Genomic DNA, 144,179 nt, shown 5'->3' with positions numbered 1-144,179 from the left:
TGTAAGGCGAGGAAGGATTAGGGAGGTAAGAAGATTTTTATGGCCAAACCAGGAGAGCGTGGGGGCAGAAGTTTGTAGTTTATCGATGGCTTTGAATATTGATGTCTTGAGAGGGATATAGTTGAGAGAAAAGAGGTCTGGGATATAGGGACTAATTTTTACTCCTATATATGTGATGGTCGGGGAGGACCAGTGGAAAGGAGAATCTTTCATCAGTAGGCGTTTTGTTTGGGCGGATATCCCAGTACTAAGTATCAGGGATTTACTTGCATTAATCTTGAAATTAGAGAGGGTACTATACTGGTGTAGATGTTTTTGTATGTTATGTAGAGAGTTTTTTGGGTTGGTAGTCAGTATCATCACGTCGTCGGTAAATGCCGCTATTTTATGTTTCTTGCCTCCCAGGCTCATGCCCTTAATGTCTGGGTCTGCGCGTAGGGTAGCTAGAAGGGGTTCCATTGCTAAAATAAAAAGGAGGGGGGATAGGAGGCAACCTTGGCGGGTATCGTTGTGTATGCGGAAGGGCAAAGACAGACCTCCGTTGACTATGACTAAATCCGTGGCCTGGGCATTCATAGCAAAAACTGCTTGAACATAGGGACCAGGTAGGCCAAAACCCGCTAACACTTGTTTCAGGTAAGTCCAATTAATTCTGTCAAATGCTTTCTCAGCATCAGTGCTAAGAAGTAGGAGTGGAGAGGAAGTGTGCTTGGCATGGCATAACACATTAATTACTCTAGTCGTGTTATCTCTGCCCTCTCTATTGCGAACGAAGCCCACCTGGTCCCCATGTACCAAGAGGGGTAGGAAGTTTGCAAGGTGGTTAGCTAGCATTTTGGCTAGAAGTTTGAGGTCTATATTTAGGAGAGAAATAGGCCTGTAGTTTGAGCATAGTTTAGAATCCTTTCCCTCTTTGGGTATCAGTGCTATGTGGGCTGTTGTCATGTCTCTTGAGAGTGAATTGCCTTGTAGTGATAGGTTGCAGACAGTGAGAAGATGAGGTAGAAGTTGTTTCTTAAATGATTTATAATAAGATGCTGGAAGGCCATCAGGACCAGGGCTTTTGCCTAGAGGCATCTGGGAGAGGGCCGTAGATAGTCCCTCAATAGTAAAAGGGGTTGCTAAAGAGCTTTTTTGGGGTTCGGTGAGTGAAGGGAGAGTGGTCGCCTCAAGGAAAGAGGAGATTAGGGAAAGGTGAGAGTCGGGGGATGGTGGGGGGGGAGATTATACAGTTCCTCATAAAAGGTTTTGAATTGATTGGCTATTTGATTAGTGGAAAAAAGAGGATCTCCATTAGGTGAAGATATTTGATGTATGTAGTTATCTGCTCTTCTGGCCCTGATTCTACTCATCAGGAACTTAGTTGTTTTGTTACCGTGGGCAAAAAATTTATGCTGCGAGTTGAGGTAATATTTGGCAGATTTAGTTTGAAGTAAGGCTTTTAATTCCGCTCTTAGATTGGAAAGGTCCTGAAGTTGTGAGTCGACCAGAGAGCGTTTGTGTGTAGTTTCAAGATTTTTTATTTTAGAGAGGAGAGTTTCAATATTTTAAAGTGAGATCCTATGCTAATAAATTGTCCCCTTATAAAGGGTTTATGAGCATCCCATAGGGTCTGGGGGGAAAGAGGAGGGTGGTTGTTTAACTTAAAGTATTCGTCCAATAAGGAGGAGACTTTATTGATGGTGTTGGGGTCTCCTAAAATAGATTCATTGAGACGCCAGTTAAAACATGTGGGGTTGCGTGAGGGGATAGGATCGAGAGAAATACAGGCACATGGTCGGAAAAATGGATAGAGCCAATCTTGGCTTCAGGACAAAGCTGGAGGTGCTCTTTGGAAATAAATATATAGTCAATGCGATGATAAGTATTGTGGACGTGAGAGAAGAAGGTATAGTCTACAACATTTGGGTGAAGTGTACGCCAAGCGTCTACCAAGTGCAGGCTCCAGAATGTGTCTCTTATCAGTCTTAGAGAGCGTAATGAGTGGTACGTTTTGTGGGAGGATGAGTCCATTTGAGTGCAACATTAAAATCTCCTCCCACTATCACAATACCTTCTTTGAAGGACGCAATAGTCTGGGAGATGTCAGCAAGCCAGGAGGCTTGTTTAGTATTAGGAGCATATGGATTTATGAAGGTGTATATTTGAGGACCTATATTTCCCTTGACCAAAAGGAATCTCCCTTCTGGATCTTGGGTATGGTTGATATATTTCAAGGGTACTTTTCTCTTAAAACCTATGCTTACACCCCCGGATGCCGATGATCCCCCCCCCCCCCCCCCCCCCCCCCCCCCCCCCCCCCACAATGGATATCACAAAGGATAATGTGAGAATTCCAGTTTGGGGTAATGGTTAAACCTGAAATGCGTCTCCTGGAGAAGCAACACATCTGAGCCTTCTTTGCGCAGCATCGCAAAAATGTGGCTTCTCTTGGATGGGGAGTTGAAACCCTTTACATTATAAGTGGCTATATGAAGATCAGCCATGGTCATGGGTCAGGTTGAATATGTAACGCTGCAGCGTGTTGGTCCCCCAGAAGAAAGCACTCACAGATTGGGTGGTACTCATCTGATCCGGTGGAAAGACCTGGGTCCAAAAGTCAAAGCGCCATCCTCTACAGAGACGAGGTAGAAGTATCATGTAGCTTAAATCAAACAGGGAAGAAGGGGAAAACATACGAACATAAGGTAAAACCAAATAATAACAATACGAGCATAGGGTCACCCCTACACCAATCATGAGGGGGTTTTGGTCAGAAGACCTGATTGTGTGTCGTCAAGCACGTTGTAGAACAGCTAGTATGGTAAAATAGTCATACTACAATGAGGGAGAACATTTGTGTTACCAGGAGGATGACACTCGGTCGGACATTGGACAAAGGGCGGACAGGAAGGTGGTAGAAGACATGAAGAAGGGACACATAAACAAGTAGGTTTGGAGACAGGAGACAAAGAAGGGTCTGGAGACATGTAGTAAGGAAAGGTTAGGTAATTCAGAGGAGAGATAAGAGGAGAAGAGGGTTTTAAGACGTCAAACAGTTGTCATCACATGTCAGTTGCTAAAGTCTCCTCCTGATCTCTCTGCTTTATTGCAGTGTGCTGTTGCGTCAGCTGTCATCGGGTCCCGGTGTGAGCGACGTCATCCTTGGAAAAAGTTCTCAGGTGACGAACCTAAGTGAGGTAAAACCAACTTGGAAGGGACCTATGGTTCTTGAGCAAGTCTCTTTGGAGTTAGCTGGGGTCCCCTTTTACTAGCTTTTTGAGCCTTAGGGGTTTGTTGCAGTGTAAAAGGTATTATTGTAGGGACCTCTGGAAGTGCGGAGATGTCTTGAAATAAGTCCCAGTTATCAATCTTCAGAGGTGGAATTTGTAGAGCTTCATACATTTCATCCAGGTCACAGTGGGTCAAGATGTTGAAGCGACGCCCAGCCTGGGAGAAGGAGAGACCGAACGGAAAGTTCCATTTGTACTAGATTCTGTTGGAGCATAGCCATTCTGTCAGGGGTTTCAGGGTTCTGCGTTTTTCTGAGCGTGGAAGGGGCTAGATCTTGGTATATGGATATCTGCGCACCTTTAAATAAAATATCAGGACGGTTCCTAGCAGCCTCTTGGACTGCCACTTTAACTTGGAAGTTGAGGAATTTGCAGATCACGTCCCTAGGAGGGTCTTCTGGCTGGGGTTTAGGGAGCAGTGCTCTGTGAGCTCTATCAATAATTATGTTGAGAGCATAATCCGGGCCCAGAAGTGAGGCGCAGAGATTTTTCACCGCTGCTTGTATGTCCCCAGATGTAATCGTTTCTGGGATCCCTCTTAGGCGTAAGTTATTGCGGCGCACCCTGTTTTCCTGGTCTTCCAGGGCATTATGCAGCCCTAAAACACCTTTTTTGTGCAAAATACACTATTTTACATCCCTAGCTGCATCTGGACGTGTGAAATTCAAACGTTATATACAGCTTTAATATTCAGTTAGTAAAAAAACACACTTTTTTTGATAAAAAATGATTTTTGTTTTGTTTGTTTCAAACGTGAAATTTTCTATGCATTTACATTTTTCATTCATGCAGTCCCAGATATCCATGTTTACCAAAAGGGAGCTCAACTATGGGGTGAAGGAAGAGGTCAAAGGTATAGAAGGGTAAGTGGCTGCACCTATAGGAAACAGTGGTGTGGTGCTCTCCCCACGCGACTAACCCCTATGTCGCAGAAAATGGATAAATAATGCAAAATATAGTTGTGGGGGCCTGGGGGCACTCAATATCCGGGTTAAATATGTGCGGTTGGCAGAAGTGGGGGTTGTACCGTACTGATGAATTTGGGTAGGTGCACTACCGGGCAGGTAGAGCAGGGCCGGCGAACAACACAGCAGCAGAACGGGTAACATAACATCAATAGGGTGCATCTGCATCAAGCACCTGTCTGCGCTCCTCCTTTATTAGCCGCATATTAATGTTTGCAACATATTTTATTCTATTTTATCGGCATAGCTACACACAGGAGTGAACACCTAACCTGTATTGCCACAAAGTTACGAATATAGGTGTAGTTCATATGTTTATCCTGCTACATATGAACTTACATTTTACTCCCAGCAAATCCGCACATCAATTGTTTCCGGCTGCAATCATCCTCAGCTGTAACTATCTTTAGCTACAACAGCTCCCCCTACTGGACAACAACGTTAAATCGAAGACTGTAGCAGCATTGACTATGTGCACTTTGTCCTAAGATAATTTTTCCTCTTTTTTATATTTTTTTATATATTATATATTTTTTTATTTTTCTCATCTTTTCATCTTTATTTATTTTTATATACTTTTTTTTATCAACAACAATTTTATAAATATCAATTAATTTATTTATTTTTAATAGCAACAACTATGATGTGATCATTATATACTATTTCATAAGCACAACCCACACCTAAAATACAATTGTACTACCAACTCCTCCAACGATATAGTCATCAGGTAGTGCACCTACCCAAATTCATCAGTACGGTACAACCACCACTTCTGCCAACCGCACATATTTAACCCGGATATCGAGTGCCCCCCACATCTATATTTTTGCATTATTTATCCATTTTCTGCGACACAGGGGTGAGTCGCGTGGGGAGAGCACCACACCACTGTTTCCTATAGGTGCAGCCACTTACCCTTCTATACCTTTGACCTCTTCCTTCACCCCATAGTTGAGCTCCCTTTTGGTAAACATGGATATCTGGGACTGCATGAATGAAAAATGTAAACGCATAGAAAATTTAAAACAAACGAAACAATAGAACACACCAACCATTCACTCACATCTATCAATGATCATTTTAAATATCTAGAGAAACTACTATCCAAACAATTAAGACAAAAATGTAAAATAAAGTCATTAAATCAGTATTTACGCAATAATTTTTTTTACCAAAGGGACTATCCCTCTCTAAAGAACCAGCACAGAACCTCATTAATGAGAATTTCTAAATAGAATGGGACAATTTCCTCAAAGCCCAATCCCGTATTTTAATACAAATGATAATAAAAAGAAGAAACCTTGAGCAAAATAAAAAGCCTAGAGGAAACAATTGACAAACTACCACAAGACGAAATAGTCATAAAATGGCAAGTGAGAATATGTAAAGGTTTAGACCAATTAGAGCAGGAAATAATAAACAAAAAATCCATAAAGTACAGATATAACACCCACCCATCAACACAAATAGAAGCATGTGCCATCTCACTTCCAACACCCGAAAAAACACAAAAATATAACAAGGAGAGACAGAGATCACAATCAATACAAAATCTCAACATCGAATAGATTCGAAACTTTATCCTCTCCCCATTTTTTAGATCAAACCCCCCCACACCACCGACCACGATTAAGACGAGAGTACCCACCAACCCCAGAAAAAAGACACCCGCAAACCAAACAACAACCTCATCAGTACGACCTAAGACAGCGAAACTACAATCAAAGATAAGACACAATGAGGAAATCACCAACCAGACAAGACTACAACCAACAATACCAATCGAACCACTACCACCCTAGATCACCAATCAAAACACGCACATAAAGCCACACAAACAGATACAAAGAGGGAGACACAAACAGAAGAAACAACGCGACCAACCAATATCGGATGCGACCCCAACAGAGAGCTTAATAGTGAACCTAAGTCAGGTGAAGTGGTCACAGAAGTAAATTTCCCTTAAAATATAACTTTTATTAAATACGATAATAAAATAGATATTCCCTCAAACAAGTGATGCATATATATACACAAATATAAAGAAAAATCCGCCTGGATAGGCATGATATATGATATAGTGGTGATCACAGATAAAAGGATGTTAGTAGTCGATGATTGAAAATTCCTTTTCACCTTGATGCCGGTGACAACTAAATGATGCAGAGGTGGTATAGTTGAAGCCAGCTGAGTGAAGGTCTGGGAGGGTATAACCCTAAATATCCCTAGGGGTCTCCCTACCTAACTGTGGAGCACCCGCCCCGAAAAGGGCGACCCCACTCAATCGACGGCTCACCCTAATGTGCCCTGTATGCCCCTAAAAAAGACCACATAAGTAATGATAAAATACGTCCCGATGCGTTTTCCCCAACAGGTAGCAAAGGTTCCTCAGGGGACAAGTAGTAATCTGGTGGTGATGTCCCAGATGCTGGCCGCCTAGATGATAAGAGGTGCAAAGACTGTTCAAACAAGCCATACCTTTATACAGACGCCACTCTCCAGGTGCCGCCGCTTAAAAATCAAAAACCGGAAGTGACGATACATCACTTCCGGTATTTGGAACGGAAGATGCAACCAGCACTCCAAATGCACAGGACATCAGCACAGAGGGATTGATACCCAAAATCAAGGCGCAACATTGCATAAAGCATAAACAATAACATGAGGGGCTGAGAGGCATATGGTATGGAATCAATATCTATGTAACATATATTAATTAGATTATTAAAAAAATGAATGGACAAACTGGAATAGGAGCCAGTGGGACATTTGAAACAGAGGGTATGTATGTAGAAAGAGGATAATATAAACGGGGGTCAAGGATATAATAGCCAAAAACCCACGAATCCTCATAGATAACAACAAAACGCACGGGACCTATTATGGTCTGATGAAAAAGGCAGATAAACATGCGTGGATAAATATAAGAGGCAAGATAAATTAAACACTTAAAGGGAACCTGGCATGTGGATATTTGATTATAATCTATCTAATTATATACAATCATTAACTACTAAAAAGTACCTTAGATGTATTCACTTACTGGTGTGACAGATGGTTACCTCATAATATACACACAAAGATGCCACATGCCGCATGCTAATGAGCTGATTTGAGTCCAGCGTGATGTCTTTGTGTCCAGCGTATATTTAATTCAGAGCTATAGCCACTCCCCTGCCCACCTGCTGCTGATTCATATGGAAAATAACTGTCAATCAGCAGCAGGTAGGCGGGGAGAGTCAGGAGCTCATGAATATTCAAGACTCATCATTATCAGCTGGAGCTTTTCAATACAAGATGTTGGCAGGTTGACTGGGTCAATTAAGGAAAGTGACCCAGCATTTTGCTAAGAGAATCACTCACTTATTTATGTTGCCCTTAGTTAGGACACCATAAAACTGGTGACAGGTTCCCTTTAAGTAGTTACACAAGGGTGTGCTCTCAGAGAAAGCAGGCAAAATATATTTGTTCATTTAGGCCAGAGGGAGACACCGTTTTGAGACGATGGATCCATTGAGCCTCTTTACGTAGAATTTGTTTGTCCCAGTCACTGCCACGGGCGGATTTACGAACAACCTCATTGACTTGAAAAACAATGGCTCTAGGGTCTCCCTGATGGAATTCAGTAACATATCGAGCAATGGGTTTATCCCGTTTATTATTGATGTCACTCAAATGGTCGCCCACCCTTCGTCGAAGTTCCCTTTTGGTCTTCCCAACATAGTTGAAGGGACAGGTACATGTACAGAGATAGACCACACCCTGTGTCTTACAATTTGCAAAGTCCCTTTATCATTACTTATGTGGTCTTTTTTAGGGGCATACAGGGCACATTAGGGTGAGCCGTCGATTGAGTGGGGTCGCCCTTTTCGGGGCGTGGCTCCACAGTTAGGTAAGGAGACCCCTAGGGATATTTAGGGTTATACCCTCCCAGACAAAAACACAGAAATATAGTGGCAATACTGGAGGAGCTGCTCAACCCCTAACACTGTAGCGTGTTTTTCATTGGGGGAGCAGTCCCACCGCATGTGGACCGCAGCGAACGACTATCCCCAGCAAAAAATGCATACGGTGGAGGATGTCGGCGCGGTCCACATGCACCACAGGAGCATCCTACACAAAACGGAGCATTGTGCGGATGTAAATACAATCATATAAATCACAGAAAAAATGCACCAAACGGATATGCCACTGACTATACTGGCTAGTCATAAATGCAGATATTAAAAGCTGAGACTTTCGCTAATATATTCCTGTCAGGAAAATATCGGAGCCCTTCATGCACCACGTCACGGTCACTCAGCATGGCAAAGGGTCCTACCACTACGCTAACTATGGTGTGAACAAGGTCTGAAGGTGATGTAATCCAGCTCACAGCCAGGCTTCCACACAAACGCCTAGCAGGACAACTAGTGCAATGTGAACAAAGCCAGGCTGCAAGCCACACCCAAATCAGACCCTGTGATGGAGGTCACCAGGTGCAAAAGAGTGTTTAAATGCCAGGTAAAGGCACATACACTACATATAAAACAAGACAAAAACACAGAAATATAGTGGCAATACTGGAGGAGCTGCTCAACCCCTAACACTGTAGCGTGTTTTTCATTGGGGGAGCAGTCCCACCGCATGTGGACCGTAGCGAACGACTATCCCCAGCAAAAAATGCATACGGTGGAGGATGTCGGCGCGGTCCACATGCACCACAGGAGCATCCTACACAAAACGGAGCATTGTGCGGATGTAAATACAATCATATAAATCAAAAAATGCACCAAACGGATATGCCACTGACTATACTGGCTAGTCATAAATACAGATATTAAAAGCTGAGACTTTCGCCAATATATTCCTGTCAGGAAAATATCAGAGCCCTTCATGCACCACGTCACGGTCACTCAGCATGGCAAAGGGTCTTACCACTACGCTAACTATGGTGTGAACAAGGTCTGAAGGTGATGTAATCCAGCTCACAGCCAGGCTTCCACACAAACGCCTAGCAGGACAACTAGTGCAATGTGAACAAAGCCAGGCTGCAAGCCACACCCATATCAGACCCTGTGATGGAGGTCACCAGGTGCAAAAGAGTGTTTAAATGCCAGGTAAAGGCACATACACTACATATAAAACAAGTCAAAAACACAGAAATATAGTGGCAATACTGGAGGAGCTGCTCAACCCCTAACACTGTAGCGTGTTTTTCATTGGGGGAGCAGCCCCACCGCATGTGGACCGCAGCGAACGACTATCCCCAGCAAAAAATGCATACGGTGGAGGATGTCGGCGCGGTCCACATGCACCACAGGAGCATCCTACACAAAACGGAGCATTGTGCGGATGTAAATACAATCATATAAATCAAAAAATGCACCAAACGGATATGCCACTGACTATACTGGCTAGTCATAAATACAGATATTAAAAGCTGAGACTTTCGCCAATATATTCCTGTCAGGAAAATATCGGAGCCCTTCATGCACTAGTTCTCCTGCTAGTCGTTTGTGTGGAAGCCTGGCTGTGAGCTGGATTACATCACCTTCAGACCTTGTTCACACCATAGTTAGTGTAGTGGTAGGACCCTTTGCCATGCTGAGTGACCGTGACGTGGTGCATGAAGGGCTCCGATATTTTCCTGACAGGAATATATTGGCGAAAGTCTCAGCTTTTAATATCTGTATTTATGACTAGCCAGTATAGTCAGTGGCATATCCGTTTGGTGCATTTTTTGATTTATATGATTGTATTTACATCCGCACAATGCTCCGTTTTGTGTAGGATGCTCCTGTGGTGCATGTGGACCGCGCCGACATCCTCCACCGTATGCATTTTTTGCTGGGGATAGTCGTTCGCTGCGGTCCACATGCGGTGGGGCTGCTCCCCCAATGAAAAACACGCTACAGTGTTAGGGGTTGAGCAGCTCCTCCAGTATTGCCACTATATTTCTGTGTTTTTGTCTTGTTTTATATGTAGTGTATGTGCCTTTACCTGGCATTTAAACACTCTTTTGCACCTGGTGACCTCCATCACATGGTCTGATATGGGTGTGGCTTGCAGTCTGGCTTTGTTCACATTGCACTAGTTATCCTGCTAGGCGTTTGTGTGGAAGCCTGGCTGTGAGCTGGATTACATCACCTTCAGACCTTGTTCACACCATAGTTAGCGTAGTGGTAGGACCCTTTGCCATGCTGAGTGACCGTGACATGGTGCATGAAGGGCTCCGATATTTTCCTGACAGGAATATATTGGCGAAAGTCTCAGCTTTTAATATCTGTATTTATGACTAGCCAGTATAGGCAGTGGCATATCCGTTTGGTGCATTTTTTGATTTATACCCTCCCAGACCTTCACTCAGCTGGCTTCAACTATACCACCTCCGCATCATTTAGTTGTCACCGGCATCAAGGTGAAAAGGAATTTTCAATCATCGACTACTAACATCCTTTCATCTGTGATCACTACTATATAATACCTGGGTACCGTGAGTAACTAGCACATGGCTGCTAACAGTTATATCAATCCTGTTATGTATTTCTAGCCGCTCTGTTACTATAGGTTATTAATCCCTAATATACGGTATCTGTTCATTATGTAATTGGTGCCCTGCCTCCCCCTATTTATCCACATGTATCTCTATGCATCCGGTTATCATTGTTGGTATTTTGGATTGATCACTATATCACGCCTATCCAGGCGGATTTTTCTTTATATTTGTGTATATATATGCATCACTTGTTTGAGGGAATATCTATTTTATTATCGTATTTAATTAAAGTTATATTTTAAGGGTAATTTACTTCTGTGACCACTTTATCTATTTGCCCTATTTAGTGGAATACTAAGTCAGGTGAACCTAACGGAAGCACAAACTTCATTACTCAACAAAGGCTTGAAATATGCACCCAAAACTAAAATTTATAGATTTTCCACTTACATAGGAATAGAGAAATTTATCAGAAAATTAAGCCTGAAAAAATACTATATTAAAAATCTTATAGTGAAAGACACAACTGACCCTACAATATACACACACAGATTTGAAAATTAAGTCTAAAAAGTACCCAAGACAAGAAATCAGCCAAGAGATAGCCACATTCAGACAAAACGTAGAAATAGAAATCAGGAAACTAAAATGCAACAAGACGCCAAACAATATAACCAGGAAAGAGAAAGATGTAATACTACAACTGCAACCTGAGAGTAGAATCACAATCAGACCAGCTGACAAAGGCAGCGCAATAGTCATCCTAGATACAGATCAGTATGAACAGGAATGCAATAAACAACTATCAGAGACTTTGACATACAGCCCTCTAAAACAGAATCCTACTGATAAATTCAATAAACAACTGGTGGAATACTGCAACAAAGGATATGAGATGAAGATGTAGAAACACCAAAACGCCTACCAGTCTTTTACTGTCTACCAAAAATACATAAAGCCCAAAAAAATCCCCCCGGACGACCTATAATATACAGCATTGGCTCTATCCTGGCAAACTTATCTCAATATATAGACAGAATATTACAACCCATTGTTCCAAAACCCCCTCGCATATTAAAGACACCACCGACATCATAATCACATTAGAACAACTGATTATCGAGGACCATTGGGCTATAGGCACCATGGACGTTAATTCATTATATACCATCATTGATCACCAACAAGGCCTAGACGCCCTCAAGAAACAATTAAATTCAAATAACACACTGAAAAAAGAACAGATAGACTTCATACTAGAAGGCGTGCTATACATCCTGACGCACAATTATTTCACATTTGATTCAAAATTCTACCTACAAGAAAAAGGCACAGCCATGGGCACCAGATTTGCCTCCAGCTAGGCCAACATCTTAATGGCACAATGGGAGGAGGACGTCATCAGTTCTAGGCTGGGGACAAGTCTGGTGTTATGGAGAAGATTTATAGATGACATTATCTTCATTTGGCGAGACACAGAGGAAAATCTCAACAACTTTATACGAGAAATTAATACGAATGACAAAAATCTCCAATTCATTACAACCACAAGCAAAACCCATGTAGAATTCCTAGATCTATTTATCAATATAGAGAAAAATAAAATAGTATGCCAAACATATCACAGCCCAGGATGAGAAACAGCTACATCCCCTACACCAGCTGCCACCTGCCCAGATGGCTACTCAACATCCCCACGAGCCAATTTAGGAGAATAAAACGAAACTGCGCTAACAATGTCCAATTTGAACTGGAAACAACCAAGTTAAAACAAGAATTCCTTATAAAAGCAAACCCGACATATTCAATAGAAAACTCCCTCAAAAAAGTTAGGACCATGAACAGAACAGACTTCTTCATACCTACAGAAAAAGCACGCAAACAGGAAGACAATCCCCGTATTATTTTACCCTTTCACGCTCAACACAAGAAAATAGAAGAAATAATAAATAGACACTGGCCACACCTTTTAAAAGACAAAGTCATAGGACCCACCCTCAAGGAAAGACCACAAATCACATACACCAAAGCATCGAGTTTAGGATTAAAGCTAGCGCCAACTATCAAGACCAAAATGACATCTAACCCATCTAATTGGTTGTCATTTAAGGGGTTTCATAGGTGTGGCAGATGCAATAACTGCAAAACCACCTCTTTCCCTAAAAAAACAACGGAAATCACATCTTCACAGAACTCATATACATTCCAAATTAAAGATGGCCTCACCTGCAACTCAACAGACGTCATCTACGTTCTGGAATGTCCATGCCACAAGCAGTATGTCGGACGCACTAAACGCACCTTCAAGAAAAAGAGTCTCAGAACACATGGCCAATATCAGAAAAGGGTTTGAATTGCATACAGTTTCCAAACATTACAAAGATCACCATAACAGCGACCCATCCACCCTCAAATTTGTGGCCATCGAGAAGATTAGAAGACATTGGAGAGGGGGTAACCATATCATTAACATGTCCAAAACCGAATCAAAAAGAGTTTTTGAATTCGATACCCTCATCCCAGCCGGTTTGAACGCGGAAATAGAGCTCCTGGCTTCTTATAATTTATTATCAATGGGGCGGTGGCCAATCTAGGACGGGAAATCGAGGTACGGCTGCTTACCAGCACCTCGATCTCCTCTCCCGGATAGGCCCCTGTTCTCATCCCTCCCAGGTGTTTCTTCACATTTCCCATGGAAGCATCCCTCCAGAAACGAGTGGAACAAAATAAATAGAGAAAAGATATTAACAATGGATCACCAACACGTCTACACACATAACACATCCCTACATGTAGTAGTCACAAATATACAGATCACACTAATTTGAGAGACAATACAAATATAGGGAAAGAAACAGTTCCCTAACACCACCAATTTTCCAATCTTTGCATAAAAAATGTATTAAAATATTTTTGGGAAATATTTTTCAAAAGGTTTTTCAAAAAATCCTACCACCATATTTTTCAACTATCCTTAAATACAGTCCACACCCAGCACCTGGAAAATACCACTATTTATCCTATACCCCTACTATTTTAAAAAATCTCACATTCACCACATAACGCACCAGTGCACCATCCCAAATTATATATATGATGGATATGACAACCTCATCAAATACTCATTGAATGCACACTTGCTCACCCCCTGCCACACCGGCACACACCACACACTGAGAAAGCGGCACACACTTATAAATGAATATATAAAAACATGGAATACCATATCCTGCAAACAACAGCAGTATCCACTCCATGTTTTTACTGCCACTCTCTTCCACTTTTTCCTAATTGGTAACGCCCCCTTCCCCTCTGGGGTGAAGTATCTCTCCCTTTAAAAGCCAGGACATACCACTTTGCTGCAGGCCACTGAGGAAGAAGCATTGTGCTTCGAAACGCGTCTGGTATCCTGCAGCATCGCCACCCTTCAGATCGCAAAACAGAACTTGGAGACAAGATTAAACAGACACTTGCCGATCTCTCTAAGGAACGCATTAACCCAAGGACTCACATTTACCTGAGGACTCACATTGAACCCGCTCTTTTTCAAACTCCAAGCCGCTGCTCCCGCCCATGTGGGACGCCACGTCACGGGCAGGTAGAGCAGGGCCGGCGAACAACACAGCAGCAGAACGGGTAACGTAACATCAATAGGGTGCATCTGCATCAAGCACCTGTCTGCGCTCCTCCTTTATTAGCCGCATATTAATGTTTGCAACATATTTTATTCTATTTTATCGGCATAGCTACACACAGGAGTGAACACCTAACCTGTATTGCCACACAGTTACGAATATAGGTGTAGTTCATATGTTTATCCTGCTACATATGAACTTACATTTTACTCCCAGCAAATCCGCACATCAATTGTTTCCGGCTGCAATCATCCTCAGCTGTAACTATCTTTAGCTACAACAGCTCCCCCTACTGGACAACAACGTTAAATCGAAGACTGTAGCAGCATTGACTATGTGAACTTTGTCCTAATACACTCTTATTTCTCACCTCATATCAAGTGGACCTAAGATAATTTTTCCTCTTCTTTTTTATATTTTTTTATATATTATATTTTTTTCATTTTTCTCATCTTTTAATCTTTATTTATTTGTATATCCATTTTTTTTTATCAACAACAATTTTATAAATATCAATAAATTAATTAATTTTTAATAGCAACAACTATGATGTGATTATTATATACTATTTCAAGAGCACAGCCCACACCTAAAATACAATTGTACTACCAACTCCTCCAACGATATAGTCATCAGGTAGTGCACCTACCCAAATTCATCAGGACGGTACAACCACCACTTCTGCCAACCGCACATATTTAACCTGGATATCGAGTGCCCCCCACATCTATATATATTGTGGTCATGCAGGTGGAATACTGGTGGAAGGAAGGTATATTTCACCCAGGTTCTCACCTGGGTGAAGTAAGTGTAATCCAGGGAGTGCTGTGGCCGGAACAAATTTAGTTGTTTAGGCAGGATTCTTTCTGGAAATACATGGGGCCTGGATTATGCGGAACGGTTGTTAAGGTTGGCAGAGGGAGCAACCATTCCCTTCCTTCCAGGCCAGTTTGTTGGTATGCTCTGAAACACCTTAAGGCAGTTAACCTCGTTAGGTTACTATATATAGAGTGCTGTGGCTCACTTAGGTAGAAGCCTGCAAGGACAGCACACAGTGCTGTGAATACTGAGGACCAGTGAGCAAACTACATGCTGTGTGAACGTCAGCCTAACAACTGTAGCCTAGGTGAGACAAACTCTTTGTGTTATTAGTTAGTCCCAGACGGGAAGGCTTTTGTTTTGTGATTTGTTACTTCAATACTGGAAATACTGGGGTCCACTAAAAAGCATGTGTTGATGTAAACCTCCTGAAATCGGACCCTAAATACAAGTGACGCGAACTTTATATCATCTGTGCCTCCATGTAATGTCCAGAACCGTACACTGCCCCCCCACTGCAGGCTTACAGTATATATATATATATATATATATATATATATACAGTACAGACCAAAAGTTTGGACACACCTTCTCATTCAAAGAGTTTTCTTTATTTTCATGACTATGAAGGCATCCAAAATATGAATTAACACATGTGGAATTATATACATAACAAACAAGTGTGAAACAACTGAAAATATGTCATATTCTAGGTTCTTCAAAGTAGCCACCTTTTGCTTTGATTACTGCTTTGCACACTCTTGGCATTCTCTTGATGAGCTTCAAGAGGTAGTCCCCTGAAATGGTCTTCCAACAGTCTTGAAGGAGTTCCCAGGGATGCTTAGCACTTGTTGGCCCTTTTGCCTTCACTCTGCGGTCCAGCTCACCCCAAACCATCTCGATTGGGTTCAGGTCCGGTGACTGTGGAGGCCAGGTCATCTGGCGCAGCACCCCATCACTCTCCTTCATGGTCAAATAGCCCTTACTTTCAAATTTTTCCCAATTTTTCTTAAAGTAATGATGGCCACTCGTTTTTCTTTACTTAGCTGCTTTTTTCTTGCCATAATACAAATTCTAACAGTCTATTCAGTAGGACTATCAGCTGTGTATCCACCTGACTTCTCCTCAACGCAACTGATGGTCCCAACCCCATTTATAAGGCAAGAAATCCCACTTATTAAACCTGACAGGGCACACCTGTGAAGTGAAAACCATTTCAGGGGACTACCTCTTGAAGCTCATCAAGAGAATGCCAAGAGTGTGCAAAGCAGTAATCAAAGCAAAAGGTGGCTACTTTGAAGAACCTAGAATATGACATATTTTCAGTTGTTTCAGACTTGTTTGTTATGTATATAATTCCACATGTGTTAATTCATAGTTTTGATGCCTTCAGTATGAATCTACAATTTTCATAGTCATGAAAATAAAGGAAACTCTTTGAATGAGAAGGTGTATCCAAACTTTTGGTCTGTACTGTATATATATGTGAAACTCGAAAAATTTGAATATCATGCAAAAGTCCATTTATTTTAGTAATGAAAATGAAAAGGAATTGCATTAATGCAGCTTAAAATTAGAATTTTGTGAAAAGGTTCAATATTCTAGGCTCAAAGTGTCACACTCTAGTCAGCTAATTAATCCATACCCCCTGAGCAAAGGGTACCTCACAATAGTGACTTTGGGGTTTCATAAGCTGTAAGCCATAATCATCCAAATTATACCAAATAAAGGCTTGTAATATCTCGCTTTGCATGTAATGAGTCTATTACATATGTTAGTTTTACCTTTTAAGTTACTGAATTAAATTAACTTTGCACAATATTCTAATTTTTCGAGTTTTACCGGTATATCTATCTATATATACAGTATATATATTGTAAGGGATCATCTCTTTTGAGGGAGTCACACTCACAGATATCTTCGCAGACACGATTATAATGTCCAAACTCTTGCTTTATTTCAGACACTTTAGCAAAGCACAGGTTAAGAAGTCGCAGCTTCAACTTATCACGTGTGACATCCACACATAATAACAAACCCTTGCCCGGCTAGGCTCTAACTAAACACAAGTGTATCCCTGACTCACCTAGAGAGCCCTGTTCACACATGGAACACAAATGCGGCTTTCCTCAGACATTCAGTCCAGCAACCTCCAGGCTGTGACACTTCAATACCTTTTTGGGGGATTGTGGCCCAGTAGTCCTCCCGACTCTGGCCTCGTGATTCTTGTTTCACAGACGTCACAGGGTCCCCCAAAGTTCAGGCTATTGCCTAGCCTCGTGGCCCCTCAGCCCACCCGGCTGAGACCACTCACACAGAGCCTCACCAGGACTCTGCTTCACAAGACACTCCAGAGTGAGACACACCCAAGATCCAGTAGCAGGATTAAATAGGATCCCTGGACATAAGCATGCCCTAAGTCCCGGACTGGAACCTGGGGAAACACCAGCTCAATGTTCACATTGCCACATATCCCCCCCCTCCTCTGTTCAAACCTGTGGGGGTGAACACATGTACCAACTGGATGCTCGTGACAGGGCATCCGCATTATACTGCCATCTTCCTGCTCAATATTCCCCCTGGAAGAGATGGCCAGCGTCACATGCTTCCCTTTATTTTGCCAGACCCAGGCCATCAGAGCTTGGTTTGTCATAAACACTGCCTTCCTACCTAGACTACAGTCAGTGGCGTAGGGATCGCCATAGCAACCATAGCAGTGGCTATGGGGCCCTACGCCACTGGGGGCCCGTCCGGATTGCATTCATTTTTTTTTTTTTTTTTATTAACACACACACAGGCACTGGCAGCCAGGTGGGGCGTGGGTGGGGCGTGGGCGGTCCGCGGCTCAGGCCTGGCTGGGGGGAAGCCGCGTCAAGTCAGGACTCAGGACTGGAGCAGGCGGGCCTGGGGCAGAAGATGAGGTAGGTGGTGGAGGGGGCCGGAACAGGGGCGTACCCATAGGCGTGCGCACGAGGTGTGCCTGGGCACAGCCTAATCACACCCCTGTGCTCCGCCTCCTGCACTGCCAGCCATGCACGTGCGGCGTGACGGAGTGAAGTGACGTCACGTTACGCTGCCGCCGGCTGCCTATTTTGAATGTGAAGAGAGGGAGCCTGCCTGCCCGCCCCCCCGCACCCAGTGTGCCTAATTGATCTTCAGGATGTGTCATCAATACAGAAGTGAATGGATTCTGATCTTTTGTGCACTGCCAGCAGTCTGCCACAGTAAAAAGAAAAAGTCTGGCGTGGAGAGGAGTCCTGACTGTCCCCAGTAAGTTAGTGAAGTGTCAAGTGATAGATAAGGATTATTAGATAGTAGTATACATACTAGTACATACTTTGCACAAGTTTATTATTTACAACTTAAAGGGAACCTGTCACCAAAAAATACTATTAACAGCTTAATAAGCGATTTTTTTGGTGACAGGTTCCCTTTAAGTTGTAAATAATAAACTTGTGCAAAGTATGTACTAGTATGTAGTACCTTATAGTTCTGCATAGTAGTTTCCTAATGCACTTTTTCTTCGTTTAGCCGCATCTAGCCTCCTTGAGAAATCAATGTTTTATTCAGCCGCTGCCCCCTGCTTCAAGTCAGGTTTGAAGTCAAGGGGGCAGCGGACTAGGCGTCTCCAATCCTGCTCTCCCCGCCGCCTTTATTGACACGCCGGATCTCAGTGCCGGGACCGCGCTCCCAGCCCGCATGCGCAGTAAAGGGCTGCTGTAGCCTGTAGCGCGATCCCGGCTCCGGCTCGTACACTCAGCCGGCTTCAGTTTCGCTACTGCGCATGCTCCCAGCATCTTCTGTAACTGCGCTAGTATGTAAGGCTGGCGGGCGCATGCGCAGTAGCGAAACTGAAGCCGGCTGAGTGTACGAGCCGGAGCCGGGATCGCGCTACAGGCTACAGCAGCCCTTTACTGCGCATGCGGGCTGGGAGCGCGGTCCCGGCACTGAGATCCGGCGTGTCAATAAAGGCAGCGGGGAGAGCAGGATTGGAGACGCCTAGGCCGCTGCCCCCTTGAGTTCAAACCTGACTTGAAGCAGGGGGCAGCGGCTGAATAAAACATCGATTTCTCAAGGAGGCTAAATGAAGAAAAAGTGCATTAGGAAACTACTATGCAGCACTATAAGGTACTATTAACAGCTTAATAAGCGATTTTTTGGTGACAGGTTCCCTTTAAGCTCACTTACATAAGGAACGCGGGGTCCGTCTTATAATAGTTGTCGGCCTCCACCCCCTGTTGGGGGTCAGTCACTGTCAGGGACACTGTTATGGGGGGGGGGAGGCCCATAAAATTTTTTTGCTATGGGGCCCATGCATTTCTAGCTACGCCCCTGACTACAGTGTCTAAGGGCCTCCTCCGTCTCCTCTTCGCTGGAGAACTTCGCTTTCTGGCTTGCTTCTTTTCTAGATTTCTTCTTGCACCAGGAGCGTGTCACCAAGGGGCCCGGCCTTGGTGGAGTAAAAGCCCTAGTCCAGGTGTCCTCAGTAAAGAGGTTGGGGGACACCATATAGATAGTGTAGCTGGTTCAGCTATTTCAGGGCGGGCTTTTACTGGGAACAGGCAATGTGTTGGGTGGGTGCCTGTTCCCTATGCTCCAGTCCGGGACTTAGGGCATGCTCACGTCCAGGGATTCCATTTAATTTGGTTTTTGCAATTGGGTGTGTCTCACTCTGGAGAGTGTGCAGACAGAGGCCTGGTGAGGTTCTGTCAGTGTGGTCTCAACTAGGCAAGGCTGAGGGGCTACGAGGGTATGCAATAGCCTGGACTTTGGGGGACTCAGCGACGCCCGGGAACAAGCATTGAAAGGTCAGAGTCGGGAGGACTGCTAGACCACAACCCCCTCCAAAGGTACTGCACTTGTTACAGCCTGAGGGCTGGTGGACTGTATGTTTGGGGTAAGCCGCACCTGGTTCCATGTGTGAACGCTACCATATAGCCGAGTTAGGGATACGAGGTTTATTATGTTTAGGTAGAGCCCAGACGGGCAGGCTTTTTTTTTTTATGCCATGCTGTGTATGAAGAGTGTCAAATAAATCGCACCTGACGACCTGAAACCTAGTGGTTATGAAAATAATTCTGTGAGAATGACCTCCGAATAAGAGATGATCCCTACAATGCCTTCAATGTATATGTTATTTCTTTATTCAATTAACGAATATTTGACAAAAAAATTAGCCCCCCACACAAGACCTTAGCCATAAAATAAAATATGGCTTTCAGAAAATGGCGACACAAAAACATAGTAACATAGTATATACAGTTGCAAGAAAAAGTATGTGAACCCTTTGGAATGATATGGATTTCTGCACAAATTGGTCATAAAATGTGATCGGATCTTCATCTAAATCACAGTAATAGACAATCACAGTCTGCTTAACTAATAACACACAAAGAATTAAATGTTACCATGTTTTTATTGAATGCACCATGTAAACATTCACAGTGCAGGTGGAAAAAGTATGTGAACCCCTAGACTAATGACATCTCCAAGAGCTAATTGAAGTGAGGTGTCAGCCAACTGGAGTCCAATCAATTAGATGAGGTGTTGGTTACAGCTGCCCTGCCCTATAAAAAACACACACCAGTTCTGGGTTTGCTTTTCACAAGAAGCATTGCCTGATGAGAATCTACGATACGTAAAACACTAAACAAGAATGGATTTCATGGGAGGATACCACAGAGGAAGTCACTGCTGTCCAAAAAAACATTGCTGCACGTTTACAGTTTGCACAAGAGCACCTGGATGTTCCACAGCAGTACTGGCAAAATATTCCGTGGACAGATGAAACCAAAGTTGAGTTGTTTGGAAGAAACACACAACACTATGTGTGGAGAAAAAGAGGCACAGCACACCAACATCAAAACCTCATCCCAACTGTGAAGTATGGTGATGGGGGCATCCTGGTTTGGGGCTGCTTTGCTGCGTCAGGGCCTGAACGGATTGCTATCATTGAAGGAAAAATGAATTCCCAAGTTTATCAAGACATTTTGCAGGAGAACTTAAGGCCATCTGTCCACCAGCTGAAGCTCAACAGAAGATCGGTGTTGCAACAGGACAACGACCCAAAGCATAGAAGTAATTCAACAACAGTATGCCTTAAACAGAACAAAATACGCCTTCTGGAGTGACCCAGTCAGAGTCCTGACCTCAACCCGATTGAGATGCTGTGGCATGACCTCAAGAAAGCGATTCACACCAGACATCCCAAGAATATTGCTGAACTGAAACAGTTCTGTAAAGAGGAATGGTCAAGAATTACTCCTGACCGTTGTGCACGTCTGAACAGCAACTACGGGAAACGTTTGGTTGAAGTTATTGCTGCCAAAGGAGGTTCGACCAGTTATTAAATCCAAGGGTTCACATACTTTTTCCACCTGCACTGTGAATGTTTCCATTTACATGGTGTGTTCAATAAAAATATGGTGACATTTAATTTGTGTGTTATTAGTTTAAGCAGACTGTGATTGTCTATTGTTGTGACTTAGATGAAGATCAGATCACATTTTATGACCAATTTGTGCAGAAATCCATATCATTCCAAAGGGTTCACATACTTTTTCTTGCAACTGTATATATAAGGCTGAAAAAAGACATTTGTCCATCCAGTTCGGCCTGTTATCCTGCAAGTTGATCCAGAGGAAGGCAAACAATACCCCTGTGAGGTAGAAGCCAATTTTCCCTACTTAAGGGGGAAAAAATTCCTTCCCGACTCCAATCAGGCAATCGGAATAACTCCCTGGATCAACGACCCCTCTCTAGTAGCTATACCCTGTAAAATTATTACACTCCAGAAATACATCCAGGCCCCTCTTGAACTCTTTTAGTGAACTCACCATCAACACCTCCTCAGGCAGAGAGTTCCATAGTCTCACTGCTCTTACTGTAAAGAATCCTGTTCTATGTTTGTGTACAAACCTTCTTTCCTCCAGACGCAGAGGATGTCCCCTCGTCACAGTCATAGTCCTGGGGATAAATAGATGATGGGATAGATCTCTGTACTGACCCCTGATATATTTATACATAGTAATTAGATCTCCCCTCAGTCTTCTTTTTTTCTAAAGTGAATAACCCTAATATTGATAATCTTTCAAGGTACTGTACTGTAGTCCCCCCATTCCAATTATTACTCTAGTTGCCCTCCTCTGTACCCTCTCCAGGTCTGCTATGTCTGCCTTGTTCACAGGAGCCCAGAACTGTACAAAGTACTCCATGTGTAGTCTGACTAGTGATTTGTAAAGTGGTAGGACTATGTTCTCATCACTGGCATCTATGCCCCTTTTGATGCAACCCATTATCTTATTGGCCTTGGCAGCAGCTGCCTGACACTAGTTTCTACAGCTTAGTTTGCTGTTCACTAAAATTCTTAGGTAATTTTCAATGTCCGTGTTACCCATTGTTTTACTATTTAGTATGTACTGATGACTTACATTATTCCTTCCCATGTGCATAACCTTACATTCGTCAGTGTTAAACCTCATCTGCCACTTCTCTGCCCAAGCCTCTAATCTATCCAGATCCCTCTGTAGCAGTACACTGTCCTCTTCCATGTCAATTACGTTACACAGTTTAGTGTAATCTGGAAAAATTTATATTTTACTGTGCAAGCCTTCTACAAGATCATTGATAGATATATTGAAGAGAATAGAGCCCTATTCTGACCCCTGAGGTACCCCACTAGTGACCCAATCTGAGTGTGTACCATTAATAACTACCCTCTGTTTTCTATCACTGAGCCAGTTACTTACCCACATACAGACATTTTCCCCAAGTCCAAGCATTCTAATTTTATATACTAACCTTTTATGCGGTACAGTGTCAAATGCTTTGGAGAAGTCCAGATAAACGACATCCATTGATTTGCCGCTGTCACGTCTAGAACTTACCTCCTCATAGTAACTGAATAAATTTGTTTGACATGACCGATCCCTCACGAAGCCATGCTGATATGGCGTTATTTGCTTATTTTCATTGAGGTACTCCAAGACAGCATCTTTTAGAAAACCTTCAAACAGCTTACCCATGACAGATGTTAAACTTACCGGCCTATAGTTTCCGAGCTCTGTTTTTGGACCTTTTTTGCACCACATTTGCTATGCGCCAATCCTGTGGAACACTCCCTGTCAGTACAGAGTCCTTAAATATCAGAAATAAGGGTCTGGCTATGACATTAGTTAAAGGGGTATTCCCATCTTAGACAATGGGGGCATATCGCTAGGATATGCCACCATTGTCTGACAGGTGAGGGTCCCACCGCTTGGACCCGCACCTATATCAAGAACGGAGCGGGGAGTGCTGTGGCTGGAGGACCTCAGATTTCCTGGGGACCATCCACCACCAAGCACTAATCCCCGCCTCTCCCATAGAAGTGAATGGGAGCGTGCCGCGCATGCGCGACCCATGCTCCCATTCATTTCTATGTAGCAGACGTCAATAGCCGAGCCAGCGCTCGGCTATTTTCGGTGGCCCCATAGAAATTAATGGAGGGCGGCTGCGCATGCGCAGTGCGCCCTCCTTTACTTTCGGGGCTCCGTTCTCGATAGAGGTGCGGGTCCCAGTGGTGGGATCTGCACCTAGCAGACAATGGGGGCATATCCTAGCGATATGCCCCCATTGTCTGAGATGAGAAAACCCCTTTAATTCTCTTAGGATACGGGGGTGTATGCCATCTTGTCCTGGCGATTTGTCTATTTTAATATTTTTAAGACGCCGCTGTACTTCTTCCTGGGTCAGACAGGGCACTTTTAATGGGGAATTTACTTTTACATTCTGCATTTCATCTGACAGTTTATTTTTTCAGTGAATACAGTGGAGAAAAAAATATTTAACAGCTTTGCTTTCTCCTTATCGCTCTCTGCAACTCCACCCTCATTACTCTGTAGAGGGCCGACACCTTCAGATTTATATTTTTTACTATTTATATAATTGAAGAACATTTTAGGGTTAGTTTTGCTCTCTTTGGCAATTAATCTCTCGGTCTCTAGTTTGGCTGCTTTTATTTGTTTTTTACATATTCTATTTTTTTCCTTATAGTGTTTTAGTGCTTCCATGCTACCCTCCTGTTTTAGTGATTTAAATGCTTCTTTTTGTCATTTATTTCTGTCTTTACAGTTCTATTTATCCACATAGTTTTTTTCTTGTTCCTTAACCTTTTATTCCCATAAGGTATGTACCTCTCACAATGAGATTTTAGGATGCTTTTAAAGATATCCCATTGTGTGGCTGTATTTTTATTTTTGAGGACTTTGTCCCAGTTAGTTAGGCCTATGGCCTCTCTTAGTTGGCAAAATTTTGCTTTTTTGAAGTTCGATATTTTTGTTCCTCCCTAAAGAAATGCTCTTTTGAATGATAATTGGAAGGTTATAACTTTATGGTCACTATTTCCCAGGTGTCCCCCAACCTGCACGTCTGTTGTTCTGTCAGGTCTATTGGTTAATACTAAGTCCAGTATGGCCGTCCCTCTAGTCGGGTCCTGAACCAGTTGGGAAAGGTAATTGTCTTTGGTTATTGCCAAGAACCTGTTTCCTTTATGAGATGTACAGATTTCAGTTTCCCAGTCTATATCTGAGTAGTTGAAGTCCCCCATATAATAACTGTAATTTATACCTCATACCTCACATATGAGTATATTGCTGTATATACTGGCCAGGAATGGGTAGTGGGAGGGGCTATGAATGGGGCATGGGGTCCTTATTTAGATTCTAGGTATGTGGTCCTGTAATTTCTAAGTAAGCCCCTGATGGTAACACACTCATTGTGAAAAAGGTCAAATTCTGAAACTGCTGCTAGGTGACTTTTACCTGTTCTCTGAACCACAGCATTCCTGGTTTATAGATAACTTTCTCATACATGTTCTGTGCATAATTACAGGTAATGTGGCCATTTAACACGTTCCTCCATAATCACTTATTAACAGCTTTAGCTGATGTAAGAGAGGATAAAGACCTAAAGATTGTTTAAAGTGTATATTTTAGACATTTAGGACTATATGACAAGCTACATTCTTGGTGACCCTAAAGGGGTTGACCACTTTATGCTATCTTACAAATGGGTAGGAAACAGCACTATAATCAACTTAGCAATGTACTAATACAGGCATGGCCAACCTGTGGCCCTCCAGCTGTTGTAAAACTACAATTCCCACCATGCCCTGCTGTAGGCTGATAGCTGTTGGCAGTCTGGGCATGCTGGGAGTTGTAGTTTTGCAACATCTGGAGAGCCTCAGGTTGGCCATCCCTGTACTAATATATGGGTTTCTATAGAATTCTCCTATGCTTTTCAGTACCAATCTTATCCCTGCATGGCTGCTGGATGGGGGGTAGTCTCCACTGGGTAACAACGCGCATGACATGGCCAATGAGTGCAATCAAAGTTTCATGTAAAGTGTTAGGTAATGGAGGACTCTGATGGACAGGTCTAGTCACGTGCTCCTCCATCTGCAACCATGTTGGACAGGATCTCTATGTATACATGAACGTCTACTGCACTATACAGGAAGCTGGCGAGGCACAGCAGGGGACAATAATGCCTTTATAACGGTATATCAGTAAGTTTATTATAGTCTTCTAGCACATTTGTAAAAGTTAGGATAAAGTATCCAACCTCTTGGTTTTAAACATAGCATTTTAAGAAAAATACCACTTTTCTGCAGCAATTTTCCAGGTAGTTTTTCCAGTGGGGAGGGGGGGGGGGGGGGGGGGCACTGTAGACATGTGTTTTCTTAAAGGCAATTTTGAAAACTAAAATGCGCTACAAATAATGCATTTAATTTGTGGCATTTTTTTTTATTTTTTTTTTTTAAACTTCTGTTTATTAAAGTGGAAAAGTGCAGACAATACATACCATACAGACGTTAATGTCAAAAGAAGTAAGATACATTGCACAAGCAAGAAACATTGATCGTCTCACAACATTTTTCCATTCCACTCATTTTAACTTTTCTCCCCTCCCCTCCCCAACGTTAAACGCCCGCCGCATCCTCACCACATCCACATGTTTCAGTAGCAGAGGTATCATTTGAAGTGGGTAAAGTAATTTCGGGAAGCTCATCATCTTGATTAAGTGGGCTCTACCACAGAGAGACAAGGGCAGATCCCGCCACCTTTCTAACTCAGATTCTATTTTCAAGAAAAGAGGGGGATAATTCAGGGTATACAGCGAGCTCGGGGTGCGACCGATCTTGATGCCCAGATAGGTTATATAATCTTTCCGAATCTCCACCCCACTCATCGTGCAGGCCCCCAATTGCGGTGTTCGCCCCAAAAACAATAGTTGACTTTTGTCCACATTGACCCTATAACCCGTTACTTTCCCATAAGCGCTTAATGCCTCCAACACCTTCCCCAACTGGGCCTCTGGAGCCCCCATATACAGCAGGATGTCGTCCGCAAAACAGCTAACTTTCAGCACCTTACCCCCTATTCTGATTCCGTCAAATAAATCTGAGTGAGTCAGCCACCTCGCCAAAGGTTCCATCGCCAAATTAAAGAGCAACGGAGACAGGGGGCAACCTTGACGGGTTCCCTTGCCTAATACTATAGACCTGGATAGGAAGCCGGGTATGTTTACTCTCGCCTGAGGATCCTCATACAGCGCCCCTAGGTAATTCCTAAAATGACCCGTGACGTTGAACTTGTCCAGCACCATGTCCAGCCATTGCCAGTTGACATTGTCAAAAGCCTTTTCGGCATCAATCGCAAGCAACGCCGGACATTGTGCTGTTTTCACCTCCCCACTCGCATGTAGACTGGCTAATACTTTGCGAATATTCGTAACTGCCGACCTCCCCTTCATGAACCCCACTTGATGAGGGCCAATCAGTTCAGGTACACACTGTGCCAACCTGGTGGCTAAGAGTTTGGACAGGATCTTGACATCCTTATTTATCAAAGAAATAGGCCTATACGCACTCGACAGGTTCAGGTCCCTCCCCGGTTTCGGGAGGACCTTAATATATGCCATCTTGCCCGAATCAGGTAGACTCCCCCCCAGCATAACGCTATTAAACAATTTGGTCAGGATCGGGACCAATTCTTGGTTCATTGACTTATAAAATTCCGCAGGATACCCGTCTGGACCCGGCGCCTTACAGTTCGAGAGGGATTTTATGGTCGCCCCAACTTCCTCTTCCGTAATTGTGGCATTTTATCTGCACTTTTTGTGTGGGCTTTTTTGGTCCAGAGAATTTTTCAAAAGCCATACAAACTGTGTGAAGGTGTGTGAAGGAAGCCTAAATATTTACTCTATTTTCCGCAAACCTACAGAAGCTTATTCATTGTATATTGAAATTTAGGCAATTTCTTACATGGGTAGTAACTGCTCACTGCTTTCAAAAGCTTTACTTGTGATTGAATGGTAACCTTCTTTGTTCACATATAGCAGCTGAAAATTTGTCTCGGACATGTGAAGGACGTATAGGAGCAGGACTGGTTAGTGTACAGTCAGGGTGCTGTCACACATAGTGGTGTATGCAAGGCTGAGCCATGGCAGTCATAGGGCAGTATTAACTCTTTGCTGTTTGTTAATGGCTGTTTGTTTTTTAGGCAAACTGCACCTATTAAGACGCAGCAATATGTACTTCTTTTAGAGCCGACCTGCACTTCTTGGCAGAATTGCATCTGTGTCTCAGCCATGTGCCTCCCCTAGGTGTGACAGCACCCTTATCAGCGCTGTGTCCTGTACCAAGCAATGCACTTGCATGTTCATCACATGACCAGGACAGATTTTTATTTACTGGAAGTAAACAATGGAATGACAGCAAGCAGAGATCTTGAAAACAATGACTTAATAAAAACGTTAACTGTTCTTTAAACAAAGACTAAACTTTGCTTGCTGAAATCGAGTCACCAAAAAGCATTTTCTGAAGTGATGTGGAATAAACGCCTACGATGAGACGCGGCGTGAAAAATATAAAATACTCAAGTTCCAGTTTTAACCAAAGTTAATAGCGAATCCACTTTGTCCCTCCTTTGAAGATTGGTGAAGATAATCCACGTCTTTGTCTGAAAAGCATTGTGATGGATAGGTCAAAACAGGACTCTTGCAAGTGGATGAAAAGAGAGCAGATGGGTAATTGGCATTGAGTGCTGGCCTTCCTTTAGAATAGTCTATTCAACATCCTCCAATCATTTCTACATAAAAGAATAGATCTGTCCTAGAAAGTCCAGTCTGAAACCTCTGCTGGTTATGTTTGAAAAGTATCTTTTATGTGACATGTTGACACATTGACCAATACTCTGCAACAATGTTTTAAAATGTAGCACTGCATTTTCATAAGGCCCCACAACATGAAGTGGGCTTTATGACAGGTCTAGCCCATTCTACATACATCATGTTGGTGCACATACGTATTTCTGCTTCAAACCACATTGTTCAATTGCTTATCAATGTCTACAAAACTATAGATGTCTAGAAAGTAGAAAATTCTATAGGAAAATCTTCTATTTAATATTTTGAGGATTCTGGTGTGTGCTAAATATAACATCAATTAAAATCCTCCAAATTCAAATTAAAGGATAGCTGCCCCCCCCCCCTCCCTCATTGTCACATTGATTTCTAGTTGGGGAAGAGGTTAAAAAGACGGTTGAAATTCCCGCCCATGCCCCCTCCTTCTGTGCCTGGACCAAACAATTCAGAGATTCCTTCTTTTATCCTGTTGGAAACCCCAGAGTTTCTGAGAATCTGAGAAACGAGGCAATCTTTTCACAACTCTCTCTCTTTTTTTTGTACAGATTTTAGATATTTTTTCTCTCTGTAAAAGGTCAATCAGAGGAGCTCATTTTCAGGAGTTCATCAGGAGCTTAAAAGGCAGGTTCCTTTAAGGGGTAAGGTACACATTAGGCGTTATGACTTTCTTCTGTTCTAAGTAAGATTGATATAGTGATAGAGGAAGACGTTTAAGAACCTTCCGTAATCCAAGAGGCTTTAGATTTTCTGTGAAGGTGCTTGTATCTTGTGTCAGTGTTTTGTACTTATACCCTACATTTAAAGGAGTATTTGTTTTCTTATGACTATATAGGTTTCTTTTGCATATTAGGTTTGCCAAGGGAGTTACTATGTAAGCACAGATTGTCTTTTTTATACTTTTAGGTATATATATATATATTTTTCTGCATCTGTTATTATAAGTAGCCTGCTTTCTTATATTCATTTTAACAATAATAGTACTGATTTGGGAGTACGGTTTTGTATTTTTACAGTAGTGTTTGTATGCCAAAGGTTGGAGAACACTATATTCTTGGATAGACATTATGATGTAAGCACAGTTTGTCTTTTTTTTTTTACACTTTTAAGCATACTTTTTTCTTTACTTTGGTGCATATATCTATTATTATGTATAGCCTGCTTTCTTATGTTCATTAAACAATAGTAGCCTAGATTTGGGGGTACGGTTTTATATTTGTAAATTTCTTTGTGTAGGCCAAAGGTTGGGGAACGCTATATTCTTGGATGACTAATGTCTTTTGTATAGTATATATAGTACAATACAACTCTGTACTTTGTGGCATAGGACAGTAATGATGTGTAAGGCTGATTATATTATATTTCCAGATAGTATAATATGTATTGGGACTGTATTGTACTAAGTATTGTCATTTTAGAGATTTCCTTGAGTTGTAGGTCCTATTGTGCATGTCTGTAGCATAATCAGAGAATAAAGTACATTTGTAGGTAAAGTCTTGTAGGCTCTATTCTAGGATAAGAGAGAAAATTCTATACATCACCCTAATACATTGCTGCAAAGAGACCAAAAATGGTTTCTCATTACAGCCATCAGTCCATTATAGTCCTTGCTCTTTTTGGCATTTTGGCTGCCATCATGGCCTCTCTGTCAGTTATCCTAATCTTCCAAGTTCAATCTACTACAAAACAAGGGGATCTCAATGCGGGGCTAGGCCCTGCTGCTGGTAGGATCTTACTGCCAGCTTCAGCAGTACTGGCTGCTCTATGTCTTGCACTAAATACCAGTTGCCTCTTGCTTTGTCTGCTCCTCTCCTATTTCACTGCTGAGGTTTGTCGTGAGGACCCAGATTCCAGGAGGTGAGTACGTTACACAATAATATGGAAAATGTGACTGTGGACTTCATTTCAGGAGTGTGGTCATTGGCTCACTGAAGTATAAAATGTAACATTTTTCAGGCAGTAGACTTTTTACAATAGCACTAGGTCATAGCTTGTTGGAATTTGATGGTAACAAACACTTAGTTTGGTCAATGTGGCATTGCACATGATAATGGGGGTCGCCAGCACTTGGTAGAAAAAAGTTGAAGCCTTATTGAGACATTAGAAAATGAACTTGAGGCTGAGAACCTACTACACAGTGGCCTCCTACCCCCTCATTAGACATACAGTAGCTCAAGCTCTAAGCATGCATTTTGAGAACCTGCTCTTTCCCTCCATAGTCTCTGCCCCAGTTTTTAGATGCTCATCCTTTGTTCTGAGCAGTTCCTGAAAACAATGTCCCAGCATGTAGCTGCTTCCAGCTTGTTAAACTCCACGTCACAGTCAACAGTAAGGGACAGTCCCATCACAGGCAATTTTAGGGGAAGTAGTAATGATTTCAAAAGTACGGCATATGCCCAATTAGCATCACAAAATAATAAAACAGCAAATCAACAGGTTTTTTTTCAAAATTTTTATTGCTTATATTTTTTAGTTATTTGTAGTTTACAGGGAGATGCAAGTCCCTAGGTTGTCCTCTTTATGATGTGATGACTTAAAAGGGTTGTGCGGTGGCTTAATATTGATGGCCTGTCCTCAGGGTAGGTCATCAATAATCAGATCAGTGGGGATCTAGCTCCCGGCAACCCTGCCAATCAGCTCTTTGAAGGAATCATGCCACTCGTGCAAGTGCTACTTCTTCTTCAAGATTACCTGTGTGCCATCTCCATTGTAGAGGTGGAACAGTGTAATTACAACTGCTCCGACCCATTCAAGTGGAGACATGTGCAGGTAATTTTGAAGAGAAAGCTGTGCTCGCAAGAGCGCTGTGTCACCTTCAAACAGCTGATTATCCAAGTGCTGGGACCACAGCCAATCTAATATTGATGATTTAACCTGAGATTAGTCCAAAAAGGTCAATGGCAGCATGTCCTCCAAAAGTTCTTTATTCACAAAGGGTCCATAATAATGTACAAAGGTGCCAAAGAAAAATGCAACGTTTCGACTACATAGTAGTCTTTCTCAAGCATATTACAGAGTGAATTCTCATACCTTATATAGTGTATCAAGTACCTTCCCTAACTCATTAGGTTTATCAATTACACATCATCATTATGTGTAATTAATCAGCTTAATGAGCTCTCCATTCATTCTCTATGGGACTGCTGGAGATGTCTAATATAGTGCTTGAAAACTTGGCACAGCTAGGGATGAGCGGCATAGGCAATATTTGTTTTCGTGAAGTTTTCCGCATAATATTCGCAATAAATTTGTGAATTCTAGAATTCGCCATCTCCAGTCATTATTTTAGCGATTGCGCAAATCGGCACTAATGATGCACATTTTTTTGCGCAATACGTGCAACTTCACATTTTATCAGGTCTGAGTAGATATTACTGATTGGTGCACTAAGTATTGTTGTGACATCACAGCACTATGCCTAACAGAGACACTAATCCCCATCATAGCACAGTAATTCCTATCACACTACCTAACACCCTGCACTGGAACCTATCAGCTACACTATATCACTATCTAACCTACACTGACTATCTCCCACTAACTATCTGTATTATATACAGTTGCAAGAAAAAGTATGTGAACCCTTTGGAATTATATGGATTTCTGCACAAATTGGTCATAAAATGTGATCTGATCTTCATCTAAGTCACAACAATAGACAATCACAGTCTGCTTAAACTAATAACACACAAAGAATTAAATGTTACTATGTTTTTATTGAACACACCATGTAAACATTCACAGTGCAGGTGGAAAAAGTATGTGAACCCTTGGATTTAATAAATGGTTGAACCTCCTTTGGCAGCAATAACTTCAACCAAACGTTTCCTGTATTTGCAGATCAGACGTGCACAACGGTCAGGAGTAATTCTTGACCATTCCTCTTTACAGAACTGTTTCAGTTCAGCAATATTCTTGGGATGTCTGGTGTGAATCGCTTTCTTGAGGTCATGCCACAGCATCTCAATCGGGTTGAGGTCAGGACTCTGACTGGGCCACTCCAGAAGGCGTATTTTCTTCTGTTTAAGCCATTCTGTTGTTGATTTACTTCTATGCTTTGGGTCGTTGTCCTGTTGCAACACCCATCTTCTGTTGAGCTTCAGCTGGTGGACAGATGGCCTTAAAGGGACACTGACAGGGCCAAAAAGCATATTAAGGTATATATATGACCGTACAGGTCTTATAAAGTGTATAAGAATCATGTAAGTATCCCCCCTGTCCACCTTATAACTACAGTAATGTGAAGTTTTATAACCTGCTGGAATCGGGTTCAATCTGCCCAAGGGGGCGGTGTTTCACCTCAGCTTGCGCCCAGCCAGCCTCGCCACAACTGCCGTTTGAAGCGCCGCCCAGCTCATCAATATTCACTGCGCTGGGCGGCTACTAGTATCCCCGGCTATCTTCAGCGCATGCGCCCGGCACCCTCACTGGCCGGGATCGCATCGCGCCTGAGCACAGTCTCATTCTCAGAGGCTGCCTCTCTGCCTTTCTCCTGCAAAATGCCTTGATAAACTTGGGAATTCATTTTTCCTTCAATGATAGCAATCCGTCCAGGCCCTGATGCAGCAAAGCAGCCCCAAACCATGATGCCCCCACCACCATACTTCACAGTTGGGATGAGGTTTTGATGTTGATGTGCTGTGCCTCTTTTTCTCCACACATAGTGTTGTGTGTTTCTTCCAAACAACTCAACTTTGGTTTCATCTGTCCACCGAATATTTTGCCAGTACTGCTATGGAACATCCAGGTGGTCTTGTGCAAACTGTAAACGTGCAGCAATGTTTTTTCTTGGACAGCAGTGGCTTCCTCTGTGGTATCCTCACATGAAATCCATTCTTGTTTAGTGTTTTACGTATCATAGATTCGCTAACAGGGATGTTAGCATATGCCAGAGACTTTTGTAAGTCTTTAGCTGACACTCTAGGATTCTTCTTCACCTCATTGCGCAGTCTGCGCTGTGCTCTTGCAGTCATCTTTACAGGACGGACACTCCTAGGGAGAGTAGCAGCAGTGCTGAACTTTCTCCATTTATAGACAATTTGTCTTACCGTGGACTGATGAACAGCAAGGCTTTTGGAGATACTTTTATAACCCTTTCCAGCTTTATGCAAGTCAACAATTCTTAATCGTAGGACTTCTGAGAGCTCTTTTGTGCGAGGCATCATTCACATCAGGCAATGCTTCTTGTGAAAAGCAAACCCAGAACTGGTGTGTGTTTTTTATAGGGCAGGGCAGCTGTAACCAACATCTCCAATCTCATCTCATTGATTGGACTCCAGTTGGCTGACACCTCACTCCAATTAGCTCTTGGAGATGTCATTAGTCTAGGGGTTCACATACTTTTTCCACCTGCACTGTGAATGTTTACATGGTGTGTTCAATAAAAACATGGTAACATTTAATTCTTTGTGTGTTATTAGTTTAAGCAGACTGTGATTGTCTATTGTTGTGACTTAGATGAAGATCAGATCACATTTTATGACCAATTTGTGCAGAAATCCATATCATTACAAAGGGTTTACATACTTTTTCTTGCAACTGTATATGAGCTAACTATCTAATGTAATTAAATAAGGATCCAGATGAGTCTGCAAAGCATAGAGCACAGCAATGACACTGCTCTCTTTCTCAGAACTGCTAAAAACAGCAGAAAATGGCTGCTGGGGAGTTTCTTGTATAGTAAAGGGGTAGGCAACTTTCCTATTATTTGCTAGGGATGTTGCTAAGCTCTGACAAAGATATTGCAGCCTTCACATTGGCCCACAAGCAAGAAGCAGTAGTACTGATAAAAAAAGAAAAATAGAATATTCGTGATTACGAATATATAGCACTATATTCTTAATTTTCGCAAATTCTCCAAGTGGTAATATTCGTGATAAAAATTCGTGATTAGAATATTCGCGATCAACACTAGGCACAGCCCCTTAAAATAAAAAACCTCTGCCACTATTTACCTCGCAGGGGAAATATTCATGATCCATAAAGTTCTTTTTAGAGTCCAAATCCTATCCATTGCACTCAAATGCAGGAAACAGGGACTGCGTTCTTGCGTTGCCCTGAATTATATAAAAAAAAAAAGCCTTGCCAATGATATTTGCTAAGCAGTGGAGCAAATACGTTTGGACAGTCACTTACAAGTGGTACTACAAAGATCTGGATGTGTCATATACTGTAGCAGTAAAGGCTTGTTGCAAACATTGATATGAGCCAGAAGCACCTACAGATAGTAATGGTTGGTTAGGTTAGTGTTGGCATTTTTTTCTACTTGCAAGTGCCTACATTCAAAGAGAATCTGAGTGGTCCTAAAAGGGGACTTGTCCTGACAAACAAGTAACAGACAGGCGAGTTAAGTGCAGTGAGTGTTTCTGAAACTAGATGTGCCAAATGGTGCAATTTAAGACAAGGTGCACTCAGATAAGTAAATGTGGGCCACTGTGTAACTATGGAGGAAGCTAAATGACACATAGCCCCTCACCATCTACAGTCATCTTATGGAAGGGAGCGCCGTCCGGATGGGACAAAAGGCAGGCCAAGTATGGGGGAGTGACTTCAATAATATAGAAAACTGCACACAAAAAAAGGATACATCAGTAAGGCCTCTTGCACATGACTGTATGGCTTTTTCTGCATTTTGTGGTCCATTTTAAACGCATCAGTTTTTCCGTTTCAGTAGTGTTTCCGCTTCCGTTCCGTTGTGCCATTCCGTTTGTGATCCGTTTTTGTGTGGATTGCAAACGGAAACGGGAGAATACAATAATGTTTAAACAGTATTTACATGAAAAATTTGGGCTGGGCATAAAATCTTCAATAGATGGTTCCGCAAAAATGGAACGGATACAGAAGACATATGGATACATTCAGTATACTTTTAGTTTTTTTGCGGACCCATTGACTTGAATGGAGCCACGGAACGTGATTTGCAGGCAATAATAGGACATGTTCTATCTTTGAACGGAAATACTGAAATGGAATGCATACAAAGTACCTTTAGTTGTTTTTGCGGACCCATTGAAGTGAATGGTTCCGCATACGGACCCTGCAAAAATGGAATGGAAACGGACAAAAAAAAACTTTCGCGTGCAAGAGGCCTAAGTGACATAAAATCATTATTAATAGCCATTGGTTTATATTTGCACTAAAAAGGCCAACACTTCAAACCTTGACTTTACTAGTTCAACCCTATCAAGGGCAGTGCAGCAAGGAACTTGACTTTTACAGGCATATATTACATTAAAATATGCTCTTCCTGGAGGGAAGGCTCTGTAGCCATCAGATATTTTTAGAGGTCAGTGCCTTTCCGAAAGTCAGCAGTTCCTGCCCTAAGGTTGCAAGTCATAATAAAAACTGCACACTATAGAAAGGACATATTGGGTCATTTATCAAACTGGTGTAAAGTAGAACTGGCTTAATTGCCCAATTAGATTCCACCTTCCATTTTCCAAAGGAGCTGTCAGAACTGAAAGGAGGAATCCAGTTGGTTGCTAGGGGAAACTAAGCCAGTTCTATTTTACACCAGTTTGATAAATTACCCCAATAGTGTAAAAATAAGTGGTATAAACATAGTAATAGGAATATGCATCACACATTTTCTTCCCAAATGGAACATAATAACATAGTCTTTTCTATGTAGGTGTGAATGGTTCCTGTTAGATAACCGAAGTATACGGCAATCTGCAGTCTGCCTCTTTTGCCTTGGACTTTCACTATACTTGGCAGGTAAGACATTAGTGGTTTGTATCCAGTAGTAAATTCCCCAAAGCTAACAGTACAGTAGTCTATAATCTCCTAAAAATGTGATTCGTCGGGTTGGATTTTTTCTCCTGTGGTCAGTTAATGTATGGTATGACTGACCAAATTTGGCCGATCACTAGCCATCTTGTGCAAGTACACTCCGAGTCCCCGATCTGAAGTGTTGATGGTCGGATCATTTGTATGAACAATCCAACAATTTTACATTGTCCATCAGTACACATCATGAATAGGGATGAGTGAACGGTGAATTGCATTATGGATTCCGTTACCGTGGAACATAACGCAATTCAATGACGGAATGCATAACGCAGTGGTGCCCAACCATTTCTCGTCTGAGGGCCGCACTAGACATGGTATAAATTTCGCGGGCCGGAAGCAGGTAGCTTTGCCAGAAAGAAATGCAAACACTGTGAGGGGGCACGTGCGAGCATTACTACTGTGAAGGGACAAATATCTGGGCATTTTTACTGTGAAGGGGGCACATGTGAGCATTACTACTGTGAAGGGGGCACATGTGGGCATTACTACTGTGAAGGGGGCACATCTGGGCATTACCACTGTGAAGGGGGCACATGTGAGCATTACCACTGTGAAGGGGCAAATATCTGGGCATTTTTACTGTGAAGGGGGCACATGTGAGCATTACTACTGTGAAGGGGGCACATGTGGGCATTACTACTGTGAAGGGGGCACATCTGGGCATTACCACTGTGAAGGGGGCACATGTGAGCATTACCACTGTGAAGGGGCAAATATCTGGGCATTTTTACTGTGAGGGCGCACGTGCGAGCATTACTATTGTGAAGGGGCAAATATCTGGGCATTTTTTCTGTGAAAGGACACATCTGGGCATTTTTACTGTGAAGAGGGCACATGTGACCATTACTACTAAGAAGGGGGCACATATGAGCATTACTACTGTAAGGCCCCTTTCACACGGGTGAGTATTCTGCGCGGGTGCAATGCGTGATGTGAACGCATTGCACCCGCACTGAATCCAGACCCATTTATTTCTATGGGGCTGTGCACATGAGCGGTGATTTTCATGCATCACTTGTGCGTTGCGTGAAAATCACAGCATGCTCTATATTCTGCGTTTTTCACGCAACGCAGGCCCCATAGAAGTGAATGGGGCCGCGTGAAAATCGCAAGCATCCGCAAGCAAGTGCAGATGCGGTGCGATTTTCACGCATGGTTACTAGATGACGATCGGGCTGGGGACCCGATCTATATTATTTTCCCTTATAACATGGTTATAAGGGAAAATAATAGCATTCTGAATACAGAATGCAAAGTAAAATAGTGATGGAGGGGTTAAAAAAATAAAAAATTTACTCACCGAGTCCACTTGATCGCCTAGTTGCGGATCTCTGTCTTCTTCGGTAATGTTGAGCTCCGCCTCCCGTCACTGCGCGGGCCGGATCACACAGCTTCGCGGACCTTTTGTGGCCCGCGGGCCGTAGGTTGGGCACCACTGGCATAACGGAATGCCTTTAGAGGCATTGCATTATGCATTCCGTCAAAATAGAATTCTATGGCCAGCATAACGGATCCGTCCGGTTTCCGTTATGCAGGAGAGGACGGAAAGCATAATGGAATGCCTCTAAAGGCATTCCGTTATGAATTCTGTCATTGAATTGCATTATGTTCCGTGGTAACGGAATCCATAACACAATTCACCGTAAACCCGAAACCGAACTTCAAAAACTGAATGCCTAATCATGAGCTGGTGCATGATATTAAAGGAGACCTGAGCATGCAGCAAGCAAAATGGATTCCCATACAAAGCTGATCATTTTTAGTTAAATTCCCGATTCGTCCCAGACTGGAGAATGAAGTGATTTCTGAACTAGCTTTTATTGCTAGTAGTTTATCCCAGAATGTTTTCCATCATGAAGTCTCATATACTATCTCCACATTACTGTACTTACAGCATGTGTAACTTTTTGTGACTTTCTCTCTGCAGCCCTTTCACTCTACATGTTAATCCTGTTTGAAATTGAAACAGGAATAGCCAGCTCCTGTATTCTCAGCATGGGCTCCATCTTTATGATAGTCACAGTGGCTCATACGCTACACAAAGCCTCACAGGTCACCTGCCAGAACCACGACCAGGCGGCAAGTACGCTCTATGAAAATGATTCAGCCCATGAAACAGACCTGAATGATTCTACACCTTCCTCCGACCTCAACGATAAAGAATTGTCCCATGTGCGGCCACATCCGGAGATCCACCGTGAATTCTCCTACCCTCCATTTCTTCAGCAGCAACAGCTGCAGCAGCAGCAGAAACCACAAGCTCTTTCTCCGCTATTCAATAATGCACAATGTGTAATGAAACACAACGAGAGTATGTGCAACAGCAACAGGGACGAGCGCTACAACATTCCCAGAATACAACGGACGCTTTCTGTCGAGTCTGGACTCACACAACCAAACAGTAGACCATGGAATGGTGGACCACAAGAGATGAGAACAATGGTACTCCGAAAACCAGGAGTGATCGGGAAGGACTCCACATTAGTATGACCATGTTCCACCACTGCCGATCCTGCCAGAAGGATGCAATACATACTATTTTACCTGTTATGGAACGGATTTGTTCAAACACTACTGAAGGAGGAAGAAAATCCACTAAATACAGTGTAAAACTATGAAGATGCTCAACCAAAGACATCACTGATAGAGCACTAAAGACTGTTAGAACTGTGTAGTACGAGGCTCGTATTCCATTCACTACTGGAGCTGTGAAGGCCGCCATTACCACGGAAATGAAACATAAATCCAAACATATACTGGCAACCAATCAGATTCCAATTTTCATTTTTCAGAGCTCCTTTGGAAAATGAAAGGTGGAAAGGCATTGGTTGCTATGGACAACTAACCCAGTTTTGATAAATCTCTCCATAATCTTTGTGCTGTTAAAGAATTAGTTTTTAGGGTGTTAGTTTTTTTATTTTTATTATTTAAATTGCTCTTATATCTGTTATTACAAAAAAAAATGAAACACTGCTATTTCTCTCTTACTACTACACACAGGTTTCCTAGTAGGATGTCCACACGTAGCAAAAGGGTTACAGATTTGTGTGTCTAGATTTGGAAAGTGAATGAGATTTTAACAAATCTTATCCACGCGCTGTGAAATATCAGGGCAGAAACTGACACCATGGGGAGATTTTTCACAGCTACTTTGGAAAAATAAAAGGTGGAATCTGACTGGTTGCTATGGGCAACTAAGCCAGTTTTCCTTTACACCAGTTTTGATAAATCTGCACTGCATGCTCTTTCTGCTGGTTTTCACCCTTTGCAATGCACAGGGCAAAATCTGTGGCAGATCCGTGACAAAATTCACACCTGACACGTACAGATTTTGTTAAAATTTTTGTAGCTGCAACAAAATCCAGAAGAGATTCTTTCTATCCTTTGTGGACTTACTCTATAGATGCACTTGAAGGAATCAGACGTACAATTTGTATTTTGGGTATTTATAAGGATCTGTCACCGCTCCTGAAATGTCTGATTTAATAGCTTCATGCATTCCCCATGTAATAACACTTCTGGAGCATCTATTCTTATGGCTCTGTGTTGTACCATTTCTCTATTATTTCTACTAGAAGTTATGAATGAATTGCCAGCAGTCTGCAGTAAGGGTACAGAGGGGCGGTAACAAGTTGGAAGTGTGTATCTGCACAGACTGACAATGGCAGCACTGATTGGATAGAGTCAGTCTGTGCAGGTACACACCTCCAACTGGTTACCTCCCCTCTGTCCCCTTACTGCAGACTGCTAGCAATTCATTCATAACTTCTAGTAGAAATAATAAAGGAATGGTACAACACTGAGCCATAAGAATAGATGCTCCAGAAGTGTTATTACATGGGGAATGCATGTAGCTATTAAATCAGACATGTCTGGAGAGGTGACGGGTCCTCTTTAACTTCTCTGAATACATCAGTTACATGGGTATTCTCTGCAGTAAGCACTGCGTGTAATGTTAAAGGGTCACTGTATGACAAATTGTGTTTACTGGGGCTTGCTACAAAGATTGTTCGAATGGAGGGTCTGCTGACAGCATGTACTTTTGGTATGCATTGCAGAGCTAAGAATAGGCAGTATACACTATCCAATGCTGGCCATACAAACAACATTAATTTCCCCTAACTCAACCATGAACATGCATACTCAGCTAAGCATCCATGTTATTTTATTGGGGTGATGAAATGATAAAGTTCTTTTTTTTTTTTTAACATCAGTAACCCTTTAATTCTAACCTTGTATTACTATAATGTTGTGAGTTTCCATATGCAGTCTTGTCTCTTGGAAGACTCCCTAGTAATTTCCAGCTATAATTACAGCTTCCTTTCCCATTTAAAGGGGTTATGGCATGATATATGTAAAAAATGAATATCAGACATCATATAGTACTTGACAATACCTTTCTAGCAAAGCTACAACCAGCCCTGTACCGCACATGGGTCCAGAGAGCTCCACAATCATTTTTTCAATTGCTCTGTTAGATTCTCTGGTAGCTCCCAGGGTGTGTCCTTTCTGCTGCAGCTCTCCCCCTGTGACGGTCACAGCTTCTAACAGAACATATGGCTGGTGGCAGTAAAAAATTTAAACAGAGCATGTTCAATCAGCTCAGCGAGACTGACAAAAAATAAATAAAGGAAAAGAGCAGGCGGCGCCATACATATACATTTTATTGAATAGTTCACTGGCTATAATACATTTTTAATTACATGCAATTACAAAAAGTATTCACATCCAGGTTCTGGTTTTAAAAATGTAGAATGTTTTGTGATGCAACCCCTTTAAGTGAACAGGATCAGCAGGACCTTCACTGACGTCACCGCGCTTACCACATGGTGAGCGCGATTACGTCTAAGGTTCTTTGGCAGGTCCTGAAAGAAGATGATGATGATGCCGGCTGTGCGAACCACAGGATGAGGTGAGATAATTTTTTTTTTTTAACACCTAAAGCCACATTTTTGTTAGCATTCTCTATTAAGAATGCTATTATTTTCCCTTATAACCAAATAACCATGTTATAAGGGAAAATAATAAAATCTACAGAACACTTAACCCAAACCCGAACTTCAGTGAAGAAGTCCGGGTTAGGGTCTGGGTACCAAAGTCAGTTTTTTATCACGCGCGTGCAAAACGCATTGCACCCGCGCAATAAAAACTGAACATCGGAACGCAATCGCAGTCAAAACTGACTGCAATTACGTACCTACTCGCATGATTTTCCCTGATCGCAGACGCAACGCATCTGGACCTAAACCGGACACGCTTGTCTGCAAGGGGCCTAAGGCCCCTTGCAGACGAGCGTGTCCGGATTAGGTCCGGATGTGTCCCGGTGCATTGCGGCAAACCCTCGCGAGTAGGAGCGCAATTGCAGTCAGTTTTGACTGCGATTGCGTTCCGATGTTCAGTTTTTATCGTGCGTTTTGCACACGCGTGATAAAAAACTGACTGTGGTACCCAGACCCGAACTTCTTCACAGAAGTTCAGGTTTGGGTTAGTTGTAGTGTAGATTGTATTATTTCCCCTTATAACATGGTTATAAGGGAAAATAATAGCATTCTGAATACAGAATGCATAGTACAATAGCGCTGGAGCTGTTAAAAAAAATATATTTTTTTATTTAACTCACCTTAATCCACTTGTTCGCGCAGCCGGCATCTCTTCTGTCTTGTTCTGTGAGGAATAGGACCTTTGATGACGTCACTACGCTCATCACATGGTCCGTCTCTATGGTGGTGAATCATGTGACGGACCATGTGATGAACGTAGTGACGCCATCAAAGGTCCTATTCTTCACAAAAGAAGACAGAAGAGATGCCGGCTGCGCGAACAAGTGGATTAAGGTGAGTTAAATAATATATATTTTTTTTTTAACCCATCCAGTCTTATTGTACTATGCATTCTGTATTCAGAATGCTATTATTTTCCCTTATAACCATGTTATAAGGGAAAATAATAATGATCGGGTCCCCATCCCGATAGTCACCTAGCAACCGTGCGTGAAAATCGCAGGGCATCCGCACTTGCTTGCGGATGCTTGCGATTTTCATGCAACCCCATTCATTTCTATGGGGCCTGCGTTACGTGAAAAACGCACAAAGAGGATCATGCTGCGATTTTCAACACCTAAGTGATGCATGAAAATCACCGCTCGTGTGCACAGCCCCATAGAAATTAATGGGTCCGGATTCAGTGCGGGTGCAATGCGTTCAACTCACGCATTGCATCCGCGCGGAATACTCACCCGTGTGAAAAGGGTTACATACTGTAGCATCATAAATCAATATAATGCTATGTGACCTCCGGCAGCTCTGGGAGGTCAGGCCAGGAGCTGAGTTGCGGACTCGCTGCGGGAGGAACGCTCGTCTGCTAGGGGCCTATAGACTAAACTTATGAATAGAGAGTTTGTGAGCTGTAGTACTTGTGTAAGGAGACACAACAATACAGAAGAGAAATAAACAGGTAAAGGAATCGAACAGGGAGTGAAAAGGAAAATGAACATTTTGTTTCATTTAAGGTGTCTTTTCTAGGATATTGTATAGTGTGTTATTTACCATCATCAATTATTTTTGTAAAGCAAAGCAAATGTTGGAGACCAAGGCAAATGATAAAAATAAAACATTTTATTTGAGAGATCACAACATAATTGCTAAGATTACACAAACTGGTTGTTTTTAACTCGCAGCAAGATAAAAAAAAAAAGCAGATAGTCCCTTAAATAGACACTAACGGGGTCATTTATCAAACTGGTGTAAAGTAGAACTGGCTTAGTTGCTCATAGCAACCAGTCAGATTCCACCTTTCATTTTGACAGCTGCTTTGGAAAATGAAAGGTAGAATCTGATTGGTTGCTATGGGCAAATAAGCCATTTCCACTTTACACCAGTTTGGTAAATGTCCCCATAATTATTTTACACAGCTTGTGCTAATACAGTATTTTTGATACTAAGCAACTTAGGCTACTTTCACACTTGCGGCAGAGTGATCCGGCAAGCAGTTACGTCGCTGGAACTGCCTGCCGAATCAGGCAATCTGCATGCAAATGGACAACATTTGTAGACAGATCCGGATGCGTCTCACAAATGCATTGCAAGAACGGATCCGTCTCTCCGGATGTCATACGGACAAACGGATTAGTTTCTATTTCTATTTCTCCTACCAGCCAGATAAGCAGCACTGCAGCAGCTCATGCAAGTAAACTGCGCTCTTCCAGCTGCCTACTTCTGTGTGATGTCTCTTACTTGCATGCAATCCAGACATCACAAAGAAGTAAGGCCAGTTTCAGACAAGCAAGTTGACTGCCCGATATCAGCTGTAATGAATTGTACTGACATAATGCTGTGAGTATAAATCATTACAGCGGATGTAGGGCAGGGACACGCAGCATTATAATGCTGTAAAGTCCAGTATAATGCTGTAAATGTTTTTGTTTGCTATGTTATGCATGTTGGAAAGTGTAAGGGAGACTCCCCCTGATATAGAGCCAAAGGGTAAAGACAGGCAAAATGCATCTGGCAGCACTATGATGAGGCTCTTCTGGCCCAGATTTGTTGGGTAATGAGGACCTAGCAGAGTTTCCAGTTTTTGGTGACACCTCAGGTATGCTTTAAATAAATAGGTGAAGCATCTGAATGACCAAAGATACTACTCTTGTTGATCTTGTGACAAATCAATGTAAATGCAAAAGGGTACCTGTTACGTCAGTTTTGTCTTGCGCCAGGATAAAACAACTGGTTGGACTCAATGATATACATGAGCCCAAACAATGGATGCAGAACAGTTCTATTATAATTTTATGTGTAATTGCACATCATCATCACAATCACAATATCTTTTGGTATAAAGGGCCTTAAAAAAGGTTGTCTGATCAAATACAATTTTTTAAAAGGGACAATGGCATCCAATTTTTATTAGCACTTATAGGCTGTTGATATGTAAATATTCCAAGTAGTTAAAAAAGACAAAAAACAACCAAATGGATATAATTTTTTTTAGTCACTCCATGTATTCTATTTCCTGTCCTGGCTCTTAACTTACTCCTTTGTTTGGACATTTAGCATGGCAAACAGTCTCTCCTGACTAAATGCTGTATTTTTCTACAGAGGATTGCAAACGAGTGTTCATAGGAACGCCCATTAGCGATCATCTTGCTGCCGATTGCCCAATGAACAAGCAAACGCCCTTTCATCGGGCAATTGAGACTTTTAAACACACTTTCTTTCGGTAATATACAGTCAGGTCCATAAACATTGGGACATCGACACAATTCTAACATTTTTGGTTCTATACACCACAATGTATTTGAAATGAAACAAACAAGATGTGCTTTACCTGCAGACTGACAGCTTTAATTTGAGGGTATTTACATCCAAATCAGGTGAACGGTGCAGGAATTACAACAGTTTGCATATGTGCCTCCCACTTGTTAAGGAACCAAAAGTAATGGGACAATTGGCTTCTCAGCTGTTCCATGGCCAGGTGTGTGTTATTCCCTCATTATCCCAATTACAATGAGCAGATAAAAGGTCCAGAGTTCATTTCAAGTGTGCTATTTGCATTTGGAATCTGTTGCTGTCAACTCTCAAGATGAGATCCAAAGAGCTGTCACTATCAGTGAAGCAAGCCATCATTAGGCTGAAAAAACAAAACAAACCCATCAGAGAGATAGCAAAAACATTAGGCGTGGCCAAAACAACAGTTTGGAACATTGTTAAAAAGAAGGAACGCATCGGTGAGCTCAGCAACACCAAAAGACCCGGAAGACCACTGAAAACAACTGTGGTGGATGACCAAAGAATTATTTCCCTGGTGAAGAAAACACCCTTAACAACAGTTGGCCAGATCAAGAACACTCTCCAGGAGGTAGGTGTATGTGTGTCAAAGTCAACAATCAAGAGAAGACTTCACCAGAGGGAATACAGAAGGTTCACCACAAGATGTAAACCATTGGTGAGCCTCAAAAACAGGAAGGCCAGATAAGAGTTTGCCAAACGACATCTAAAAAAGCCTTCACAGTTCTGGAACAACATCCTATGGACAGATGAGACCAAGATCAACTTGTACCAGAGTGATGAGAAGAGAAGAGTATGGAGAAGGAAAGGAACTGCTCATGATCCTAAGCATACCACCTCATCAGTGAAGCATGGTGGTGTTAGTGTCATGGCGTGGGCATGTATGGCTGCCAATGGAACTGGTTCTCTTGTATTTATTGATGATGTGACTGCTGACAAAAGATGAATTCTGAAGTGTTTCAGGCAATATTATCTGCTCATATTCAGCCAAATGCTTCAGAACTCATTGGACAGCGCTTCACGGTGCAGATGGACAATGACCCAAAGCATACTGCAAAAGCAACCAAAGAGTTTTTTTAAGGGAAAGAAGTGGAATGTTATGCAATGGCCAAGTCAATCACCTGACCTGAATCCAATTGAGCATGCATTTCACTTGCTGAAGAAAAAACCGAAGGGAAAATGCCCCAAGAACAAGCAGGAACTGAAGACAGTTGCAGTAGAGGCCTGGCAGAGCATCACCAGGGATGAAACCCAGTGTCTGGTGATGTCTATCCGTTCCAGACTTCAGGCTGTAATTGACTGCAAAGGATTTGCAACCAAGAATTAAAAAGTGAACGTTTGATTTATGAGCATTATTCTGTCCCATTACTTTTGGTCCCTTAACAAGTGGGAGGCACATATGCAAACTGTTGTAATTCCTACACCGTTCCCCTGATTTGGATGTAAATACCCTCAAATTAAAGCTGACAGTCTGCAGGTAAAGCACATCTTGTTCGTTTCATTTCAAATACATTGTGGTGTATAGAGCCCAAAATTTTAGAATTGTGTAAAATGTCCCAATATTTATGGACCTGACTGTAATTGCTATGGTAATATAGCAGAGTGCATACAAGCGCTGCTGCTCATTAGCCACATCCCCGACCCAGCCGTCCTCTCTGCACTTTCACTTTCCTTACTTCCTACACACACAGCTGAGGATCTTATCATCTGTATGTAGGATCATAATTCATGACAGGCAGAGCAGTGAGGAGGGCTGAGGCAGCTCAATAGCTCACTGCTTTGAAGTAACCCATTCTGTTGTGTCATTAGGACAGGTTTTGTGCGTGCTACTAGGGCAGCGGCCATTTTACTCTTCCTGATGATTACCTCCTAAAAAAAATTAGCCATTATAAATAATAAAAGCTATTTGGGAATGTGTTTATAAAGAAGTAATATTTAGGTATTTTCAGTCATTTTATTTTAGTCAATCCTGGAGAACCTCTTTAAGTCAACACTACTGTATGGATGCTTCCTGGTACAGCTCAACAGGCCACTCCAGGCCAAGTTGGACCTGGAAGCAAAGCACAGTGGGAAACACTAAAATGTCAGAATGGGAGCGGCAGGGATCAATAAGGAAAGTATAACTTATTTTGTATTAATTGTTAAATGGCTGGACAAGCCCTTTAAGTTATACAACTAGAATCTCTGCTCAATTCACTAAAGAGATCCAATTAAACAAATCTATATATGTCTTTAAAGGGTGTTCTCTCAAAAAGACAACCCCTATTTAACTAGATGCTGTGTGGTCCAGCTTCTCTAACCATTTATCAACATGGAAACATATCACTACATACCAGCCATCAACATAAATGGGCAACTATGTAATGTACAACCCCTTTAAGGACAGCTTGACACATTATATAACCTTCTCAACACAGGCAGTAATGAGCAAGGTGGCTCAGTGGTTAGCACTGGAGCCTTGCAGCATTGGGGTCCTTGGTTCAAATCCGACCGAGGAAAACATCTGCATGGAGCTTGTATGTTCTTCCCGTGGGTTTCCTCCGGGTGCTACAGTTTTCTTTCACACTCCAAAGACATACTGAGAGGGAACTTAGATTGTGAGCCCCATTGGCGACAGCGTGATGCTAATGTTGTAAAGCGCTGCGGAATATGTCAGCGCTATATAAGTGTGTAAAATAAAATAAATAACACAAAATGGCATGGAAGCAACACGAGCCATATGAAACAAGTCCCTACATAAATATACAGTGCATCATTTTGTTTTGGAACCACTGCACCCTTTACAGTATAACAAGTCCAAAATGCATACGTGCAGGAATGTAGTCGGACAGCACAGAGAATTCTTTCACAGCCTTGTGATTCTGTGCAGGAGGGCAGTAGGAGAGGCAGACAGCACCTATGTGCTACCTGCGGCTCTGGACGGCATTCAGCTGATGTTTTAGATTGATAGCTTGCTTTAGTAGGCCGTCAATGCTCTTGAAGTGCACACTGCTGAACGTCATACTTTTAACGGCACTAGGGGAACAAGTAACACATGAAAATATTTTTAACACATTGACAATCTTCACAGTCTGCCAACACCAAACATATAGTTTAAAGGGAACCTGTCACCTCAAAAATGCATATAAAACCGCCAGCATTACCTTATAGTAGCCCCCAGTCTGGTATTAATCATGTGTTTGATCCAGTAATCTGATGCTCCATACATGCCAAAAACTATGGGCCAGATTTATCATTAGCTCAGGTCAGAATAATGGAGTGAAAAAGTCCCAAAAAAAGTCCCAAACGCTAAAACTGCGCACAAATTTGCGACTTTTTTCTGCTCTGCACTATGCTCGCCAGTTTTCTGAAAGTGGGCGTGTTTTCTTATGTAAATGAATCTCTAGACAGATTTACTATTGGGACTATTTAAAAAGTCGCAATTTCACTCCAGTGAGGACCATGCTTATCTTATGAGACTTTTTAATAGAACATGCAACTTTTTCGTAAAGATGTGCGACTTTTGTAAAGCTGCTTACTGACGGATAAACTGCTACCGTCAAACCACATTTATTACAGTCTTAAAGGGCCGATCATAAATCTGACTTGGCTAAAACTGACTTTAGCCATATGTTAAAGTGGAGTGAGCTGTCAGAGTCATGATAAATCTGGCCCTATGTGTTAAGCGCCATAAGGCCGGTCAGCCTGAAGTCAAGGGGGCAACGGCCTCCTTGCTTCAAGTCAAGATAAGCACGACTAACCGTCAGCTCTTGTGTGTGATTGACATCCTGCAGTGCCGGAGACGGGATCGCGCAGTAACAAGCGCACCGCTCATGCGCGAGACTAACGCGATCCCGTCTCCGGCTCCCGCAGTTAGCCGGGTTTCATCAGCACACCACGCATGCGCAAGACTTACGCAATCCTAGGCCACATTGCATGATGTCAATCACACACAAGAGGGGATGGTTAGGGGGCGTGCTTATCTCGACTTGAAGCAAGGAGGCCGCGGCCCCCTTAACTTCAGGCTGACCGGCAAGATAGCGCTGATGGTGCTTAAAGGGAACCTGTCACCGGGATTTTGGGTATAGAGCTGAGGACATGGGTTGCTAGATGGCCGCTAGCACATCCGCAATACCCAGTCCCCATAGCTCTGTGTGCTTTTAGTGTGTAAAAAAACCGATTTGATACATATGCAAATTAACCTGAGATGAGCCCTGTATGTGAGATGAGGGACAGGACTCATCTCAGGTATTTTTGCATATGTATCAAATTAGTTTTTTTTTACACAATAAAAGCACACAGAGTTATGGGGACTGGGTATTGCGGATGCGCTAGCGGCCATCTAGCAACCCATGTCCTCAGCTCTATACACAAAATCCTGGTGACAGGATCCCTTTAAAACATAGTTTTTGGCATGTATAGAGCATCAGATTACCGGATCAAACACATCATTAACAACAGACTGGGGGCTACTATAAGGTAATGCTGGCGGTTTTATATGCTTTTTTGAGGTGATAGGTTCCCTTTAAAGTGCATCTGACATCAATTGAATGACATACTGTACAGACGGTGTGCAGTATAGGAAGCTACATATTGCTACCTAACTAGGTGGTGCAAAGATAATTCCTACCCATGCATAGGCTCTAAGGAATCAGCATCTTGAAGAGAGCCGATATGCTAAGGTATATGGAGAGAGCAGCACATGCATGGTCACCTCTCCATTCCCGGCTGGGCTCCATCGTGCCCCGTTTTCGAGATAGGAGTGGATTCCAGAGGTGGGACCTGCACCTATCAGACATTTGTGGGATTTCCTGTGGATATAAAGTGAGACAACCCCCTTTAACAAACACCTGTGAAGTAAAAGGTGTTGTCTGGGCTTTACGAAATGATGGCCCATCCTCAGGAGAGACCATCACTAGTTGAATGGTGGAGGTCCTACACCCCACACCCCTGACGATCAGGTGTTTGGTTGTAGTTCTGTCACCGAAAGTCGGCACTGAAACTATACCACACCGTCACCGTTGTAGTGGAGGGAGCTGGTTACTAATGCTCCAATTGACTTGGGGACCGAGTTATACCCTGAGGTTAGGCAACCCCTTTTACAAATGACACATTTAACCAGAATGTTAAAGTTTTTCCCCTTTTGTGACAGACAGAAAAATAAGCAGATATGCTTGAATACCAGTGATGATAGGATACTCGCCACCATGTACATATTCTTTATCCTTAATGGGTTAGATATAGTCCTCTTTATCTGATGTAAACTGTAATGCCAGTTATAATTTTCGGAGACAACAAATCCTCAAACAGTCATTCGGATCCTGTGTAATTTTACAGTGTATCCACCCAAAACATACAAATCTCTAATAATATAACTAAAAGCTGGAACACATACCTGCAGGCATACTCCACAGTATATACAGAGCCTTGACTTTGTTCTTCCCAATTCTGCATATCTGCCTGCAAAATCAAGAAAAAGGGAAATGGAGAAGATATAGGACTGCTATAATGAAGAGGCTGTGTACCCATGTAGCAGATTAGCTGCGGGCGAGTTCAGTATGGAATCAGCACTGAGATTCTGTAAATAAAGGACAATAAATGCAGGCACATGCTAGACTTTGGAAGGGAAGAAGCATTTGGCTTTTGGAGAGCTGAAATTGTTTTTGGGTGCCATGTCGAGGCTATGAGGTACCAGTATTGTACCCAAGAAAAGTGACCCCATTTGGAAACGACACCCCTTAAAGCATTCATCTAGGGGTGGAGTGCGCATTTCCAGGGTGAAAATTACAATTTCATTTACAGATATTCCATTTAAGTGCCAAATATATTGTGCCCAGTTTTCATCCCTGGAAACAACCCCTATGCCCCAAAAATGTGTAAGTTGGTTTTACTGAGCACAGCAGTACCTCACATGTGGCTTTTGTCTGCTGTATCGACAGCAGGGCTCAGAATGGAAATAGCACCATGCAAAATCTGAAGCCTATTTACTGCATTGTGCTAGGATTGCAGAGACTCAAAATATTTGAAACCCCTGAGAAGCGACCCCATTTTGGAAACTACACACCTCCAGACATTCATGAGCATTCTAACCCCAAATTAATGTGGAGGAGATTGGAATTTTTTTTTATTTAGATGCCCCATTTTAGTGCCAAAAATGTTGTGCCCGGTTAATGTCATGGAGCCTCATACTCATAAATGTGGGGTCTCCTGGATACAGCAATGCCCAGCAGTCTGCTGTCCGGGCACACAGAAGGGCTCAGAAGGGAATAAGTAGCATGATGCGGTACAGATAAGATGTTCGAAAGAACATCAGGGTAAATAAAATGAGAAATCAATTAAATGAAAAATCAAGGAATGTATGATAAAGTTTAAAACACTCTTTCTTACAAAGTCCAAGTGTTATGTACCACACTGGTAGATGTTGTCCTTTCCTATCCTCCTTTTGAAGCACAACCTGCACCCTATTCGAGTCCTTCGTTTCTTGCCAGCTTGGCTAGGGAAAAGCTGCTCTGGTACGGGTCGTATGACCTTGCCTCCAGAAATACTGGGATCCCCCCTTCCTAGTTCCCGAAGATTAGGCTTTTGATAACTACCTCTTGACATTCCAGGAATGTTTCCCTCTGGCTGCCCAATGATGATATCAGTAAAGTGTAAAAAAACAAAGACATCCTAGGCATGGCCATGTGGTAAATTGGGATGTAGTATAAGATGTCCCTGATGGGTGGCTTCTTCAGAAGCCCCATGTTCAAAAAAAGGCCCTAGAATTTGCACATCTCCCTCTGCATCTACAAGGGTCCACCTGTGGGGCCGGGCCTATAATGATGTGGGGTGACTGGCAATAAACTGCTGGGCATACAGTATTGTCTGGGACAACATGATGTCAATCAATTCATCACTGAATAAGTGCTTGAAATGGTCAATCTCACTGAATCCTGTTGTGTCAAACTCCATCCTCAAACTGTCCATGTACTGGGGGATCACTTGTCTCTATGGTGCTCCTGGGGCATCTTGGGGGGTCCCTCCTCCTCATCACTTAATGAGAAGGTTGTCAAGTAAAACAGTCTTTGTCAGAAGCATGAAATGAAAATGCCTCTTTAGTGCTAAATGTTTTGGGACATTTTTATTGATATACAAATCTAACTATGCCTCCCTGACCCTAACAGTTTTTTTCAGTTTTAGCAAAACATTTTTTGTTATTGTTTTACAGTTTTTTCCCTAAAGGACAATTAGCAACCAGGGACTCACTGATCAAACATCTCAGGCAAGGAGGAGGAGAGGATACAAGCAGTGTGTAGGAACCAGTATATGGTGGAGGGGGTGCTATATAAAATGCAATCAGGCCCAAAAAACTGCAAACACAGACAAAGAGCATCCGCTCTGAACAGGGCCGAGACAGACGGAAACACTGGTGTTTGACGTCAGTGATTACTGCCTTTGGTCAACGCTCAGTGACTAACCAATGGCAGAGATGGGGAGATGGAACCACTGCTATTGGTCCCTGGGGGGGTGAGCAGTCATGTCTGATGTTCAGGACAGTAGAAAATTTTTTAAAAAAACTACAGTATCCCCCAGTTCCAAGAAGAAGAAAAAAAAAAAAAAAGCACCGTACGCGCCCAAAAGAAGACATGTCCACGATAATGCTCCTGTGTATATTCCAGAGGGTAGAAAGAAGGGCAACACTCTCTGTGTGAAAGGTGGAAGCCTTTAATCCATCATTTGTGATCCAGTAAATGCAAGGCTTCAGCCATACATTAGCCTTTTTCAAGCAGTTAGACCTCCACTAATTCTACATGACCAGATACCGTTTCATAGTATAGTACAAACTCGCGTTATGCTTGCCCACCTTGTGCTGTGCCAGTTCCGGAAGAGACCTGCGGACATGTTCTTGAAGCCTATATAAAGCCACAGACGGCTCGTTGGCAAGGACATACATGCTCTCAGTGAACTTGTCCGTAACTAGAAAAAAAATAGAAAAAGAAGAGTGTTACGGTAATTCTCCAGAGGACCACCCCTTACCCAGACCAGATTTCCTGTCGCAGCCATTTGCTTCTACAAGAAAATTCCCATAGGAATCAATGCAATTTTGGGTGGTGGTCTCAAAAAGGTTTCGCTGTACTTTGTTCACACTGGCATTATGGCTTCTGCTGTAAAACATATCACTGATTGACAGATCCATACTGAAACAGATCTCACTGACAGAATGTAATCCAGAACATAAGGATTATTCACACGTTCGTATCTATTTTTCAATCCATGAAAAAAGGTCTATTTTCCATGTATGAAGAATGGTTATTTTTTCATAAAAACTGCAACAAGATGCTTCCAAATATTGCGTCACATCTTTATCAAATATTTCTTTTAATATCCCACATAGCATGAAATCCACATATGAACAAAGTCCAAAGGTCCAAATTAAAATTTTCAAAAAAGGTAATCCACAAGAAGACACGATGGAGGTAAATCAAGTGCGATCATACGCAGATGCGACATGGACCCTGAAACGTCGCGTCTGTGTGTGATCCCTTAATTCTCCGCCATCGTGTCTTCCTGGATTACCTGTTTAAAAATTTAGACTTGCCTTGCACCTTTAGACTGTTCCCTATGTAGAGTTTTATGCCTTTGCTATAAGGGATATTTAAAGAAGGAATTAGTAAAGAAGTGAAGTAATATTTGGAAGCTGCAGTATTTTCTATGGATCATATGGACATGGGAGCCTCATGAACTACGTCATGTTAAGGTAATCCACTGGCTGCTGGGGGTTTGATTTATTTAATGTGTTATTTTTTCATACATGCATAAAACAGATGACATGTAGAGGCCAAAAAAGGGACATGGACGTCAATGAAAACGTACACAGATGTGATTAAAACCTCACTAATCTTGTACAGCGTGATGTTAAATTCTTTACATATAAAGGACAGCTCATATTAGGGGTGGGCGATATAGACGATATGCAATATAAACTATATCAATTTGGCCAATGATAGAGATTTCGTTTATATCGCGGTAGAACATGGCATGCACCATGTTCTCCTGAGTTGGCACAGTGGAGAAGGAGGGAGGGAGTCCCTCCCCACTGTGTGCGGCTGCCGCTGACCACCAATGAGAACAGACTAGGAGGAGGAGGGGAGGGACTGTGGCCACTGCGCCACCAATGAGAACAGAGAGGAGGAGGAGGAGGGAAGGGACTGTGCCTCTATGACTGCACGCTGTGATCCACCGCGATTAACCCCTCAGGTCCTGAGGGGTTAATTGCGGCAGATCACGGCACGCAGTAATAGAGGCCAGGTATGGGATATGGCTGGCACATGCAGGCTACGTTTGTATTCAGGCATATTAACTATATTCATTGGTGGCGCAGTGGCCACAGTCACTCCCTTCTACTCCCCCTCTTCAAAGTATTATATTAATTGCGCCCCCCCCCCCCCCCCCCCCTCCACACGATTAAATCTTTGGTGGCAGTGGCCCCAGGGTAGCAGCTTCTGATCGGAGCCCCAGCAGTGTAAGCCTGGGGCTCCGATCGGTTACCATGGCAGCCAGGACGCTACTGAAGCCCTGGCTGCCATAGTCAGCTCACTGCTGCTGTGTGCACAAAGCACAGAGCAGCAGGGAGAGTGTGAAGTCCTATTCACCCTAATAGAGCTCTGTAGCTCTATTAGGGTGAATATGACAAGGGTTCTAGCCCCTAAGGGGGCTAGTAGTTATTAAATAAAAAGTAAACCCCCCCAAATATAGAATATATCGCGATATATATCGCACATGCTTAAAATTATATCGCAATATAGATTTTAGGCCATATTGCCCACCCCTATCTCATACACAAAAGAATGTCATCAACCTAAAACTATTTGCTTAAAAACTCATTCACCAATCCCGTTATACTATATACACATTTATTTATGGCGTCTCCCAGTTCCTCCAACCTAAGCCCAGACTACTCGTCTCTCATTTTCAATCCCCACTTAACGAATGTTGCCTCTGCGCAGCGCAAACATTTTAATGCTGTACAGAGACACAGCATTAAAACGAAGTTGGGTAACGAAGCTTGGAGCCGAAGTTCGATTCGCTCACCCCTAAATATCAGATCTGCTGTTTAAAGATGGCACTCCTCTACATCTTATTCACACTGAAGAGGACACTGTAAGTTGGACCCCCATCTATCTGATGCTGATGACCTATCCCGATAAGGGATCAATATCTGTAGCTCAGACAACATTTTTAAATTAGTGTATTAAGATACTGCGCTGAAGGACATTTTATGGTAATCGATATTACTGTACAGGAGTAGCAACTAGATAAAGACTGGCACGCGAAGATATATCACTATACAGGTATTGAGCTGGTTTAAAACCGTTTACCTGTAGTGAAGGCTTCAGTTTGCGTGCTTCTGTCTGCGTCCCTGTAGTTTGGTGAGGCGATTTTTTCTTTCTTTCTTACTTCTTCTTTTTTCTCTTTCTATTTTCTTTTTTGCTTTGGTTGTCAATTTACTTGTTCTTGATGCTCTGAGTCAGATAGGGTAATCCAGCTGCAGGATGGGTCGGCGTGCTGCCTCGTGCCCCGGCCGGTGGCGCGCTGCTGCCACAAGTGGAGGTGTGTGAAGGGGAGTGGTTGGCACTCACTTGGAGTGAGTTAGTGACGTCACTACAGCGGTCATACAAAGACCAGCAGGTACCAGGTATCTTTCACCAACGCGTTTCGAACAGGACGCTGTTCTTCCTCAGGGAGTATTGCCTGGTTGTTCATGCACCTTTTTTATAGGCGCTTCTCCAGAGCTTTAACCCCTTCCCTGCCGATCCTGCATGAATTCATTACCACTCATCTATTCAAAAGCGAACAATTCTAGCTCCGCATTTAGTCCATTTGGTATCAGGCTGTCCATATTGAATATCCATTTTGTTTCCTTTTTGGACATCTCCTTAATGTAGTCCCCCCCCCCCCCTCTTGTTTGGTGGTATTGCTTCAACCCCACAGAACTGGGACCCGGCAAAGTTTCCCCCATGCTTTATACTGTAGTGACGCGATAGTGGATGTCCTTCATATTTTCTGGTTATGTTGTATATATGTTCTCCTATTCTTTTCTTTAGGGTTCTCTTAGTGCGGCCTACATAAATTTTATTGCAGGGGCATGTTAAAGTGTATATGACCCCCTTGCTGTTGCAGGTGATGAAGTGTTTTATGGTGTGTTTGTAGGATCCCTCTGTATTGTTGATTTCTGTTATTATTTTTTTGTTTTTTGATATTTTGCATCCTCTGCAGGTTCTGCACGGATGGAAACCTCCTAGCCCCCCTTCCTTTTGTTTCTGATTTTTTTCCCCTATATTGGTTCCTGTACATCTGCCTGTTGATGCAATCATATTGCCTATATTTTGCTCCCTTCGAAATACTAATTTTGGGTCTTTAGGGATAAATTCTCCTATTATTTTGTCCTCCTTGAGAATGTCCCAATGTTTTTTTACTATTTTTTTAAAAGTTGGTACCTGATCACTGTACAGTGTAATGATAGGTGGTATTTTTGTATTGGTTTCAATCTCAGGAGTGCTTATATTTTTGTTTTTCTTGTTTGCTGTTAGTAAGGTCTGTCTGTTTAATTGGTTTATTTCATATTTTTGCTCAGACAATCTTATTGCATCATATCCCTTATACTCCAGTTTTTTCTGTAGAGTATCTGCCTCCCTTTCATATTCCTCTATTTCTGTGCAGTTTCGTCTTAACCTCATGAACTGACTCCGCGGGATGTTTTCCAGCCATTTGGGAAGGTGGCAGCTGTTCATCGATATAAAGCTGTTCCCATCCGTGGGTTTGCTGTAGGTTTTGGTAAGTAGTTTGTTTCCCTCTGTGTAGATAGTTAGGTCCAAAAAATTAATTTCTCTTCTGCTGTATGTTGAACTAAATTCTAAGTAAAAATCATTTTTATTGATATCATTTAAAAATTCCAGCAGTTTTGTTTCTCCCCCATCCCATATGAAAACAATATCGTCTATAAAACGTCGCCAGAGGACGAGACCCGCACGGGGTGCGCCACCTGGGTGGATAGTCAGTTCCTCCCACCACCCGACATATAGGTTAGCGAACCCCGTTGCGAATCTCGTCCCCATCGCGGTACCCCACGTCTGCAGGTAAAAATTCCCATTATATAAAAAAATTTTTTTAGTTAAAATAAACATGATACATTCTCCCAGGAAGTTAATTTGCGCTTCAGGCATTTGCCCTTTTGTTGTTAAAAAATGTTTAACGGCGTCTACCCCTTTTTTGTTTTCTATCACGGTGTATAGTGATTTTACATCCAGTGTGCCAATTATGTAGTTATTTTTCCATTCTATATTGTTGAGAATTTGTAGAGTATGTTGGGTGTCTTTGAGATAGGTTGGAAGTACCTGTACGTAAGGTTGTAGTTGCTGGTCAATATATCTGGACAATGAGCTAGTAAGACAGTCTATACCTGACACAATAGGTCTCCCTGGTGGGTTTTTTATACTTTTATGTACTTTGGGATTTTGGTATAGTACAGCGATTTTTGGATGAATGTTATTTATAAAAGTTGCTTCTTTTTTGTTTAAAATGCCTGTGTCTCTTCCTTTTTGGACTAGCCCTTTCAGTTGTTTTTTGAAAAGTTCAGTGGGGTCACTTTTTAATTTTTTGTATGTCCTTGCGTCACTTAAAATATTTTCAGTTTCCCTCTTATAGTCCTCGGTGTTTAGTAGGACTATACCCCCCCCCCCCCTTGTCAGCTGGGCGTATAATGATGTTGTGGTCTTTTTGCATGCTGAAGATGGCTTTCTTTTCTTCCTCCGAAATATTGCGCATATATTGTTTTTTTTTTGGGTATTTAATTTTCCTTATGTCCCTTGTTACTTGGTTCATGAAACTGTTTAGGGCTGAGGAATATTCCTGTATGGGGTTATATTTTGATTTCGGCTTTAGGTCAGTGTGTTTAAAAGTGTCGTTTGGCTCCTCCTCTGTCTCTTTACATGTTTCCTTGTATTGGTTTTTTTGGGGTATTGGGTTGTTTATAGATTTTTTTATAAAATATTTTTTCAGGGCTAGGTTCCTCATAAATTTTCTCACCCCGATGAATGCCTCAAATTTTTTGAGGTGCACCGTGGGAGCGAATTTTAGTCCCTTTTTGAGGATTTTTTCCTCCCCTGGTTTTAGAATATGGTTGCTGAGGTTATATATTTTTTGTCCCCATTTTTCATCCGTTTCTGCACAGAAATAGAGGAATATGAAAGGGAGGCAGATACTCTACAGAAAAAACTGGAGTATAAGGGATATGATGCAATAAGATTGTCTGAGCAAAAATATGAAATAAACCAATTAAACAGACAGACCTTACTAACAGCAAACAAGAAAAACAAAAATATAAGCACTCCTGAGATTGAAACCAATACAAAAATACCACCTATCATTACACTGTACAGTGATCAGGTACCAACTTTTAAAAAAATAGTAAAAAAACATTGGGACATTCTCAAGGAGGACAAAATAATAGGAGAATTTATCCCTAAAGACCCAAAATTAGTATTTCGAAGGGCGCAAAATATAGGCAATATGATTGCATCAACAGGCAGGTGCACAGGAACCAACATAGGAGAAAAAAAATCAGAAACAAAAGGAAGGGGGTCTAGGAGGTTTCCATCCGTGCAGAACCTGCAGAGGATGCAAAATATCAAAAAACAAAAAAATAATAACAGAAATCAACAATACAGAGGGATCCTACAAACACACCATAAAACACTTCATCACCTGCAACAGCAAGGGGGTCATATACACTTTAACATGCCCCTGCAATAAAATTTATGTAGGCCGCACTAAGAGAACCCTAAAGAAAAGAATAGGAGAACATATATACAACATAACCAGAAAATATGAAGGACATCCACTATCGCGTCACTACAGTATAAAGCATGGGGGAAACTTTGCCGGGTCCCAGTTCTGTGGGGTTGAAGCAATACCACCAAACAAGAGGAGGGGGGGGGTAGGGTTGGACGATATCAAAAATATTCAGACGATAACGATATTAAAAAATTTATCGCGATAACGATATATATCGCGATAAATACCCGTTTAAAAGAAAAAAAAACACAAGGAGACGTTATACTGTATGGGGGGCCACAAGGAGACGTTATACTGTATGGGGGGCCACAAGGAGACGTTATACTGTATGGGGGGCCACAAGGAGACGTTATACTGTATGGGGGCAGCCACAAGGAGACGTTATACTGTATGGGGGGGCCACAAGGAGACGTTATACTGTATGGGGGGGCCACAAGGAGACGTTATACTGTATGGGGGGGCCACAAGGAGACATTATACTGTATGGGGGCAGCCACAAGGAGACGTTATACTGTATGGGGGGCCACAAGTAGACGTTATACTGTATGGGGGGCCACAAGTAGACGTTATACTGTATGGGGGCAGCCACAAGGAGACGTTACACTGTATGGGGACAGCCACAAGGAGGCGTTACACTGTATGGGGGGGCCACAAGGAGGCGTTACACTGTATGGGGGCAGCCACAAGGAGGCGTTACACTGTATGGGGGGGCCACAAGGAGGCGTTACACTGTATGGGGGGGCCACAAGGAGGCGTTACACTGTATGGGGGGGCCACAAGGAGGCGTTACACTGTATGGGGGAGCCACAAGGAGGCGTTACACTGTATGGGGACAGCCACAAGGAGGCGTTACACTGTATGGGGGGGCCACAAGGAGGCATTACACTGTATGGGGGGGCCACAAGGAGGCATTACACTGTATGGGGGGGCCACAAGGAGGCGTTACACTGTATGGGGGGGCCACAAGGAGGCATTACACTGTATGGGGGGGCCACAAGGAGGCGTTACACTGTATGGGGGGGGCCACAAGGAGGCGTTACACTGTATGGGGGGGCCACAAGGAGGCGTTACACTGTATGGGGGGGGCCACAAGGAGGCGTTACACTGTATGGGGGGGCCACAAGGAGGCGTTACACTGTATGGGGGGCCACAAGGAGGCGTTACACTGTATGGGGGGCCACAAGGAGGCGTTACACTGTATGGGGGGCCACAAGGAGGCGTTACACTGTATGGGGGGCCACAAGGAGGCGTTACACTGTATGGGGGGCCACAAGGAGGCGTTACACTGTATGGGGGGCCACAAGGAGGCGTTACACTGTATGGGGGGCCACAAGGAGGCGTTACACTGTATGGGGGGCCACAAGGAGGCGTTACACTGTATGGGGGGCCACAAGGAGGCGTTACACTGTATGGGGGGCCACAAGGAGGCGTTACACTGTATGGGGGGCCACAAGGAGGCGTTACACTGTATGGGGGGCCACAAGGAGGCGTTACACTGTATGGGGGGCCACAAGGAGGCGTTACACTGTATGGGGGGCCACAAGGAGGCGTTACACTGTATGGGGGGCCACAAGGAGGCGTTACACTGTATGGGGGGCCACAAGGAGGCGTAACACTGTATGGGGGGCCACAAGGAGGCGTTACACTGTATGGGGGGCCACAAGGAGGTGTTATAATAAGGTCTTGTGGCCACAGGCCACCATACATGCAGTAATACTTTGCGATATACCTTTCCCGCGGCTGCCTCGCTTGTGTGCTCTGATTCTGACATCAGATGCCGGTGGGCAGAGATTTGAATATGGGAGCAAGGAGGAGGGAGAGCCGGGGCGGCCGCTGCGGGAAGTAGTAAGTTTATAATTTCGTCACCAGAGCACACACTAGTGAGGCAGCTGCAGGAAAAGTCTCTCCAGAGACACCAGTACTCACACAGGGGATCGATTCGCCATCGCCACATATACAATAGAGCCGGTGGGTGACGACGGTGATGATGTCAGATGGTGGGTGGAGACTTGACTAAGGGAGGCGGAGCAAGAAGGAGCCAGGCCAGGAGCGAGAGGAAGTAATGTTACTCAGCGGCAGCGCTATGCAAGGTGCAGCGGCGGGCGGGCGCACGTTTAGAAGCGGTCAGCGCACAATGTGAGCTGACCGCTTTGATGACGTCACAAAATACCGCGGTATTTTGGAAACAGCGATATCGCCATATCGCCGTTTTTTTAATACCGCGGTATATCGTGATACCGGTATATCGCCCAACCCTAGGGGGGGGGGGGGGACTACATTAAGGAGATGTCCAAAAAGGAAACAAAATGGATATTCAATATGGACAGCCTGATACCAAATGGACTAAATGCGGAGCTAGAATTGTTCGCTTTTGAATAGATGAGTGGTAATGAATTCATGCAGGATCGGCAGGGAAGGGGTTAAAGCTCTGGAGAAGCGCCTATAAAAAAGGTGCATGAACAACCAGGCAATACTCCCTGAGGAAGAACAGCGTCCTGTTCGAAACGCGTTGGTGAAAGATACCTGGTACCTGCTGGTCTTTGTATGACCGCTGTAGTGACGTCACTAACTCACTCCAAGTGAGCGCCAACCACTCCCCTTCACACACCTCCACTTGTGGCAGCAGCGCGCCACCGGCCGGGGCACGAGGCAGCACGCCGACCCATCCTGCAGCTGGATTACCCTATCTGACTCAGAGCATCAAGAACAAGTAAATTGACAACCAAAGCAAAAAGGAAAATAGAAAGAGAAAAAAGAAGAAGTAAGAAAGAAAGAAAAAAATCGCCTCACCAAACTACAGGGACGCAGACAGAAGCACGCAAACTGAAGCCTTCACTATAGGTAAACGGTTTTAAACCAGCTCAATACCTGTATAGTGATATATCTTCGCGTGCCAGTCTTTATCTAGTTGCTACTCCTGTACAGTAATATCGATTACCATAAAATGTCCTTCAGCGCAGTATCTTAATACACTACTTTGTCTTTCCTGTGCGGCATTTTTGTGTGGTTCTGCCGCGATACCGCTGCTTTCTACACATAGCATCCACTGAGCGCCACCTCTGCAACTCCTCACAACATTTTTAAATTGCTGGGGTCAGCGTTATCGATGCTGCAGAGTGTCAGACAGGGGCGGACTGACCGGGTGGGCACTTCGGACATGGTCCGAGGGCCCGGCCGGGATGGGGGCCCGCCGCAGAATAACAATGTGGTAATGGCAGCGGGGCCTGGTGCACTCACTGTATTCTATCGCACCGGGCCCCGCTCACTGTAATACTAATTTTCATATGTGTATAAGAAGAGAAATCCTCTGCGATCCTCTCCCTCTCTGTACTCACAAACTCAGTAGCAGGCAGGCCGGGCGGCAGCGCAACTCACTGACGTCACGCGCCTGCTCCGCCGGCTTCATTCATAAAGTGGGAGGAGCAGGCGCGTGACGTCAGTGAGTTACGCTGCCGCCCGGCCTGCTATTGAGTTTGTGAGTACAGAGAGGGAGAGGATCGCAGAGGATTTATCTTCTTGTTCACATATGAAACTTAGTATTACAGTGAGCGGGGCCCGGTGCGATAGAATAAAGTGACTGCACCGGGCCCCGCTGCCATTACAACACCAGATGCCGGCCCCCAGACCCTGTATTGGGGGTCATTCACTCACAGGGACACTGTTATGATGGGATCTGTGGATGACACATATATAGCATAAGGTGCAATATATGTGCCATCCACAGAGCCCCCACGACAGTGCCATCCACAGAGCCCCCACAACAGTGCCATCCACAGAGCCCCCACAACAGTGCCAGCCACAGAGCCCCCACAACAGTGCCACCCACAGAGCCACTAGAGGCTGGCTTATTGCTGGAACGTAAACAATGCAGCTTCTCTAGAACATTGCAGCTCGATTTGCAAAAGGGACACTGTACCCAGACCACGTCAATGAGCTGAAGTGGTCTGGGTGCCTTTTGTGTCACTTTAACTTTGAAATCTTATTAAAGATTGTGTAGGGTGTGGCTGGAGGCGGGACAAGGGTGGGGCTTGCAGCAGAACATGGGTGGGGCCTGTAAGAGGGCCCTTGATTTATTTTGCCCGGGGGCCCTGAGGGTTCTCAGTCCGCCCCTGGTGTCAGATACTGATGACCTGAAGATAGGTCGTAAGATCTGTAGCACAGACAACCCCTTTACCACATCTCAGGGTAGTGACTGCGGCATCTAAGTGGTTAGATAGAGACTGCGGAGTTCTGATGCGTTTACATGGCAGCTAAAGAGAGTTCTCCGGTCTGCCATTTGTGTAATACTAATAGGATGCCTGTCAGTATATGGAAGTAGTGCAGTGCATTACATCAGCGATAAAACAATCGTATGGGAACTTTAAAAAAGTGACTAAGATAGAACTGCACAAAACTTTATCATGAAAAAAAGAACACGGCTGGTATTACCGCAATGTAATGAACACACTATGTAAACCGCACAATGAATGCCTGAGCCTGAGTTCACACTTCAGTGATTGGTAGTGAAGCCTAAGCAGAGATCAGGTGTAATGGAAAGATCCGCACCTGTTTTGGTTCCCAATCACTGAAGTGTGAACTCAGCCTAAGCACTGCCAGCGGTCCTCCTCCACCTAGAAGTGTCACATTACCTTTCTTCACCTTGATCTGCATCTCCTGCTCCTCCATGACCATGGCACTGCTTACACAGCTGGGGCTACTCCTCGCGTCCAGTCCGCCACCAATAGAAGTCCGGGTGCAACAAAGCTCAAAGGTTCCGCCTGTAAACCAGAGAGTAACACATGAAACCCGCGCGCGTGTATATCATACCGGCCCATACAACCCCACACTGAGCTGCACTGGTTACCGCGGGACTACAAATCCCAGCAGTTCTCGGATAGCATCAGGTAGACCGTTCCATCCATGACATCTGACCAGCCTACGGCGAATCACAGCACGGTCTGGATTATGGACCAATCAGGAGCTGCGTGGTGCGGGCCAATCAGAAGGCGCCTCACATCCAAACACCCGGAAGTGCGTGCCGCTTGTTTGGGTAGCTGGCCTGCTTAACTCCTGCTATGCCGCGCAGCAGGAGGGAGCTGCGCCTTTAAGAACCTGGATAGAACGGAGGCTGCCCCTTCCATTCCACGGGTGGGTGAGAGTTGTGCTGTGCCTGCCTGCTTACTGATTATAATGGAACACGAACAGGGATGAATGCATGCTATTGCCCTCTGTTATCAGCCATGCCAGTGGTATTAACCTAAAATGCAATGCCCCAATGATGACTAGTTTATGTAACATATCTCCAGATCTGTTAGAGAACACTTGGGTCCCTTGATCACTGAGCCTGCACTCATATACATTTCCATTCATGTTCCTGATTCCTACAATGTCCAGAATAAAAAGTTTTAAGAAATCACTTTTTTTCAGGCTATGAAATCATCTGATGGATTGCGGATAATATGCCCTAGAATTTCTGATAGATTTGTGTATAACGAGAAGGAAATAACGCATAGAGACAGTACCCACAGATATGAAAAATGTGAAATCTCCTTTTTTCCCCCCCCCTCTAGCGATGGCAGACCATATGGCAGACCCCACATCCTGCCACACTATCGATGACGGGACCATAGTCATCCTCAGTATGTATCCGGAAACCCAGACTGGATCGGACACAGAAGAAGAGGTCGCCCAGTTAAATGGTAACTTGAACGTAAAATTGTATAAATGATAAAAGTAAACGCAAGTCGCAAGCCGTTTTTCGCTCAAGAGCCATAGGCAAATATAACAGGTAGTGTAGAGCCATATACAAGTCATGGCCCTATAATGTTTCCAGAAAATGAAGTATTTCTCCTAGAAAATCATTGCAATTTCCTTTGTGTTTATTGGAACAACACAACAGAAAACAAAGAAAAAAAAAAAAAAAAAGGCAAATTGGACATAATTTTCACACAAAACTCCAAAAATGGGTCGGACAAAATTGTGGCTAAACAACTTTGTTTCAAGCATGTGATGCTCGTTCAAACTGTTCTGTGGCAAGTACCGGGTGTGGGCAATAAAAAAAATCACACCTGAAACCAGATAAAAGGGGAGAAATTGACTCCATCTTGTGTGCGTGCCACACTAAGCATGGAGAACAGAACTGTCTGAGGACTTGAGAACCAAAATTGTGGAAAAATATCAACAAGCTCAAGGTTAAGTCCATCTCCAGAGATCTAGATGTTCCTTTGTCCATAGTGTGCAACATTATCAAGAAGTTTGCAACTAGGGATGACTTCGGATAAAACATCAATTCTCATAATACTTCGTTTGAATACTGTACCGAGCGAGCTCTCCGTACAGTGTTAGAATGTATTGGCTCAGATGAGCCGAAGTTATTACTTCGCAAAGTCTTGCGAGACTTCGGGTAATGACTTCAAAAATTAATTTCTACTGTAAAAAAACTTTTACCAAACTCAGGTTTGGTTCCAAGGTGGCACTTGGAACCAAACCCAAATTTGGGAAAAGGTTTTTCAACAGTAGAAATAAATTTTTGAAGTTATTGCCCAAAGTCTTGCAAGACTTTGCGAAGTAATAACTTCGGCTCATCTGAGCCAATACATTCTAATACTGTACAGTATTCAAACAAAGTATTATGCAAATCGACTTCTGATGTTTCATCCGAAGTCAATTCGCTCATCCCTATTTACAACCCATGGCACTGTAGCTAATCTCCCTGGATGTGGATGGAAGAGAAAAATTGATGAAAGGTGTCAATGCAGGATAGTCCAGATGGTGGATAAGCAGCCCCAAACAAGTTCCAAAGATATTCAAGCTGTCCTGCAGGCTCAGGGAGCATCAGTGTCAGCGCAAACTATCCATCAACATTTAAATGAAATGAAACGCTATGGCAGGAGACTCAGGAGGACCCCACTGCTGACACAGAGACATAAAGCTAGACTGCAGTTTGCCAAAATGTACATGAGTAAGCCAAAATCCTTCTGGGAAAATGTCATGTGGACAGATGAGACCAAGATAGAGCTTTTCGGTAAAGCACATCATTCTACTGTTTACCGAAAATGGAATGAGGCCTACAAAGAAAAGAACACAGTACCTACAGTGAAATAGGGTGGAGGTTCATTGATGTTTTGGGGTTGTTTTGCTGTCTCTCGCACTGGGTGCTTTGACTGTGTGAAAGGCATCATGAAATCTGAGGATTACCAACGGATTTTGGGTCGCACTGTAGAGCCCAGTGTCAGAAAGCTGGGTTTGCGTCCTAGGTCATTGGTCTTCCAGCAGGACAATGACCCCAAACATACATCAAGAAGCACCCAGAAATGGATGGCAACAAAGCACTGGAGAGTTCTGAAGTGGACAGCAATGAGTCCAGATCTAAATCCCATTGAACACCTGTGGAGAGATCTTAAAATTGCTGTTGGGAGTAGGCACCCTTCAAATATGAGAGACCTGGAGCAGTTTGCCAAAGATTCCAGTTGAGAGGTGTAAGAAGCTTGTTGATGGTTATTGGAAGCAATTGGTTTCAGTTATTTCTTCCAAAGGGTGTTCAACCAAATATTGAGTTGAGGGTGCCATTAAATTTGTCTGGCCCATTTTTGGAGTTTTACGTGAAATTATATAATTTTTGGCTGTTTTGTTCCAATTAGGGTTGTCACGATACCAAAATTTTGATTAAATTTTGATACCATAAAAAAGTATTAAGATATTCGATACTGCGCGAAAAAAAATAAAACACCAAAAAAGCTGCGTACATTCTGCATTTTATGGAATGTCCGGCCCATAATCAAACAGTCCTATCTTATTTTTTGGGGGGATAAGGTAACTAAAAAATGGCGAATTGTGAAGTTTTTATTTCGTTTTTTTTCTGTTACTGCGTTCACCGCATAGGAGAATTTTTTTATATTTTAATAGTTTGTATTTTTTGGACGTGTCGATATGTAATATGTTTACTTATTGTTTTATATGTAAAATTGGGAAAAGGGGTGATTTATACTTGATATTTTGGTGTGTTTATTATTATTTTTTTTTAACTTTGACTTTTTATTTAATAAGTATTAGCCCCCTTAGGGGCCAGAACCTGGGATCTTTTGATCCCTTGTCCTATTTACTCTGATAGAGCTCTATTAGGGTGAATAGGACCTCACACTCTCCCTGCTGCTCTGTGCACACAGCATCAGGGATGTTACCATGGCAGCCAGGGCTTCAGTAGCATCCCGGCCGCCATGGTAACCAATCGGAGCCCTGCGATTACACTGCTGGGGCTCCGATTGGAATTTCCATTGCACCACCAATGAGGAGGAGGGGACCCTGTGGCAACTGCCACCAATGATTTAATATTAGGGGTTGGGAGGGGGAGGAGCATTGCGCCACCAATGATTTAATACTGGGGGGGGCGCACTGCACCACCAATGTTTTTAAACCATTAATACAAATACAGGAGGTGGGTGCCGGTGGCAGAATCACATATCCGGCACCCGACCTCTATGATGGAGCTGCGATCAGTAGCAGTTAACCCCTCAGGGGCGGCACTGGACCCCAGATCCTGCAGCAGAAGTAGGGGTGCACCGAAATTCCGGCGGCCGAAAATGGGCCTAATCCATTTCGGCCGATATTGGTACATATCGGCAGAAAATATGGGGTGTGGGATTTGTCACCCGCATCGGGCGGGCGGTTTACTTTAAGTCACTGCATCTTTATTTTACCTTACAATCGTGACGCTCCAGTAACAACTCTGCAGGCAGAGCGGAGGGCGGCGTAACGTCATTTACTCACGTGACTCGCCTGCTCCGCCTCCTTCATTCATAAAGTGGGCGGAGCAGGTGCGTCACGTGAGTAAGTGACGTTACGCCGCCCTCCGCTCTGCCTGCAGAGTTGTTACTGGAGCGTCACGATTGTAAGGTAAAATAAAGATGCAGTGAGTGATGCTGTGAGCAGCAGGGCCGGGGCTGTTATGGGTAGGGGGATCGGTCTATGGCACTGCTATGGGGAGGGGGGATCTGTGCACTGTTATGGGGAAAGGGATCTGTGCACTGTTATGCCCATAACAGTGCACATATCCCCCCCCTCCATAACAGCGCCACCCACAGATGAATTTCATTCATGAAAAAGAATTATTAATAAAATCATTAAAAAAAAAGTATTTTAAAAGTATTTGGGCAAAAAGGCAGTTTCGGTTTCGGTTTTCGGTCAAGGGCATCCTGAATTTTCGGTTTCGGACCAGAATTTTCATTTCGGTGCACCCCTAAGCAGAAGTAGACTTAAAAGCTGCAGAGGTGATGGAGCTTACAGTCATTTGGGATATGGGGAACGTGAGGGGACCTCTGGCCAGAGATGTGCTTGCTAGAGAGGCTACACAGGGGTGGAAGGAGAGGCAGAACCCCCTGATACAGCCCACCCTTTAAAATCCCAAAAAGTCAGTAGAATCCACCAAACAAAAACTTCTTCCCTAAGCAGGGATTCTGTCTGCGTCTGTCCTTTGCAGGGACAGAAGAACACTAGAGGGTGGTGGAAGCGGCCTTTTAACCTATCTGTGTTCCTGTCCCTACAGAGCCCTAGAAGGGCAACCTCTTGTGGTACTGTCATGGAGGATGTCCTGGAAAAAATATGCTTATTTTGGGATTTCTGTGCAGGCTTTTCTGTGGATTGTATAGCAAAGGGAGAAATCTCCAGGGGATCTAGAAAAAAATCTGCGGCCAATGACACACTGAGGAGACACCGTTCATTAGTTGTCTGATCTATGTAGATATTGTGATTGATCTGAATACTGATTTTTCTCTTCACAGTTGGCCCTTTAAAATATTCAACAACCCTAACCAACAGACAACGAGGAAACATGGTATCTGTATTACCAGCAACTCTGGACTGTGAGTTCCAAATCCAGTGCTTAGTTGTGCTACACATAATACTTTATATATACTTATGAAACTGAGCATGTGCGGCCTTCTCAGTGAGCTGGACAAAGAAATAAGAAAAAACAAAACAAACAGAAGGTGGCGCTATACTGATGCATTCTATTGAGTGGCTATGCAAAATTTTTAATTACATGCAATTACAAAAGCATTCAGATCAAGGTGCTGGTTTGAAAGCTAGAATATCATTTGTGGGACAACCTGTTTAAGATTAACGCAGCGATTTTTGTCCGTCCACCTCTCAGTATATTTGTGGTTCTGCAGAGTGATATAAGCCGCTATCCACCATAGTGAATGGGGCCGGGCAGACTTCCGGCAGCTCACGGATGTACACTGTAGTTACGGATCTGGAAGGCTGTCCTCCTCCTGGAAAAGCCTGCCGCAACCAGCAACGCCAGTGTGAAACAGGCCTTAGCCGCCTGATTTCTGCTGTTTTTAAACAGCAGACACCCAGGGCTAATGTCTGTGATGGGTGATTAATGCCGATCATTGACATTTAACCCTTCAGATGCAGTGGTAAATGTGACCATGGCATAAGAGGATTTTCCCTGGAAGCGCTGCACCACTGGGGCCCGAACGGCTTTCCTGTGCTGAGATTGGGAAAGCAGTTTATTCGCTGTGGTAGCCTCGGTCCCTCTTAAGGATCTGAGGCTACCACAGCAATAGTTCCTATGAAGGCCATGGAGGTATAGGAAACATATTGAATTTCTGATAGGCTGCAATGGTAATTCATTGAAGTTTGTGTTACCGGCAATCTAACGACTGCATGTTCAAGTGCCCTAAGGGAACTTTGTAACCGTGTTAAAAAAAAAAAAAAAACTTTGAAAAATATAAAAAAAAAATATAAATATTCAAATCACCCCACCCCTCTTTCCCCATAATAAACAAAAATCATTTGCACTGCTGCAGCGCAAAACACCGCTTCACCTCCCCCCAAAAATAGAATTAAAAGTGATCAAAAAGATGTACACACTCCAAAAATGTGTCACTGAAAATGACCTGCAGCTCCGTAGACGTAAATATAAAAAAGTTGTGTGGTCAGAAAATGGCAGTGCAAAGCAAAAATCCTTTTTTTCTCAACGTTTTTATTTTAAAGAGAACCTGTTCTGACATGCCTGGTTTAATAGCTTCATGCATTCCCCATGTAATAACAATTCTGGAGCATCTATACTTATGTCTGTATGTTGTGTCATTCCTTTATTATTTCTACTAGAAGTTATGAATGAATTGCTAGCAGTCTGCAGTAAGGGGACAGAGGGGAGGTAACCAGTTGGAGGTGTGTACCTGCACAGACTGACTCTATCCAATCAGTGCTGCCATTGTCAGACAGTGCAGGTACACACCTCCAACTGGTTACCTCCCCTCTGTCCCCTTACTGCAGACTGCTAACAATGCATTCATAACTTCTAGTAGAAATAATAAAGGAATGGCACAACATACAGACATAAGAATGGATTCTCCGGAATTGTTATTACATAAAGGAATAGCATGTCAGAAGTGGCGAAAGGTCCTCTTTAAGTATTAACGCAAGAAAAATGACACAAATGTGATATCGCTGTATTGATACTGACACAGAGAATAATGGGAGCAGGTCAGTTTTACCACATGGGGAACTCCCTAAAAATGAAATCCATAAAACTATGGCGTAATTGCATTTTTTCCCATAGTCACACCATTTAGAATTTTTTTGCCATCATATGCCATATTAAATGGTGCCATTAGACAGCTCAGCTTGTCCCGCAAAAAACATGTGAATAGAAAAATAAAAAAGTGGCTCTATGGTTTGAAAATAATCAAATCCTTTAAATTCTGCCGCCTTAAGTTGTTTCTTTTAGGCCTCTTTCACACGGGCGTTGCGGGAAAAGGTGCGGGTGCGTTGCGGGAACATGCACGATTTTTCCGCGCGAGTTCAAAACATTGTAATGCGTTTTGCACTCGCGTGAGAAAATCGGCATGTTTGGTACCCAAACCTTCACAGAACTTCGGGCTTGGGATCGGTGTTCTGTAGATTGTATTATTTTCCCTTATAACATGGTTATAAGGGAAAATAATAGCATTCTGAATACAGAATGCATAGTACAATAGGGCTGGAGGGGTTAAAAAAATAAATAATAATAATTTAACTCACCTTAATCCACTTGATCGCACAGCCGGCTTCTCTTCTGTCTCCTTCTTTGCTGTGTGCAGGAAAAGGACCTGTGGTGACGTCACTCCGGTCATCACATGGTCCGTCACATGATCTTTTACCATGGTGATGGATCATGTGATGACCGGAGTGACGTCACCACAGGTCCCGATCGTCTCCTAGCAACCGTGCGTGAAAATCGCACCGCATCTGCACTTTCTTGCGGATGCTTGCGATTTTCAAGCAGCCCCATTCACTTCTATGGGGCCTGCGTTGCGTGGAAAACGCACAATATAGAGCATGCTGCGATTTTCACGCAACGCAGAACTAATGCGGGAAAAACACTGCTCGTGTGCACAGCCCCATAGAAATTAATGGGTCAGGATTCGGTGCGGGTGCAATGTGTTCACATCACGCATTGCACCCGCGCGGAAATCTCACCCGTGTGAAAGGGGCCTTAGAATTTCATATGACAGGATATGTATAGGGTATTCTTCTAATGAACAGATAGATCACTGATTCATTATTTCTCTTGCCTCACCCAGCCCTTTCTGTGCAGCAGCTTGCAGCCCAGGGAGAGCTCACTCAGTTAAAGGAATATCTGCAGAAAGGTATGTTGTGTAAACCTAATGGCAACTGTTTGTGAAGGAAATATGGACAACCTGCTTTCTTAATGAGCCTTTTGGTTTCCACCTAGATGATAGTTTTTTAAACCGACCAGACGAGCGAGGCTTTACTCCTTTAATGTGGGCAGCTGCTTTTGGTGAGATAGAGACTGTCCGTTACCTCCTAGAAATGGTAAATGAGAGACATTTCTATTACTTTCAAAGAAAATGCTATGCAGACACAACCTATTCAGTATATAGTCCATTGATAAAATTAAAGCGTACCTAACTTTTGAACAAGCTCTGCATTAGGGTACTTTCACACTAGCGTTTTTCTTTTCCGGGATAGGGGCTCTATACCGGAAAATAATTGATCAGTTTTATCCCCATGTATTCTGAATGGAGAGCATTCCGTTCAGGATGCATCAGGATGTCTTCAGTTCAGTCTTTTTGACTGTTCAGGACGAAGATAATACCGCAGCATGCTACGTTTTTATCTCCGGCCAAAAATCCGGAACACATTTTTTTACATAGGAATGTATTAGTGCCGGATCCGGCATTCAAAATACCGCAATGCCGGATCCGTCCTTCTGGTCTGTGCATGTGCAGACCAAAAAAATGTGAAAAAAATAAATGCCGTATCAGTTTTTCCGGATGACACCGGAAAGACGGATCCGGCATTTCAATGCATTTGTAAGACGGATCAGGATCCTCATTAGTCTTACAAATGCCATCAGTTGGCATACGTTTTGAGGGATCCGGCAGGCAGTTCCGGCGACGGAACTGCCTGACGGATTCCTCTGCCGCAAGTGTGAAAGTACCCTTAATCAATAATACAGTGTATGTACATGAAGATAACAATATTTCTGGCCATTATATGGCCTGTATTTACCATTTTTAGCAGTTTTCCTTTGTGCACAGGGAATATCTAGTTTGTTGTTCTCTCAGACATGGTCGATGGATACTAGCCTCCATCCACTGTACACAGAAAATAGAGGAGAATCTGCTTCCTAACCTTCTCTTATTTTGGGGAATACAATATCTCCTTATGGAGAGTGCCTTAAACAACGTGAGGAGTAGGGATGAGCGAATTGACTTCGGATAAAACATCCGAAGTTGATTCGCATAAAACTTTGTTTCAATACTGTACGGAGCGAGATCTCCGTACAGTATTAGAATGTATTGGATCTGATGAGCCGAAGTTATTACTTCGAAGTCTCGCGAGACTTCGCATAATAACTTCAGAAATGGATTTATACTGTAAAAAAACATTTACCGAACTTGGGTTCGGTTCCAAGGTGCCACTTGGAACTGAACTCGAGTTCGGGATTTTTTTTTTTTACAGTATAAATCAATTTCTGAAGTAGTTATCTCGCGAGACTTCGCAAAGTAAGAACTTCGGATCATCAGAGCCAATACATTCTAATACTGTAAGGAGCTCTTCCTCCGTACAGTATTGAAACAAAGTTTTATGCGAATTGACTTCGGATGTTTCATCCGAAGTCGATTCGCTCATCCCTAGTGAAGAGTCTTATAGGCCAGGCAGTGCTCCTCTGGAATTCTGGGAAGAAGGTATGAGCTCATTTGCATACCTTCTAACCTTCTCTTAGTCAGTCAGAAGCAGAATCGGGATCAAGGAGGACATTACAGAGAAGTACTGACCTGTATGATTGTGAATAAAGCACTTGTGCTGAGGTATAAACTTTCTATGTAGCTGCAGCAGTCTCTTTGTCTGTGTGTCACTTCTGTCTCACCCAGCTCCTGCTCACTCCTCCCCCCTCCCCTCCTTATAGACTTGTGTAGACATGTTTAATCTGATCCCTGTGTGAGCTGATCGGTCCTGGACAGATTAAAAGCATATTTCAAAGATAAAAGCATTTTGCAAGGAAGGGGGGTAAACAGCTGATAACATGCGAACTAGACATTTCTCACTGATAAGACATATTACAAAGTTCCTTATGGTCACTTGTACTATTGATTTATGTAAAGTGTGAAAAGGTAATGACTATTTAAGGGGACCTGACATCTCTGTTTTAGTAGCTATTTGCATTCTCCATTAAATAACAATTGTAGAGCATCATTTTTTATATTTCTATGTTGTGACATTCCTCTATTATTCTTACTATAAATTTTAGAATGAATTGCACTTATTTACCAATAGAGGTCCATCTGAGTGTTACCAGGTGGGGGTGTGTACCTGCAGGGTCTGGCACTGATTGAATATTGTCAGACTGTGCAGAAATACGGCCCCCCCAACTGGTAACACTCAGATGAACCTTTATTGCTGACTGCTGGCAATTCATAAACTTAAAGTAGGAATAATAGAGGAATGGCACAATAAAGAGTCATAAGAATAGATGCTCCAGAATTGTTATTACATGGGGAATGGAAGTAGTTACCAAAACAGACATGGCAGGAGAGGGGACAGGTCCTTTTTAAGTAAGTATCAGGTAGTTGAGAAGTTACAGGGCTATGGAACTGGCTCTAACAATTACAGTAGTCAAGCAGAGTTGAGATTTACCCCCCTTCCTTTCATCTATAACAAGACCACATTCTCTTTCAGACATAGGGGGTATTTCAGTTTTGACTATTTTCTCAAATTTCTGCACAAAGTCCTCATGATTTGCAGGGTGACAGGTTGCTGTTGTTGAATGGGAGCCTATATAGTCTACTACCAGATAATGAAATTCTGTTCTGGTCGTGTGATACACACAAAGGTGCTGGAGAAGAGAGCTCTGATACCTGTAATGTAACAAACCAACCCTGCGCCTATGTGCCCATGACCTGACCAGGACACGTGCCACTCGTACAATAATACATTGCTGTAGTATTAATATCTGTCCACAGGGAGCAGATCCTCACATCCTGGCCAAGGAGCGAGAGAGCGCCCTGTCTCTGGCAAGCACTGGAGGATATTCCGATATTGCTACTCTACTCCTGAATAAGAAAGTGGACATTAATATTTATGATTGGGTAAGGCAATGTGTCGCTAGTATATAGTAATGACTGTTGCTATAACCATTTGACCGCGATTCAGAGCAGCTTAGTCCAAAGCCCACAGGCAGACACACTGTTAGGGTCCATTCACACGTCCGCAATTTTGCGGAACGGGTGCGAACCCATTCATTTTTAATGGGGCTGCAAAAGATGCGGACAGCACACAATTCCACTGCCCCGCAAAAAAATAGAACATGTCCTATTCTTGTACGCAGATGATGTGGGTACAGTACAATAGACCACAGATTCGATGGGAACAGACTGTGTCCTAAATCACTATGCTGCAGTCAATTTGGGTCAGGGAGATCCGGCCGCCGCATGAGCCGCGTTACCTAGACCGAGCACGGTCGGGTGAATCAGTCCTTAGTATTTTGATATAGTTATAAAGTTATATTATATTATATAGTTATATTGTATATAGTCTATACTGTGTATTCTTCTATGCTGTTCTTTTATTTTGTTATATACATTTTCTATATCAAGACATGTTTTATAATTGGAGATGAGCACAGTAATATATCATCATAGGACAGAAATTTGAAAACCACTGCACCCTGTACTTTCTGCACAATCCTCTCTTAGACATGAGAACACTAACAACTCCTCTTCCTTTATAGGGGTTGCCCCTTTACTCATTGCCATCCACTGTTGTAACCTATCTCTGGCAGTCCCATATAGTGCACATACGTGACTGCCACACCATTCAACCAGGGCCCATGTTCTCATCATTAGTAGTATGGCCCCAGCGGTCAGACCCCTGCCATTCAGACGCTTATTCCCTATCCTGTGGGTAGGAGATAAATTTCATGGGACAAGCCCTTCAAATAGCTGAAATCAAGTCACTGTTAGCAGCTGGGGGTAGTGGTCTTCCTCTACTTTTATCCCTTATTCTCAACTGTGAAGGGTTAATCACGGGTCTTATGACAAAGCAGAAATGTACAGATTGTATGTTCAGTGATGCATATGAATTATGACTTTTTTTTCTTTTGCAGAACGGGGGCACACCATTACTGTATGCAGTGAGAGGGAATCATGTAAAATGTGTGGAGGTGCTACTAGGTACCTATATATTAGTTTTCACCTGATCTTAGGTACAAATACTTGCAGAAACATCTTGAGAGTGACGTTGTGTCATATCACTTGGCTGCAACTATTAAGGGTGCAGAAATCTTTTACTCTTTTAGGCAAACCTTTACATTTACTGTTATAGGATATTGTAAAATACAATCAAGTTCAATCATTAAAGGAGTTGTAACTAGGTATAAAGTTACCCCCTTATCGCTCTTCTTGGGACTGAGATACTGTAGCAGAGCACAGCGCTCCAGCAGTCCCATAGAGAATGAATGGAATGGCAGGATGCATGTTCGGCCTGCTGCTCCATCAGTGGAGGAACATGGGACTCCCATTTTCAGGAACAATTAACTGATAATGGCCGCAATAAGTGAATTAAAGGATAAATGCAATTTACAGTATGTCTATAAATAATTTTAATGGGAAAATAGAACATTTAAAGGGCTTCTGTCAGCAGGTTTGTACCTATGAAACTGGCTGACCTGTTGAATGTGCACTTGGCAGCTGAAGGCATCTGTGTTGGTTTCATGGTAATATGTGCCTGCATGGCTGGGAAAAAGGATGTCTTACTATATGCAAATGAGCCTTTAGGAGCAACGAGGGTGTTGCTGTTACACCTAGAGGCTCAGCGCTCTGCACCACCCTCTCCACTTTGATTGACAGGGCCAGGCGTGATGACATCTACACTGCTTGGCCCTGTTAATCAAAGTGTAGAGAGAGGTGTAACTGCAATGCCCCTGGTGCTCCTAGAGGCTCTTTTGCTCCTATAGGCTCTTAAAACTTCATTTTTCTCAGCAATGCAGACACATATGAACATAGGATCATACACTGATGTCTTCAGCTGACAAGCACACATGTAACAGGTCACCCAGTTTCATAGGTACAAATCTGCTGACAGATGTCTTTTAAAGGGGTTGTCCGGGTTCAGAGCTGAACCCGGACATACCCATATTTTCACCCAGGCAGCCCCCCTGACAAGAGCATCGGACCATTTCATGCTCCGATGCTCTCCTTTGCCCTGCGCTGAATCCCCCCCATCAGAGCCGGTGACGTCACCGAACACACTGCTGGGTGGAAGCCTCCGCCCGGCAGTGTGTTATTGTAAATAGATCGCGCAGGGCAAGGGAATGCATCGAAGCATAACATGCTCTGATGCTAACATCAGGGGGGCTGCCTGGGTGAAAATACGGGTATGTCCGGGCTCAGAGCTGAACCCGGACAACCCCTTTAAGCATATTTCTGTACAGAATTTGATTGGCTGCCTGTAATTTTTTTATGAATTTTTAAATTAACCACTTAGAAGACTGGCCCAAATACTAATTGTCCCTTGTATATGTACAGAGCGAGGAGCAGATTTAACGATGGAGGCAGATTCGGGATACACCCCAATGGATCTTGCTGTTGCACTGGGACATAAGAAAGGTATACTAAACAGTTATTACAAATAACTCTTGAGAGAAGAAAAATGAAATATTACAGGCAATCAAAACCTAATGTTGCCAAAAATAGTTGTGTCCCTAAAGGCTATATTACACTGGCCAAAGTACGGGCAATGTGAGCGCCGATGGATGAGAACACATTCATTCCTCCCTCATTCAGTTTCTTGTCATTATAAGGAGCACATCTAGGGATGTGCTGCTGATAATCGGGCATCCTGATGAAAGATGAACATCATCCAATGAACTCTTGCATACATGGGAATAGGAAACTTTGTAGTATATCTTATTTGGTGAAAGTAAGGCAATAATCCACCTATAGTAAATTAGAAAATGGGGAGGAGGAGAGGCTGTAGCAGTGTCTGTCTGCTGTGAGAAGGGAGGCGAGGAATCAGCCAGTATGTAAGACTCCATGAAGGGGAAGACATGATTGGATGGCAACACAGCTGTTTATAAAAATGATCCAGAAGGGAGGAACAAAAAGACCCGAAATATCAGCTACATTTCTGGCTGTGCTTTATCTAATCTGTATTGGGATACTTGTTTTGTAACAATACTCATGCTTGAAACTTGGCTTCTCCATACTCCACCCTTCAGGTACAGTTCATGAGTGAGCTTTGTGTCCACAAGAGCAAACACCTTTTTTTCTCAGCAAGTGTGCATCTTTTCCCATTAAAGGGGTTTTTCAGGATTAGAAAAACATGGCTGCTTTCTTCCAAAAACAGCGCCCACAGGTTGGGCGTATTATTGCAGCTCTGCTCAATTGACTACAATGGAGCCGAGCTGCAATACCACATGGTGGTGGCACTGTTTTTGGAAGAAAACAGCCATGTTTGTCTGATCTTGGACAACCCCTTTAACTCTAGAACATTTGGTGATGGCATATTCTTGCCCAGCTCAGACTAAAAGCAGATCTTAAAGGAGTTGTGCAAAACTAAAATATTAATGACCTATCCTCGGGATAGCAATAAACAAAATGTAGAAGCAGCACCACTCGGTCCTTGTTGATGTACCCTAATAGATGCAACAGCCTCACCAATGGCCCTGGATCCAACGGCCGGAATATATAGATTAATGTAGACGGTATCAGCAGCATCTCACATAATCGACTTTTATTTGGACTTCAAAGCAACAATACACATAGCAGCAACGTTTCGGCTGATATACAGCCTTTGTCAAGCCTATTCACATTGTGTTACATCCATATATTTATGGTAAAAACAAGTGCGCCACCCCCATCCAGATTATCCAATTGCAGGCAATGGCATAAACTGACCAATGAGTATGCAGATTTCTTCAACCCCTCTTTAGCCTAATTTTCCTATATGTCTCACCTGAATGTCCACCAATCACACTATAGGTCAACACCACCATCACATGACGTCTGACATTGCTGGGCACCAAGTGTAGATCATAGCATCAATTACCGTGTTCAGCGTTCCTCACCGCTATGTGCGCATGTATACACAGCTGTCCAATCACTCGCGTCATAGTCTGTGTTCCCTACAATGCGTCCGCCCCTCAGTGTCACGTCGCTCCGTCCTTTGCTGCCGACGTCATCGGGCCGCGACAAGCGCTCCCAACTACATCATCATAGCGCCGACGCGCAACTATCTGGCCGAACAGAGGGCGTCCCAATGTTGCCACGGCAACCCACAGCGTCACCGGAGGCATCCGAGTTTCTACAGAAGCCCCACAAATATAGACTGCGATCCACCACCTGTATATGGGCAGCCCCAAGTAATCACAATCCCCACTATATGATATAGATGATAGGATAGTGACCCCAGACTACCAAAACAATTGATCCACATGATCCAGCAATGTTAGACTCACGAGTGCAATCAGGGCACACTATATATATCCCATTATCCAGAGGCACTATATATGTCCTAATATCGCTATATACACTCCTCAACATCTAGCTTGACCAATAGCTTAATTCTGTCCAGCCAAAAAATACATGCGAGCATTATCATCTGCTCCGCCATAATCGCAAGACAGAATTACCATATACCCTCCCTTAGACAATCATGGATGGGGAAAAAGGCCACTGTATGTAAAAACAATATACAGAGTTGTACACCCACAAAGAAACTACACAACAACAACTTAATCAATTGTGGAAACATTGAACTCAATGTTTAATCCATATGGTTGGAGTGACTTCAAATTGTGTATCCATTTGAGTTCTTTTTTCCTCAGATTCTTACTCTTATTACCACCCCTTCTGAGATACCCTACACCATCTATTGCCCGAAAACATAATTGATTTATGGAATGCCCACACTCAATAAAGTGCTTTGCTACAGGTTTATCAATCATACCTTTCCTTATTGTACTCTTATGTTTGTTGATCCGCTCTCTTAGTTCCATAGTTGTCTCACCAACATATATGAGACTGCATGGGCACTGTATCATATAAATGACGTCTCTAAATCTACACGTGTAATATCCTTTCAACTTGTATATTTTACCACTGTATGGATGTGCGAAGCTGTCACCTCTCATGATGCCACTGCAGCAGTGGCGTTGCTAGGGCTGGTGTCACCCGATGCGGTAGAAAATGGTGTCGCCCCCCCCCCCCTATGGTGGTGCTATGGTGGTGCTACTGCCATAGGGGGCATCCGTTAGCTCAGCAGACCCCCCCCCCCCCTAGCAGTCAGAGCCTGGTCTCGGAAGGGGCACTTCCAGATTATTTTCTGTCTGCCGCCACAAAACAATGGTGCTTATAGAACAGACTACACAGTGTAGCGGTATACTGTATATTGTGTGGCACAGTGTAGCGGTATACTGTATATTGTGTGGCACAGTGTAGTGGTGTACTGTACTTACAATTACTTGGCTTGGCCCTTGGGGATCTCGGACGCCACTTCCACACTTTGGCCGGGGGGCTCGGTGGAGCTGATGTTGTGTTTTATCCAAATGAGAAAGATTTCATAATAAGGATTTGGAGAAGGGGCAGAGGGATAGCAGAGCAGGGAGAGGCTGGTGCTGCTACTCGGGGGTCATACCATGGGGGAGTAATAAAGCCCACCATAATGCCCCCCAGTAGAAATAAGTCTCCTTTTAATGTGACAGTGCAAAAAATACCCCCTTGTAATGCCCCCAGTTGAGCTAATGTCCCCATAATGTCCCAGTATAAAATACCCCTATATAGTGCCCCCATAATGTACCAGTATAAAATTCCCCATATATAGTGCCCCAGTAGATGCCCTCAGTGTCCGGCCTCTGATAGGCTGCCGGCCTAGTGTCCCCCATAGATGCCCCCCCATCATGTGCCAGTATCAAGTGCCTCTCTCCTTCCCACCCCCCATGTGCCAGTATCATAGTGCCAAACCCCCTCATGTGCCAGTATCAAGTGCCTCTCTTTCCCCCCCCCATGTCCCAGTATCATAGTGCAGTGAAAGGAAACCACGGCACTCGTTTAGGTAGTTTTGAAAATTTATATTTTCATTTCATTTCATTATTCATTTCATCATTTATCATATCATGTTTGTCAGCATCCAGGAATGAAATATGCACAAACTGGCCAACGTTTCGGTCCTAATATGGGACCTTGGTCACGGCCTGGAGTAAGGTAAATACAAAGCAATACATCAGGGTATTTTTACATGATAAATGGATGCATGGTCAATTCATAATATTTACAACAAAATAATGTCCAGTGTCTAATGTACAGAGACACAGAGGATAGGTACGACATTGTGAGGCAAAGCAATTTCCACTTTTGGTGGCATCGTCGCTAATGGAATTGCACTTAGAGAAATACATAGACCTACATACTGTAGCTATAAGTCTCAGTAGATGACAAAATAGAAAACAGCAGAAAAATTGATAGTAGCTGGGCAATCGATAAGCTTGGTTCAGAGTTAGCAAACAAATGCAGTCAAATGCAGAGAGGTGCAGGTCAACAGAGCGTCTCAAGGGTAATGTGGCCTGTGGAGTGTGACACAGATTATAGCATATATCGGTAACTGCATGATAGGTAATGATGGAGATCGGTATATAGAGACAAAGGCAAATATACAGTATGTAAGGGTCAGCAGATTCGTAGCCCAATGATCTATATAGATCTGTCTAGCGGTGCCAGTTATAAAGAGAACATCAAAGCTGCAGGCAGAACGGCGGTGTGCGGATACTTAGAGGGGTTTCATATTTACCTTAGTCGTGTCTTGCATGTTGCCTGTGGGATGCGCTAGCTTGCACTGCGCTTGTGTTTCTTTTAAAGAATGCCGCTGGTACGGGCGAGCGTCCTGCGTCAGAGCGTACGGCCCTGTCGCACGCATGACGTCAACGCGCACCAGCAGGTGACGTCACCGCGGCAGCGGCGCACGCGCGCATGCGCAGTAGGCCGACCGGGACTAGGACTGGCATAATACTGTTGGCAACCTGATCTAAACGATAAACAGGGTATCTCTACTGCCCTAACATAGATAAATATGGCAATATGGTCTCAAGTGGTATAAACAGTGGCGCAGTATGGCCCCTAAAAGAGAAAGGGTGAGGGGAGGTTTAGGACGTACATTGAGGTATTCACATAGACCCAACCAGGGTAGAGGACTTTCTAGCAGACAAAATATGTTCCGTTATTAACTCTATGTGGCCGAGACAGATACCAGATAAATACCAGATGTCAGGACAGTACAATATATCTTTTGTTATATATTATGCAGTATATGTTCTTATATATTATTATGTACTCTATTTATATTAGTACGTCTATCTTAAAGATCTGAGCATTACACTATAAATTATATATTCTATATTGTACGACTATGGTATATCTCATACTACCTGGTTGGGATGGACTTTATGAGTCATTTTGTCTGTAAGAGGTAAAGGAGAAAATATGGTATTAGTAAACATATTATGACATATCATAACAAGTTGAAGATATAAATGGTAACAAGTAATAGGGAAAATGATATAGAGCTGTAATGTCCGATCCTATATATCTTCCGATATAATGGTATAGGTCTAGTAGTATCATCATGATGTACAAAAGTCAAAGTCCCTATTCATACCATTAGGAGAAAGGGTATTAAGTTCAAAAATCCAGAAAGATTCGCGTTCTTTAAGACGCGCGATCCGGTTCCCACCTCTTCTTCCAGCGGGGATTTGTTCCAATATTTGAAACCTGAGCTGATTAATTTGGTGTTTTGCAAATAATAATGTACCAGTATAAAATGCCCCATATATAGTGCCCCAGTAGATGCCCTCAGTGTCCGGCCTCTGATAGGCTGCCGGCCTAGTGTCCCCCATAGATGCCCCCCCATCATGTGCCAGTATCAAGTGCCTCTCTCCTTCCCACCCCCCATGTGCCAGTATCATAGTGCCAAACCCCCCCATGTGCCAGTATCAAGTGCCTCTCTTCCCCCCCCCATGTCCCAGTATCATAGTGCCACCCCCCCCCCAAAAAAAAGCGCCAGTATCAAGTGCCCCCCCCCATGTGCCAGTATCATAGTGCCATCTCCCCCCCACCCCCCAAAAGTGCCAGTATCAAGTGCCTCTCTCCTTCCCCCCCCATGTACCAGTATCATAGTGCCATCTCTCCCCCCCCCAAAAGTGCCAGTATCAAGTGCCTCTCTTCCCCCCCCCCCCATGTCCCAGTATCATAGTGCCATCTCCCCCCCCCCCCCCAAAAGTGCCAGTATCAAGTGCCTCTCTCCTCCCCCCCATGTCCCAGTATCATAGTGCCATCTCCCTCCCCCAAAAGTGCCAGTATCAAGTGCCTCCCTCCCCCATGTGCCAGTATCAAGTGCCTCTCTCCTTCCCCCCCCATGTGCCAGTATCATAGTGCCAACCCCCCCCCCCCCCCATGTGCCAGTATCAGGTGCCACTTCCACACTTTGGCCGGGGAAATCGGTGGAGCTGATGTTGTGTTTTATCCAAATGAGAAAGATTTCATAATAAGGATTTGGAGAAGGGGCAGAGGGATAGCAGAGCAGGGAGAGGCTGGTGCTGTTACTCGGGGGTCATACCATGGGGGAGTAATAAAGCCCACCATAATGCCCCCCCAGTAGAAATAATTCTCCTTTTAATGTGACAGTGCAAAAAATACCCCCTTGTAATGCCCCCAGTTGAGCTAATGTCCCCATAATGTCCCAGTATAAAATACCCCTATATAGTGCCCCCATAATGTACCAGTATAAAATGCCCCATATATAGTGCCCCAGTAGATGCCCTCAGTGTCCGGCCTCTGATAGGCTGCCGGCCTAGTGTCCCCCATAGATGCCCCCCCATCATGTGCCAGTATCAAGTGCCTCTCTCCTTCCCACCCCCCATGTGCCAGTATCATAGTGCCAAACCCCCCCATGTGCCAGTATCAAGTGCCTCTCTTTCCCCCCCCATGTCCCAGTATCATAGTGCCACCCCCCCAAAAAAAAGTGCCAGTATCAAGTGCCCCCCCCCATGTGCCAGTATCATAGTGCCAAACCCACCCATGTGCCAGTATCATAGTTCCAAACCCACCCATGTGCCAGTATCATAGTTCCAAACCCACCCATGTGCCAGTATCATAGTGCCAAACCCACCCATGTGCCAGTATCAAGTGCCAACCCCCCCCACGTGCCAATATCAAGTGCCTCTCTCCCCCCCATGTCCCAGTATCATAGTGCCATCTCCCCCCCACCCCCCAAAAGTGCCAGTATCAAGTGCCTCTCTCCTTCCCCCCCCATGTACCAGTATCATAGTGCCATCTCTCCCCCCCCCAAAAGTGCCAGTATCAAGTGCCTCTCTCCCACCCCCCCCCCCATGTCCCAGTATCATAGTGCCATCTCCCCCCCCCCCCCAAAAGTGCCAGTATCAAGTGCCTCTCTCCTCCCCCCCCATGTCCCAGTATCATAGTGCCATCTCCCTCCCCCAAAAGTGCCAGTATCAAGTGCCTCCCTCCCCCATGTGCCAGTATCAAGTGCCTCTCTCCTTCCCCCCATGTGCCAGTATCAAGTGCCTCTCTCCTTCCCCCCATGTGCCAGTATCAAGTGCCTCTCTCCTTCCCCCCATGTGCCAGTATCAGTGCCAACCCCCCCCCATGTGCCAGTATCAGGTGCCTCTCTCCTCCCCCCCCCCATGTGCCAGTATCATAGTGCCAACCCCCCATGTGCCAGTGTCAGGTGCCTCTCTCCTTCCCCCCCCATGTGCCAGTATCATAGTGCCAACCCCCCCCCCCCCCCATGTGCCAGTATCAGGTGCCTCCCGCTCCCCCCATGGCAGTAACAGTCGAGTATTAAAAAAAAAAAACACTTATACTTACCTCCATGTCAGCGATGCGATGCAGCCTCTCCATATATGGAGTCAGTGCTTGTGTATTCTAATTTAGCCTGTATTTCAGAAAAGTTTCTGCCGGGATTCGAACCCACGACCTTCTGTATCAGAGGCAAAGCACTTACCCACACAGCCATAAGAGCTGCATTGCCACTGACTGAAAAAATATGAGACTTCTACTGTTTTAGCTGGCTAAGTGTACATCTATACACATGACAGCTGCCCCAACGCACCCAGCACTGCTATATCTCTATATGACAGCTGTCCCAGCACACTCAGCTCTGCTATATCTCTATATATGATAGCTGCCCCAGCACACCCAGCTCTGCTACATCTATACACATGACAGCTGCACCAACACACTCAGCTCTACTATATCTCTATATATGACAGCTGCCCCAGCACACCCAGCTCTGCTACATCTATATATCTCTAAGTATTGCTATACAGTAGATAGATGTATAGAGATATAGCAGAGCTGAGTGTGCTGGGGCAGCTGTCATGTGTATAGATGTAGCAGAGCTGGGTGTGTTTGGGCAGCTGTCATGTGTATAGATGTATCAGAGCTGGTTTGCTGGGGCAGCTGTCATATATAGAGATAAAGTAGAGCTGAGTGTGCTGGTGCAGCTGTCATGTGTATTAGATGTAGCAGAGCTGGGTGTGCTGGGGCAGCTATCATATATAAAGATATAGCAGAGCTGGGTGTGCTGGGGGAGCTATCATATATAGAGATATAGCAGAGCTGAGTGTGTTGGGGCAGCTGTCATGTGTATAGATGTACACTTAGCCAGCTATAACAGTAGAAGTCTCATATTTTTTCAGTCAGTGGCAATGCAGCTCTTATGGCCGTGTGGGTAAGTGCTTTGCCTCTGATTCAGAAGGTTGTGGGTTCGAATCCCAGACACATCTCTCCCTCTCCTGGGGACGGCAATACAAATGACTATGCCTAGGATTCGTAAATGCCGGCCCTGCTGGTGTCACCCGGTGCGGCCTGCACCCCCCTTGCAACGCCACTGCACTGCAGTTGCAGCATGAGAGACAAGGAAAATTCCCATATTTTTTGGGGGCCAAGAGTAGTTGTCTATCCATATCTTTCCCTCCGACGTCTGTCTTCACAACTCGATCACGAGTGGGAGGTAATTCAAATTCCTTAATAGTGGGCAGGCCGCTATGCAGAATCTGCCATTCTTCTTTAAGGATTGTGGCAATTTTGCCACTGTCCTCTCCATGGCAGGACACAAAAGGGATTCTAGTCTCTATTCTATTGTGTGAACTCACATTTAGAGTGCCCTTACGTTCAGTGTCTGTGATTCTCTTCTCTTTTTAGTGCGTCCAATCAATTTCTTGGGATATCCCCTGTTTGTAAACTTCCTACACATCTCCAACACGTATTTCAAAAATATCATCTTTTGACACAATCCGGCGTACCCGTAATAATTGGCTCCATGGCAACGAGTCAACCATCTTGTGTGGATGATTACTATCATACATCAACAGTGTGTTTTTATCAGTGGATTTTTGAAAGAGATCGGTTTTAAGTATGCAATCCTGCAGATAAACCCTAACGTCCAAAAACTGCAGCTCACTGTCTGATGCGGTCACAGTGAACTGAAGTCCCCGGACACCAGAGTTCAAGTGTTGGTGGAACTCATCTAATTCAAGAGTGGTACCCTCCCAAATCATAAAAATGTCATCGATGTAGCGCCACCAGCACAGGACTCTCTCATGAAATTTGGAACGATATACCAGTCGATCCTCGACCTCCGCCATGAAGATGTTAGCGTAGGTCGGGGCCATATTGGACCCCATCGCCACCCCACGCTTCTGCTGGTAGAAGGGGTCACCAAAGAGGAAATAATTCCTCCTTAGGACAACCTCCAGGAGGTCGAGGATCAGCCGGCACGCCCCGGGAGAGAGACCCGTGCTGGCCAGGGCCACATTGATGACATTAAGCCCATATGCATGGTCAATGGATGTATACAATGATACAACATCAAAGCTGACTAGCAAAAACTCCTTAGGCAGTATGATCTCACTCAATTTAGTCAGGAAGTGTAGGAGGGGGCCGAGGTCGCATGGACACGTAAGATCTTATCCAGAAAGATGGAGACAGTGTTGAAGATGGAACCCCTGCCCGACACAGTAGGTCGGCCAGGGGGATCCACTAACCTTTTGTGGATCTTCGGCAGCACATATATCACGGGTGTGATGGGATAGCTGACACGTAAGTAATTACTTAAATCATCATTGATGATGCCATCCTCTACAGCCTTATCCAACATCACTCCCAAGATGCCCACTATATCCCATTTGGGATCCTTCATAAGGTCCTCATACACTTCACCGTCATCCAACTGTCTGGTAATCTCTCCCAAATACTTATCCGTGTCCATCACGACCACAGCACCCCCCTTGTCTGCCGGTTTCACAGTCAACTTTCTATTGTTTTCTAACTCTTGTATAGCCTGCCTTTCAATCACAGATAGATTATGTCTTAATACTCTGACACCTTCAGTTTTCAATTCATCAATACTTTTTTTATAATCTCAATATATGCCTCAACAACATGATTGCTCTGTGGTGGAGCAAATTGACTCTTATCTTTTTAACCCCAATTTGTGACATGATAATACAGTCCCAGAGTCACCAGAAATCGCATTCTTGTTAGTATTCTCTTTAAAAAAAGCTTTCAGCCTTAAGCGTCTATAGAACCTTTTGAAGGTCCAATTCTAATTCAAACCAGTCCCGAGGAATATTTGGTCAAAAAGTTAATCCACGGCTTAATACTTGGATCTGTGCTTCACTTAACTGTATGGAGGAAATATTGACAACGAGGTCTACTGTTTCCGACCCCGTCTCGTTGCACGACCCTGTTGATGTTTCGGAGGACCCGATTGTACCGGTGGTAGATTTTTTATGGGGTCGGTGATGTTTCCTACCACCCCTTCGATATCCACCTCCCCTCCTCCTCTGTTGGCTCCTAAAAAATTCAATGTGCCTGACTCATCAGTTGAGTTAGAGTCCCCTGTAGTGAAGCCAAATTTGCCTTGTTCAAAACGCTTCCCTCTCCTCCGTCGGTTATTCCTCTGGGTTTGAGTAGACTGCCAATGATATACTTTCCCAGATTGATAGTCGTCAAGGTCTCTATGCCCCTTATCTCTTTTCACACGTTCAACCTCCACTCTATGACGTGCCACATGCTGAGACATTTTATCCAATAGGCCTTGGATTTGGGTATCCAGATCACTGAGCACCTTCTTGAGACTTTCCACCTCTTTCTGAAGGAAATCTATATTCAACAACAACAGTTCAAAAGAGTATTTATTATTCACCGCCTCAAAGGCTTTACAGAAGTCCCCATTGTTCGGGAACAAATTAGGGCGCAAATGCGATCTCAAGCCCCTTGGTATTCTCAGATTTTTGTAATACTCTCTTAAAGTGATAAGGTGCAATTCCATTGTGCTTAACCTTTTAGTATCCTGTTCCACTTTACGTTTCAAGACATCAATGGAGGGGGAACTTAAAAAGGTCACATCACAACCATCCACATCTATGAGTCGTCTAATGTCCTCATCGGTGTACAAATACATTTGCTTTGTCGAAGTCTCAAACATCTTACCCGGACCTGGGGGACACTCCATGATGTACTCACACCACTATGTCTTCATCCCTTATGCACACTTTACCTCTTTGGTGACCCCTTCTACCAGCAGAAGCGTGGGGTGGCCATGGGGTCCAATGTGGCCCCGACCTACGCTAACGTCTTCATGGCGGAGGTCGAGGATCGACTGGTATATCGTTCCAAATTTCATGAGAGTCCTGTGCTGGTGGCGCAACATCGATGACATTTTTATGATTTGGGAGGGTACCACTCTTGAATTAGATGAGTTCCACGAACACTTGAACTCTGGTGTCCGGAGACTTCAGTTCCCTGTGACCGCATCAGACAGTGAGCTGCAGTTTTTGGACGTTAGGGTTTATCTGCAGGATTGCATACTTAAAACCGATCTCTTTCAAAAATCCACTGATAAAAACACACTGTTGATGTATGATTAGTAATCATCCACACAAGATGGTTGACTCGTTGCCATGGAGCCAATTATTACGGGTACGCCGGATTGTGTCAGAAGATGATATTTTTGAAAAACATGTTGATGAGATGTGTATGAAGTTTACAAACAGGGGATATCCCAAGAGATTGATTGGATGTACTAAAAAGAGAATCACAGACACTGAGCGTAAAGGCACTCTAAATGTGAGTTCACACAATATAATAGAGACGAGAATCCCTTTTGTGTCGGTCTATGGAGAGGACAGTGGCAAAATTGCCACAATCCTTAAAGAAGAATGGCAGATTCTGCATAGCGGCCTGCCCACTATTAAGGAATTTGAATTACCTCCCATGATGGCATATAAAAGGGGCCCTTACATTCGTGATCGAGTTGTGAAGACAGACGTCGGAGGGAAAGATCTGGATAGACAACTACTCTTGGCCCCCCAAAAAATATGGGAATTTTCCTTGTCTCTCATGCTGCAACTGCAGTGGCATCATGAGAGGTGACAGCTTCGCACATCCATACAGTGGTTAAATATACAAGTTGAAAGGATATTACACGTGTAGATTTAGAGACGTCATTTATATGATACAGTGCCCATGCAGTCTCATATATGTTGGTGAGACAACTATGGAACTAAGAGAGCGGATCAACAAACATAAGAGTACAATAAGGAAAGGTATGATTGATAAACCTGTAGCAAAGCACTTTATTGAGTGTGGGCATTCCATAAATCAATTATGTTTTCGGGCAATAGATGGTGTAGGGTATCTCAGAAGGGGTGGTGATAAGAGTAAGATTCTGAGGAAAAAAGAACTCAAATGGATACACAATTTGAAGTCACTCCAACCATATGGATTAAACATTGAGTTCAATGTTTCCACAATTGATTAAGTTGTTGTTGTGTAGTTTCTTTGTGGGTGTACAACTCTGTATATTGTTTTTACATACAGTGGCCTTTTTCCCCATCCATGATTGTCTAAGGGAGGGTATATGGTAATTCTGTCTTGCGATTATGGCGGAGCAGATGATAATGCTCGCATGTATTTTTTGGCTGGACAGAATTAAGCTATTGGTCAAGCTAGATGTTGAGGAGTGTATATAGCGATATTAGGACATATATAGTGCCTCTGGATAATGGGATATATATAGTGTGCCCTGATTGCACTCGTGAGTCTAACATTGCTGGATCATGTGGATCAATTGTTTTGGTAGTCTGGGGTCACTATCCTATCATCTATATCATATAGTGGGGATTGTGATTACTTGGGGCTGCCCATATACAGGTGGTGGATCGCAGTCTATATTTGTGGGGCTTCTGTAGAAACTCGGATGCCTCCGGTGACGCTGTGGGTTGCCGTGGCAACATTGGGACGCCCTCTGTTCGGCCAGATAGTTGCGCGTCGGCGCTATGATGATGTAGTTGGGAGCGCTTGTCGCGGCCCGATGACGTCGGCAGCAAAGGACGGAGCGACGTGACACTGAGGGGCGGACGCATTGTAGGGAACACAGACTATGACGTGAGTGATTGGACAGCTGTGTATACATGCGCACATAGCGGTGAGGAACGCTGAACACGGTAATTGATGCTATGATCTACACTTGGTGCCCAGCAATGTCAGACGTCATGTGATGGTGGTGTTGACCTATAGTGTGATTGGTGGACATTCAGGTGAGACATATAGGAAAATTAGGCTAAAGAGGGGTTGAAGAAATCTGCATACTCATTGGTCAGTTTATGCCATTGCCTGCAATTGGATAATCTGGATGGGGGTGGCGCACTTGTTTTTACCATAAATATATGGATGTAACACAATGTGAATAGGCTTGACAAAGGCTGTATATCAGCCGAAACGTTGCTGCTATGTGTATTGTTGCTTTGAAGTCCAAATAAAAGTCGATGATGTGAGATGCTGCTGATACCGTCTACATTAATCTATCCTCGGGATAGGTCATCAGTATCAGATCATCGTGGGTCTAACTCTCGGCAATCAGCTGTTTAAAGGGGTAGTAGCGCTCATGTGAGTGCTGCTTCCACTTCAAAATTATTTGCACCTCGTCTTGCTTGTAGAGCGGCGCAATGAAATTACTACTGCTCCATATCATTCAAGTGAATGGGACCAGCAGTTGTAATTACACTCTACCGCTGCTACAAGGGAGACAGCGTGCATGTAGCGTGACGCTTCAAATAGCTGATCGGCCAGGGTGCCGGGAGTCAGGGAGGTCATTTATATCCACTCCACAATTCCTTTAGGTTGATCCACTTTAATATTTGGGATCACTTCGTCCAAGATGTTCTACACCAGGAAGTATTTAATTTTTCTATTTTTTTAAATTAAATATACTTTTGTATATAGGTGACACCGCGCTCTCCCTAGCGCATAACAGCCTACTGTTACACAGTGGAGGCGTCACAGACACGTTTGCTAGTAAGTAACAACAGTTACCTGTTCAGTAGCGCTCGCTCCGTGGCTTATCCTTCCTTCTTAGTGTAATCCAACGTAATACTGAGTGTTGAGCTAAGGTTGCTATACTGTGGCTCGCGCCCCGGCCGGTGGCGCGATGCTGTTTGTATAAATTGTACCTCGTGCTTGTCTCAAGCGGAAAGTGACGTCACGATGCAGACTACGGATGGTAGTAGGTACGCTGTCCTTCGTCAGGAAAAGGAATACGGTAATGCTGCCTGGCACCTGATATTTATACACTCCTCTCTTTAACCTTAACCCTTTCACTCCTGTGTACAGGTGAAACTTCCTACTCCGTATCTTTTGTTATGAAAGTCCCAGAGTTCACGCTACCTTCAGAGCAGTTCATTATTCAAATGCAAATAACTCAATTTTAGATTTTAACCCTCCATGTGTAGCCATGTTAAAAAGTGTAGCCATGTTAAAAATCTCCATTTTGTTTCTGCTCTTGACATACTTTTAATTAAACCCCCCCCCCCCCCCCCTCTTGGTCCTAATCTAATCAATTCAATCCCACAGAAAGTTGAGCCATCGAATCTCCCCTCATGTTTCTCTTTATAATGCCTCGACAGTGGGTGCCCCTCCAATTTTTTCTTACTGTTGTATGTGTGTTCCCCCACTCTTTTTTCTTTATTTGTCTCTTAGTCCGGCCAATGTATATCTTGTTACAGGGACATATAATCCCCCCCCCCCCCCCCCCCCGCTATTACATGTGATGAAGCCTCTAATATCTTCTTTGTATGTGCCATTGCTATTTGCTATACTATTATCAAATAAGAAAAGGCTCCACCAGCAAACTACTAGAGCTCAGCCTTTCAGTTACCAGCTGAAAAAAGAGATCAAATCAATAGAAATATAGGCTGGCTCACAGTATTTTTGCATTAAAATTTTTATTAATACACGAAATTAAATGACTTGTACCATCATACAACATACATACATGCATACATGTGTAAATATAGGTATATAAGTGCGGAGCTCACGCACAATCCTATATATCTGGAGTACTCCTAATAGGACCAAATGGCTAGAGTGAGGCTGCAAGAGATATTCAAATAAACCGCTTGTATGTCCAGGACATGGATGGCAATTTGCCAGGTGATTGAAACAAAAGTTCAAACAAAGATTACAAAATGTCCTTGCTGTATTCTCATCAAGAGAGGTTCTGCATTCACATAACCTGTAACAGATCTTAGCCGCAACTGTTAGACAGTGCTCCACTTACTTTTTTGCTTGCGGAGCAAGATTTCAGACAAGCTCACTCAGCGTCTCATGTGTCCAGCCAGGTAATGAATTACTGGGTTAGTGACGCAGGCGTCTGAAGCCGTCAAACCACCAGAAGCTGGTTGAGCTGAGCTGAGCTGGTGATTGCCTTAGCCTGTCAGGCCTGCAGCAGTAGATGTAACAAGGTGTTACCTTGATTTGCGGCAATAGTGACACAGGTGTAGTCCACTTTTTGAGTAGTTAGTGAATGCAAACCTTTAAAGCGGTATGGGACGTCTTCGGATACTTTAAAAATCCTCAAAGAACTGGAAATTGAAGCAAAGTCAAACCGCACTGACAGCCTTGGTCTCTATACACACTAGACGCGTTTCGGAAACAAGTTCCTTCCTCAGTAGATGATCATAGAATGCGTGCATTCTATGATTATCTACTGAGGAAGGAACTTGTTTCCGAAACGCGTCTAGTGTGTATAGAGACCAAGGCTGTCGGTGCGGTTTTTTGCAAGAGGAGGACTTTGCTTCAATTTCCAGTTCTTTGAGGATTTTTAAAGTATCCGAAGACGTCCCATACCGCTTTAAAGGTTTGCATTCACTAACTACTCAAAAAGTGGACTACACCTGTGTCACTATTGCCGCAAATCAAGGTAACACCTTGTTACATCTACTGCTGCAGGCCTGACAGGCTAAGGCAATCACCAGCTCAGCTCAGCTCAACCAGCTTCCGGTGGTTTGACGGCTTCAGACGCCTGCGTCACTAACCCAGTAATTCATTACCTGGCTGGACACATGAGACGCTGAGTGAGCTTGTCTGAAATCTTGCTCCGCAAGCAAAAAAGTAAGTGGAGCACTGTCTAACAGTTGCGGCTAAGATCTGTTACAGGTTATGTGAATGCAGAACCTCTCTTGATGAGAATACAGCAAGGACATTTTGTAATCTTTGTTTGAACTTTTGTTTCAATCACCTGGCAAATTGCCATCCATGTCCTGGACATACAAGCGGTTTATTTGAATATCTCTTGCAGCCTCACTCTAGCCATTTGGTCCTATTAGGAGTACTCCAGATATATAGGATTGTGCGTGAGCTCCGCACTTATATACCTATATTTACACATGTATGCATGTATGTATGTTGTATGATGGTACAAGTCATTTAATTTAGTGTATTAATAAAAAATTTAATGCAAAAATACTGTGAGCCAGCCTATATTTCTATTGATTTGATCTATTTGCTATACTAGTTTGTATGTTATTGTTAGATTTCTTACACCCTACGCATCTCCTACATGGGAAGAATCAATTTTTTTGGCCTATACCTCCATAGTGTGTTACCATTTTATAGTTTTTGCTTTTATTTTTATTTTCTACTTGTTTGGTGATGCAACTGTTGGTAGATGCTATCATATTGCCAATATTTTTTGCTTTATTTTATATGTAAAATAATTCCTTTGTAGGACGAACATGATGCAATCAAAAAGGTTGTGAGGCGGCAAAATTCTTTCTAAGAAAGCCCAGATAGAATACATAGGGGATTGCATCATGTTCGTCCTCCAAAGGAATTATTTTACATATGATGACAGGTTTTACCTCTAAACGTGGGGGACCGCGATGGGGACGAGGTTCGCACCGGGGTTCGCAAATTTATATGTGGGGTGGTGGGAGCATTTAGCCATACATCCTAAGGGCGAGCTCTGGGCGAAATCGTCCTCTGGCGGCGTTTTATAGACGACGTGATTTTTATATGGAAGAGAGGGGAAGAAAGGTTACATGATATTAATAAAAATGATTTTTATTTAGAATTTACATTAGCTTCTAGTAGAAAAGAAATACATTTTTTAGATCTAACTGTTTTTATTGAGGGCTCATTCAGACGGCCGTATGCTATCCGCAAAAATGCGGATCCGTTTTTTTGCGGATTAGATACTGACCCATTCACTTCTATGGGGCCCTTTTCTATTCCACGATTCCGCAAAACAAATGAAACATGTCCTATACTTGTCCGTGAAAATCAGGAGATGGCCCCATTGAAGTCTATGGGTCAGCAAAAATACTGAATGCTATCCGTTTTTTTGCGGATCCGTTTTTTTGCGGATCCGCAAAAAAACGGATAGCATTCAGTATTTTTGCGGACAGCATACGGCCGTCTGAATGAGCCCTGAGGATAATAAAATATGTACTAAAACTTTTAGCAAACCTACGGATGCCAATAGTTTTATCTCTAAAGAGAGTTGCCACCTCCCACGGTGGCTGGAGAACATACCGAAGAGCCAATTTCTGCGTATTAAAAGAAACTGTACTAAATCAGAGGCGTATGAGCGGGAAGCTGTAGCTATGCAGAATAAATTCGAGGTAAAGGGGTATAATGCAGCTAAACTGACAGCACAAAAGAAAGAGGTAAGACAGATGAACAGACAAGTATTATTAAAAGGAAGGGAGAAATTTAAACTAGAAGAAACAACAACACCCAATTATTTCCTTAATATCTGACTTTGGCAGACAGTCGGGTCTGTATATTAATTTCGATAAATCTGTCATCCTTCCGCTGTCCCCTCTGCCTCGGTCCCTATGTTTGGATCACATTAATTTAAAGTAGTATCGTCATTTAAGTACCTTGTGTTGAGGTTTCCACTAGGCCCCAGGCATATATTGTGGATAACCTGATACCATTACTGGCCAAATTTAAAATGAAAACAGATATATGGAATAAACTTCTTTTGTCGGTGATAGGTCGGGGGAATCTTATCAAAATGGTTTTTATGCCACAACTACTATATATACTTCACAATTCGCCAATTTAGGTGGCCCAGCACCACTTTTACAAGATACAGCAGATCTTCCGTTCTTTGGTATGGAGGGCCAAATACAGTAGGATCCGGTACAAAACTCTACAGAGAGGTAAAGACATGGGAGGCCTGGCTCTGCCAAACCCCTATCTCTATTTTTTAGCAGCTCAACTACAGCATTTTAAAGGTTGGGGGAGTATAGGAAGGGCAGGGAGAAGTGGAGAATTGTTTAAATGGGTCGCTGGTTGTAACCCCCCAATAACGGTATTGGAAAAGGATGTGGCAGAGACAGTGAGGGCTCTCCCAATTTTTAAATTAATGCTTACTGTGTGGACTAAATTTACTCGATCTGTCGCCGATATGGAATAATCCGAAACTGAAGGAGTTGTCTCAGTTGTCAGGCTTCCAAGGATGGGAGCGCAAGGGGCTGTGGAATGTGGGTCAATTGTACTCCCAGGGAATTTTAAAGCATTTTGAACAATTGTGTGTAGAATTTAGGTTGAATTCCAGACAGTTTTACAAATACCTACAGCTTAGACATGCCTTAAGCTCACAATAAATATTGGGCCGATGGTCCTCGCCTCCCATCAGGTGTTGTCCAAACTAATGGAGGTGGGGTCCTCCAGAGGAGGGATCTCTAGAGCCTACGGGGCAATGCAGGAGGGGAATCTGGGGAAAATATCCACTACTAATCAAGAGCAAATGGGAAAACGATGTGGGCCCTATCTCAGATGCTCAATGGGTGGAGGTGTTGGCATTGACTCCAACCCTGTCTTTGAGTGAGGCGGCTAGATTATCCCAGATTTTTCTTTTGCATAGAGTATACAGGTCGCCACTCTTTTTGAAGATGATAGGTTGTCGCCCTGACTCGTCATGTCCGAAATGCAGGGCGGATGACGCTGGGCTGTTCCACATGGTCTGGCAATGCAACACTCTACATAGGTACTGGTCTAAGATAATAAACCTGATTAACAAAATATACTGCGCTACATATACACTAGACGCTAGAATGTGCATACTCGGACTGTTTGACTCTGAGTCTTTGCAACCTCCCATTAAGACGGGTATCAACAGAATCCTGTATCAAGCTCGGAAAACCATCGCTGCTAAATGGATTCAGCCGTGTCCTCCTAGATTTGCAGAGTTTGTGGCTAGGATGAATGTGGTTATAAGGCTGGAGAGGGGAACGTATTTGAAGAGAAACTGTCTGTCGAAATTCGACTCCGTATGGGGACCGTGGATAGATAAATCTGGGGTGTGCAGTCAATGGCTGTCCTTGCATTGTGGTAGCTGGATTATTCCAGGTCGTTCTTAATGCAGGGGTGGCGTTTGTGCGCTTGCAACTAACAATGTATGAATATCAGTCAAAGAAAGGTGTATTGGGAGTGTGCCACTTTCTCCTTATTCTTGAATACAGGGGTTAAGATTACCATCCGTACATATCACTGTACTTTGTGGGGGGAGTTCACTGTTATCTCCCTTACCTTCGCTATTGAACCATAATTACCATCTTGGCTAGTCTGTCTATGGACTTGGCATTGCGGGTCTGCCGGTGTCTCCATTGTCTCCGCTGTTGAATTCATTACTGTACTCTTTGTATTGCACATATTCTAATGTATCTGACTAATATGTTAGATTTGCTGCTCATCTCCTACAATGTTTGGGTTATGGGGGATTTTGTTATTGTATTTAATGAAAACATTTGTTTTTACTTCAATAAAAATTATCTGATTTAAAAAAAAAAGAAGAAACAACAACAATTCCACCCCTCATTTTACCATATAATGGCCAGGTGAACCTCTTTAAAAAAATTGTGAATAAACACTGGGATGTCCTGAAGGGGAAGATAAGGTGGTGGGGGAGTTTATCCCAAGAGCGCCTAGGTTTATTTACCGTAAAGCAAAAAATATTGGCAATATGATAGCATCTACCAACAGTTGCATCACCAAACAAGTAGAAAATAAAAATAAAAGCAAAAAACTATAAAATGGAAACACACTATGGAGGTATAGGCCAACAAAATGGATTCTTCCCATGTAGGAGATGCGTAGGGTGTAAGAAATCTAACAATAACATACAAACTAGTATAGCAAATAGCAATGGCACATACAAAGAAGATATTAGAGGCTTCATCACATGTAATAGCGGGGGGGGGGGGGGGGGGCTATATACACGATTATATGTCCCTGTAACAAGATATACATTGGCCGGACTAAGAGACAAATAAAGAAAAGAGTGGGGGAACACACATACAACATTAAGAAAAAATTTGAGGGGGACCCACTGTTGAGGCATTATAAAGAGAAACATGAGGGGAGATTCGATGGCTCAACTTTCTGTGGGATTGAATTGATTAGATTAGGACCAAGAGGGTGGGGGGGGTTAATTAAAAGTATGTCAAGAGCAGAAACCAAATGGATTTTTAACATGGCTACACTAACACCCGGTGGGTTAAATTCTGAGATTGAGTTATTTGCATTTGAATAATGAACTGCTCTGAAGGTAGCGTGAACTCCGGGACTTTCATAACAAAAGATACGGAGTAGGAAGTTTCACCTGTACACAGGAGTGAAAGGGTTAAGGTTAAAGAGAGGAGTGTATAAATATCAGGTGCCAGGCAGCATTACCGTATTCCTTTTCCTGACTAAGGACAGCGTACTGTCTGAAACGCGTAGATAGGAATTCTGGTACCTACTACCATCCGTAGTCTGCATCCTGACGTAACTATCCGCTTGAGACAATCACGAGGTACAATTTATACAAACAGCATCGCGCCACCGGCCGGGGCGCGAGCCACAGTATAGCAACCTTAGCTCAACACTCAGTATTACGTTGGATTACACTAAGAAGGAAGGATAAGCCACGGAGCGAGCGCTACTGAACAGGTAACTGTTGTTACTTACTAGCAAACGTGTCTGTGACGCCTCCACTGTGTAACAGTAGGCTGTTATGCGCTAGGGAGAGCGCGGTGTCACCTATATACAAATTTGCAGTTTCATAGTTTGGCAGCGGTTTGTGCGGTTCCGCTGCGACACCTGCAGCCAAGTGTGTAAAAGGAGTATAGCAAGCGTCGGGGAATTGATTGTTACTTAAATAAAAATACTTGTCTTCTTTAGTAATTTTCTAGTCCATAGTAAACTCTTATCCTTTGTTCAGTTGACTATTTTTCCACCATAGGAAATGCAAAGGAGAGTCGCTACGTAAGAGAAATGCTGTTTTTCTAAGAACACTTTTTTCTTCTCTAGTTCAACAGGTCATTGAAAATCACATCCTGAAACTGTTTCAGAGTCAGTCGTGATGTGCAGAAGACTTGGAGCAACTTTGTCAGTTCTTCTTCATTGGACGTGGACAGAAGAACATAGACATTTTCTGTAATGCACAGTGGACAGCATTAAATTAACTCCTGATCTCAAACAAAGTTATCAAGAAATGTAAGCTTTTTTTGCAGAAAAATAATTCAAGCTGAGCAAAGTACTTTAGATAAGCAGGGTAAAAACAATCTGGATAAATTCTGCTTGAAGGAGCAGCAGCCAGTCATTGCCATTTTCCTTTCTAAATGTGCCTTACCCGACCAGGAAGGTTTAGGGCCTATATGAGTGGGGAATCAGGTTCTCCAGCATTAATGAGTCTGAAGGGTTACAATATCAAAAGCAAAAGACAATGATATTTCATCACATTAGTTTTCATCACATTTTCACACCACCAAGAATTGAAGGTTAAAGGGGTATTCAGAACTCACATATCTATGGCATGTCCACAGGATATGACAAGATTATGTGATGGATATGAGTTACACCTCTGGGGCACTCATATGAAGAAAGAATGGGCGTCCCTCAACCCATCCAGGCAGAGCATGGACAGTTGGCTGCATAAGAGTTACAGAAACAATCGAGCAAGCTCATCTGTTTCCATAAGTCCCAAGAACCGATTTGGGACTACAGTGCTTAGTCCCATAGAAAATGAATGAAGTGGAAGCGCACACCCTCAACCAGCTGCTTCATTCATATGGTGCACATGCCTGCCATTCTCATGATCAATTGGGGATGCCAGTGCCTTAAACGGGTTCTCCGGGATTTTTATATTGATGGCCTATCCTCAGGATCATGAATGTGAGATCTGCGGGGATCCGACTTCCAGCATCCGACGGATCAGCTGTTTGAGGTAGCTGCGGAGCACCAGTGAGCACTGTAGCTTCCTTACAGCACCATACATTGGATAGCAGCAGTGCTTGGTATTGCAGCTCAGCCCTGTTCAATTGAATGGGACTGAACTGCACCTAGGCCATATGACCAATGAACGGTGATGTCACCAGCCTAGGAAGAGATCTGAACGCTCAGGGAGCACCACAGCCTCTTCGAACAGCTGACCAGTGGGGGTGGTATCCATATCATAATCCCGGAGAACCCCTTTAAATTTAGGATCTGAAGACATGCTGTAGTGTAACACTGCGGCTTTGTTGACCCTCACTTCATCAGTTAGTAGTCATCAGAGTCCTTGCCATGGGTAAATACCAGCTGTAAAACAAATCAGTTACGTGTTTCTGTAGTCTCATGTCAAATTTCTGTTTAATGATTATGGATTTTTGAATGTATTTTCTAGGCACCTGATGTTTTAAAAGTAAATGATCTTTATGACACAATTCATTAGGTAAAATTTGATACCAAATGGTAGTCAGAAGCCACAAGACTTGATACAGTGGCCGTGAATAAAGCACATGTATGAATCTGTACTTTTAAAGTGGATCTGTCACTTGGGAACATGCACCTGAAGCTTGGGCAGAACTCCAGACCCTTTCATAGAAAGTAGCAGTTCCCAAAGTCAGAGCCGAAAACAGTATTAAATGAAGCAGCGGTAGAAAATTCCATTCCACTAAAACAGCTCTGCTCAAAAGTAGGTGTGCGTTTCAGAAGTGACTTCATCCATTCCACTTTTAGGTAGATGAAGTTATAAAACTTTCTAATATACCTTGTGTTACAGTTCCTGAATACCTGTCCGCACATAGGTGCATGGCAGTGTTTAGTATGGAGTCACTAAGGCTACACTCCTCACAGTCATGACAAATATTGATGGATCAATATTTGACAGCAAGAATAGTACTGCGCACTATGCTTTTCATGTAGTCTAAAGGTCTAGCATGAATTAATGCATTTGTGTGGGCAACATATTGCCAGGGTAGGTTTTCATCCTCTAGCTTTAAATAATGGTTGCTTCCATTGGCTGGCAGGAAACAGATCTTTAAAGGGAGCCTGTCCGCATGAAATTGCAAAGGATGCTGCAGGCAGCATGTTATACAGCAGGAGGAGCTGCGCAGATTCATATATAGTTTTGTGGGAAAAGATTCAGTAAAACTTGTAATTTATTAATTTACCGTATTTCATTCATTTAATTCCTCCTCATTCTGGGCTGTGAAGACAAGGAGGCGGTCCTATCAGTGACTGACAGCCTTCCCTATATGACTGTGTATACAGAGATAGCTGTCAGTCACTGACTGATGTCAAGAAGGCGGTCCTATCAGTGACTGACAGCCTTCCCTCTATGACTGTGTATATAGAGATAGCTGTCAATCACTAACTGATGACAAGGAGGCGGTCCTATCAGTGACTGACAGCCTTCCCTCTATGACTGTGTATACAGAGATAGCTGTCAGTCACTGACTGATGTCAAGGAGGCGGTCCTATCACTGACAGCCTTCCCTCTATGACTGTGTATATAGAGATAGCTGTCAATCACTAACTGATGACAAGGAGGCAGTCCTATCAGTGACTGACAGCCTTCCCTCTATGACTGTGTATACAGAGATAGCTGTCAGTCACTGACTGATGTCAAGGAGGCGGTCCTATCACTGACAGCCTTCCCTCTATGACTGTGTATATAGAGATAGCTGTCAATCACTAACTGATGACAAGGAGGCAGTCCTATCAGTGACTGACAGCCTTCCCTCTATGACTGTGTATACAGAGATAGCTGTCAGTCACTGACTGATGTCAAGGAGGCGGTCCTATCACTGACAGCCTTCCCTCTATGACTGTGTATATAGAGATAGCTGTCAATCACTAACTGATGACAAGGAGGCAGTCCTATCAGTGACTGACAGCCTTCCCTCTATGACTGTGTATACAGAGATAGCTGTCAGTCACTGACTGATGTCAAGGAGGCGGTCCTATCACTGACAGCCTTCCCTCTATGACTGTGTATATAGAGATAGCTGTCAATCACTAACTGATGACAAGGAGGCAGTCCTATCAGTGACTGACAGCCTTCCCTCTATGACTGTGTATACAGAGATAGCTGTCAGTCACTGACTGATGTCAAGGAGGCGGTCCTATCAGTGACTGACAGCCTTCCCTCTATGACTGTGTATACAGAGATAGCTGTCAGTCACTGACTGATGACAAGGAGGCGGTCCTATCAGTGACTGACAGCCTTCCCTCTATGACTGTGTATACAGAGATAGCTGTCAGTCACTGACTGATGACAAGGAGGCGGTCCTATCAGTGACCGACAGCCTTCCCTCTGACTGTGTATACAGAGATAGCTGTCAGTCACTGACTGATGTCAAGGAGGCGGTCCTATCACTGACAGCCTTCCCTCTATGACTGTGTATACAGAGATAGCTGTCAGTCACTGATAGGACTTTAAAGTCCAGAATGAGCAGGAATATACCATATTTTTCGCCCAAAAGTAGGGGGAGAAAGCCCCTGCGTCTTATGGGGTGAATACTAATGAGCGCTTCCATTATGGAAGCGCTCATTAGTACCGGAGGACCGGGGAGCGGTGAAGGCTTTGTACTCACCGCTTCCTAGTGGTTGGCTGTGAAGGCTGTGCACAGCGTGACTGTTCTCTGTGATCTCATGCTGTGCGCAGCCTTCACAGCACAGCCGGAAGACAGAGCACGCTGCAGGAGAGGAGTGACGGCGTCCAGGAGCAGGAGAGGTAAGTGGTTTATTTATTTATTAAACATGAGGCGCTGGGGACAACATGAGGGCTGATATTAGGCAATAGGGGCTGCTGGGGGACATTATGAGAGGCAGTGGGGCTATGAGGTCTGATTGGGGGTCATTCACATGACTTGTTTGGGGTCCTTTTAACATTAGGGGTCTGATTGGGGCTGTTAGCCGAGGTCTGATCTGAGGTGTAATGGAAAATCTAAAACCTAGGTGCGTCTTATAGGGCGAAAAATACGGTAAATGAATAAATTACAAGTTATACTGAATCTTTTCCCACAAAACTATATATCAATCTGCTCAGCTCCTTCTGCTTTATAACATGCTGCCTGCAGCTCAAACATCATGTTCAACATGACGGGTTTCCTTTAATGGCAAGTAACTGAAACACAAAATAGTTGTATTTTTTATTATACAGTGAATAAATTACATTTGGATAAAACTGGAACCCCTCGTTCTCCATTTTCATCTTTCTGTCCATATTTTATATTGCACAATTCAGAGGGATTATGTCTTCTGTTATATTTTAAGCGGCAACCACAAGGTTTAGATGGTGTACAGAGCTACCCTAATGCCAGGTTTATGAATATTATATTAATACATGAAAATCAGGTATTCCATTTACCTTAACCTCGGGTGTATAGTTTGTAAGACAATACTCAATGGGGTTCAAATTCACTTTCTTCCCTGACAAAGAACTATTTTATGCTTTTAAAAATAAAATAATGGTTTTGCACGTTTTCTTTCTTGCGTTTTGCTATTAATATTGGATGATGGTTTGAGGTATCGGGCTTTTTTGGCAAATATTTTGAGATGGTCACATCTGATTTATCAGCTGCCAATTTTAAGGCCTGATTTACACAACCGTGCTTAGTCCTGGAAACACTGTCAGTCGCATCTCCTGGACCAACTGCGGCGCCTCTGACCTGAACAGACCAGGGGTGCACCTAGCCTTTCTGCTGCCTGAGGTGAAAACTAAAATGGCGCCCCAATGCCAATTTCTTAACCGCACCCCTTCCCTCCAGCCCTACTATTGAAAACGTATTTGGAAAACATTACATACAGAGCTACAAAACATACAGGGTAATACAGCGCCACATACTGTGCTTCCCAATACTATACTGCAGAAACAGATAATCCCCCTTCTGCTGGTGGTGCACCCCTGGAACAGACTGTATCATGGTGATTTATAATACAGTCAGTTACTATATGTTCGTGGAACTATTATCCTGTGCTGACAAGATGATGTCAGTACAATACAATAGACCCGCAATCAGATAAGATAAATTACCATGATGTAGTCAGGTCCGGGGAGCTGCGGTCCGTCCGGGAAAGGCATCCGACACACTGGCATGGTCATGTGAATCAGGACTTAAAACTTCTACTTCAGTAGAGAAGTGGAGTAATGGCTCTAGATAAAAGTACCCTGCATCAAATTGATGAAACAACATACATCATTCAGGGGCACACCTTTAATGAGGCGAGGCGGCACTGTCTAAAGGAAAGCGGAGGGGGCGATCTGAAAAAGACTTGCCTCACTGTCCTGAAAGACAGATGCAGCCCTGCACTATATGCTGACTGCCACCGCTCTTAGGCCTCTTTCACACGGGCTTGTGCGCCCCGTTGCCGTATTGCGGACCCGCAATACACGGGTGCCATTCTGTGGGCATTCCGCATCACAGATGCGGACCCATTCACTTCAATGGGTCCGGAGAAGCGGAACGGAACCCTACGGAGTGCTTCCGTGGGGTTTCGTCCCGTACTTTCGTTCCGCAAAAAGATAGAACATGTCCTATCTTTTTGCCGGAACGGCCGGATTGCTGACCCATTCAAATGAATGGGTCCACGATCCGCTGCGGCTGCCCCACAGACTGTGCTCGTGCATTGCGGCCCGCATTTTGCAGGCCGCAGCACAACCAGGGGGCGCGCACACCCTTGTGAAAAAGGCCTTATCCAGTACTGATTTGCAGCTGAAAGGGGTTTCCAATGTTTTATACTGATTACTTATCCTCAGGATAGGTCATCAGTATGTGATCAGTGGGGTCTGACTCCCGACACCCCCGCCGAGCAGCCCCCAGGGAGTTTGTACAGGGATCCACAGACTCCTGACCCTGGCGATCACATGACAACTTGGACCGGATCAGGAAGCGGCATTGATCCTTCCTGATATCTATACACAGTGCTTGTTCAGTGCTGTGTGTAGAGTGAAAAGGAAGGCAGGGACGGTAAAAAATAAATAAAAATAATAATAACCCATCCCAGCCTTCTCAAGCGGCTTACCACTCCAGCAGCTGCAACATTAGTTTTAAAATGTCTATGCAGAGGGGCATTTTAGGGGACCTAAAGCGTGAGAAGAAGTCTAATCCAAATGCCTAAAAAATGCCCTGTGAAACCCTAAAGGTACTCTTTAGAATTTGGGCCCCTTTGGGCACCTAGGCTGCAAAAAAATGTCACACACGTGGTATCGCCGTACTCAGAAGAAGAAGGGCAATGTGTTTTGGGGTGTATTTTTACATATACCCATGCTGGGTGAGAGAAATATCTCTAAAAGTCCACTTTTCCCATTTTTTTTTTTATACAAAGTTGTCATTTTAGAGAGATATTTCTCTACCCAGCATGGGTATATGTAAAAAGACACCCCAAAACACATTGCCCAACTTCTCCTGAGTACGGCGATACCACATGTGTGACACTTTTTTGCAGCCTAGGTGCGCAAAGGGGCCCAATTTCTTTTTAGGAGGGCATTTTTAGACATTTGGATTCCAGACTTCTTCTCACGCTTTAGGGCCCCTAAAATGCCAGGGCAGTATAAATACCCCACATGTGACCCCATTTTGGAAAGAAGACCCCCCAAGGTATTCCATGAGGGGCATGGCGAGTTCATAGAAGATTATTTTTTTGGCACAAGTTAGCGGAAATAGATTTTTTTTTGTTTTTTCTCACAAAGTCTCCCTTTCCGCTAACTTGGGACAAAAAGTTCAGTCTTTCATGGACTCAATATGCCCATCAGCGAATACCTTGGGGTGTCTTCTTTCCAAAATGGGGTTAATTGTGGGGTGTTTGTACTGCCCTGGCATTTGAGGGTCTCCACAATCATTACATGTATGGCCAGCATTAGGAGTTCCTGCTATTTTCCTTATATTGAGCATACGGGCAATGAGATATTTTTTTTCCGTTCAGCCTCTGGGCTGAAAGAAAAAAAAATGAACGGCGCAGATTTCTTCATTCGCATCGATCAATGTGGATGAAAAAAATCTCTGCCAAAAAAAAAAAGGAGGGGAAAGGCGTCTGCCAGGACATAGGAGCTCTGCCCAACATCCAAACCCACTCTGCCCGTATGCCCTGGCAAACCCGATTTCTCCATTCACATCAATCGATGTGGATGAATAAATCATTGCCGGGATTTATTTTTATTTTATTTTTTTTATATACAAAGTGTTTGCCAAAGCATATGAACACCGCCCCTCAGCTCATAAGCCTCGGCAAACGTATCTTTTTTACTGCAGAGGAGAAATCTCGTCTTGCAGCGCCGCATACACCGACTTTTGTGTAATCTGACAGCAGCGCAATGCTTCTGTCAGAATGCACATCAGTGCTGCAGCTGGTTCATCGGTTGGTCCACCTAGAAGGTAAAAAAACAAAACAAAAAAAAAACAGGCTACAACGCAATAAATTTATTAACATTAACTTTATATAACATTTGAACAGAACATTAACTTTTATAAACTTTATTGAACTTCTGGAACAGAACATTAACTTTTTTGCTTACCGGTGATTTTTTTTTTTTTTACCTTTATAGGACAAACCTCTCCTTCCCCATGGGACAATGTGCAAAGCGCAAATCGCCCAGAGATGTGGCGAAGTACATTATGCACTTTGTCCCAGGTGAAAGGAGAGGTTTGCAGCAGCTGTGAGTGAAAGGGCCCTAAGAGCCCTGTGTCACGCAATCCCTATGCTAATAGTGTACCTGCGTGTGGTACTTCCGGAAACACTCCCCTAAGCATAGGGCAGGGTGGTCAGGGCAGTCAGGACAGAAATAGCGGGTGTCACACCTTATTCCACTCCTGCTACAGACACGACATCTTTTTTCGGGGTGGCGGTTGGTTTGAGGTACCAGCAACGACATTGGGGAAATGTCGCTCGTGTAGACGGCTCACTACACTGGTGGTTGGGGCCACGGAACCTCCTGGATACAGGAGGTTCTCGATGATCTCTTCCTGAAATTTGAGGAAGGATCTTGTTCTCCCAGCCTTACTGTAGAGAACAAAACTATTGTATATAGCCAATTGAATTAGGTATACAGACACCGTCTTATACCAGCCTCTGGTCCTGCGGGAGAGTAAATAAGGAGCCAACATCTGGTCATTGAAGTCCACCCCTCCCATGAGCGAATTATAGTCGTGGACACAGAGGGGCTTTTCAATGACACTGGTTGCTCGTTCAATTTCGATTGTCGTGTCTGCGTGAATGGAGGAGAGCATGTAAACGTCACGCTTGTCTCTCCATTTCACCGCGAGCAGTTCTTCGTTACACAAGGCAGCCCTCTCCCCCCCCTTGCAAGACGGGTGGTAACGAGCCGTTGGGGGAAGCCCCGGCGTCTAGGTCGCGCGGTGCCACAGCAGCCAATCTATTCTAGAAACAAATGCCTGAAGAGGGGCACACTTGTGTAGAAATTGTCCACATAAAGATGGTACCCCTTGCCAAATAAGGGTGACACCAAGTCCCAGACTGTCTTCCCACTGCTCCCCAGGTAGTCAGGGCAACAGACCGGCTCCAGGGTCTGATCTTTACCCTCATAGACTCGAAATTTGTGCGTATAGCCTGTGGCCCTTTCACAGAGCTTATACAATTTGACCCCATACCGGGCGCACTTGCTTGGGATGTATTGTTTTAAGCCAAGGCGCCTGGTAAAATGTATCAGGGACTCGTCTACGCAGATGTTTTGCTCAGGGGTATACAAATCTGCAAATTTGGTGTTAAAGTGGTCTATGAGGGGCTGAATTTTGTGGAGCCGGTCAAAAGCTGGGTGGCCTCTGGGACGAGAGGTGCTGTTGTCACTAAAGTGCAGGAAACGCAGGATGGTCTCAAATCGTGTCCTGGACATGGCAGCAGAGAACATGGGCATGTGATGAATTGGGTTTGTGGACCAATATGACCGCAATTCATGCTTTTTTGTCAGGCCCATGTTGAGGAGAAGGCCCAGAAAAGTTTTAAATTCAGAAACTTGGACGGGTTTCCACCAAAAAGACTGGGCATAAAAGCTTCCCAGGTTGGCGGCTATAAATTGAGTGGCATACCGATTTGTTTCTGCCACGACTAAGTCCAAAAGCTCCGCAGTCAAGAACAGCTCAAAAAACCACAGTGGTATCAGGGACCTCAACCTCATCGTCCGAACTTTGGGTCAGACTGCCACTGCTTTCTACAGGTTCGTATTCTGACCCGCTGGATTCGTCAGATGAGGGTTCCCATTCCTCATCTGACTAGGTCAGAAGCCTGTAGGCCTCTTCAGAAGAATACCCCTTACTTGCCCTTTGGTCAACTAAATTTAGGGGGTATTCCCTGAAACTACCCAAGAAAAAAAGCAAGCCTGTCTTACAAATGGGAGGCTAGCGAAGTACAGGAAGCCGCTGCGATTGATAAAAAAATATCAAAACTGATTTTTTCATCACCGCTTGTGAAGTGATTGTGCAGTGATAAAAAAAAAAATGTAAAAAATTTTTTGTCAGTGCGGCGGGGCGGGCGTGGGTGAACGCACGTGTGGGCGACCGATCGGGCAAACACTGCGTTTTGGGTGGAGGGCAAGCTAAGGTGACACTAATACTATTATAGATCTGACTGTGATCAGTTCTGATCACTTACAGATAGTATAAAAGTACCAATGCTGATTAGCGATACGCTAATCAGCGAATCATTTACTGCGGTGGGCTGGGCGCTAACCGACGCTAACTACCTACCAAAGGGACCTAAAACCTAACTGGTGACTGATCACTTTTTTCCCTTTCACTAGTGATTGACAGGGGTGATCAAGGGGTTAATTGGGGTGTTGGGGGGCGATCTGGGGCTAAGTGTGTAGTGTTTGGTGTACTCACAGTGATGTGTGCTCTCTGCTGGGACCAACCGACGAAAAGGATTCCGATTCGATTTTTCAAAAGTCACCAGCCTGCCAGCGATGATCATATGCTGGCAGGCTGGTGACGAACTTCTCCTGCGCCGATTCCCGGCCCGCACTGCTCATGTACTGGCCGGCTATGCTCGAAATCTCGCGAGAGGACGCATCGGCGCGTCCAGGAGAAATAACAGGGCCGCCGCCAGGACGCAATCCTGCGTTCGGCGGTCCTGAGGAGGTTAAAGAACCTGTGACCTACCACATGCATGCACTAGACTGGAATTAGGGTGCATTCACACGACCATAAAAGTGTTTTGCGGTCCGCAAAACACGGATACTGGCCGTGTGCGGACTGCACATGGACGGTACTATAAAGAAAATGCTTATTCTTGTCCGCGGACAAGAATAGTACATGCTCTGTATTTTTTTGCGGTGCCGTGGAATGGAACAACTGGTACAGACAGCACACAGTGTGCCGTCCGCATTTTTTGGGACCCTATTGAAATGAATGGGTCCGCACCCGTTCCGCACAGCGGGTCCGCAACCTATCTGCAAAAAAAAAGGAACGAAAAACGGGAACAATATATGTTCGTGTGAATGTAGCCTTATACTAATGGATTATATTGCATGTAACAATTACTATGCAGTCTAAATTGTGCATGTTTTGTTTGATATCACTGGAGATTTGTTACGTCTCTGTCCATCTAATACGTACGTAACAGCACATATACTACCAGTGGTAGTGCCAGCTACAGAATCTGACATGTACTGCCAGTCTATGCCTTACAATATTGCCCAGTATACAGTCCCTGACAAAAGTCTTGTCGCTTCTCTATTTTGTAGAAACTCCTGCTATTAACCTGACTTTTAATTAATCAATTGGTGTTAGAAATAGCTCTTATGAAAAGCTAAAGCCCTCCCAAATGATGTTTAATGCACTGAAATAAATTAGTTTCACTGAAAAAAGATTTATCATTTAATCAAGACAGAAACTTTACTGCAAATCCAAAAATATGTCAGCAAATTAAGTAGTGGTGCTGTGAGATCCAAATTTAATATCTTGTATAACTTCCATGAGCTTGAAGGACAGCATCCATGTGGTTTGGCAAGGATTCATACAATTTATTGATGAAGTCATCAGGAATAGCAAAGAAAACAGTCTTGCATGCCTCCCCATAGTTTATCAATATTCTTTGGTTTCGTCTTCCATGCTTCCTCTTTCATCCTACACCACATATGCTCAATGATGTTCATGTCTGGGGACTGGGCTGGACAATCCTGGAGCATCTTGATCTTCTTCGCCTTAAGGAACTTTGATGTGGAGATGGAAGTATCCGATGGAGCAACATCCTGCTGCAGAATTTGGCCTTTTTTATGGTTGGGAATATAAGAGGTAGCTAAGATTTCTTGGTATTTTAGACTATTGATGTTGCCTTCCATCCTGCAGATCCCTCGCACACCCCCATACTGGATGTAACCCCAGACCATGATTTTGCCTCCACCAAACTTCACTTTTCTGGGTAAATCTCGGCTCCATGCGGGTTCCAGTAGGTCTCCTGCAATATTTGCGGCGACTGTGGTGTAATTCAACAGAAGATTCATCTGAAAAATCCACCTTCTGCCACTTTTCCAGCGTCCATCCTTTTAGCAGGCTGTGGCCCTTGGCAAATGCCACAGAATCCGACAAACTGTTCTGGTTGACACAGGGACTTCAGGTGCCCAGGTCTCGTGGAGCTCTGCTGCAGTGGAAAATGGGCTGGCCTTGGATTTTCGAGCCAACAAACGGTGCTCTCGAGCAGTTGTCTTGCGGGGTAGGCCTGACCTGGCCTTGTCCAAAACGTCTCCAGTCTCTTCAAATCTTTTTTTTATCCTCTGAACTTGACGCTGAGACACATTGAAGGTGTCTGCCACATCAGCAGTGGATCTGGTCTTCAGCCTCTTGATAATCAACACTTTAGTCTCCGGATGAATCTTAGGCATGTTTGCAGAGGTCTAGTTGCAGTTGATGTGAAGGTCTAGTGTACTGCGGTTCTTTTTTTACACACCTGAGACCTAATTGATCCATTATTAGTCACAGGTGAAGCTCATATGACAAGGCGACAACACTTATGTCTTGGCAAAAATGGACTCAATGGGCTTTACCAAGCTGTGAATATTAGAATACTTTTTGTCAGTTTCGTTTTGCACTGAAACATTATTACAAAAGCTGTTGGGATTAAAATGACCCATTTCTTGTAACAAAATCTTGATTAGAAATATATTTTTGCGGCATTTCAGGTCAATTTGTACACAAGCGACAAGGCTTTTGTCAGGGACTGTACACGGGAAAAAAAGAAAAATAATGGCTTATAAATTCTATAGCTGTAGTTCTTTTATCGAAAGGCAGATCGGATCACAGGACGAGGGAGTTGGTCTACATAATCCAAGAAAATGTTAGCAAATCCTCTCCCTTTCGGACAATTTTTCTCAAAGTCCAACCTACAAGGAGTGAGAGATTCCAGATCTCCACTAGAGTGTTATATCCAGTGGTGGCCCTAGCTGTCGCTGTCATCTATTCAATGTAGCCTGGATAGTAAGGATGGCCAGGTTTCAGGTCTGACTATCAGTGCTAGTCCCAGGAGTCGTTCCCCCATGATCAATATTTTAGGACATGCTAGTAATTTGGCAAAACCCCTTTAAATATGGAGGAGGTACATGGACAAAGCTTTTAGTCATTTTATTATAAATATTTGACATTTTTAATTTTAGCTTTCATTTTAATAATAAAATAACATTTGGCCCACTAAAAAGCCTTGAATGTTCAAGTTTCAGTTCGATAGAGGTCCAAGCAGAATGTAAAGGTCACTTGATATCATCTTTATAACTGGATGTAGCGTCTATAGTACTCTTAATTGTACTCTTGGCATTAAGATGTAGCGCAGTTGATTGGACTCCTTATACCAAAAACAACTTTAATTCCTGGTTACTGATCCTAATCCACTGTAGTGCAGTTTCAGTTCTTGCGCCCCAGCACATCGAGGTGGTAGACCACAATCCTCCCAAAGAAATCTGTACTGTTGAGAAAGCAGAGACGCAGTTTTTCAGTATACTCCTCTGGAAAATTAAATTTGTGCGGCACAGTTAAGGAGAAATAGATGACACAAGATCAAAAATTAATGAATGCACTTTTTTTCTAATGGAACTTTATTATGCTAATATAACTTTTGTCCCCACCCCCCAAAAAAATAAATAAAATGAATTCTTATTTCCCATCCTAGGAATATGCACACTCCTCTTCAGTGCTGATCCCTTGCTGGACTCATGTCAGTGGCATCTATGTCTGATAATATTTCTGCAACACACGTAAAACTAGATCATGCATTTTTGTTGGTGTTCTACAACACAAAGATGGAATACTAAAATGCTGAGCTCTGAATTGTTAAAAGGTATTGTACGGGGTAACAGATGACTGACAAGAGTTCAGACTGTATACAGGGGAAGGGGTAGTCTCCAACCTTTGCCCTAGATCCTGCTGGGCGATTAAAGAGGTTGTCTCATGACAACAATTTATCGCCTACCCACAGGATAGGGGATAAGTCTGGTCAGTGGGGGTCTGACTGCTGGAGTCCCATGTTCCCCATTTGAATGGAATGGTGGACATTCATGCATGTCTACAGTTCCATTCAACTCTATGGAGTGCCAGAGATAGCAGAGCAAATGCACTCGGCTATTTCCGCCAGTCCAGTACAGTTGAATGGAGTGGCAGACATAAATGAAGCAGCATCATGGGCCCACACTCTAGTGATTGGCAAGGTTCCCAGAGGTCAGGCCTCCACCGATCAGAAACTTAAGGGGTAATTTACTATCCAGAACTACACCTATATTATGCGTATTTCTGGCGCAGATTGCGGGACAAAGGTTATTTGCACTGCAATCTGCGACTTTTCCCAGGTCTAAAAAAGTGGACATGGCAGGGAAGGGCCGGCAGGCCAGTTTCATTCATCGTTTTCTCCAGCTGGCTTACATTTAGACTTTCTCTGGATACGCAGAAGTGATGTAGAGGCTGGCGACTCTAAAATTCCGTCTTAAAGGGGTTGTTCGGGTTCAGAGCTGAAACCAGACATATCCTCTTTTTCGGTCCACAACTCCTGGGGAGGGTAATAATGAGCATCAACAACTCTTATTCAGAGCTCCTCGAAAATCTCCTTTGTTTCTGACATGATACGCTTCCACAAATGTGTTGTAAAGATCAGACTTTGATAGATCCATGTTCTTTATATGTAACAGGTTGCCTACTCACATCTGATTGTTATCCCCTTGACTAAAAACACTTAATTTAACCTTTAAATTATCTGCCAATCCTAAAGGTTTACATATTTTTGCCACTCACAGACATGTGATGGATAATTTTCCTCAATAAATAAATCAACAATCTAACAATTTTGACTTTTGTTTGATCTGGTTATCCACTTTTAGGAAAATCTGATGTAGTTTTAGGTCAAATTTAGGCAGAAATATAGAATATTCTGAATGTTTCACAAGCTTTCAAGCACCACTGGATGTCGTATCTGGCAATGCTGTTCCCATGCCGGAACAGAATGCAGGAATTTAAAAGGCCATATGAACCTAGTCTTATAATGGATGCTGTGCTACAAAGGATATTTGAAGGGTATGGTTATCTTCTGGGTAAAATTCAGCAATCTTCACTAGTTCACCTTCTTTAAGGCCTCCTGCAGATGAAAACAAGACTCGTTTGTCCTACGTTATCAAATCTGCTAAATCATGCTTTGCATTCAGTAGGAAAAAGCCAAGTCATTGCTATTACCTTCTAGTATGCAGCTCCTGCTGGAAAAGCCACCTTGGAACTGGATGTGGATTTCTGATATGCAGATCTTGTGTGGGAATTCCAGTGTAATCCACTGAGATGATCCCTAGGGCAAGAAAATATATTTATTAGTGATGCAGGTATGAATTTCACTGATGGTGATCAGTAACACTAAGCAGGCTGTTTGAATCCCTTCTAGTTAGAAAGGTTTCTTAAAATCAAGCTGAACATTGAGTGTCTCCCACAATAAACTGTAATCAGCAAGTGATCCTGGCAAAAAGGTGTGTACTTCCCCTGTAGTACCATGATAGGGAAAAAGTGGCATCTTCACACAGAAAACCCTAATTGGCATTTAAAAAGGTTTTATATTAGATAACCACATGAAGACCGGCAGACGACTTATAATGTCTAGTGGGGCACGAAGTTCCTGAATGTCCTTCCTGAGTCTGCAGATGCACAGAGATCATGCAGTTGCAGAAGTGTAAAGCCAGTTGTCAACAATATTTGGGCTCCCCATATAGAATTTTTTTTTACTATCCCTTCCTTCCTGATCGCTGTTTACATGTTACTCAATGACTGCCATGTCCACAGTTCAGGAAGCGGACATGACGCGCTTTGCTCCCTTCCTGGTGATTATATGATCTCTGGGTACCTGCAGGAGCTGCTGTGTCTTAACAAACCCAGATGACCTCTACAGTAAGGTCCCGGATGCTGTATTCCTTCTCTAAATGGGGCGCATAAACTGTGCATATATATGTAAAGTTTTCTGGAATATCTTAAAACTTTAGACAGGTGACATAACATAATAAGCAATGGGCCAAGGATTTTTCTGGATCTACTGTACTGTCAGTATTGTCAGCCAGTCCCCAGGCAGACATGGTGGCTTTTAGAAACCATTGGGAGCATAGAAGTTGTTTGCTTCCTGTTGACCTCTATGGCCCCTTTCACACGAGCGAGTATTCCGCGCGGATGCGATGCGGGAGGTGAACGCATTGCACCCACACTGAATACTGACCCATTCATTTCTATGGGGCTGTGCACACGAGCGGTGATTTTCACGCATCACTTGTGCGTTGCGTGAAAATCGCAGCATGCTCCTCTTTGTGCGTTTTTCACGCAACGCAGGCCCCATAGAAGTGAATGGGGTTGCGTGAAAATCGCAAGCATCCGCAAGCAAGTGCGGATGCGGTGCGATTTTCACGCATGGTTGCTAGGTGACAGTCTATAAACTGTATTACTTTCCCTTATAACATGGTTATAAGGGAAAATAATAGCATTCTGAATACAGAATGCATAGTAGGTGATCAATTGAGGGTTAAAAAAAAATAAAAAAAATTAACTCACCTTCTCCTCTTGTTCGCGTAGCTCCCGGTCTATTCTTTACTTCTCAAATGATGAACTATCGGCTAAAGGACCTTTGGTGACGTCAGATCACATGCTCCAATCACATGGTACATCACCGTGGTGATGGACCATGTGATTGGAGCATGTGATCTGACGTCACCACAGGTCCTAGCCGATAGTTCATCTTTTGAGAAGTAAAGAATAGACCGGGAGCTACGCGAACAAGAGGAGAAGGTGAGTTAATTATTTTTTTTTTTTTAACCCTCAATTGATCACCTACTATGCATTCTGTATTCAGAATGCTATTATTTTCCCTTATAACCATGTTATAAGGGAAAATAATAAAATCTACACAGCACCTAACCCAAGCCCGAACTTCTGTGAAGAAGTTCGGGTACCAAACACGCACGATTTTTCTCATGCGAGTGCAAAACGCATTACAATGTTTTGCACTCGTGCGGAAAAATCGCGGGTGTTCCCGCAACGCACCCGCACATTTTTCTGCAACGTCCGTGTGAAAGGGGCCTTTGGGTTTCAAGTGTCAGACTGCACAGTAGTAGTTATCAAGTCTGTCACATGTATTTTGATGCTATGTTACATGACATGCACTGCGTAGCCCAGACCTACTTACGATGAGACCTACCAACATCTGACATGACTATACCTGATCAGAGTTCCAGCATGTTTCTTCCTTTCGGTCAAAGAGGAACTGTTTGCCGAACTGCTTAACATCCCGCTGAAGAACTGAACTCACTCTGAAGGAAGCAAAGCAAAGTTAACATCAGTACAAAATATCCCCCTATTCTTCCTACTTGTTGTGCTTTCATTGCCCTGTCACTATGTAATTCGGTAAGGAAAACAAATTATTCGGAGGTTGAGCTAAAAATGCTTCAATATGATGAGCATACCTCTATTCACTTGTACATAGAATGCAAAACTCCTACATGTAGAGTTAGTATTAATCAATCAGTCCATGAAGTCCTATTATTGGCAGCATCAGTCCATGTGCATACCTTGTAGGAAGGCGCAAGGGGCCGTCATTGACGGAAGGTATGTGTCACCGAGGTTCCTGGCCTCGGTGAGGTAAGAGTCGGTAATTTCAAGGGTCAGCGGCAGCTAGTGCTGATTGACACTGGTTGCTGTTAGTATGGCTGTAAAGCCGGCTCTTACTGGGAGTAGCCAAAGTGCTGGGTGGGTGGCTGCTCCCCACGTTCCAGGCTGCGTCTTTACTGGCCTATATCAAACCCAGCCAGCAGTCTCAGCTGGGTGCGGATTACTCCTCTCTGACAGTGGAGCGCTGTCAGTCTCTGTGTGTTTGGGAACTGAGAACTTGTGCCGCGCTAAAGGGCTGAGAGATGCCTGCTGGGAAACAGGCCCTAAAGCCTGCTGTGGACTGAGGGTGGAAAAACTGCTGACCAGGTATAGGCTTTTGTTCTGTGGACTTTTTATGGTGTGAACAAGCACCAAGACTGCAAACAGTTACCTTTTGTTTTTCCTTATGTGTGAATAAAACACTGAACTGTTTAAGTTTAAGACTTTGTGTTTGCCTCTATACTGCGCCCGCTAGCCTGTCTACCAGAGCAAATCCCCACAACCTGTACACTGCTTCAGGTGTTTGGACTCATTGTAGTCAAAACTCACCTAAAGGGTTATGCCAAGGATTTAAATTTATCCCCTATCTACAGGTTGGGCTGATCGGTAGGAGTACTGATTGCTGAGTGACTTCTCTGATCCCCCAACAAATCTGAGAACTGGCCGCTGTGCCGAGCCTGTGCTATAGGGTATGGTTACATGAGCTAATATGTTGCCACAGAAACCAGAAGCACATGACCCAGTGACGTACAGCTTGAAGGACACATCACACCCCCCATCAATCAGAGGTTTACAGAGCACGTCAATGGCAGCAGGGGACTGAAGGAGCTGGAACCGAGGTGCAGGGAACAGGTAAGTATGCTTCCCTCCCTAGATCTGGTGAGGTGGGAGGGTTAGGAACAACGACTCCCAAAACTGTAAAACCCCTTTAAAAGACAAATTAAGAGCCAGAGTTTCTGAACAGGACATGTCACCAGCTTTCACAAAACACACTGCATGCATTATTAAATAGATCTAAGACTTGATGAGGCTGGTGTACTTACTCTGAAAATCCATGTCAGATTGTCTGCACTAGGTCCTGCTCGGACAGGACTGCACGGCATAATAATGAATTGAGACCTGGAATGTATTGTATTACACTGACCTAATGCTGTCAGTCTAATTCAGTAGATTTCAGGACCCTCAGGGTCATACAGCATTATAAAATCAGTATAATCCTGTCAGAGGAGGGGAGGTCAGAACAGGAAATCACGCTTATACACGATGCGAGTGTCTCGCACTGAATGCACCCTTAGGGCCAGTTCACATGAGTGATTTAAAAAAATACACTTAAAAAATCTTTTTTAAACTAATGGGTGTTACAAAGCTGCATTTTCTGCTTGAGGTTTTTCACGCTGATCTGCACCAAAAAAAGGGAGAAAAATGCACAAAAAAAAACGCATGGACTTATTTGGAGCTGTTTTTTTCAGCTTCCTATTAATTTCAATGGGAGATTCAGTGCTGATTCTGCCCCAAGTTATGGAAAAAAGATGTAGTATGCCCTATAAAAAGAAAAAGTTCTGCTTCCTATTGAAATGAATGGAAGGCTGTTTTGAGGCAGAAACGGTCCAAAAAAAACTCTGTCAACTGAACCTTAGGCTGGTTTCACTACAAAGGGGGGAATCTGTCATGGGGGTAGTTTTTGAAGTTAGTTTTGCTGGAACCTGTTTTGACGTTATTTGCACCATATTTATCAAATGTCAGAAGTTGTTTGAGAAGGTTGTTACTCCAGTTTTTATACTACCCCCACCAGAGTGAACATTTAGGAAAATTTCTTAGGCTGCGTTCAAATCTCCATTTCAGAGATCCTTGCAGCCTGTTCCACTGCAAATGCTGGCTCTTGGTAAGAAAAACCTTTGCATGCAACATTTTGGTCTGCACTTATGACGGAAATTGGCCAGATCACCGCTGGAACTCATTGTAGTCAGTGGGGATCTGGCGGTGAAATAGATTGGCCAGCAGCCGTGACATATGTAGACAGCATGGTCCAGGGAACATCGGAAGCAGAGAAGGGAGCTTGGTGCTCGAACTGATGAGTCTTAGGCCTCTTGCACACAACCGTATGGCTTTTTTAAGTATTTTGTGGACCACAAAAAACGGATCTGCAAAAAATACAGAGAGACGTCCATGTGCATTCCGTTTTTTGCAGAATGGAACAGCTGGCCCCTGACAGAACAGTACTACCTTCTGTTCTTTTTTGCTGATCCATTGAAATGAATGGTTTCGTATACAGAACGCACAAAACGGAACGTAAACGGAAAATAAAAACTTTCGTGTGCAAGAGGCCTTAGGGGGAGATTTATCAAACTAGTGTAAAGTAGAACTGACTTAGGGCTCTTTCACACCTGCGTTCTTGTCTTCCGGCATAGAGTTCCGTCGTCGGGGCTCTATGCCGGAAGAATCCTGATCAGGATTATCCCAATGCATTCTGAATGGAGTGAAATCCATTCAGGATGCATCAGGATGTCTTCAGTTCCGGAACGGAACGTTTTTTGGCCGGAGAAAATACCGCAGCATGCTGCGCTTTTTGCTCCGGCCAAAAATCCGGAACACTTGCCGCAAGGCCGGATCCGGAATTAATGCCCATTGAAAGGCATTGATCCGGATCCAGCCTTAAGCTAAACGTCGTTTCGGCGCATTGCCGGAGCCGACATTTAGCTTTTTCAGAGTGGTTACCATGGCTGCCGGGACGCTAAAGTCCTGGCAGCCATGGTAAAGTGTAGCGGGGAGCGGGGGAGCAGTATACTTACCGTCCGTGCGGCTCCCCGGGCGCTCCAGAGTGACGTCAGGGCGCCCCAAGCGCATGGATCATGTGATCGCATTGGACATGTCATCCATGCGCATGGGGCGCTCTGACGTCACTCTGGAGCGCCCCGGGAGCCGCACGGACTGTAAGTATACCGCTCCCCCGCTCCTACTATGGCAACCAGGACTTTAATAGCGTCCTGGGTGCCATAGTAACACTGAAAGCATTTTGAAGACTGTTCCGTCTTCAAATGCTTTCAGTACACTTGCGTTTTTCCGGATCCGGAGTGTAATTCCGGCAAGTGGAGTACACGCCGGATCCGGACAACGCAAGTGTGAAAGAGGCCTTAGGCTACTTTCACACTCGCGTTTGGTGCGGATCTGTCATGGATCTGCACAAACGGATCCGTTCAGATAATACAACCACATACATCCGTTCAGAACGGATCCGTTTGTATTATCTGTAACATAGCCAAAACGGATCAGTCTTGAACACCATTGAAAGTCAATGGAGGACGGATCCGTTTTCTATTGTGCCAGATTGTGTCATAGAAAACGAATCCGTCCCCATTGACTTACATTGTGTGTCAGGACGGATCCGTTTGGCTCAGTTTCGTCAGACGAACACCAAAACTCTGCAAGTAGCATTATGGTGTCCGCCTCCAAAGCGTAATGGAGACTGAACGGAGGCAAACTGATGCATTCTGAGCGGATCCTTATCCATTCAGAATGCATTAGGGCAAAACTGATGAGTTTTGGACCGCTTGTGAGAGCCCTGAACGGATCTCACAAACGGAAAGCCAAAACGCCAGTGTGAAAGTAGACTTAACCACCTCAGCCCCCAGTGCTTAAACACCCTGAAAGACCAGGCCACTTTTTACACTTCTGACCTACACTACTTTCACCGTTTATTGATCGGTCATGCAACTTACCACCCAAATGAATTTTACCTCCTTTTCTTCTCACTAATAGAGCTTTCATTTGGTGGTATTTCATTGCTGCTGACATTTTTACTTTTTTTGTTATTAATCGAAATTTAACGATTTTTTTGCAAAAAAATGACATTTTTCACTTTCAGTTGTAAAATTTTGCAAAAAAAACGAGATCCATATATAAATTTTGCTCTAAATTTATTGTTCTACATGTCTTTGATAAAAAAAAAATGTTTGGGTAAAAAAAAAAAATGGTTTGGGTAAAAGTTATAGCGTTTACAAACTATGGTACAAAAATGTGAATTTCCGCTTTTTGAAGCAGCTCTGACTTTCTGAGCACCTGTCATGTTTCCTGAGGTTCTACAATGCCCAGACAGTACAAACACCCCACAAATGACCCCATTTCGGAAAGTACACACCCTAAGGTATTCGCTGATGGGCATAGTGAGTTCATAGAACTTTTTATTTTTTGTCACAAGTTAGCGGAAAATGATGATTTTTTTTATTTTTTTTTCCTTACAAAGTCTCATATTCCACTAACTTGTGACAAAAAATAAAAAGTTCTATGAACTCACTATGCCCATCACGAAATACCTTGGGGTCTCTTCTTTCCAAAATGGGGTCACTTGTGGGGTAGTTATACTGCCCTGGCATTCTAGGGGCCCAAATGTGTGGTAAGGAGTTTGAAATCAAATTCTGTAAAAAATGACCAGTGAAATCCGAAAGGTGCTCTTTGGAATATGGGCCCCTTTGCCCACCTAGGCTGCAAAAAAGTGTCACACATCTGGTATCTCTGTATTCAGGAGAAGTTGAGGAATGTGTTTTGGGGTGTCTTTTTACATATACCCATGCTGGGTGAGATAAATATCTTGGTCAAATGCCAACTTTGTATAAAAAAAAATGGGAAAAGTTGTCTTTTGCCAAGATATTTCTCTCACCCAGCATGGGTATATGTAAAATGACACCCCAAAACACATTCCCCAACTTCTCCCGAGTACGGAGATACCACATGTGTGGCACTTTTTTGCAGCCTAGGTGGGCAAAGGGGCCCACATTCCAAAGAGCACCTTTCGGATTTCACAGGTCATTTACCTACTTACCACACATTAGGGCCCCTGGAAAATGCCAGGGCAGTATAACTACCCCACAAGTGACCCCATTTTGGAAAGAAGACACCCCAAGGTATTCCGTGAGGGGCATGGCGAGTTCCTAGAATTTTTTATTTTTTGTCACAAGTTAGTGGAAAATGATGATTTTTTTTTTATTTATTTTTTTCTTACAAAGTCTCATATTCGACTAACTTGTGACAAAAAATAAAAACTTCCATGAACTCACTATGCCCATCAGCGAATACCTTGGGGTGTCTTCTTTCCAAAATGGGGTCACTTGTGGGGTAGTTATACTGCCCTGGCATTCTAGGGGCCCAAATGTGTGGTAAGGAGTTTGAAATCAAATTCTGTAAAAAATGACCAGTGAAATCCGAAAGGTGCTCTTTGGAATATGGGCCCCTTTGCCCACCTAGGCTGCAAAAAAGTGTCACACATCTGGTATCTCCGTACTCAGGAGAAGTTGGGGAATGTGTTTTGGGGTGTCATTTTACATATACCCATGCTGGGTGAGAGAAATATCTTGGCAAAAGACAACTTTTCCCATTTTTTTATACAAAGTTGGCATTTGACCAAGATATTTATCTCACCCAGCATGGGTATATGTAAAAAGACACCCCAAAACACATTCCTCAACTTCTCCTGAATACAGAGATACCAGATGTGTGACACTTTTTTGCAGCCTAGGTGGGCAAAGGGGCCCATATTCCAAAGAGCACCTTTCGGATTTCACTGGTCATTTTTTACAGAATTTGATTTCAAACTCCTTCATTTTCTGAGGGTCTGAAGAGAGCACAACTCCCAAAACAGCTGCGAGTCAATTTTTACAGGTGCGTGCACCATAGAATCTGTTATCACATACTGCATTACAGTGTGGTACTCTGGCTGCTCTTCTGAGGACAAGAAGACCCTCAAGCGCATCATCAGAATGGCTGGCAGAATCACTGGTACTCAGCTACCATCACTGGAGGATATCTTCACTGCTCGCTGCAGCAACAGGGCAAAAATTATCTGCGGGGATCCAACTCACCCCGGCCACAGCCTTTTCATTCCCCTACCCTCTGGTAGGCGTCTTAGAGCCCTACATGCCCGCACCACTAGGCTGAAGAACAGCTTTTACCCCAAAGCAATCAGTCTCCTAAATGCTCAGAGATTATTGCCCCTTCCAAGGATAGAAACTACCACAGACTGAAAGTGACTGCTGCATTCATGACCCCATGATGATCTCTTGTCTGCAGTGGTGTCTGATCAGTGTGTATATATACTCATAAGCACTTCCTACATTGCTCTTATATATTATACTTGAATAGTAATGCTTTCTAGTGCAATGTGTTTCTTTTTTTCTATTGTAATACTTTAATTTAAATGTCAGTTCTTGTTCCTCTGTCCATGGCATCTAGGATTGGTCCAAACAACATTTCATTGAATTGTACAGTGACAATAAAGGCATCTTATCTATCTTATCTTATCATAGGAAAAGGTCAGAAATTGATGGAAACACCACCGAAATGGTTCTGTAACAGCATGGGGAGGATGTCTGGATGCATCTTGGACTCCCAGGTCGCTGCTGGGAACAATGTTGTCCGAGTAGTACGCCACTTTTACAGACTGACAATAATACGCACAAAACCGAAGATAAAATCAATTTTAGAGGAAAAATTGTTAGGAAACATTCTTTCCTGTATATTTACTTGTATATAAAGTGCAAGTGCTGCCACAAATTACAAGGAAGAAGCAATCCGATACAACCTGTATATCACATAAAGGAGGGCCTCATTCACATTGTGGTACAATTGTTCAGGTAGTGGGACTCCTACACTTATAAAGCCTAGCATTAAGTGAAAGGGCTGTCAAAAATTACAAGGAACCGGAACTCCAATACACCCTTTGTTACACAAAAGAGGGCATCATACACAGCCTTGAAAAATTATGATTGATGAGCTGCTGGTAACCCTCAAAAACATTAGGATCAAGGGCCTGCTGATCTGACCATCTAAAACATTATGGGCGAGGGCCTGCTACCGCTTTGGTGACTCTAGATAACCTGCGGCCGATCGCACATCCCTGTGACGACGACAATCCATTCAGATGTCTGCCCTATCAACTTTCGATGTTATTTTCAGCCCAAACTATGTAGACCATGGGTAACAGGGGAATCATGGTTCGATTCCGGAGAGGGAGCCTGAGAAACAGCTACGGCTACCACATCTAACCAGCATGCGTGCAAATTACCTATTAGGTATAATTAGGTGAGAGCCTGCAGGTGAGCTGACCCTGTAAAAGATTTTAGGTGTGTGCCTGCTGGTGAGCTGACTCTGTAAAAAAAAAATTATGCGAGGGCCTGCTGGTGAGCTAACCCTGTAAAAGGTTTTATAGTTGCGGGGCTTCAGGTGAGCTGACCCTGTAAAAGATTGTAGGTGAAGTCCTGCTGGTGAGCTGACCCTTTAAAAAATTATATGCAAGGGCCTGCTGGTGAGCTGACCCTCTAAAAAATTATATGCGAGGGCCTGCTGACATGAAGTCAGCCATGTGTGCCAGAGTACCATCAGGCAAGACTTCGCTGTCGTCATCAGGAGGATTACTCTCAATCTCCTCATCCTCTTCTGCCCACCCACGCTGAAAAGATGGAATTAAACTTCTATGGGTACTACCCTCTGTAGCATAGGCAACATCTCCTGCTCCTCCTCCTTTTCATCGTCTAATTCGCGCTGAGAAGACGAACTGAGGGTGGTCTGGCTATCACTTTGTGTAATGTCTTCCCCCATTTCCACCTCTTCCACATGCAAAGCGTCGGCCTTAATTGTGAGCAGCCAGCGTTTGAGTAGACACAGAAGTGGGATGGTTACGCTAATAGCGTTATCGCCGCTCACCATCTGTGTTGATTCCTCAAACTTTCTTAAAACCTCACAGAGGTCAGACATCCATGCTCACTCCTCGCTTGTGAATAGCGGAAGCTGACTGGAAAGGAGACAACCATGTTGTCGCTGGTATTCCACTACTGCCCTCTGCTGCTCACAAAGCCTAGCCAACATGTGAAACGTGGAGTTCCAGCACGTGCTCACGTCGCACAACAGCCGGTGAGCTGGCAATTTCAAGAGCTGCTGCAGCGTTGACAGGCCGGCTGAAGCAGTCGATGACTTGTGGAAATGTGCACACACGGCGCACCTTCACCAGTAGCTCAGGCAAATTGGGGTAGGTTTTGATAAACCGCTGAACCACAAGGTTGGAGACGTGGGCTAGGCATAGGATGTGTGTGAGCTTGCCGAGCTCCAAAGCCACCACCAAGTTACAACCATTATCAGACACAACCATGCCTGGTTGTAGGTTGAGTGACGAGAGCCACAGCTCAGTCTGGTCTCTTATCCCCTACCACAGCTCTGCGGCAGTGTGTTGTTTGTCCCTTAAGCATATCAGCTTCAGCACGGCCTGTTGCCACTTCCCCACTGCAGTGCTACACTGCTTCCAGCTACCGACTGATGACTGACTGGTGCTGCACGTGGATAAGTCGGAGGTGGAAATGGAGGAGGAGGGGGATGAGGAGAAGTGGGGTTTGAAGCCACTAACGTAGGTGCTGGCGGAAACCCTGATTGACGTAGGGCCCTCAATCCTTGGCGTCGGTAGCACCTGTGCCATCCCAGGGTACGACTCGCTCCCGGCCTCCACAACATTCACCCAGTGTGCCCTCAGGGAAATGTAGCGTCCCTGGCCGAATGCATTTGTCCATGTGTCCGTGGTTAAGTGGACCTTCCCAGTAACTGCGTTGGTCATGGCACGTGTGATGTTACGGGACACATGTTGCTGTAAGACGGGCACGGCACACTTGAAAAATAGTGGCGGCTGGGGACTGCGTAACTCGGGACGGCCACCGACATCAGACTGCGGAAGGCCTCAGTGTCCACAAGCCTAAATGGCAACATTTCCAGGGCCAGTAATTTGGAAAGCTGCGCATTTAGTGCTATGGCCTGTGGGTGGGTGGCTGGGTATTTTTTCTTGCGTTTAAAGGCCTGGGGTAAGGACATTTGGACACTGCGCTGGGACACGGAAGTGTATGTGGTTTCTGATGGTGCTTGCAAAGGTCCAGGTGCAGTGCGGGAGGCATCTGGGCCTGTGCCTTCGCCAGGGGATTGACCAGCACGTAACAGGGGAAGAGGAGGCAGTGGTGTGACCCACAGACACAGATTGTGGACCCAGGCATTCGTCCCACTTATTACGGTGCTTGGATGCCATGTGGCAGATCATGCTGGTGGTGGTGAGGTTGCTAGTGTTCACGCCCCGGCTCATTTTTGTATGGCACAGGTTGCAAACTACTATTCTTTTGTCGTCCGCACTTTGCTCAAAAAAGCGCCATTCTGCAGAACATCTACCCCTTAACAAGGGAGATTTCCGCAAGGGGGTGGTCCATGGAACAGTTGCGGGCCTGTTTGGTGTGGCCCGCCTTCTCCTTTTTGGCACCCCACTGCCTCTTCCAGCCTGTTGCGGTGCTGCAGATCCCTCCCCCTCTGTACTGCTGTCCTCGCTCGGCTTTCCACCTTCCCAGGTTGGGTCAGTGACCTCATCGTCCACCACCTCCTCTTCCTGACTCTGATCATCCTCCTGATTTGTTGACCTAACCACAACCTTAGTGATTGACAACTGTGTCTCATCCTCTTCATCAACCTCTTGAGGCAGTAATTGCGGTTGACTCATTGGCAACTGTGTTTCATCATCATCCACCTAATTAAACACTAATTGTCGTTCCCCACCGTCATGTTCTTGTGACTGTGGATGCTCGAGGTTGGGAATCAGGGCACAAGATCTCATGTCCCTTTTCAAGCGTCCTTGGCGAGAGGGCCAACTCAAGTAATGGCGATTAAAAGAGGTCCTCGGAATATCCAAGTGTGGGATCACTTGTTTGGCCAGACTGTACATGGTGGGAGGAAGGAGGATCGGGGTGAGGATTGTGTTGACTAGACTCCTGGCTACTGAGACTGAACTTGGTGGAAGACAGGGTGGTGCTTAACCGACTGGAAGCATTATCTGCTGCAATCCAACCGACCACCTGCTTGCACTGGGCTGACTTCACAAGCGTTGTCCTCTGCCGCCCTACAACCTGGGACATGAAGCTAGGTATCGTGGATGAGTGTGTTTTTGTGCTCTGGCAGCAGGCACAGTTTCACCGCGCCCAGGGCCACAGCCTCTGCGTGCACCATCAGCAGCACAGCCACTTCCCAGTCCCTTACTGCTCGCCTTCTTCATTTTAAATGTGATATGTGCTTGAAAGTCTGTCACACGTACAGTAGCGTAGGATTTGGAAGTGTATGTGCAAAAAAATTTACAAAGGTATTTGTGATAAGGAAACGTTATACAGGAAAGGTACCACAGGTAATGTCACTGTTCGCAGTGTCTACAGAAAAAGTTCACTGGATGTCACTGATATTTTAGGGAAGCGCACACTTTAAACAGGAGATGTGGCGCGGATAATTTTACTGTCCGCAGCGGACACTGTCTACGGAAAAAGTACACTGGATGTCACTGATATTTTAGGGATGCGCACACTTTACACAGGAGATGCAGTGCGAATAATTTAACTGTCCACAGAGGCCTATTACACGGTATTTAGCGCAGGATGCGCTAAAAATATATATTGCTGCTGTCACATACAATTGTCCTTAAAAGGACTTTTGGGTCTCTGAAAAGTTTTTGTATAAAAATCTTCCTATTACACTCCCTACAGTGTCTGTACCTTCCTATGCATAGCTCTCCCTAACACTGAGCAATTTAGCGCAGGTTGCGCTACAAACATATATTGCTGCTGTCACACACAATAGTCTTTATAAGGAGAATTCTATCAACAACACTGTATGTTACGGGACTAATACCTGATACACTAATACTGGTAGACTGCCGGAACTTGTGGAGTTATACTTACACTATTCCCACTTATTAGGGCCTCATTGGACTCCTATGGACATATAGGCCTTTATATCACTTTTGTCATAGGATTATTGGACATTGTATATCATTGAGTATAACCATTCACCCCATTGTGGCTGTATCAATGTGTTTGTATTTTATTGTACTATTTTATTGAACTGTATTATCAATTTTATATTGCTAGCTAATTATATCAATTTCTCAAATAAATGTGTGTCAATTGGTAGAGTGCTCGTCCACACACCTTTTTTCCAGTTCTATTTTATCTTGAGAGGTAGGGTGTCCTCTCCTTGGACTTGTAGCACCATATCATAGGCTATATAGGAGAGCAGCCACCACCAATTTCAATTTTCAGTCTTTATAAGGACTTTTGGGTCTCTGAAACGTTTTTGTACAAAAAAAATAAAAAAAATAATAATATTCAATTACACTCCCTACACTCTCTGTCCCTTCCTATGCTCAGCTCTCCCTGACTATGCATGAGCTGAACATACGTCATCGGGTGCTATATAGCACCCGGTGACGTGTTCCGGCCAGCCTATTACTGTAATGCCAGTAACCAACATGGCTACTGGCATTACAGTGAGGGAAGTACTTAACAGCAGGTTTATTGGCTGCGTAGCAACCAAGAAATGTGCACAGAGGAGACTCGAGCATTGCGCTCGAGCACATGCGGTACTCGGCCGAGTACCGCCATGTGACGAGCATGCTCGATCAACACTAGTAATCAGTGCAATTCACACTTCAACATGCACCACTCTTGCCGATAACGTGGTTTCAAGTTTTGGTTTCTCCCATTGGCGGGATCTACTCCTATGGAAAGACTATCTCTGCGTGACCAGGCCATACATACCAGGCAACAATCTGCCCACCATGGGTATATTTTTGAAGAATCATTCCCTTTTTCTGGCTGCACCCCTCATGGCTCAAATGTGGGGTCATCTGTATACAATAGCTGGGAAGTTGACCCTGTCACAGTTCTTTTTATAGAAATCATCTCTTTGCTTTATGACAGTCCAAAGGCAAATACATATCTATATCTTCTAATATATATATATATATATATATATATAGATGATCACTCACCTGACTATAGAAAGTGAATACAAAGTCTCACCTGCTCACCACCCCAGCACATAGCACTGTCTCCAACATGTTGCCGTAAACTACATAGAACTAGATGCCGATGTCGTGAAGCACGCCGTTCATTTTCATGACCTATGCCGTAAAGCGCTATGCTTTGCATTCCAAGCCTCCAGTTCAGAACGGGTGGCTGATGCGTGGCGTTGCTTCTGGTTTCCTGTAATACTACGTGCAGCCAGCAGATGGCAGCAGAGCCGCATCATTTGATGTGGACGCATATAGGGTTTTTTCAGGCAGGAAACTGAGGCACGCGGGTGTCGTGCAGTACTCAACCGCTGTGCTTGTAAGTGCAGCTGAGGGGAGGCATGTGAAGTGGCTTCTCAGTTGCTAGGTTACAACATGTAGTTGGCTATTTGTTTTCTGGATAGACAGATGGTAGTCATTGGATGAACCTGAACACAATGGCTTTCTTAACACCAGTTCTTAAAGGGGCTGAGGCACTTTTAGCACTTTCTATCAACAGGATGGGAGATAGGTGTTTGTTTGCTAGGGGTCTGATTACTTAAACCCCAGTTATCTTGAAAGCAGGGGTAAGTGCTGCTGAACTGCAGCCTGCGGATGGAGTAGTGGTGCACATGCGCCATTTTCATGAGGAAGATCAACCGCATTTGCAGACCCCCATTCTCTGGATCAGTGGGGTGCCAGTGGTCAGACCACCAGCAAGCGAAACGCTTAACCCTAGGGTTACCACCCGGTCTGTATCTCACTGGCCAAGTTGGTATTTTAGTAGCCCTGCCGATGCCGGTGATTTTTTTTCTACCAGCAATATTTGCTGGTATTTTCCTGTATGGACTGTTACTAATGAGCGCTTCCATTGTGAAGCGCTCATTAGTACAGCCTTTAACTCCCCCCTCCCCCCCCCTCCACTTGTGTTAAAAAAAGATCTAATCTCTTCATTTCATCGCGCTGCTGTGAACACTCGCTGGAGGACAGGACCTGCGAAACATCACGCGGGAGCGCAGGTCCTGTCCTGACCTTCCAGTGAGTGTTAAACGCGGAGCGAGCAAATGGAGGAGGTGAGTTAGTGGAGGAGGCATTGCTATTACTGGGGGCACTATTAATTCTGGGGGGCACTAATGGGGAGAATTATTAATTCTGGGTGGCACTAATGGGGGCATTCATATTACTGGGGGGCATTAATGGGGGCATTAATATTACTGGGGGCAATAATGGAGGCATTAATATTACTGGGGGGCACTAATGGTGACCTTAATATTACTGGTGGGGCACTAATGGAGGCATTAATATTACTGGGGGGCACTAATGGAGGCATTAATATTACTGGGGGGCACTAATGGTGACCTTAATATTACTGGTGGGGCACTAATGGTGACCTTAATATTACTGGTGGGGCACTAATGGAGGCATTAATATTACTGGTGGGGCACTAATGGAGGCATTAATATTACTGGGGGGCACTAATGGTGACCCTAATATTACTGGTGGGGCACTAATGGAAGCATTAATGCTGGGAGCCACAGTATGACAGCGACGTAACACCCTGTGTTAAGCCACGCTCCCACAACTACACCACCTTTGGGGTGTGGCTTAACTTGTCCGGTATTTTTTGTTGAAAAGGGTGGCAACCCTACTTATCCCCCATCCTGTGGATATGTCATTATTTGTTATTGGCACAATCCCTTTAACTGAATCTCAGTGAATCCTGACAGACCCCATTAAATTAGAATGTGACCCATGTGGTCTGTCCTTTTCCTGTACACAAATAGTGCTGCAGACCACAGTATTGGAACCAAAAATGGCCCCATCCCCACAGCAGACCCTTAAACAAACAGGGATATAATCTTCTGTGGCAAATATTAAACAGGTTTAATGGGACCCAGGGGTTCTCTGTAGGAGAAAGTTTGTAATACACTTAGGCCAAGTTCACACGTCACGTTTTTCATGGGTTTGAAATGACAGCACAGTGAAGTCAATGGCGTTTTGCCCACACTGTGTACATGCAGAAATATCAATCGTGCTGCAGGTGGCTGCAAAAATGTGAGTTTAGAAAGCAGATGATCTCGACATTTGCTTTCTTCAATATGATTTTATTAACACAACATCAGATATTGCATAGGACGCGTTTTGGTCTGTCCAACTACTATAGCTGACAAAGACTCTGGACGTGCCGAAATGCGTCCTATGTAATAGCTGATGTTGTGTTAATAAAAGCATATTGAAGAAAGCGAGTGCCGGGATCATCTGTTTTAAAAAAAAAAGACTGGGAACGCATCCCTTCCATGTGCACCGCCACAAGCCCGAATGCCGACCAGATCTCCTAGGAGTGGCCTATTTGAGGGCATGGCATATATGTATACAGAAAGAGGAGGTAGCATATTATAAGACTTAACGTTTAATAAATATTAGGATAAAAGGTACGGACATAACACACAATATCCAAAAAGTGAACACACCACAAACGTGTCACAAACAACATAATTACCAAACACACACAATCACACTGGGAGACCACAATGATATGTTTATACCCATGTGAACAAGGTAACACTGTACCTCAACGCAGGTATAAATTCCACAGAAAAAGTATAAACGGGAACAGTCTTACCAGTGGGTGACGGACATCTGGGTGTAGTGGCGCATGAGTTTTTCAAGCGTGTTAAAAAAAATAAAGAATAGCAATCTACATCTCCCAGCAACCATCACTGAAAAACGCATTGTGTCCGGATGTCATCCGATTTTTACAAAAGCTCTATTCATTTCTGTGCAGCCAGGGCTGCGTGAAAAACGCACAATATAGAATATGCTGCAATTTTTCCTGAACACAGAGATGACGCGTAAAAAACAACGCTCATGGGCACAAATCCATTGAAATAAATGGGTCAGGATACAGTGCACTTGGGTGCTATGCATTTACTACAGGCATCTCATCCGGATGGAAAGGATAAGACAAATTTATCAAGAAACATGTGACATTTGGTAAATGTGGCATAAAGTAAACCAACATACACTCAAGCAAAACAGACTTTAAATATTCCGCTCATGATAAATTCCCCCCAGTACATATGGATGTATTCAAGCTTGAAATTTTGGCAAACACTTGGTTGAAGTATATAATTGTATGTTAGAGCATGGTATTGGTTTAATTTTTAATCCCTTAGTGACCACCAATACATCTTTTTACGGTGGTTACTAAGGGGCCTTAAGGCTGGACCGCTACCTTTTTAATGTCGACCCTGCAGCGGAGAGCGAGGGCTCAACTCTCATATGAGAGCTGGACTTCTGCTCTAACAGCCTGGATCGGCAGAAACACCATTCTGAGACGTTTAACCCCTTAGAAGCGACAGTGGCATCTAAGAGATTAGAGGGAGTGGCGTGCCGAAGTCTTGGCAGCCTAGGGCCTAATGAATGTCAAGGCCTCTCTGGCTCTGCCTGCTGGTGGATGTCAGTATAGCACTGACACAATAATACATTACAATGCAATGTATTGAAGAAGTGATTAAAAGAATGCCTATTAAGCTCCCCTTTTGAGACTAGTAAATAGTTTAAAAAAAAGTTTTATTAAATAAAATAATTCTAAGTAAAAAAATACCCTTTTTTTTCATTTCGCTTTTCAATGTAAAAAATTGCTAAAATAAAATCTCTTCCACATGTTTGGTATTGCTTTGTCCATAATGGCCCACACTACACAATTATCATGTATCCCGTAGAGTCAATGCCGTAAAAAAAAAGGCCAGAATTGCTGTTTTTTGCCTTTTTCCAAAAAAACTAAATAAAAAGCGATCAAAAAGTTTTGTGTACCCCAAAATAATACCAATGAAAAGTCGTCCCACAAAAATCAAGCTCTCACAGAGCTCCATAGAAAGCAAAGAAAAACAGTTATGGGTGTTGGGATGCAAAAACTTGTGTGCCCAAAAATAGTGCCTTTAAAAATGACACATTGTCCCGGAAAAAACAAGCCCTTATTCGGTTATTTCAATGAAAAAATAAAAAAGTTATAGCTATTGGAAAGCAACTAGGGAAAACAAATTTAAAAAATCACTTTGTCACTAAGGTCTAATGGTCACTAAGGGGTTGAAGGTGCTTTATGTCAAAATAGTATGTTGTGGCGGCAAAGTGTCTTTTTCACACTGTTATTACCTGGATTTACCATTCTTTTGTCCTTGTGCAGATACAAGATCATCCTCAGCTATGGGCATGTCTATCTCCCAATACAGCAATGGTTGGTTGCAAAGCTGTTTGTAGTGGGCTGTACTATATGAACATTGAGATATATGGCAGCCAAGGGAGCAAGGAGTCACATAATGTAGTGTTTCAGGACTTCCTTGTTCCTTTCTCAGTGGCTAAAATGGTAATTACCATTTTAGCCACTGAAGAAGAAACAAGGAAGGTTTGAAACGCGTTTGGCGACATTTTAACCGCTAGAAGTGTGAACATTGTGTCAAAAAATCCATCTATAGCACTATATGGTCAAGTGGCACTAAGGCTAGGTTCACATCGCGTTTTTCCCTTATATTTAATGTATACAAAAAATGTATACGTTAAACAGATGCCTCAGACAGACGCCATACGGTGGCATCCATTCAACATAGAGCTCCATTGTAAAAAAAAAGTCAACGTTTTATTTACCGGTCTCTGCACAAGAAAGTGGTGTGCTGTGATTTTTTTATCCTATTTTCTCTAACATATACGGTACAGACCAAAAGTTTGGACACACCTTCTCATTCAAAGAGTTTTCTTTATTTTCATGACTATGAAAATTGCAGATTCACACTGAAGGCATCAAAACTATGAATTAACACATGTGGAATTATATACATAACAAACAAGTGTGAAACAACTGAAAATATGTCATATTCTAGGATCTTCAAAGTAGCCACCTTTTGCTTTGATTACTGCTTTGCACACTCTTGGCATTCTCTTGATAAGCTTCAAGAGGTAGTCCCCTGAAATGGTTTTCACTTCACAGGTGTGCCCTGTCAGGTTTAATAAGTGGGATTTCTTGCCTTATAAATGGGGTTGGGACCATCAGTTGCGTTGAGGAGAAGTCAGGTGGATACACAGCTGATAGTCCTACTGAATAGACTGTTAGAATTTGTATTATGGCAAGAAAAAAGCAGCTAAGTAAAGAAATGAAGGTCAGTCAGTCAGCCGAAAAATTGGGAAAACTTTGAAAGTAAGGGCTATTTGACCATGAAGGAGAGTGATGCGGTGCTGCGCCAGATGACCTGGCCTCCACAGTCACCGGACCTGAACCCAATCGAGATGGTTTGGGGTGAGTTGGACCACAGAGTGAAGGCAAAAGGGCCAACAAGTGCTAAGCATCTCTGGGAACTCCTTCAAGACTGTTGGAAGACCATTTCAGGGGACTACCTCTTGAAGCTCATCAAGAGAATGCCAAGAGTGTGCAAAGCAGTAATCAAAGCAAAAGGTGGCTACTTTGAAGAACCTAGAATATGACATATTTTTAGTTGTTTCACACTTGTTTGTTATGTATATAATTCCACATGTGTTAATTCATAGTTTTGATGCCTTCATAGTCATGAAAATAAAGAAAACTCTTTGAATGAGAAGGTGTGTCCAAACTTTTGGTCTGTACTGTACGTCATACGGGGGTATAAAACTTGATGTGAACCCACATGGAGTGATATCGCCAGACCAGCAAACTCCTGGAATCCTATTCAGCTCCAAAGACACATGGAGTGAGAAGACATCAGCTGTAGTGGTCTGAAGTGCGGAGAGACACAGGGCGCATGCGCCGATTAGACCGATCTCGGCCACAGATAACAAGCCCGAGAGCAGTACTACATTGAACAACAAGGCACCTGAAGACCTGTGAAGAGGGTGAGACGTGCTTCACAGCGTGGCATTTGTACAATTGACTAACTTTTTCAGCATTAATATTGGCCTACAGATGACCGGGACAATTACCGGGATCCCAGTATCAACAAACATACTTGAACTAAAGTGGATGTATACAATCTAATCATTAGGGATAGATTGTTACAGCTATATGAGTTTTTTTTTATTTGATTTTACTCTATATTATATTTACCTAACCAATAAGATGAACCATAAAAATGTGGGCCCCACGTTCGGTTCTATAGAGAGAACGAGACTGTTCATTTTTATTTGTACTTTTAGGTTTATTCCATTTATATATCTGTATATGTATATTTGAAATATATTTAATTTATTATATTAAATACTATTTTATCTACAATCACTGGAGCTGGTCTTTTGTTGGTTACAAGTGCATATTATTACCAATTTTAGTAGCTGACCATGCTCGTGGTTGTAGCCATAGTGCAAGGGTGTGGTGAACATCTCTATCCAATATGTTTATACCTTCTTAGCAAGGTCAACATCTGCATGGAGGTTGTATGTTCTCCCCGTGCATGTGCGGGTTTCCTCCAGGTACTCCGGTTTCCTCCCACAGTCCAAAGACATACTGATAGGGAATTTAGATTGAGATCCTCACTAAGGACAGCGAAGAACTGCAGAAAACACAGGGGGTCATTTATCAAACTGGTGTAAAGTAGAACTGGCTTAGTTACCCATAGCAACCAATCAGATTCCACCTTTCATTTTGGACTGCTCCTTTGGAAAATGAAAGGTGGAATTTGATTGGTTGCTATGGGCAACTAAGCCAGTTCTTCTTTACACCAGTTTGATAAATGACCCCGATCAGCAGAGATGCTGGGAGTCACACCCCCACCACTTTAATATTGATGGCCTATCCTGAGGATATGCCATTGATATCCTGATCCTGAAAAATCTCTTTATTAAATGGTGGTGCTCCCGACAGTTACATTCCCTAAGATATAATACTGATAACCTTTCCTAAGGAAATGTTATCAATATTACACTCCCCAAAAATAAGCTTCTCCTCAGACCCTGATTTTGGTTCAATACATTCTTTATTTCTGTGACAATAAACATAAATCTTGACTTTTGTTAACTGTAATTCATTAAAAGTGATATCACTAATAAATAGTCTGCTAATTGATAACATAATTCTAAAAACGTATATGTATTCTGTATTAATCTTCAAAAGCAGTAGGACATTTTCTTCCATGTACAAAGTGTCCTCCTTCCAAGAAGATGCATCACTGCCGATCAGCCTGCTCACCACTGACATACTGTAAGAGTATTGCCCGGGCACGGCACCTTCAGGAGTCATGAGGTAGTCATCAACAACATCTTGAACCTAAATACTACAATTGGCCTATGAAACCCCCAACTGATAAGAGTCTCATCAACGGACGTGTGCTTTCACCTCTATTGTGCGACCAGGGTCCCGAAGATTATTGTGAAGAACACAATGTGCCTTGATGCCATTATCAGTGGTTTTCAGCAGACGTTTAGGGACTGTTAGGCTGGGTTCACACGGGTGTCACGTTTTGGCTCAGGATGCGTCCGGGTGCATTGCGGCAAACCCGAGCGAGTAGGAACGCAATTTTAGTCAGTTTTGACTGCGATTGTGTTCCGTTGTTCAGTTTTTATCGCGCGGGTGCAATGCGTTTTGCATGCGCGTGATAAAAAAACTGAATGTGGTACCCAGACCCGAACTTCTTCACTGAAGTTCAGGTTTGGGTTCAAGGATATGTAGATGTAATTATTTTCCCTTATAACATGGTTATAAAGGAAAATAATAGCATTCTTTAATACAGAATGATTAGTAGAAGGTCAATTGAGGGTTAAAAAAATAAATAAATTAACTCACCTCCTCCAATTGATCGCGTAGCTGCCGGTCTCCTGTTCTTTCTTCAGGACCTTTCAAAGTGGTGATGGATCATGTGATGAGCACAGTGATGTCACCACAGGTCCTTTGACAGGTCCTGAAGAAAGAACAGGAGACCGGCAGCTACGCGATCAATTGGAGGAGGTGAGTTAATAGTTGTTTTTTTTTTTTTAACCCTTAATTGACCTTCTACTAAGCATTCTGTATTAAAGAATGCTATTATTTTCACTTATAACCATAATAATACAGTTGAATAGACTTTCATCTTAGCAACCATGCGTGAAAATCGCACCGCATCTGCACTTGCTTGCGGATACTTGCGATTTTCACGCAGCCCCATTCACTTCTATGGGGCCTGCGTTGCGTGAAAAACGCACAATATAGAGCATGCTGCGATTTTCACTCAACGCACAAGTGAGGCCTCATGCACACGACCGTTGTGTGCATCCGCGGCTGTTGTTCCGTTTTCCGTTTTTTTTCGCGGACCCATTGACTTTTTTTTTTTTTTTCGCGGACCCCCTAATTTAAATGACCGACCCCCCATCATTGGTGGCAGAGGAGAGTTCAGATCGGAGTCCCAGTCTAATATTCTAACCTGAAGCGTCCCCATCACCATGGGAATGCCTCTGTGTTAGAATATACTGTCGGATCTGAGTTTCACGATCTAACTCAAATCCAATGGTATATTCTAACATAGAGGCGTTCCCATGGTGATGGGGACGCTTTAAGTTTAAATATACCATCGGATTGGAGAAAACACCGATCTGATGGTATAAAAGGGACTCCTGACTTTACATTGAAAGTCAATGGGGGACGGATCCGTTTGCAATTGCACCATATTGTGTCAACGTCAAACGGATCCATCCCCATTGACTTGCATTGTAAGTCAGGACGGATCCGTTTGGCTCCGCACGGCCAGGCGGACACCAAAACTTTTTTTTCATGTCCGTGGATCCTCCAAAAATCAAGGAAGACCCACGGAAGAAAAAACGGTCACGGATCACGGAACAACGGAAATTCGTTTTGCGGACCGCAAAAGAAAACGGTCGTGTGCATGAGGCCTGATGCGGGAAAATCACCGCTCATGTGCACAGCCCCATAGAAATGAATGGGTCCGGATTCAGTGCGGGTGCAATGCGTTCACCTCACGCATTGCACCCGCGTGGAAATCTCGCCCGTGTGAACCCAGCCTTAGAGACATGTGATCTCACAGCACTTGGAATCCAATCTGTGATGTTTCCAGCGCCTGAGAATCCCAAGAGGTTCCATAGGCACCAGCATCCATGGCAGTAAATTTGTAATATGCATCAGCCACCACCATCAGAACCACTTCTTGTAATTGAAGTAATGTGATCCTGAATGTTGCACCCTTACGTGTTTGCCATCGACTGTACAGATTGGGAAGTTGGCCACATAAAGTGGCATAAGCTCCTCAAAGTGTTAAAAATGATTGATTCACCCACTGTAAATTGGAGGTCCAGCTATGGAATACCCTCGCCTGAGGCCAACAATCTGGAAGAGAAAATAATGTCAGACTGTATTACAGAATACACCTCAAAAATGCCATCAGTATATGTGTCAGTAATTAAAGGGTTTATCCAATCTGGACATTTGTGGCATATACATGGGATATGGCAAAATGTTCACCAGATGAAGGTCCTAGCACTCAGTTTCAAGGAAGTTCCAAAGAAGTGAATGGAGAGAGAAGTGCGAGTGCCTACTGCTCATTTTTCGGCAGTTATCTAAATAGCATATCCCGAAGTGGGACTCAAACCTACTAAAACTTATTAACATATCGAATGGATATGTGGGACACCTATTATTGCACATATGTAGACTCTATGGGGGAGGTTTTTCAAGGCTGCAGCAAATGAAAACTGGCTTAGTTACCCATAGCAACCAATCAGATTCCATTCCTTTTTTTTTTTTTTTTTAGAGCTCCTTTGGAAAATGGAAGGATCAAGCTGATTGGTTCTATAGGCAACACAAAGTCAGTTTTCCTTTGCACCAGTTTTGATAAATCTCCCTCTATACGTTGATCACTTAGTATTTTTTGTTATTATGTAGTATATAGAATCTTTTTTGCAGCTTGACGTTTACTTGTAAAGTATTAGCCTTAGGGCTCATGCACACGACAGAATGGCTTTTTCAGTGTTTAGCGGTCCGTTTTTTACGGATCCGTTGTTCCGTTTTTTGTTTCCGTTGTGTTTCCGTTTCCTTTCCGTTTTTCCGTATGCCATATACAGTATACAGTAATTACATAGAAAAAATTGGTCTGGGCATAACATTTTCAATAGATGGTTCAGCAAAAACGGAACGGATACGGAAGACATACGGATGCATTTCCGTATGTGTGCCGTTTTTTTTGCGGACCCATTGACTTGAATGGAGCCAAGCACCGTGATTTGCGGACAAGAATAGGACATGTTCTATCTTTTCACGGTACGGAAATACGGAAATACTGAAACGGAATGCACACGGAGACACTTCAGTATTTTTTGCTGAACCATTGAAATGAATGGTTCAGTATATGTTCCGCATACTGAACTAAAAAAAACGTCCAGTATACTGAACGCAAAATACTGTCGTGTGCATGAGCCCTTAGGGTACAACCCAAATACTGACCTGTGAAAGTAGTCTAGGTAGTAGTATTGTGAGGGGGATACTTCAAATGGAAAATTTTGATTCCCAGAGGATTTTTCATTTTTGCATTTTCAATTTTCACTCCCCACAACTGTTTTTATTTTTCCATTCATATAGCCTTAAGAGAGCTTGTTTTTGCAGGGCAAGTTGTACTTTTTAATATCATCATTTACTATTGCATACAATGTAGTGGAAAGCTAGAAAAAGATTCCAAATAAGGTGGAATTGGAAAAAAAACTAAATTCTGGCACAGTTTTATGGGTTTTGTTTTTACGGCGTTCCCTATGCAGTAAAACGGACCTGTTACCTGCATTTTCTGCAAAAAAACAAGCCCTCATACGGCTACGTGAACAGAAAAATAAAAAAGTTATAGCCACAGAAAGGCAGGGAGTGAAAAACATAAATGCTAAAACGAAAAAACCTCCGGGGCTAAATGGGTTAATGATATGTCTTGGAAAAAGCTATGGCTACTTCTGAATTAGGCCTCATGCTCACGACTGTTGTGTGCATCCGTGGCCGTTGTTCTGTTTTCCGTGATTTTCTGCGGACCTATTGACTTTCAATGGGTCCGTTGAAAACTCGGAAAATGCACCGTTGTTCATCCGCGGCCGTGATCCGTGTTTCCTGTCCGTCAAAAAAATATGACCTGTCCTATTTTTTTGACAGACAACGGTTCACGGACCCATTCAAGTCAATGGGTCCGTGAAAAAAACACGGATGCACACAAGATTGGCATCCGCGTCCGTGATCCGTGGCCGTAGGCTGCTTTCACACAGACGGATCGCAGATATGCATAAAAGCATAAAAGCTTTTTCAGAGCTGAGTTTTTACTTCGTGAAAACTCAAATCCGACAGTATATGCTAACACATGGTGATGGGGACGCTTCAAGTTAGAATATACTAAGAACTTTGTACATGACTACCCCCTGCTGCCTGGCAGCACCCAATCTCTTACAGGGGGCTGTGATCCGCACAATTAACCCCTCCTGAGAGGTTAATTGTGCGTATCATAGCCCCCTGTAAGAGATCAGACCCCCCTACCCTGTATTTAACTCATTGGTGGCCAGTGCGGCCCCCCTCCCTCCCCTGTATTTAACTCATTGGTGGCCAGTGCGGCCCCCCTCCCTCCCCTGTATTTAACTCATTGGTGGCCAGTGCTGCCCCCTCCATCCCTCCCCTGTATTTAACTCATTGGTGGCCAGTGCGGCCCCCCTCCCTCCCCAGTATTATATCAACAATTAAAATCACCTTCCCCCATCATTGGTGGCCAGTGCGGCCTCCCCTCTTCCCCCCCCCCCTAATTAAAATCACCTTCCCCATCATTGGTGGCCAGTGCGGCCTCCCCTCTCCCCCCTCCCTAATTAAAATCACCCCCCCATCATTGGTGGCCAGTGCGGCCTCCCCTCTCCCCCTCCTAATTACAATCACCTTCCCCCATCATTGGTGGCAGCGGAGAGTTCCGATCGGAGTCCCAGTTTAATCGCTGTTTGAGGGTCTGTGACCGGCCGGGCGCTCCTCCTACTGGTAAGTGACAGGTCTGTGCTATAGGCAACGCGCCGCACAGACCTTTCACTTACCAGTAGGAGGAGCGCCCGGCCGGTCACAGACAGCGAAGGTAAGTATAATGCTTCTAAAATTGCTAAGTAACCATGGCAACCAGGACTGCAGTAGCGTATAGGGAAGCAAATCCTGCACTTGTGGCCCGTTGCTAATGGCAATCCCCAGCAAAATGCATACGGTGGAGGATGCCCGCGGCGAACCACAAGTACCACAATAGACATCCTACACAGGGTAACAAGTGCGGATGTGATAATTAATATAACAATATAACAAAATAACAAAGATAGGTGCACTCTGCAGTCTCACTAAACCCTCAAACTGCCCGAACGGCTCAGGTAGGAGAGTGTTAGGTCCCGGGCTACTTGAGAAACCTTAGCGTGGTGCCCGGGCTTAGACATGTTCTACACTGTAGGACATGTTGACTATATTCTAACATAGAGGCGTTTCCATGGTGATGGGGACGCTTCAAGTTAAAATATACCATCGGATTGGAGAAAACTCCGATCCTATGGTATATTAACTCCTGACATTACATAGAAAGTCAATGGGGGACGGATCCGTTTGCAATTGCACCATATTGTGTCAACGTCAAACGGATCCGTCCCCATTGACTTGCATTGTAAGTCAAGATGGATCCGTGTGGCTCCACACGGCCAGGCGGACACCAAAACAACTTTTTCTTTATGTCCGTGGATCCTCTAAAAATCAAGGAAGACCCACGGAAGAAAAAACGGACACGAATCACGGACCTACGGACCCCGTTTTTGCAGACCTTAAAAAAAAACGGTCGTGTGCATGAGGCCTTAATTGAAGAATCTTTGCAACAGGTTTTTGGAAAAAAGGGACAATTGAACAACCTATGCAACCAACATACACTCTGCTAGTGACACAGTAAAATACGCAGTCCACTCTAAGGCCTCTTTCACACGGGCGTCACAGATTTTGTCCGGATGCGTTGCGATGCATTGCGGCAAACCCGCGCAAGTAGGCACACAATTTCAGTCAGTTTTGTCTGCGATTGCGTTCCGTTGTTCAGTTTTTTTTCGCACGAGTGCAATGCGTTTTGCAAGCGCGTGATAAAAAACTGAATGTGGTCGCCAGACTTGAACCCGGACTTCTTCACTGAAGTTCGGGTTTGGGTTAGGTGTTCTGTTGATTTTATTATTTTCCCTTCTGACATGGTTATAAGGGAAAATAATATGTCCATTGAGGGGTTAAAAAAATAAAAAAATTAACTCACCTCATCCACTTGATCGCGTAGCCGGTATCGTCTTCTTTCTTCTTCCTGCAGGACCTGCAAAAGGACCTTCTATCTTCATTTAGCAGGACCTGCGCTGACGTCATGTGAGGAGCGCGATGACGTCAGCGCAGGTCCTTTTGCAGGTCCTGCAGGAAGAAGAAAGAAGACGATCAAGTGGATCAGGTCAGTTTATTTTTTTTATTTTGTAACCCCTCAATGGACATTTTAGTTAGCATTCTGCTTAGAAGGGAAAATAATACAGTGAATTTGATTTAATGGGGTCCGGGGTTGCTCATCCCTATTTACTAACATCATCTCCTAGCAACCATGCGTAAATATCGCACTGCATCCGCACTTGCTTGCGGATGCTATGCGATTTTCACACAGCCCCATTTATTTCTATGGGGCCTGCATTGCGTGAAAAACGCAGAATATAGAACCTGCTGCGATTTTCTCGCAACGCACAAGTGCTGCGTGAAAAACAACGCTCATGTACACAGCCCCATTGAAATGATTGGGTCAGGATTCAGTGCGGGTGCAATGCATTCATGTCACGCATTGCACCCGCGCAGAATACTCGCCCGTGTGAAAGGGACCTAACTATGATGCTTAAAACATCATTAGCCAGTAGATTTTGCCTTTTTATATTAATTGGGCTGTTAGCTGGCTCCTGCTTAAAAATAGGAGTACTGTCTCTCTAAAAACTGACATGCAGTGCAGCAGAGTCTGTATGTATATGAACAGCTCTAGCCCTGTAACAGATATACAGTAAACTAACTGATCCTGTCCCTAGTGCTAATACCTGTCTTTCTATGAAGTAACTCAATCTACCTAACAAAATACACTGCTCAAAAAAATAAAGGGAACACAAAAATAACACATCCTAGATCTGAGTTAATTAAATATTCTTCTGAAATACTTTGTTCTTTACATACATAGTTGAATGTGCTGACAACAAAATCACACAAAAATAAAAAAATGGAAATCAAATTTTTCAACCCATGGAAAAACACACTACAGGCTGATCCAACTTTGATGTAATGTCCTTAAAACAAGTCAAAATGAGGCTCAGTAGTGTGTGTGGCCTCCACGTGCCTGTATGACCTCCCTACAACGCCTGTGCATGCTCCTGATGAGGTGGCGGACGGTCTCCTGAGGGATCTCCTCCCAGACCTGGACTAAAGCATCTGCCAACTCCTGGACAGTCACGTTGGTGGATAGAGCGAGACATGATGTCCCAGATGTGCTCAATTGGATTCAGGTCTGGGGAACGGGCGGGCCAGTCCATAGCATCAATGCCTTCGTCTTGCAGGAACTGCTGACACACTCCAGCCACATGAGGTCTAGCATTGTCTTGCATTAGGAGGAACCCAGGGCCAACCGCACCAGCATATGGTCTCACAAGGGGTCTGAGGATCTCATCTCGGTACCTAATGGCAATCAGGCTACCTCTGGCGAGCACATGGAGGGCTGTGCGGCCCTCCAAAGAAATGCCACCCCACACCATTACTGACCCAATGCCAAACCGGTCATGCTGGAGGATGTTGCAGGCAGCAGAACGTTCTCCATGGCGTCTCCAGACTCTGTCACGTCTGTCACATGTGCTCAGTGTGAACCTGCTTTCATCTGTGAAGAGCACAGGGCGCCAGTGGCGAATTTGCCAATCTTGGTGTTCTCTGGCAAATGCCAAACGTCCTGCACGGTGTTGGGCTGTAAGCACAACCCCCACCTGTGGACGTCGGGCCCTCATATCACCCTCATGGAGTCTGTTTCTGACCGTTTGAGCAGACACATGCACATTTGTGGCCTGCTGGAGGTCATTTTGTAGGGCTCTGGCAGTGCTCCTCCTGTTCCTCCTTGCACAAAGGCGGAGGTAGTGGTCCTGCTGCTGGGTTGTTGCCCTGCTACGGCCTCCTCCACGTCTCCTGATGTACTGGCCTGTCTCCTGGTAGCGCCTCCATGCTCTGGACACTACGCTGACAGACACAGCAAACCTTCTTGCCACAGCTCGCATTGATGTGCCATCCTGGATAAGCTGCACTACCTGAGCCACTTGTGTGGGTTGTAGACTCCGTCTCATGCTACCACTAGAGTGAAAGCACTGCCAGCATTGAAAAGTGACCAAAACATCAGCCAGGAAGCATAGGAACTGAGAAGTGGTCTGTGGTCACCACCTGCAAAACCACTCCTTTATTGGGGGTGTCTTGCTAATTGCCTATAATTTCCACCTGTTGTCTATCCCATTTGCACAACAGCATGTGACAGTTTGATTTCACAGAAATGTGATTGACTTGGAGTTACATTGTGTTGTTTAAGTGTTCCCTTTATTTTTTTGAGCAGTGTATATATTCCCCATCCCTAAGGGCTGTTTCACACAAGTGAGTCCAATGTGGGAATTACACTCTGTGTGTGAGTGTGATCCTCCATTCTGGACTTGCAGAATTGCGTGGCATTGTACTGATTTAGGGCTCATGCACACGACCGTGTGCTGGCCTGGCCTTTGCTGCGGACCGCAAATTGCGGTCCGCAATGCACTGGCACCGACAAGTTCTATCTTTTTGCGCAACGGAAGTACGGAACGGAACCCCACGGAAGCACTCTGTAGTGTTCCGTGCTTCCGTTCTGCATCTCTGGATTGGCGGACCCATTCAAGTGAGCAAGAGGCCTAATGCTGTGCGCTCCTGCAAGTCCAGAACGGAGGATCACGCTCACACACAGAGCTTGATTCCCACAATGGACACGCTCATATGAAAGTGCTCTAACACTTTCCCTGTAAGGCCTCTTACACACAACCGTATGGTTTTGCGGTCCATTTTAAACTGATCCGTTTTTCTGTTTCAGTAGTGTTTCCGTTCCGCTTCCATTCCGTTTTTTCATTTGTGATCAGTTTTTAGCGGATCGCAAATGGAAACGGAAGCATACATACATATTTATACAGTAAGTACATAAAAAAATTGGGCTCGGCATAAAATTTTCAATAGATGGTTCCGCAAAAAACGAAGCGGATATGGAAGACATATGGATGCATTTCGTATGCATTCCGTTTTTTGGGCGGAACCATTGACTTAAATTAAGTGACGGAACGTTATTTGCGGGCAGTAATAGGACAAGTTCTATCTTTCAGCGGAACGGAATTACAGAAACTGAATGCATGCGGAGTACATTCAGTTTTTTTTTGCGGAACCATTGAAATGAATGGTTCCGCATACGGACCACATACGGAATCCGCAAAGATGGAACGGAGACTAAAATAAAAAACATTTGTGTGCAAGAGGCCTAATATTGTAAACTCGCTGTCTTATGTGTCTTATTGCTGTGTCTGTTTCAGACACGTCCTCCTGTCACATCAGTGTCTGAGCTCAGAATGGCGTTTCTGCTTGGGACCTAATACACAGGTCAATATCATCCCTCCTGAGTGGCTGTGAGGCTGACTGTAAGGCATTAGGGGCAAGCCCACTATCTAGGAATCTGTCTAGTGTTATGTGATCTTCTATCTTCATCCTCCCTGTCCTGCTGTACCAAATTTGATATGTAAAATGGCAGCTGCCATTTTGCACGATTTGCCAAAACTTCAGATTTTTTAGAAATTCGTAATGAATTAGATTAATTTAGAATCGATTCGCTCTTCTCCAGCAATGAGCAATGTTTCTTCAGCAGAGACCCAACATTTTAGAACATTTTCTATTAAATAAACTACACATAGGGCAACACTATAGAGAGATTTTTTCCATACCTGCCCCCTACAACGTCTTTGGATCATCAAAAGTAAGTATATTATAAACTTTCTTCTGTAGACATATTCTGTGTAATCAAGGTGGCTTTGTGGTCAGTGATGGCCAGTTCGCCGTGTTCGCCAGCGAACACATGCGGGCTGCCATCTTATCTCACAAGTCCGGCGATGCACAGGTAAGTCTGAAACAAATGCGGTCACCGGAAGCAGGCAGTTCCGAGAACAGCCCGATGAAGGCCCCCGGCAGCTGTTCTCGGAACTGCCTGCTCCCGGTGACCGCATTTGTTTTAGACCGGCTCGCGCACAGGCACAGGGAAGGACTTACCTGTGCATCGCCGGACTTGTGAGTTAAGATGGCAGCCCGCATGTGTTCACGGGCGAACACGGCGAACTGGCCATCACTGTTTGTGGTACCCGCTGGGTCCCAGAAAACCCCTTTAATCTGAACCATCAAAAAGCATAAATGCCTAAGCCTCTGTTCACACCAGGGGCGTTTCTAGTCTCAAAAGATCTGGGGCCCAAGCCCCAATGCATATGCAACCCCCTCCCCCCCCCCCCCCCCCCCCGCAAACAGTGGCACTAGATATTTTGCTGTACTTGCTATACAGCAGCATGTACCTGTCACATCCAGGGCCTCACAGGTGACGTCTCCTCTGATGTAGATCTTCTCTGTCATCGTCTTCTCCATTTGGTCCATACAACTTCTTTCAGCCGCATCTCGTCTCTGCAGAGTGTGACACACAGACATCTTAGGTTCCTCACTTTTCTATCATCATCCCCCAACCTCAAGTCCCAACAGTGTTATCCTGCTGCTCGCTGTGCTCCCCAATACCCCAAACACTATCCTGATAAAATATTAATGCCATACAGATAGTCCCCCCCATAGTAATAGTGCTCCTCATAAACCCACCAATAGTAATTCCCTTCTAGAATGCCTTCATTAGTAATACTGCCCCTACAGTGCGCCCAACCATGATAATGCTCCCTAAGAAT

The 144,179-nt window shown here is 43.8% G+C and overlaps 4 protein-coding genes across 4 annotated transcripts; 2 read left to right on the top strand and 2 right to left on the bottom strand.

Annotated features, from left to right (window-relative positions):
* The first annotated feature begins 28,875 nt into the window (after positions 1 to 28,875).
* TMEM221 (transmembrane protein 221) lies at positions 28,876 to 38,987 on the top strand. The gene is made up of 3 exons (XM_040420369.1): positions 28,876 to 30,211; positions 35,985 to 36,070; positions 38,073 to 38,987. Exons 1-3 carry the CDS (start codon positions 29,925 to 29,927, stop codon positions 38,633 to 38,635), a joined length of 936 nt encoding a protein of 311 aa, XP_040276303.1. The 5' UTR covers positions 28,876 to 29,924; the 3' UTR covers positions 38,636 to 38,987.
* An 8,050-nt stretch (positions 38,988 to 47,037) lies between these two features.
* Positions 47,038 to 63,170, bottom strand: BORCS8 (BLOC-1 related complex subunit 8). The gene is made up of 5 exons (XM_040420368.1): positions 63,083 to 63,170; positions 62,868 to 62,996; positions 52,250 to 52,362; positions 49,802 to 49,866; positions 47,038 to 47,442 (listed from the first exon to the last, which is right to left on the bottom strand). Exons 2-5 carry the CDS (start codon positions 62,908 to 62,910, stop codon positions 47,331 to 47,333), a joined length of 333 nt encoding a protein of 110 aa, XP_040276302.1. The 5' UTR covers positions 62,911 to 62,996; positions 63,083 to 63,170; the 3' UTR covers positions 47,038 to 47,330.
* Positions 63,171 to 63,242: 72 nt separating this feature from the next.
* Positions 63,243 to 99,469, top strand: RFXANK (regulatory factor X associated ankyrin containing protein). The gene is made up of 9 exons (XM_040417417.1): positions 63,243 to 63,366; positions 63,789 to 63,917; positions 67,995 to 68,075; positions 70,791 to 70,856; positions 70,943 to 71,043; positions 73,698 to 73,823; positions 74,840 to 74,906; positions 76,260 to 76,340; positions 97,389 to 99,469. The coding sequence occupies exons 2-9, from the start codon at positions 63,791 to 63,793 to the stop codon at positions 97,439 to 97,441; spliced, it is 702 nt and encodes a 233-aa protein (XP_040273351.1). The 5' UTR covers positions 63,243 to 63,366; positions 63,789 to 63,790; the 3' UTR covers positions 97,442 to 99,469.
* A 10,425-nt stretch (positions 99,470 to 109,894) lies between these two features.
* LOC120991585 (nuclear receptor 2C2 associated protein) lies at positions 109,895 to 126,369 on the bottom strand. The gene is made up of 5 exons (XM_040420366.1): positions 126,286 to 126,369; positions 114,006 to 114,096; positions 111,998 to 112,103; positions 111,835 to 111,902; positions 109,895 to 110,302 (listed from the first exon to the last, which is right to left on the bottom strand). Exons 1-5 carry the CDS (start codon positions 126,321 to 126,323, stop codon positions 110,186 to 110,188), a joined length of 420 nt encoding a protein of 139 aa, XP_040276300.1. The 5' UTR covers positions 126,324 to 126,369; the 3' UTR covers positions 109,895 to 110,185.
* Between the last annotated feature and the right edge of the window lie 17,810 nt (positions 126,370 to 144,179).

This window comes from Bufo bufo, chromosome 2 (assembly GCF_905171765.1).
Source record: "Bufo bufo chromosome 2, aBufBuf1.1, whole genome shotgun sequence".
NCBI lineage: Eukaryota > Metazoa > Chordata > Amphibia > Anura > Bufonidae > Bufo > Bufo bufo.
The sequence above is the reverse complement of the archived record's forward strand: the minus strand, read 5'-3'. Positions and strand labels throughout refer to the sequence as shown.

Bases quoted from the DNA above. Each gene is read 5' to 3' on its own strand.
- TMEM221 (XM_040420369.1), top strand. From the start codon at position 29,925: ATGGTTTCTCATTACAGCCATCAGTCCATTATAGTCCTTGCTCTTTTT. The intron at 30,212-35,984 runs GTGAGTACGTTA...TTTTCTATGTAG, and splicing joins GAGGACCCAGATTCCAGGAG to GTGTGAATGGTTCCTGTTAG. The intron at 36,071-38,072 runs GTAAGACATTAG...TTCTCTCTGCAG, and splicing joins ACTTTCACTATACTTGGCAG to CCCTTTCACTCTACATGTTA.
- BORCS8 (XM_040420368.1), bottom strand. From the start codon at position 62,910: ATGGTCATGGAGGAGCAGGAGATGCAGATCAAGGTGAAGAAAG. The intron at 52,363-62,867 runs GTAATGTGACAC...TTTTTTTTCTAG, and splicing joins GCAGATCAAGGTGAAGAAAG to TTACGGACAAGTTCACTGAG. The intron at 47,443-49,801 runs GTATGTGTTCCA...TTGTTCCCCTAG, and splicing joins ACTGTGGAGTATGCCTGCAG to TGCCGTTAAAAGTATGACGT.
- RFXANK (XM_040417417.1), top strand. From the start codon at position 63,791: ATGGCAGACCATATGGCAGACCCCACATCCTGCCACACTATCGATGAC. The intron at 68,076-70,790 runs GTGAGTTCCAAA...TGCCTCACCCAG, and splicing joins ATTACCAGCAACTCTGGACT to CCCTTTCTGTGCAGCAGCTT. The intron at 74,907-76,259 runs GTACCTATATAT...GTATATGTACAG, and splicing joins ATGTGTGGAGGTGCTACTAG to AGCGAGGAGCAGATTTAACG.
- LOC120991585 (XM_040420366.1), bottom strand. From the start codon at position 126,323: ATGTTGGAGACAGTGCTATGTGCTGGGGTGGTGAGCAG. The intron at 114,097-126,285 runs GTGAGACTTTGT...TGCTTCCTTCAG, and splicing joins TGTGCTGGGGTGGTGAGCAG to AGTGAGTTCAGTTCTTCAGC. The intron at 110,303-111,834 runs ATATCCTTTGTA...ACTGTGCCGCAC, and splicing joins AAGATAACCATACCCTTCAA to AAATTTAATTTTCCAGAGGA.